The following is a 144,179-nucleotide window of genomic DNA, read 5'->3' on the forward strand; positions in this document are numbered from 1 at the left end:
CCAAGGAAAAGCCTGGAACAGATCCCTCCTTCACACACCTCAGAAGGAATCAATTCTGCTCACACCTTCATTTCAGACTTTAGCCTCCAGAACAGTGAGATGACAAATTTCTGTTGTTGAAGCTACACAGTTTGTAGTATTTTATTGTGGCAGCTCTAACAAACTAATACACTGGTCCTTATCGGATATCACCTTAGGATGGTGCTTCTGACGACATTTTTCTTTTTCTTTTTTCTTTTTCTTTTTTTCTTTTTTGCCTCTAAGCATGGAAAACAAATGCATGACGTCCTCCCACTCCATGAGATACAGCAGCAAAGCAGCATTCCTTACACTCCCACTTTTCAGGAGGGTAAACTGAATGGCCACACCTTGGTCTTCTAAAGCATTTTGCTTTATGTCTACATACTAGTAATAGTCTCTTTCAAAACACATAATGCACTATTATATACATTAGCAACTGTTTGTTAAAGATATCATTCGCCCATCAGCCATATTATCTACATGTAATCCCATGTGAGAAACATAGTGTTTCACAATTGGGCAGGCAGTATCTATAAAAATTAAAAATGTAATGAGTCTATAGGCAAGGAATTCCACATGACCCTTAAAGGAAATACAAGTTTGGAGCATTTGAAAATCAGGGAAAAAAGCCAGTCATAGTCTTTAGATGTGTTACAATGTGGATCTTTCTGAAACAGTCTGTTCTTCCCCTTTGTAAGTAATTTAGAGTAGAATGGAGTAGAGGGGAAAATACCCTTAAACATCAAATATTTTTTTCCTGTCTTGCTAATTTTGGCCATTCTAACTGGTGTAAGGTGGTATCTCAATGTGGTTTTATTTTCAATCTCCCTGATGGCTAGTGATGATGAACATTTTTTCATGTGTCTATTAGCCATTTGTATGTCTTCTTTGGAGAAGTGTCTGTTCATGTCTTCTGCCCATTTTTTGACATGATTATCTGTTTTGTGTGTGTTGAGTTTGAGAAGTTCTTTATAGATCCTGGATATCAACCTTTTGTCTGTACTGTCATTTGCAAATATCTTCTCCCATTCCGTGGGTTGCCTCTTTGTTTTGTTGACTGTTTCCTTTGCTGTGCAGAAGCTTTTGATCTTGATGAAGTCCCAAAAGTTCATTTTCACTTTTGTTTCCTTTGCCTTTGGAGGCATATCTTGAAAGAAGTTGCTGTGGCTGATATCGAAGAGGTTACTGCCTATGCTCTCCTCTAGGATTCTGATGGATTCCTGTCTCACGTTGAGGTCTTTTATCCATTTCGAGTTTATCTTTGTGTACGGTGCAAGAGAATGGTCGAGTTTCATTCTTCTACATATAGCTGTCCAGTTTTCCCAGCACCATTTATTGAAGAGACTGTCTTTTTTCCACTATATATTTTGTCCTGCTTTATCGAAGGTTATTTGACCATAGAGTTGAGGGTCCATATCTGGGCTCTCTGCTCTGTTCCACTGGTCTATGTGTGTGTTTTTATGCCAGTACCATGCTGTCTTGGTGATCACAGCTTTGTAGTAAAGCTTGACATCAGGTAACGTGATGCCCCCAGTTTTGTTTTTCTTTTTCAGCATTTCCTTAGCAATTCAGGGTCTCTTCTGATTCCATACAAATTTTTGGATTATTTGCTCCAGCTCTTTGAAAAATACTGGTGGAATTTTGATCGGAATGGCATTAAAAGTATAGATTGCTCTAGGCAGTATAGACATTTTAACAATGTTTATTCTTCTGATCCAAGAGCATGGAATGGTCTTCCATCTTTTTGTGTCTTCTTCAATTTCTTTCATGAGCGTTCTGTAGTTCCTCGAGTACAGATCCTTTACCTCTTTGGTTAGGTTTATTCCCAGGTATCTTATGGTTCTTGGTGCTATAGTGAATATAGAGGATGTGGAGAAAGGGGAACCCTCTTACACTGTTGGTGGGAATGCAAGTTGGTGGAGCCACTTTGGAGAACAGTGTGGAGATTCCTTAAGAAATTAAAAATAGAGCTTCCTTATGACCCTGCAATTGCACTACTGGGTATTTACCCCAAAGATACAGATGGAGTGAAAAGAAGGGCCATCTGTACCCCAATGTTTATAGCAGCAATGGCCACCATCGCCAAACTGTGGAAAGAACCAAGATGCCCTTCAACGGACGAATGGATAAGGAAAATGTGGTCCATATACACTATGGAGTATTATGCCTCCATCAGAAAGGATGAATACCCAACTTTTGTATCAGTATGGATGGGACTGGAAGAGATTATGCTGAGTGAAATAAGTCAAGCAGAGAGAGTCAATTATCATATGGTTTCACTTATTTGTGGAGCATAAGAAATAACACAGAGGACATGGGGAGATGGAGAGGAGAAGGGAGTTGAGGGAAATTGGAAGGGGAGTTGAGCTATGAGAGACTATGGACTCTGAAAAACAATCTGAGGGTTTTGAAGGGGCGGGGGCTGGGAGGTTGGGGGAACCTGGTGGTGGGTATTACGGAGAGAACATATTGCATGGAGTGTGTGGTACATAAACCATGAATTCTGTGAGTGTGGTGCATAAACAATGAATTCTGTTACACTGAAAAGAAATTAAAAAAATCAAATATTTTCTGTTTGGCCCCTTTGGCTCCTTGGAATTTAGAACATTTAGGATGAAACTTTTATTTCAACATAGACCTCACCCACACCATGTAGCTGTGACCCTTCACTTTGTGGATCCTCAAATAGGAAAGGAAAGATGTTGCTGATAGGAATCAAATGTATAGGGCCCAGACACTGATCATATGTGTGTTTTAAAGTGATTTTATAGTGTAGCTAAGACAGCACTCAGCCCATACATATGACAGTATGATAGGCTTCTTATGAATTATTAGTGTGAAAACTCAGAAGCCTTATTAAACACCCAGAAGAAACAAGTCGTGTGCACTTGCTTCTGTAATCCTTACGTAAGTGAAGGAAGAGTTGTGATTTAGACTGTTTTGTGGTTTCTTTGGCCTCTGTCTGCCCCAGAGAAAACAAACACACACACAGCTGTTACAGCACTTGCTTTCTGCTCCAGAAAAGGGCAAGTATGGAATAGAAATCTTGAGTGCCTGCAGACATTGCCTAATAACTAAAAAGTGACAAACACAGCAGGTCTCTCCTGCTTCCCAGTAAGGAGGCAGTAATTCATTATAAAAGCATCTCTACACCTGCAGTGATGGCTTTTTCATGTTCGTTTGTGCAGCAGAAGCTGTCTTTGCATAACTGAGTGAGTCTGAAGCTGAGGAAGTAACATCACTACTGTGGGCCTGGAAATAGAAAGCACAACAGTAACTACAAATCAAAAAACAGTAATAAATATGCACAAAATAAAGAGTAAGGAATCCAAGCATAGCACTAAAGAAAACCAGCAAACCATGAAAGAGAAAGAAATGAAAGGATCAGAGAAACACTGATTAAAAAAAAAACAAACAAACACCCACACAAAGCAAGTAACAAAATGGCAATAATACATATCTATCAATAATTTTTTTGAATGTAAATGAATGAAATACTCCAATCAGAATACATAGAGTGACAGTGGATTAAAAAACAAGACCCATCTATTTGATGCCTACAAGAGACTCCTACTAAAGACCTAAAGACACCTGCACGTTGAAAGTGAGGGGATGAGAAACATCTATCATGCAAATGGATGTCGAAAGAAAGCAGGAGTAGCAATACTTAACATTGAACAAAACAGACTTTGAAACAAAGGCCATAAAAAAAGACAAAGAATTACATTACATAATAATAAAGGGGACAATCCAACAAGAAGGTGTAATAATTGTAAATATATATGCACCCAGCATTGGAGCACCCAAATACATAAAACAGTTACTAACAAATATAAAGGAATTAATCAATACTACTACTAATAATAATACAATAATAGTAGAAGACATTAACACCCGACTTACATCAACACACAGATCATTCACACAGAAAATCAACAAGGAAACAGTGGCTTTGAATCATATGCTGGACTGTATGGATTTAACAGATATATTCAGAACATTCCATCCCAAAACAGTAGAATACACATTCTTTTCAGGTGTGCATGGAACATTCTCCAGAATAGATCACATAGTAGGACACAAAACAAGCCTTAACAGATTCAGAAAGATCAAAGTCGTACCATGCATCCTTTCTGACCACAACACTATGAAATTAGAAGTCATCCACAAGAAAAAAATCTGGAAAGACCACAAACATATGGAGTTTAAATAACATGATACTAAACAATGAATGGATGAACCAGGAAATCAGAGAAGAAATAAAAAAGTACATGGGAACAAATGAAAATGAGAACACAATGGTTCAAAACCTTTGAGACACAGCAAAAGTGGTTCTAAGAGTTCTAAGAAGGAAGTTTATAGCAGTACAGGCTTAACTCAGAAAGCAAGAAAAATCTCAAATAACCTAACCTTACACATATGAAAGCTAGAAAAAGAACAACAAACAAAACCCCAAACCAGCAGAAGGAAGGAAATAATAAAGATTAGAGCAGAAATAAATGATATAGAGACTAAATAAGCACAATACAACAGATTAGTGAAACCAGGAGATGGTTCTTGAGATCACAAAATTGGTAAAACTCTAGCCAGACTCATAAAAAGACAGAGAGAGAGAGAACTCAAATAGACAAAATCACCAATGAAAGAGGAGAAATAAGAACCAACAACAGAGAAATACAAAGTATTGTTAGATAATATTATGAAAAATTATATACCAACAATTGGACAACCTAGAAGAAATGGATATAAATTCCTAGGAACATATAATCTACCAAAACTGAAGCAGGGAGAAATGGAAAACTTGAACGGATCAGATACCAGCAATGAAATAGAATCAGTAATAAAAAAAAACTCCCAAAAACCAAAAAAATCCAAGACCAGATGGTTTCACAGGTGAATTCTACCAAACATGTAAAAAAGAGTTAATACCTATTCTACTCAAACTGTTCCAAAACTAGAAGAAGGAAAACTTCCACATTTATTTTATGAGTCAAGTATCACCCTGACACCAAAACCAGATAAAGACACCAGAGAGAGAGAGAGAACTACAGGTTAATATTGCTGATGAACATAGATGTGAAAATCCTCAATAAATACTAGCAAACAGAATCCTTTCCCAAGGTCAGAAATAAGACAAGGATGTCCACTTTTGTTAAACATAGTACTGGAAGTGCTACCACAGCAATCAGACAATAAAAAGAAATAAAAGGCTTCCAAATTGGTAAGGAAGAAGCAAAACTTTCACTATTTGCAGAAGACATGATATTATATACAGAAAACCCTAAGGACACCACCAAAAAACTCTTAGAATTGATAAGTGAATTCAGTAAAGTCACAAGATACAAAATCAATATGCACAAATCTGTTGCATTTCTATACACTAATAATGAAGCTGCAGAAAGAAATTAAGAAAACAATCCCATTTGCAATTGCACCAAAATAATAAGATACCTAGGAATAAACCTAGCCAAAGAAGTGAAAAACTTGTACTCTGATGAAGGAAACTGAAGATGGCGCAAAGAAATGGGAAGACATTCCATAGTTCTGCATTAGAAGAGCAAATATTATTAAAATGTCTATAGTACCCAAAGCAATCTAGACATTTAATGCAATCCTTATTGATATACTAAGAACATTTTTCACAGAACTAGAACAAAAAATCCTAAAATCTATATGGAACCACAAAAGACCTCAAGTAAGCAAAGCAATTTTGAAGAAGAAAAGTAAAGCTGGAGGTACAACAATTCCAGATTTCAAATTATATTACAAAGCTATAGTGATCAAAACAGTATGGCACTGGTACAGTAGACACATAGACCAATGGAAAAGAATAGAAAACCCAGAAAGAAATCCACAGTTTTGTGGCCAGTTAATCTTCAAAAAAGGAGGAAAGAATATGCAATGGGAAAAAGACAGTCCTTCAACAAATGGTGTTGGGAAAACTGGACAGCTACATGCAAAAGAAAGATACTGGACTACTTTCTCAAAGAATACACAAAAATAAATTCAAAATGGATTAAAGTCCTAAATGTAAGACCTGAAACCGTAAAAATCCTAAATGAGAACAGACAGTAATTTCTGACATTGGCCATAGCAACTTTTTCTAGAAAGGTCTCCTGAGGCAAGAGAAATAAAAGCAAAAATAAACTATGGGGACTACATCAAAATAAAAAGCTTCTTCACAGCAAAGGAAACAGTCAACAAAACTAAAAGGCAACCTACAGAATGGGAGAAGATATTTGCAAATGACATATCCAATAAAGGACTAGTATCCAAAATACATAAAGAACTTATTCAACTCAACACCCCCCAAATTTCTAATTTAACAATGGGCAGAAGACATAAACATTTCTCCAAAGAAGTTACCCAAATGGCGAGGAAACACATGAAGATGCTCAGTATCATTCATCATCAAGAAAATGTAAATCAAGGGGCGCCTGGGTGGCTCAGTGGGGTAAAGCCTCTGCCTTCGGCTTGGGTCATGAACCCGGGGTCCTGGGATCAAGCCCCACATCGGGCTCCCTGTTCAGCGGGGAGCCTGCTTCCTCCTCTCTCTCTCTGCCTGCCTCTCTGCCTACTTGTGATCTCTGTCAAATAAATAAATAAAAATCTTTAAAAAAAAAAGAAAATTTAAATCAAAACTACAATGAGATATCACCTCACACATGTCAGAATGGATTCAAGAAACAAATGTTGGCAAGCATATGAAGAAAAAGGAACCCACTTGCACTGTTGGTGGGAATGTGAAGTTGTGGAGCCACTATGGAAAACAATATGGATATTCTTCAAAAAGTTAAAAATAGATCTACTCTACAGTCCAGTGATTGCACTACTGGGTCTTTACTCAAAAGGTTCAAAAACCCTAATTTGAAGGAAGACATGCATCCCTATGTTTACAGCAGCATTATTTACAATAGCCAAAGTATGAGAGCCATCCAAGTGTCCATTGATAGATAAATGGATAAAGAAGATGGGGGGGGGGGTGTGCGTGTGTGTGTGTGTGTGTTTGCAAGGACATGGATGGAGCCAAGGTATTATGCTAAGATGCTAAGTGAAGTAAGTCAGTCAGAGCAAGACAAATACCATATGAATGCACTTATATGTGGAATTTAAGAAACAAAACAAATGGGCAAAGGGGAAAAAAAGATGAGCAGACCAAGAAACAGACTCTTAACTACAGAGAACAAACTGATGACTGCCAGAGGGGAAGTGGGTGGGGGGATGAATAAAACAGGTGCTAGGGATCACACTGTGCACTTGTGATGAGCACAGAGTGATATATGGAATTATTGAATCACTATATTGTACACCTGAAACTAATATTACACTGTATGTTAACTGTACTGGAATTAAAATTTTAAAATAACAACAAAAACTCCTACATTATGAACATCATCCCAAACCAGTATACACCAATGACTTCACTATTTTGATAGCTGCATAGTAGTTAATTAAACTTATAATGTATTTAGTCATTATCTGATTACTTGGTTCTTTCCACATTTTTGCATTATAAAAAATGCTATTATGGATATTCTTGTGTATAGATTGTTGTTCTCCTGCTAATTATGTTTTCAGGATTTATTTCTAAAAGCTGAATTATTATGTCAAAGCATACAATTTTTAAAATACAATTTGCCAGAATACCCTTTAGAAAATTGGACTTTTCCTGTACCTTTGTTTTGGCTTAACTCTAAAGCAATTTTGGCAAATTGGGAGAAAAAAGTAATTTCTGTTGGGAGCACATAAAATTTACTGATTAATTTAGGACTAATTGACATTTTTACCACACTGAGGCGGTTTAATCTGAGGATGTGTTATGGTTCTCTTCAAAGCAAGTCTCCTTTGATGTCCTTCAAAAGTATAGTTTACCTTTTGTAAGCCCTATACATTTCTTTTTCCTTTTATCCTTAGATATTTGGCACTTTATTACCATTATGATTAGGGTGTTTTATTTAACATCATATATTATATCTGACTATATTTGTCTGTTTTAATATTCATTTATTTATTTTAGAAAGAGAGGGAGTGAAAGAGCATGAGCGGGGGTGGGGGCAGAGGGAGAGAAAAATCTCAAGCAGACTCCCTACTGAGTACGAATCCATACCCGGGGGTGGGCGGGGGTAGATCTCACCACCCTTAAGATCGTGACCTAAGCTGAAATCAAGAGTTGGATAGTTAATGGACTGCACCATGCAGGTGCGTCCCTGACTATATTTGGAATGTAGGAAAACTATGGAACTTTTAATATTTAATTTCTAACTGGCTACATTATTGAACTCATTGATTTCTAAGGGTTTTCTTTTCTGTTGATTTTCTCTGGTTATTGAAGTGGACAATCATATCATTTTATAACATTTGATAAATTTGCTTCCTTTTTCCAATATTGTTAAACCAGTCCCTAGTTTTCTTATTTACTTGTGTTAGCTGGCATTTCCTGGACAGTCTTACACAATCTTTGTGATCATAGACTCTTCTCATTATTCCTAACTTTGATGGGAATTTCTGTAGAGTTACATCATGAGGCATGATATTGTTCAATTATTTTAAGCTATGCATCTTACCATGTTAAACAGTTACTCTCTAATCCTATTTTTAAAGTTTTATTGAGAATAGATACTGAACTGTATTAAATATCTCTTCAGTATCTCTTCTGATGATTTTCTTTTGAATTAGAATTATAATACATATCCTAATATCAAACCACTCCATTCTTAGAACAAATCCTGCTTAGTCATTATAGCTTAGTCTTTTAAGAAATATTTTAGGTTGTTTAGTTAATATTTTATTTAGGAAATTGATGAGTCCTTTGGTTTTTGTGCTCTCTTGGTAAAATTTTCGTATCAGAGTTTTGTTAGCTCTCAATATAAAAAAGAAATTAGAAACATTCCCTCTTTTTCTATGTTCTAGAATAACTTAAATGACCCAGAATTATTTGTTCCCTGCATGTTTGGATGCATGCACCCATAAAATTACTTGACTCCAGTGTCTTTTGAAGGGACAATTTCTTAGTGAATTTCTTTATTATCCATGAATTTTGACCTAGTAAATATTTCTGCCTTTTCTAGGGTTGATATATTTTATTTTTATTTTGCTAAAACATTGCTTATTTACTTTCTAGTTATTTACATAGAATTATAGGATAAATTCTCATTTTTTTACATTCTTCTTATCAATTATTATAAGTTCTTTCTATTCTCTTTTTTCTTAAATAAATTATATTATGATAATACATACATCTTGCCCATATGATGTGTTTTTAATAATAATACACCTGTTGTTATTACTACTTTATTAATTAGTGTATTTTTTTTACTTTTCCTTATTTTTTGGCAAAAAATAAAACATGAAATTGAAGTTATCTGTTTCTTGTTCCATGATACTTCTTCTCCTTCCTTTCGTAAAGGCAACCATTATCATGAACTTGATGTGACTCTGTCAACTCTACAATTTTAAATCTTACAAATCTACAAACTCATGAACATTGTATAGTATTATTTTATGTTTTTAAAGCACTTATGGAAATAGTTATGATACTACCATACTGATGTATACTTCTGCATCTTCTATACTCAATTTTCAAAGGCTATGTTACTGGACCTGTAGATAGATCGACATATTTATACATCTTGATATGGAGAGATTAGTTGTTTATAGGTGCTGTTTGGTATTTTGTCATGTGACTAAACCAGATTTTATGTAATCCCTTCCTTTATTAATATTTCCATACTCTTATTTTTTAGTCTTCAGTTATAATTTACTCTTTATTAAACTGAGATATAATTGACACAAAAGTACTGTATTAGTTTTAGAAATACAACATAATGATTTGATATAGGTATATTTTGTGAAATGATTAAACTAAGTTTCATTAGCATCTATCATCACTCTTAGTTATAATTTTTTAAAAATTTACTCTTTCAGCAACTTTCAGATGTGAAATATAACATCGTTTTAACTATAGTCACCATGCTATATTACATCCTCAGGACTCATTTATCTTGTTGGTATAATTTGCTTTAAGTGTATCTCTTCTTGGTGTATTCCTGGAATTTTCCTCTAAATATTGTCTGACCAATTCTGACATTTAATAATTAATTTAAATCTGTTTGTAGAACTTGAATACTATATACTTGATTTTGTGTTTTATATTTACTGTGCTTCTCTATATTTTCTTGTGGTTTTTTTTTTTTTGCTTTTTATTGATTTTGTTGAATTTTCTTAATCCTTTTTTTCCTTTTGTGGTTTCAGAATTATGCATCAATTTATATTCTTTTAATGTTTAACCTCAGATTTGTAACATATAAACTCAATTTACCTTAATTTAGCAGTTTAAAATTAATCATTATCAGTATCTTCCTACCAACAGTGCAAAAGCCTTAGAATGATTAACTCCACACTCTGATTTTCCAGATAATTTTTGTCTAGATTTTTGGCTTAGCTTGATTTTTAATTACAACAATTTAGTGATTATTTTTGTATTTACTCATAATAACATCACAAATATTAAAAAACGAGCAAGCCAACTTTACAGAAGCCATTGGGTGCATAAGTGGGAATTTTTTTAAAAGAGTCTATTTATTTATTTGCTAGAGATCAAAAGTAGGCAGAAAGGCAGGCAGAGAGAAAGAGAAGGGGAAGCAGACTCCCTGCTGAGCAGAGAGCCTGATGTAGGGCTCAATCCCAGGACCCTAGGATCACGACTTGAGCTGAAGGCAGAGGCTTTAACCCACTCAGCTACCCAGGTGCCCCGAAAATTTTTTTTTACCATAAAGAAAGATAGTAAAGCCATCTAAGGGAGATTAATAAATATGTTCAGAGTATTTAAAAAAATAAAAGAGGTGATAGCAATCATTAGGCAAGAACAGGAGACAGTAAGAAAGAACTAGTTAACATAGGTAGTCATTGTAATAAAGTAACTCAGTAGATAGGTTGAACAACAGACTAGATCCTGCTGAAGAAAGAACTCATAAAGCAGAAAACAGATCTGAGGAAATTAAATCACTCAAAACACAATACAGAGAGATACAATATAGGATAGAGAAGTCAGGAACATGAAGGATGTCATCATCAATTCCAATATATGTCTGAAAAAAAATTCCAGGCAGAGCAGAAGGCACATAGAAAATGGGAGAAAGATAATGGTAGAGATAATAACTAAATTTTTTTTCCAAAACTGAAAAAACACATGAAAAGGAACATATCAAATCCTCAATAGGTCATAAAAAAGCCCACATTTATTCAAACTAGTGAAATTAAGAAAATTTACAGCAAGGAGAAGATCAAGTCTCTAGAGGAAAACTTGGTGCAAATTATTTTTTTATTTTTTTATTTTTATTAACATATAATGTATCATTAGCCCCCACAGGTGCATTGAACATTTTTCCATTTCTTTGTCTTCTTCAATTTCTTTCATGAGTACTTTGTAGTTTTCTGAGTACAGATTCTTTGCCTCTTTGGTTAGGTTTATTCCTAGGTATCTTATGGTTTTGGGTGCAATTGTAGTTGGGATTTACTCCTTAGTTTCTCTTTCTTCTGTCTTGTTTTTGGTGTATAGAAATGCAGCTGATTTCTGTGCACTGATTTTATATCCTGACACTTTACTGAATTCCTGTACAAGTTCTAGCAGATTTGGAGTGGAGTCTTTTGGGTTTTCCACATATAGTATCATATCATCTGCAAAGAGTGATAGTTTGACTTCTTCTTTGCTGGTTTGGATGCCTTTCATTTCTTTTTGTTGTCTGATTGCTGAGGCTAGGACTTATAGTACTATGCTGAATAGCAGTGGTGATGGTGGACATCCCTGCCACGTTCCTGACCTTAGTGGAAAAGCTCTCAGTTTTTCCCCATTGAGAATGATATTCACTGTGGGTCTTTTCATAGATGGCTTTGATGATATTGAGGTATGTACCCCCTATCCCTACACTTTGAAGAGTTTTGACCAAGAAAGGATGCTGTACTTTGTCAAATGCTTTTTCAGAATCTATTGAGAGTATCATATGGTTCTTGTTCTTTCTTTTATTAATTTATTATATCTCATTGATTGATTTGCAGATGTTGAACCAACCTTGCAGACCTGGAGTAAATCCCACTTGGTCATGGTGAATAATCCTTTTAATGTACTGTTGGATCCTATTGGCTAGTATTTTGGTGAGAATTTTTACATCTGTGTTCATCAAGGATATTGGTCTGTAATTCTCTTTTTTGATGGGGTCTTTGTCTGGTTTGGGGATCAAGGTAATGCTGGCCTCATAAAATGAGTTTGGAAGTTTCCCTTCCATTTCTATTTCTTGGAACAGTTTCAGGAGAATTGAAATAAATTCTTCTTTAAATGTTTGTTAAAATTCCCATGGGAAGCCATCTGGCCCTGGGCTCTTGTTTTTTGGGAGATTTTTGATGACTGTTTCAATCTCCTTACTGGTCATGGGTCTGTTCAGGTTTTCTAGTTCTTCCTGGTTCAGTTTTAGTAGTTTATACATCTCTAGGAATGCATCCATTTTGACTCCAGATTGTCAAATTTTCTGGAGTATAGTTGCTCATAATATGTTCTTATAATTGTTTGTACTTCTTTGGTGTTGGTTGGGATTTCACCTCTTTCATTCATGATTTTAGTTATTTGGGTGAATTCTCTTTTCTTTTTGATACTTCTGGCCAGGGGTTTATCAATCTTATTAATTCTTTCCAAGAACTAGCTCCTAGCTTCATTGATTTGTTCTATTGTTTTTTTAGTTTCTACTTCATTGATTTCTGCTCTGATCTTTATTATTTCTCTTATCCTGCTGGGTTTAGGCTTTCTTTGCTGTTCTTTCTCCAGGTCCTTTAAGTGTAGGGTTAGGTTGTGTATTTGAGACCTTTCTTGTTTCTTGAGAAAGGCTTGTATCACTAGATATCTTCCTCTCAGGACTGCCTTTGCTGTGTCCCATAGATTTTGAACAGTTGTGTTTTCATTATCATTTGTTTCCATGAATTTTTTCAATTCTTCTTTAATTTCCTGGTTGACTCATTCATTCTTTAGTAGGATGCTCTTTAACCTCCATGTATTTGGGTTCTTTCCAACTTTTCTCTTGAGATTGAGTTCTAGCTTCAGAGCATTGTGGTCTGCAAATATGCAGGGAATGATCCCAATCTTTCGATACTGGTTGAGACCTGATTTGTGACCCAGGATGTGATCTATTCTGGAGAATGTTCCGTGTGCACTAGAGAAGAATGTGTATTCTGTTGCTTTGGAATGAAATGTTCTGAATATATCTGTGATGTCCATCTGGTCCAGTGTGTCATTTAAGGCCTTTATTTCCTTGTTGATCTTTTGCTTGGATGATCTGTCCATTTCAGTGAGGGGAGTGTTAAAGTCCCCTACTATTATTGTATTATTGTCGATGTGTTTCTTTGATTTTGTTATTAATTGGTTTATATAGTTGGCTGCTCCCATGTTAGGGACATAGATATTTAAAATTGTTAGATCTTCTTGTTGGACACACCCTTTAGGTATGGTATAGTGTCTTTCCTCATCTCTTGTTATAGTCTTTGGCTTAAAATCTAACTTGTCTGTATAAGGATTGCCACCCCAGCTTTCTTTTGATGTCCATTAGCATGGTAAATGGATTTCCACCCCCTCACTTTAAATCTGGAGGTGTCTTTGGGTCTATAATGAGTGTCTTGTAGACAGCATATTGATGGGTTTTGTTTTTTTATCCATTCTGATACCCTGTGTCTTTTGATTGGGGCATTTAGCCCACTTACATTCAGGGTAGCTATTGAAAGATAAGAATCTAGTGCCATTGTATTGCTTGTAAGGTGACTGTTACTGTATATTATCTCTGTTCCTTTTTGATCTACTACTTTTAGCCTCTCTCTTTGCTTAGCGGACCCCTTTCAATATTTCCTGTAGGGCTCATTTGGTGTTTACAAATTCTTTTAGTTTTTGTTTGCCCTGGAAGCTTTTAATCTCTCCTTCTATTTTCAGTGACAGCCGAGCTGGATATAGTATTCTTGGCTGCATCTTTTTCTCATTTAGTGCTCTGAATATATCATGCCAGCTCTTTCTGGCCTGCCAGGTCTCTGTGGATAAGTCTGCTGCCAATCTAATATTTTTACCATTGTATGTTACAGACTTCTTGTCCCGGGCTGCTTTCAGGATTTTCTCTTTGTCTGTGAGACTTGTAGTTTTACTATTAGATGATGGGATGTGGACCTATTCTTATTGATTTTGAGGGGGGTTCTATACACCTCCTGGATTTTGATACTTGTTCCCTTTGCCATATTAGGGAAATTCTCTACAATAATTTGCTCCAATATACCTTCTGCCCCCCTCTCTCTTTCTTCTTCTTATGGAATCCCAATTATTCTAATGTTTTGTCTTATGATATCACTTATCTCTCGAATTCTCCCCTCATGGTTCAGTAGTTGTTTTTCTCTCTTTTGCTCAGCTTCTTTATTCTCAGTCATTTTGTCTTCTATATCACTAATTCTCTCTTCTGCCTCATTTATCCTAGTAGTAAGAGCCTCCATCTTTGATTGTACCACATTAATAGCTTTTTTTCATTTCAGATTGGTTAGATTTTAGTTCTTTTATTTCTCCAGAAAGAGCTTTTATTTCTCCAGATCGGTTTCTCTAATATCTTGCATGCCTTTTTTGAGCCCAGCTAGCACCTTGAGAATCGTCATTCTGAACTCTAGATCTGACATATTACCAATGTCTGTATTGATTAGGTCCCTAGCCTTCGGTACTGCCTCTTGCTTTTTTTTTTTTTTTTAATTTATTTATTTGACAGACAGATCACAGAGAGAGAGGAAGCAGGCTCCCTGCTGTGCAGAGAGCCCTATAGGGGGCTGGATCCCAGGACCCTGGAAGGCTTTAACCCACTGAGCCACCCAGGCGCCCCTCATGTTCTTTTTTTTTTTTTTTTTTCGTGGTGAGGTTTTCCCTCTTGTCATTTTATCCAGATAAGAATATATGAACAAGAGAATATAATACTATAAGGGTGGAAAAGACTCCAGAAAAATGTACACTAACCAAATCAGAAGAGACCCCAAATTGTGGGGAGAAGAAAAGAAGAAAAGGAGGGGTAAAAAGAAGTTTAAAGAAAAAAAATTTTTTTAGTTTTATATATATATATATATATATATATATATATATATATATATATATATATATGACTGGTGAATAGAACAGAGCCACCCACTTGATTTTGAGTGTATTTTGGTCTCTTAGAAGAAACTACCTCCCAAAATTTTAAAGAAAGAAAAACTTTTATATATATGTATATTTATACATACATATATATATGTATATATATATATGGATAAACATGTTGAAGGGATGGAATATGAGTGTAAAGATGAAAAATATTTTAGAAATCTAAAAAAGGAATTGATAAGTTGGTTCAAAAAGAAAGAAAAAGAAAGTGGAGAGAATTTGGTCAGGCTTGGGACTTGAACAAAGCACTGTGCAACTTTTTTTAAAGAAAGGTATTGTTAAGATAAAGTAGTTAAAAATGTTAAAAGAGGAAAGAGAAAAGTTAAAAATTAGAATAGGAAAAAAATTAAAATTAAAAAAATTAATTAACTTTGCAAGACTAAAGAATCATGGGGAGAAAGCCATGAATTCCATGCTTTGCTTTCTCCTCCTCTGGAATCCACTCTTCTGCTTAATCAGTGAGCTTGGTCTTAGCTGGATGTTCTTGCTGATCTTCTGCAGGAGGGGCCTGTTGCCCTGATTCTCAAATGTCTTTGCCGGAGGCAGAACCACACCGCCCTTGCCAGGGGCCAGGCTAAGCAATCTGTTCGGGTTCACTCTCTGGAACTTTTGTTCCCTGAGCACTTTCCATAGAGCTCTGGAGGACAGGAATGAAGATGGCCGGTCTACGGCTGGAGGAGTTAAGAGCCTGGTGCCCCGCTCCTCAGTGCACCCTTGGAGAAAAGCCATCATTCCCTAACGTCCCCCTGGTCTCCAGCTGCACTTGGGCTCACCCAGCCTGTGACCAAGGATTTCTATCTCTGGTGCACGGCCCCATTTGGAGTCTCCAAACCCAGCAGATTCCTACTGGTCTGCTCTTCCAGTAGATGAAGGTGGATCTCCCCAGATCTGCCATTTGTGGGGTCCCTGCTCAAAGAGCAGTGGCCTGACTGTACCGCGGGTCACAGTTTAAGGTAGCCCCGAGCTGATAGCTCATTCCTTGGCTCCATCTCTGCAGCCAGCCTCCCTGCTCTGATACCTGGTAGCTCTGGGACACTCAGACACCCCCAGTCCTTCTGTGACCCCACAGGACCTGAGACCAGACTGTCCCCGTGAGGGCTCCACCACCACTAGCCTCTGGAGCGACATGCCTCAGTGGAGCAGACTTCTAAAAGTTCAAATTTTGTGCTCCGTTCCTCCACCGCTTGCCAGGAGTTTGCCCCTCCCACCACGGTCTATCTTCCCATCACTTCAGATTCACTTCTCCACACGTCCTACCTTTCAGAAAGCAGTCAATTTTCTGTTTCTAGAACTGCTGCTGTTCTCTTCAATCTCCTGTTGGGTTTGTAGGTGTTCCCAATGGTTTGATAACTATCTGGCTCAACTCCTGCGACCTGATGTCATCTCAGTCTGCCAGTCTTCTGCCATCTTGGCTCCTCCTCCTCTGTGCGAATTATTTTTCATGGGATTTCTTCAGGATTTCCTTTCTGGCTCAGGCATTCCTTTTCCTTGGTTTGGGGTTTGCCTGCTCAGCCTGCCATGTTCATCTGAAGTCAATATGACTTTCCTTTGTAATTCTAGTTTTTTTTTTTTTTTTAAAGATTTTATTTATTTATTTGTCAGAGAGAGAGAGGGAGAGAGAGCGAGCACAGGCAGACAGAATGGCAGGCAGAGGCAGAGGGAGAAGCAGGCTCCCCAACGAGCAAGGAGCCCGATGTGGGACTCGATCCCAGGACGCTGGGATCATGACCCGAGCCGAAGGCAGCTGCTTAACCAACTGAGCCACCCAGGCGTCCCTGTAATTCTAGTTTTAATTATGCTTATTAAGTGGTCAGAATCAGTTTCTCAGGCCTTCTCCCATAGAGTGCCTCCCCATGATATCCCCCTACCTCAAGAGCTTTTCCCTCTATTTCCTATTTAGAAATCCAGAAAGAGATAACCTCACAGAATTTTATCCTATATTAAGAAAAAACAGGGGCACCTGGGTGGCTCAGTCGTTTGGGTGTCTGACTCTTGATTTAGGTTCAGGTCATGATCTCAGGGTCATGGGATCAAGCTCCATGATAGACTCCACACTCAGTGGGGAGTCTGCTTGAGATTCTCTCTCCCTCTCCCCCTCCCCCCTTCCTCTCTCTCTCTTTCAAATAAATAAATAAATATTTTAAAAAAAAATGGAAAGGCTTGATTTGCTTAGGAGGCCTGAGTTAGCCCTCTGAAGACTCCCTCCTCTCCTTTAATGTATAGAAGAGATCCAGAAATTCACAAGCCCCATGGTGTGGGAGGTAGGAGGTAAAGAAAGTAATTGAGTTGAGCCATTGGACTTTTATGGTATGGCACAGGATGAGGAGACTTATGAAAATGATCCTGGCACTGGGGAGCTGGACCCAGGGGGCTGAAACGGAGAGGGGTATACTGGATAGAGTCCAAGTGGGCCTTAGGGAACCAACGTGAATATTGATTTAACCACCTAAGAGAAAGAAAGTATATGTTCATTAATAATACCTGCAAAAGGGAGGCCAGAAATTGGTCCCATACAGAAGACCTAGTAATCAAAACAGGACTTATCTATGGATTGTGGATCTTAGAATCTCTCTCCCCAGTATCTTTGAGGCTTGAAACCCCTCCCTGATGTGCTTAGATGCTCCTAGAAGAAAGCCAGGGGGATGGAAAGCAAGTGGAAAGAGGAGCACCAGAATCCCCAAAGAGACTGAATTATCTTGGAGAGACTATTTGGCTCTAGAACTCCGAGATGCCATTAAATACTGAATTTGAGTTTTTCTTGGTCCTGCTGGATGAAGGGCTTGGGACTAGATCAATTTTAGAAATTAAAGAAGTTACTTTTTTTATTTGAAAAATATAATGTTCAATCATTGACTCTGCCAAATCATTGTCTGAATTTCAGAGTGTTTATCTCCCCTCTTAGACAGTGAGCATACCATGAGCAAACCTGGTTTTTTTGTTTGTTTGCTTGGTTTTTTTTTTGTTTGTTTGTTTTGTTTTAAAGATTTTATTTATTTGACAAAGAGAGAGATCACAAGTAGAGAGAGAGAGAGTAGGAAGCAGGCTCCCTGCCTAGCAGAGAGCCTGATGTGGGACTCGATCCGAGGACCCTGAGATCATGACCTGAGCTGAAGGCAGAGGCTTAACCCACTGAGCCACCCAGGCAGCCCCACTTGATTGCTTGTTTTAATCCCTAGGGTCAGTAGGCAATCAACACATGTTGAGTTGAGTAAGTAAATGAATGACTATCCAATGCAGAAAGGTCTGAGAGATTTAAAAAGGGACATATTTTGCTGGTTAAGACCGAGACAGACAGGCGTGAAAAATAAAATGAAGACAGACGTCTTGTTGAGAAGTGAAGTTTTGAGGTGAATAGTTAGAATCTGCAAATATAGAAAATCAAGTTTTTTAAGGTCACTGTGTTGAATTCGATTGAACCTTTAATCTCAAATATCATTAAAAGCAATGTGAGCAAAAAAGAATGCTGGAATCTTCACTTAGTGTGCTGCCTGACTCACTATTTATACTTTTATTTGATCTTCAATAAAGCTCTCTTTGTTCTCATACATGAGTAATGGGTTCAAGGTTTTTATTAGTTGTCTTGCTACAGCAGGGCGCAGTAGCTGAAATTCTTCTTCAACCTGTGGAAGTATAGATTCATTTTTCAATGAGACTCTTATCTTCAGAAAGAGCACACTTCACCAACACAGTCCAAGGTCATGATAACAAGTCTTTCCTCTGGTCTAAGAATAAGAGTCTGACTCCTAGCAACTGAGGAACATGCTTTTGATAATACTTATGTCAATGTGATATGGCAAAGGAATCTTTATTACAAACAAAAAAAATTGGAACCTTTCAAACAAGAGCTGGGTAAAAAAAAATAATCTAAGTACAAGTATACTTTGATTTATAGGATATTTAACCCTACGTTTTATAATTCTTTTCCATTTTTCCACCAAGAAAAATAGTAAGTCTGAATGCTACTGTACAACGTTTCTCTTTACTCCATTCCCAGGGGAAGAAAGCAAAGAGAGGCTCCAAAATACTCAATGGTAACCCAGTTTGGGGATAGGGACCCTTTGGTGAGATAAACAAAGGGACTGATGTCCTCTTCTTCCTCCTGATATTTCTAGTTTTTTAATTGCTGCTACAGTATACTCAAGAGGGTCAAGTGAGAGTAAAGTAGGGCCAAGGAGGTAAGCAGGGACTCCTGAGGCTGAGTTTGTATTAAACTTACATTTAGGGCACCTGGGTGGCTCAGTGGGTTAAGCCTTTGCCTTTGGCTCAGGTCATGATGTCAGGGTCCTGGGATCGAGCCCTGCATCGGGCTCTCTGCTCGGCAGGGAGCCTGCTTCTCCCTCTCTCTCTGCCTGCCTCTCTGTCTACTTGTGATCTCTCTCTGTCAAATTTAAAAAAAAAAATCTTAAAAAAAACCCTTACATTTACAGGTTCAGATTATTGCATTGGCATTTCTGTAAATCACTGACGCACACCAGCATGACACACCATCTGTCAGGGTCATTGGCAGCACGCGCCTAATTGTGGTCAGAGAACCAGGTTCTAATCCTGGCTGAGTGCCCTCTCCTACCCTGGGAAAATTACTTAACCTTGGTTTCCTTATTGGCAAAAGGGGATAGTAAAACCTACTTTCTGGGATTATTGGGAAGATTAAATGAAGTAATGGATATATAAAATGGAACACGGTATTTGGCATATAGTAAATACTCATCAAATGATAGCAATTATTGCTATTACTGCAGTTCCAAAGTTAGGAGATTGAGGTTAATGTTAATGGCTGCATAGCTAGGAGGAAATTTCATGGCCTGTATATTTTAGACATCTGTTTTCAGTGCTATATACTTAGTGTATCACTTAATTGAACACACAAAAGTATATTTAAGATCCTGCTACATACCAGAAGGCAATTTGTAAGGATATTTGATACTTGTTAAACCAACTAATATTCTGTTTTAAGGTGTTTTTGTTTTTTTTTCTTACATGCCTCTACTCATCCTTACAGAAATTCTCTGTGGAAGACAAACAGTAGATAAATGGCAAGAACTAGGCCTCCAGTTTCTTGCTTGAATTATAGTTCCTGTAAAAAATATAATGTGGGATGTCTTCATCTTGAGACGTGGAATATGAAGGGAACTGGCTTTTTTTAACATAAGAGAAACAAACAAAATGTGTTCTTTATGTCTGATATTTTCCTATCAACACCATCTCTGTGAGCCTCGGTCATATTATTTCACGTAGCAACAGGTAATACTCAGTTATATCGACATCATGCTATATATTCATAATATTGAACATTTGGATTATTTGCAGTTTAAGTCTGTTACAAATAGTATTGTTTATTTGAAAGTCTGTTGTTTAATTTGTGAACTTTCCAGTTTTGCTTCTGTTGTTGATTGCTAATTTCATCTTGTTGTGGTCGGGAAAATATGGATGATACCTGTCGTTTCGATCTGCTGAGACCTGATTTGTGGCTAACATGTGGTCTACCCTGGGAACTGCGCTTGTGCACTAGAGAGGGGTGTGAGTGCTCCTGTCGTCAAGTAGAGTGCTCGGTGAGGCCTGTTCCATCTAGTTGCTCTATGGTGTTATTCAACACCTCTGTTTCCTTATCTTCTATCTACTTCTATCTGCTCTTGAGAGTCAAGCGTTGACGTCTCCTGCTGTTGTAAAGCTGTTTACTTCTCCCCATAATTCTATCAGTTGTTGCTTCCTGTATTTTGCTGGTCTGTCATTAGGTATATAAATGCTTCTAATTGTTATATATTCTTGCTGTGTTGAAACTTTTATTAATATACAGTGCTCTTAGTCATCTCTTTTAACCTATGTTGATATAAAGCCTATTTTGTCTAATATCCCTATAGCCACTTTTGCTCTTTTTTGGTTACTATTTGATGAAATATCTTCTTCCATCCTTTCACTTTCAGTCTCTGATTTGGATTTAAAGTAAGTCTCTTGCAGACAGCATATGGTTCGATCACACATCATTTCCTTTCCACCAGTCTCTGTCTTTTGATTGGAGAGTTTAATCTGTTTACTGATAAGGAGGGACTTACTTCCGTCATTTTGCTGTTTCTTTCTATAGGCCCTACAGCTTTTTCGTCCCTCATTTCTCGCATTACTATCTGCTTTTGTGTTTAAATTTTTTATAGTCAAACATTTAAATTTACTTCTCATTTCCTTTTGTATATATTCTGTAGCTATTTTCTGTGTGGTGACCATGGGGATCACATTTGATCCTAAAGTTCAAACACTGTAATTTAAATTTATATCAGTTTAACCTCAGTGAAATACAAACTCTGCTCCTTTACAGCTCTGTCACTACCTCTCCTGGTGGTGGGTGTCACAAAATTACATCATTTACATTGTGTGCCCAAAAAGCTAAACTAATAATTCTTTTGAATGCATTAGTCTTATAAATCATATATAAAGCAGCATGTAGAGTTACAAGCCAAAGTTACAGTGACACTAGCTTTTAGATAATAACCTTAAAAAATACACTAGTCTTTTAAGTAATGTGGAAGAGGAAAAGTGAAATTACAAACCACCGTTAAAATAATACTAACTTTTATAACTGCCTTTGTATTTAACTTTATGAAGATACTTGTTTCTGCAAATGGCTTCAATTTATTGTCTAGTTTCCTTTCATTTCACCTGGTAGGATTCCTATGAGTATTTCTTATAAGGCAGTTCTAGTTGAAATGAACTCCATCAGATTTTACTTATTTGGAAATGTCTTAATTTCTCCCTCACTTTTGAAGGATAGTTTTGTTCGATACAGGATCCGTGGTTGACGATGTTTTCTCCCCCATGTTGAGCACTTTGAATATATTGAACCATTGTCTTCTCACCTCCAAAATTTCTGACGAAAAAAATCTGCTCATACTTGTATTTTGGATCCCTTGTATGTGGTTAGCTGCTTCTCTTGTGCTGCTTCAAGATTATTGTTTTATCTTTGGCTTTTGAAAGTTTGATTATGATGTGTCCCAGTGTGAGTCTCTTTGAGTTCGTCTTATCTGGAGAATGTTGAGCTTCTTAGATATTTATATTTATGTCTTTCCTCAAATTTGGGAAGTCTTCAACCATCATTTCTTCAGATATTCTCTCTGTCCCTTTCTCTTTCTCTTCTCCTGGAACTCTCACAACGTGTAAATGGCCTACTTGATAGTGGCCTACAGGTCACTTAGGCTATGTTCACTTTTCTTCAATTTTTTTTCCTTCTGTTCTTCACATTTGATAATTTCCACCATTCTACCTTCAAATTTGTGGATTTTCTCCTCTGCCTGCTCAAATATGCCTTTGAATTCTTCTAGTGAATTTATCATTTTAGTTACTCTACTTTTCAGCTCCAGAATTTCTTTTGACTCCTTTTTATGTTTTTTTTCTCTTTGTTGATAATGTCATTCTGTTCACACCTCATTTTTTTTACTTTCTCTACATCTTCCTGTAGTTATTTGAACATATTTATGACAATGGTGGTTTTAATACCTTTTCTAGTAAGTCTTCTGTCAAATCTTTTCCAGGAACGCTTTTTATTTATTTTTTTTATAAATATTTATTTATTTAATAATTTTTTTAATAAGCCTTACTTTTCTGTTTCTTCGTATGCCTAGTGATTTTTTTGTTGAAAGCCAAATGTTTGGAGTGCCTGGATGGCTCAGTTAAGCATCTGCCTTTGGCTTAGGTCATGATTCCAGAGTACTGGGATCAAGCCCCACATTGGGCTCCCTGCTTGGCCGAAAGCCTGCTTCTCCATCTCCCACTCCCCCTGCTTCTGTTCCCTCCCTCACTGTGTCTATCTCTGTCAAATAAATAAATAAAATCTTAAAAAAAAAGAAAGAAAAGAAAGAAAGTGAAACATTTGAATCTAATAATGTGATAAGATTTTTCTCCTTTCCCAAGGTTTCAATTATTGTTTTTGTTTATTGCTTTTTATTGTTGCAGACCGTCTGTGTTCCAAGGATCCGCCTTAGGGGCAAACTTAAGATCTTCTCAGGTCTTTCCAGAGCCTGCACATTTTCTTGGGTGTGAACAGTCACTTTCTAATTTTCCCACATATACAGTTGCTTGTGAATGTCCTAATCTTTATTTATTTTACTGTTGTTGAGAGAGAGAGAGAGAGAGCAAGTGAGCACGAGTCAGGGGTGGGGAGAGGTAAGGAGGGAGGGTGAAGGGAGAGGGAGAGAGAAAATCTTAAGCAGGCTCCACACCCAGCATTGAGTTTGGTTTGTCTCAAAAAGCATTCTTCTCTGGAACATAATCATTTAAGTCCCAGTTGTCTTACAAGCCCTCTGATATTTGGGGTGAGGAGGATCTAAATATTTCAGATTTTTCGGGCTGCTCTCGGTGGGAACATCGTTGGTCTGCTGCAAGCTACTGCATCATAGCCCAAAGTGGAAACTATCACTTTGTGAACTATCATTGAATATTCACTATTTGCCAGGCATTTTGATGGATCCTTACCTATGTTATCTTACATTTTTTCAGCAGTTCTTTGAAATGCTGAAGCTCAGAAGGACTAAGTAACTCACTTGAAATTTTTAAGACATAGAACCAAGGAATCTACCTCCCTGAGCCTCTAAAGCTCTACTCTTCTCTCATGCTAGGCTCAAAGTGGGACATAATAGCCTGTCTGGTAAGGTTAAAGATTAATGGTCATTTGGTCCAAAATAACACAAAACCAGATATTTGAGATCCTGTATAATAATTTTTAATGGGTAAACTGAAACACCTGATAAATTAGAGAGATCAATAAATTGTACTCTTCAAATTTTGAAGGAAATAATTCAGACTTCGAGCTTAAAGGAGCAGCAGATACTCAAAGGAAAAATTCTAGAAAGCGGAAAGGATTAAAAGGCAAGTGGCAAAAGGAAGTTTAAAAACAAATCATAAAAAAAAAATCACGTTGAGAAAGATGGTTCCAGTATTTTAATTAGCAATAATCGCGCCTCGGATAAACCTCATTGGCTATGATACTGCCATTGCACGAAGCTGGCTCCAGTGTTTTAAATGTGAAGCTGGACACCAAGTTCATGAAAAGCAAGGGTGTGTATTGTATGAAAAGGTGAATGGTGACTTAAAGTGTTGAAGTTAATAGGTCATGAGCCACAAAGTGTTGAAATAATACGTTATTTCAGGTTTTAAAAATTTTTTAAATGCGTAAATCCCTTTCTATCAATTCTTCCCTCTTCTTCTGTAATGATAAGGAAGCAAGAAAAGAACTAGTCTTATTTGCAGTCATGCCTTTTATACTAAGTTCCTCATATACATGTTATCTCACAGCAACCTTTTGAGGTGAGCAAGAAAAATATGGCCCTGAAATTTCTTACCGCTTTTGCCGTGGAGCAGAACTTAAGATGAGCCAAATCCGGGTGGGTTTAAGATGGTAAAAAAATAGAAAACAAGGAGAATAATATATATGTATACCTAGCAAGTGTGACCGGCCCATAGGAGACGCAGCCAGGCTCTTTGTTCACCTGAAGCTGGTCTTAGAGGGAAAGGGGAGAACTGGGAGAAGAGAAGGGCGAGCCCCGTTTGGAAGGAGAGGTTTGCGCAAGGACTCTGGAGAAGAAAGCAGGTGGACACTGGGCTGCACTTGGGTCCAGATTTATGAGAGCAGCAAGCCAAAGAAGGTGATCCGAAGTGGCACACCCACTGGGTAGGCTATAAATAAGCACTAAAGTCAGCCGAAGGACCTTATGGGTTTCAACTCAGCCAGACTTATCCAGGCCCAAAGCATTTTGTAGCTCTCCTTTAAGAGCCCACCCACTTTTGCTTGGCTTAGAAATAGTGCTCCAGGGCCCCAAAGTCGGGGACCCTGCAGAGGCAGAAAGCCAGCCTGGGACCTCAGCTCAGATGTCTTGTGAAGGGCCAAGAATCTAGTGAGCGGGCAGGTCCTCTAATTCTGAGTGTGATACGAGAAGCCACCCGCGTTAGCTGTTCTGGGGCAGGAGGAGGAGTCAGCAGTGGTTTCCCTGGCAGCTCTGTGCGCTGCTGCTTGCCTGGAACCATTCCCAGTTTCAAGCATCTTCATCACATGCATTTGCCTACCCTTGAAGGACTTTTCTAAAATGGAAAGACAGCAAGAATTTAGCTTCCGGTTTCTTTGTGGTGCCCAGAGGAACCTAGCTGGGCCATCTGATCCTAAGGGAAAGAGCAGAGGAAGGAAATCAACATTTGTTGAGTAAGGACTATGGTAGGACACCTTTCTTTTGTCTTCTTAATCCTCCCAACAGCCATTTGCCCATTTGCGGTAGGTCTGAGTTTTCCTGGTTGAGAAAGCCTCGGGTTCCTCAGGAGAAAGAAGTTGTAGTACCTGCACATTCATGTTTCCTCTGAGGGCATTTCGCAAGGCATCTTGACTACTTGTTGTGTTTTATATATTGGAACATACCATAGTATCATAGCTGTGCACGTCGCCTGTTCGTTTGCTCTGGTCTTACTTAAACTTCAGGACCATCAACCATCACTTATAGACTATATAGTGACAGATTAGATGCCAGCTATGGAACGTAGGCAGACCTTAATGATAACCTGGATAAGCTGGAGTTGGGGTCAGAGAGGGAGGAATTTGGGGTAACTCCTAAGTTTCCTGCTGGGGAAAGAAGAGGGGCATGGAGAGATTAGGTGAGTTTGGTGTTAGACATGTTGAATTTAAGGTTTCTTGAATGAATGAATGTCAGCAAGAACAGAGCTATCTTTTTTTCTTTCCGGACTTACTATATGCTAAGCCCTGTGTTAAAGGGCTTGCATACATTCTCATTTAATTCTCACAAATATATGTCTGGAGGGGCCATGATTAGCCCTATGGGAAAGAGGAGTAAACTGAGGTTTACAGAGGTAACTAAATTGCTCACTTTGCCCAACATGACAGTAAGTAACAAAGCTTAAACTTTGGACGCTAGACTCATTGACAAACAAGTGGTAGTTAACCCGTGAAAATCTATGAGATTTTACAGTAGCAACCTGTTCAACGGAGAGGATGGGGAAGATGAAAGGCAGAACCCGGGAGAGTAGCAACATGTAAGAAGTGAGCTGCAGAAAAGGAATATTCTCTGAAGACCAGGAGGTCTTCAGAGCAACAGAGGACACCAGAAGAAGAAATTTCAAAAAGAGAATGTTCAGTACTGTTGATAACAGCTGAGACATTTAGGAAAATAAGGTCTAAGAGTACTCTTTGAATTTGGCATTGTGCAGATTACAGATGTCTTTAGCTAAAGCTGGCTCGGTGGTGTGTGCAACGTTAGTGTCAGTGGTTTAAGGAGCAGATAGCCCCTGTGAAACTGCACTGAGTCCCAACTGAGTATGTTGGACTTCTGGCTTATAATAGGATGGGCACGTTACCAGTGTACTACTTGGAAATGTGTTTTAGTCCTACTGTATTTCCTTCTTGCAAAATTTCGATATCACTCAATAGGGCTACTGGATGGAGGTGGGAGTCAGTGGAGAGCACTCACCCATGCATGGCAGGAATGGTCCTACAGTGCCACTTAGGATTACAAGAGCCAGAAGTGAAAGGGCAAAGGAGAGTTTCTTTCAAGGCTGGCATAGAGTTTCCTTCTCAGAAACACTACAAGCCAGCGAGCCTGTGGAATTATCTTGCACTTCTCTCTTTTCCCTTGTTTCATCATTAATGAATATATATTGGATTGTGAACCATGAACAGGAATGCATTTCTACCCCCAAAGCATATTATTTGCATGAGGGTGGTATTGTCTTGCTTATGTGTCATGGAACCTGTGACCTGTCACATGTGATTATCATGTCAGCTTATTAACATGTCAGGGAGGGCAACTCCTGGTTTCCACCTCAGAGGGGAAGCTTCTTAGGGTGGGGGCACATTCTGCTAGCCAGATGAGGCACAGTTCTGCCAGCTTCCCATGCCAAGGAAACCCTGGACAGTAATCAATACCAAACCTAACTATGAATGGGACCACCCAAGGGCACATGGCTGTAAACCAAACCTCCTTCCTCCTTCCTACCTTGTTCTGATCACTTGGCAAGTTTCCTTGCTGGTCCCAGCTTTGCTCCCACTTACTTGTGGAAGAATCCAGAAACAGGAGTTATTTTTTAAAAGGGTGGGGCCGAAAGAAGGGTTGGAAAGGCACCCTCAGATGCTGGAAGGGTCATGAGGAAGAGGGTTCAGGTTACTGACATCACCCAGAGCTTCAGAGTTTTAATAAATACTGATTGATGGATGGAAATAAAAGTGAAAGCCAAGGAAAGATCTACACATGTTCAGAGATTTTGAGTTAGAAATGCTCTCCTCCCGACTCTTCCCAAAAGGAAATCACATGGGGAAAGCAAAGTAGTGATTAAGGAACTAAACAGGCCACAGTGTTCTCTGGGGCCTTCTAAGTTCCCAGGCCAGACCTGCTGCCTGCTTGCTGGGACGGGCATATGCTCCCAGCCGCAGCTTCCCTTCTCCTGACATCTTTCTGCCAGATGGTAGTTCTTGAATTCTAGAGGTGCTTGGCCCTCCTGGTTCCTGCAACCTGAGCCGAAAGAACTTTGATCCACCAATTTCCCCCTCCCTCCACCCCTCTAGCTAGCAAGGCCTGGCGCCTGGACAGCAAGGAGAGGCCAGGCAGCCACCTTGGGCATTCTGAGAAGGCCTCTCCTGCCCACCTTTGTGTGCCCAAAGTAGAGCACCGGCGCTGGTTCTGAGGGTCCCTGAGAGCCTTTTCCGCCTGGCCAGCTTGGCACAAACCCATGCTTTTCACCATTTATTGGGTGACCAGAGCTCTCCAGTCGGTCTTGAATCTCCCTGTAGGGTTATCCGCATAGCTTTCAATTACAATCCAGCAAATCCAGAATCTCAGCAATTACAAATGTTGTGTAAACATAATCAGGGTGTGGATCCAACCCACTAGTAATTGTTAATAGAAAAAAAAAGGAAAAGGAAAAAAAAAAAACCTAAAAAGGTCTAAAAAAGCAACACCAAAAAAGCAATTCTGCCCGGCCTCTGCCTTGGGGATTTATTTGCTTTCCTGGGGACCCTCCCAGAGCTTTCCTCCAGCCCACCCTGCTGTCCGGACTCCCCGCAGTGATTTTGGCTGAGGCTGAGGGACTCTGGGACTTGGTCGCTGCGGCGGAGGCATGTGGGGTGCCTGCCTGCCGCAGTGCCGAAGAGCCCCTGGAGCCTTCCGAGCCTTCCTTCCGCTCTCCCGCGCCTCCGCAGGGTTCCAGGAAAAAAACGCTCCCGTCAGTGAAAGGGGGTCCTGCCGCTTGCCTCCAGACCCTGTCCCAACACTGGCTTCTCCCTTTCCCTGGACACCTTGTTAGTCTGACCCTGAATTCGTTTTCGGGCTTGGAAGACATTCTGCCCACCCCTCCCTCCCCAAGGTCCGCAAAGGCCACCCCAATTGCTGGAGGAGGACCCCCAGGCTGGGCCTTGAGAGCCTTGGTGGGAGAGCTGCGGGGCCATGGCTGAGCTCGCCCGCAGTCAGAGGTATTTGAATTCTCAGCGCCAGCAGCTGAGGATTTTGGGGAAGTGTGCATAGAAAAATTCATATAACTTACACACAGATACATACTCGGTCGACAAATGTTAAGCAAATGTGTCTGATGTTTTTGTTGAAACAGCGTCGTAGTTAGTATTGGTAGGACTGGTTGACATTATTACACGAATGACAAGTGGATAATGTTAAGGGAGTGCCTGATCCCTCCCGAGAACACGGCGAGTGTGAGTGCAGACCTCCGACTGTGCTTCCGAGGAGGGCCCAGCTCTGATCTCTCCTCCCTGTCGCTGCCTCCCGGCCACTAACCAGACTGCCTGACGGCCCTGCAGGGACCAGGCCGCTGTCTCCCAAAGGCGGGCTTCCCGGACTGACGGAGACCCTGGGTCTCCAGCGGAAGCGCGGCGCGTCCTGGGGGTGTCCGAAGCCCCTGGTCTCTTCCCCAGACCTTTGTCACAAAGGGCAGTTCGGTCAGTGTCGGGACAAAAAGAAACGTTAAATTCGACCGCCAGCGAGGGCAGAGGAGCAGGGAGAGGCTGGGGCGGGGTGCGGGTCTGAGCGGCGTCCGCGAGCGGCAGGAGGCTGACCCGGCTGCGGACACCGGCGGTGCCTCGCTCGGCCTGCAGCGAAGGGAGGGCCCCTCGGCCCTTTCAGCCCAGCCCGTCCGGCGGGACCCCTGGGGAAGACCTCTCTGTGCGATTAAGTCGCGTCCCTTCGAGCCCGCGGGTGGCACTGCCACGTGTGCCGCTCGGCGGAGGCTCGCGGGCGCGGCGGCGCGGGAGATCCCCGCGGAAGGCGTCCGCCTCGGTGCGGGCCCACCCGGGCGCGCGTCCGCCGCCCAGCCCCATCCCGCTGGCCCTGCCGCTCGGCTCGCAGCGGCCCGGACGCGGACAGACGTTTACTGCCTCGAGCCCCGACCGCTGCGGAGACGGAGCGGCGGGCGCGGCGCACCGCGCGGCGCTGGCGGGGCTTTGGGCTCCCGGTCGGGGGTGCGAGCGAGCGGGGGCGGGGGGGGGGGGAGGGCGAGGGGATGGAAATAGGAGGGGGGAGTGGGTGGACTAATGATGAAAAAGTCTCCTCCATCCCGGCTCCTTAATTAAATGCATGGAACGAACCGAGGCGAGCACATCTGGTTTCAATCTGCGGCCCTTTGATGGCATCAAATGTTCTTTTCCCAGATCGGGGCTGGGAGTTCTGGGCTAACTATGGCCGTTTGGAGCCCAGAAACCATTTACACACACTCGGACCCTTCTTTCTCTCCAGTCGAGCCTCTCGGCTATAGGAGGGAAAGGAAGGGGGTTGGAAAAAAAGTCTAGTAATCAAGCCAGCGGGGAAGTATGTGTGTGTGTGTTTGAAGAACATAAAACGCCACAAATAAGCACTTAATATTTTACTTACTCGTCATATAGTAACTCATTTCTAATGAGACTATTAAAGCTGTTACCAAATTCCAACAGGTCAGGAAAAAATCCCTCAGCGCCTCTCTGTTCCTCGTCAAGTTAGGGCTCGGCAGACGGGCGGCGGGGCACTACCCCTACACTTGGGAGTTCCTCTCTCCCTCCTGTCCTTCCTCCTACGGCCCCTCCCCCGCCCGCCCAGGCACCCGGGTAGGACCCTGTGCTCAGGACCCTCGCCCGGCCACTCGCTCCAGGAATGCCCCTGACTCCTGCGCATCTGGGCAGCGCGACCCTCCCGGCGCAGCGTTGTCGCCTGGGGAAGCGACCTTGGCCGCTCGGAAGAGGCTACGAAATTGGCCAGGGCGGGCGGAGGAGGGAGCAATTACGCCGCACTCCTAGAGTTCTTTCCTCCAGCTAAATAAATATGTAAATTTCCTCCTGCCCTGGCCCCGGGATTCCGAGCGGCGCGAGAGACTCGAATCGATTCGGCACCTTCCAGATCTCCTCTAACCTGCCTTTGGTTCGCGGAAGAAGCGTGGGAGAGCCTCCCGTTATTATCGCTGCTGTTATTTTATTACATTATTTAATAGGCTGTCTCCACGGAGCCAAACGCAGCCTTAATTTGCTTGCTCTCTCCTTCGTTCTCTCTCAGACACTCCCCCACCCCCCAAAACTGTTAGAACTACAGGAAACGCTAAAGAAAAAAAGGGCAGAGAGAGAAGAAAATTTGATTGAGATAGTTGTGGATTTTTTCCAACAAGTTTCCCCGCAGCTGTTATCAAAACATGCAAATGAGTTTTTCCAACAGGATCTTAAACAAATCTGGAGGAGTTAATGCCCAAGCAAAATAATCAGCCCGTTTGAAGTGACTGTGGGTTTCAGTTTGTCTTTTCTCCCCGTGATACTATTGCAGGGGAATGATAATTAGACCTTTACTTTAAAAATCCAAAGGGGCTCTCTCGCTTTCTCTTCCCTCCCTTTTCGCTCCCTCCTCCCTCTCTAGCTCCCTCCCTCTCTCTTTCTCTCTGGCTCAGATGTTGGCAAAGGGGGTTTTCTTAATCAGACTGTTTTTTGGTCCGAAGGAAAGGAGGAAGAAGGAGATTGTGATGGAGAAAGGGGGTCTGTAAAACGTCAGGCACCGCACAAAGGCTTTGCCACGTAATTACAGGCTCCTATTAAGTCGAGATCTGCCCTCCCAGGGGTCTCCAATTTTCTTGTATTCCCTACAAAGCCTCCTCTGCATGCCAGTTTGTGCCTTTTGAAGTGCCAGAGAGCTTCTTGATCCAACTGAGAAGGAAAAAGGAGCTCAGCGAGAAGAGGGGGAGAGCGAGCGAGAAGGGAAAGGGGGGAAACCCACCACCACCCTCCTTCGGACTCTTGAAGCCCTTTTTTTTTTCTTCTTACGAAAAGTAAAGTGAGAATCCTGCTCTCCAATACATCTGCAAGACATCACCCTCTCCTCCTGAAACTTTAGTCACTCCTGAGAATCCACAGGAGTGCAGAGAGGGGGAACACGTTTTCTTGAAGATGTTTTAAAGCTGGAACAAGCCTTCTTCTGTTGGTGCTTGAACTCTTGCCTGGGAATAACTTTTTTAACCTTGAAAAAAAAACCACTTTGATTCTTCTCTCCCACCCCTTCTTCTCTCTTCTTCTGTTTGCCTAACTCCCCCGCCCTGCTGGCCTCCCCTTTCCTTTCTCCCCCTTATTATTATTTTTAGTGTGTGCGTGTGGACGCTTTTGGAGAGCTGGAAGGAATTTTTTTTTTCCTCCTGACTTGAACATAGGGTGACTTTTTAATTTTATTTTTTGGTGTGGATTATCTCCTTGGACCGCGCCGGACTTGGCCTCAGGAAAGCAACCGAGGCTGTCGAAGGCTGTTGGTGCAGAACGCTCGCTCTGCAGAAGGGGGTCCCCCGCCCTCTTTCCATTTTTTTTTTTTTTTTTTTGTCCTTAGCCTCCTTCTCTCTCTCTCTCTCTCTCTCTCTCTCTCTCTCCCGCTCTCGCTCTCTCTCCACTCCCCCCTCTCTCTTCCCCACTCGGCTCCTCTCCCCCCTCGCGCCCACAGCGTTTGGTGTTGATTCGAGCGGGAAGAGGGGGGTGGGTGGGATCGGAGGGGGAGACCATGACCTCCAGCTACGGGCACGTTCTGGAGCGGCAACCGGCGCTGGGCGGCCGCTTGGACAGCCCCGGCAACCTCGACACCCTGCAGGCGAAAAAGAACTTCTCCGTCAGTCACCTGCTAGACCTGGAGGAAGCCGGGGACATGGTGGCGGCGCAGGCGGACGAGAGCGTGGGCGAGGCCGGCCGAAGCCTACTGGAGTCGCCGGGACTCACCAGCGGCAGCGACACCCCACAGCAGGACAGTGAGTGAGGGACGCATGCCCGCGGGAGTGTGTGTCCGGGACCGGGGACCGGGTCCCGGCTGGGCGCCTGGAACCCTCCCGGACCAGGGAGAGAAAGTCGGGGGCGAGGAGAGGTGGTGTCAGTGGCCAGAGGAAGGGCCAGGCACAGACAGGGAGGAAAGGATGGTGAAAAGGGGGATCTGCCGAGGGTGCAGCCGGGGCGGGCGCTACGGGGAGGCCCCGAGGCCCTGAGGTCGGGCTTAGGGACTCTGTCAGCTGAGGACGCTCGCCGAAGCCGACTGGGCTGCCCCTCAGCCCCGGGCGAGCACCGCGGCCAGGTCCTCCTGCATGCGGGGCAGCCGGGCTGGCAGGAAAGAGGGGTGGAAAGTCGGGGAGCCTGCTCTGTTTGTGAAGGCGGCGGATCAAAGATGCCGAGTTGGGTCGGGAGGGCTTCTCCCAGGTCGCGAGTGTGGGTTTGGGGGCAGGCGGGGCGGAGAGGCGGAGGGCACCGCGCACAGCGCCGAGACCCGCGCGGCTCCTGCGGCACAGCGCGCTCGGGGCCGCGATGGCCGGGGCGTGCGGGAGCGGCCGCGCGGGAGCGCCCAGCCCCAGCCCCGGATCCGCTCTCCGTCCTCTGCTGTCGCCGCGCTCCACCTGCACATGGGTTTGAGACCCCCGGCAGAATCAAAGGCCCGTGCCCCGGGGAAACTCGGGCAAAGCAAAGGGGGCGTCCTTTGGGGTGAAACCCGGGCTCTTGCCCCGCTCGGTCCCGCACAGGAGAGATGCGCAGGGAAAGCGCGGGCTCCAGTGCCCAGCCTGGTGTCACATTCCACGAGCTCTCCCTATTGGCCCTAAGTCCTCCCAGAAAAGTCCACGCAGTCTCCCTTTCCCATCCTTCCGGACTGATACCGTGTCCCCGCGGAAATCTCGACTGGCGTTGTTAACCGTGCCTTAAACGGTGGCGGCAAGTGCATCCGTACATTCTGGAGTCTGTGACAGACCTGTCACCTGAATCAGCCCAGGTGTCATGGGGCTTGACATTTCCTCCTCGAGATTGCGGGAGTCTGCACTTGGCTGGAAGTTTTTTAAATGAGGCAAATTCTTTTCCATTTCATTATTTGTAGACTGTTATTTTGTCTTCAAATTTGGAACCTGTGAAAACAGGAGATCCCCTAGGCATGCCTTCATTTAAAAAAAAATTTTTTTTTTGCCAATATCAGACTCTCAGGAAATAGTAGGGGAAGGAAACAGGACCCAGAAATAGCTGGAAGCAAGGCCCTAGCAAAGCTGTGGGAGCCCAGCAGCAAGCCTCAATGAAATGAGAGGCAAGGAGATCCCCCTCTCTCCCCAGGCCGCCTGCCCCTTGCCCACTTTCCCAGGTCCAGGCCTACAATCCCTTCAGGTTTTGTTTTGTTTCATTTTGTTTTTAAAGCCAAAATCGAACTGCAGTCAATCCCCCGTAGGTATTCCCAGAGGCAGAGGGCGATGGGGAATTTGGACAGGGTAATCTGGCCTGGCCCGGCCTGTCACTAGAGAAAGGCGGCTGCTCCGAGGAATGTAGACCTGGTGTTCCCAAGTCCCGCATAATGGCTGAGCACAGACGCAGAAGCTTCCTTGTTGGAGATTTTGGTGCAGAGAGGGGGTTGGGGAGAGGAGGGTGGTTCGTGCAGCACGCGCAGTCCACAGCATGAGTTAATTGTTTGCCTAGACACTTTGAACTCCGGGAAAATGCACCGCGAAATAATGTGATTGTTTTTAAACGCTTTTACTAGGGAAAATTTAAATGTGCAAAGCAGGGGGAGAATAGTGTTCCGAATCTCCAAGTGCCTATCGCCCAGCTTCACTGATTTCTGCCGGTCTGGTTTCGCCATGGTTATTTATTAATCACGACACTTAACACTGTTGGGAGAACTGGAGGCCGGACCTACAACAGAAAACAGGGTCTTTAAGAAAGGACTGCGTAAAAGACCAGGGTGGGGCGGAAGGGACCAGCCATTGTTGCTTTACTCCTAAAAGAAGCGGGGGTACGAAAAGCAGGCTCACGGGGGCCACAGCGAGCCCGGCGGCGGGCGCCGGCCCTGATGCGCGCGGGATGCGACCGTTCCTGCCCTTTGGCTCCGAGGAGATGCCACGGAGAAGGGAGCTCGGGTTCACGGTGGCCTTCTAGTGCGGACGGAAGGAGACTGGGCTTGGAGGCCGGCTGGGGGGCACCCTGGAAGCTGAGGCGGAGGTGGCGGGCGGTGGCGGGGAGGCAGCCCACGGTTGACTCCGGTGAGACCCAGGCCTGGCGTGGCTAAGGTCGCGCCATGCACGTGGCGTCCGCCGGTATGCACGAGGACACGAAAAGGGCAGCGGGCGAAGTTGGGGACCATGTTCCAAGGGAAGGGGATGAAACCTCCAGGTACCTGCCTGATGCAGTCTTAAGCCCTCGCATCTCTGAGTTTCAAGGAGTAAGGAGGCCTAGTGGGGAGTGGGCCGGCAAAGGAAATTGAGGTTAGGATACCAGCCAGGAAAAGGATAGTTAAGGAAGGATGGTCGACAGACAGTTCAGAAGGAGGTAGCAGAAATGCAGACCCAGGTGGTGGGGACAAAGTGACTGACCGACACTTGGGAAACCCGATAGGCCTTGCTTTCTTGCGATGGCAGGGGGCCTCTTCTAACAAAGGGTTGTTGCTTTAAAGAAGCCATGTTTCCTCAACATCCTCACTCATCTCTGAGATGAGGATAGGAAGGTCTGGTGAGTGGGGCACATGGTGTCCAGGAGGAGCCTTGTCCTTAGCCCTTGGGCCCCCCATCAGGTGTCGCCTAGGGGTCTGTCGTGAGCTACTTGAGTGAGGACGGGTGGGCCCTGCTAGGCTTCCAATCTGCAGTGGACAGTGAGGCTCAGACTGTGAGTCAGAGAGGAGAGGAGTTTTCAGTCTTCGGGACTAACGTGGGGCTCTGAACCGGAAGGGGACAGAGAGCCACACCGAGAGTCAGGTGCCCCTTGCGGCCTGCTGGGGTCTACCCCAGAGGGGAAACCATAATCTCCTTTGGAAAACATGGGAAACACATAAAAGACATGGTTTACTCTTCCAACTCTATGGAAACGTTCTTCTTAAATTTTCTTTTCAGCCGAAATTAATGAAACATATTCCATCTACACTCACGCTGCAAAGTTTCCAGTTACCACCTGGCATGATCTTAGCATGATCCAGATGAGAGCTTCTGTCTGCTCTCCCTCACTGCTTACCACAATTCTCTTTCCCCCTGGGTTCATGCTCATTCCACTTTCCTCTCTGTAGAACGATCCCTTTTTCCTTTTACTGATTTTCCCAGCCCAGTAAATGTCTCAAACTTCTGGGTTCAGATGCCTTAAGTGTTTAAAAGAAATGGTTCTTTAACTGTTAGGAATCCTGTGGCTAATGGGGGAGTATGGGGTGTGAATGGGGGTAGAACAGGGGAAGCCTGGGAGAGGAAAGAGGAAGAGGTCATAAAAATAGGCAGACCTACTCCTAAGAGGACGGTGCATCTGCTGTCATTTCTTAATCTGAACTTCTGCAAACTCTTAAAAAAAAAAAAAAAAAAAAAAAGCTCCTGCTTTCCACGTTCCCAACCTCTAAATTAGTGAAACCAGATTGTCCTAATAAGACCTTTTGTTGGAAACACATGTAGTCATAAAAAGGTAGACGGAAAGTCAATTAGACACGCGTGCACACACGCACACACTCCCAAACCAGTGCTAAGTGAGCACCGGGGCACAGCTGGGCCCCGGGCCTCTGGCGGGATGCGAATGCAGAACGGCGGCGCGGGAAATCGATTTGTCACAAAGGGAGAGGTGTAAACGCGGCGCGAAGGAATCCACGGCCCACAGTCCTCCCACCACACTCCCGGGGCCCAGCTCCACCAGCTCTCCCCCACCCCGCCCCCCAGAGGTAAACCCAGGGAGCGGGAACATCTCTAGGGGGCTCTCTAGTCGGAATACACAACAGATTATCAGTTTCCCTGGAGTTTCAGCATTTCTAACACCCAGGGCGCCGGTAATTTCTGCGGCACCACCCGGGGCCTCGGAATCGGTGCTGGCACTCTGAATTTGGGCCTCAGTTATTTTGATTCAAAGGGGAGCCCACGAACTATATCATTTTAAGGGTAGCCTGGAAGTTTTTTCTCTTTACAGGAGGCAATGAAATCCAGGATGGAGGTAGGTCACTGAGTCCCCACGGTCGCATATCAAGTTCAGAGAAGAAGAGGTAAATCTTGTTTATATCACAGGCAGGAGCAGGGCACTAGATGGCCTCCTCTTAATATTTTGGAAAAAATGGACCGTCTGGCGACTCCCACCCACATTGGGTAGAAGGGCTGCCTGGAGTGGGATCTGGGCCTGTATAGTCAGAGGCCCCAGGCAGCCAGTACTCTCTAGGGCTCCAGATCACCCAACTCTAGAACAGTGAGCCCCTGCCTCCCCCGTTCATTTCTCCCACGGAGCCCTTTCCAAGACTCCGGAGCGCCTCTGCCGCTCCTCAGGTGTCACGAAGCCCTGCATTTTGGCAAAGCGGCTTTAACGGTCCCCCACATGCTTAGGTCTGAACATAGGGGCGTCAGGCGGGCAGGCGTGGATCACAGGGAGCCACGCAGAGCCTTCCTCCTCCCAGGGGCATCATTTTAGATTTTACCGCAGGAGTGAATAAATCATCTTCAACCCAACAAGATGTCATGCACACCCCTCCCCTGCGGAAAAAATCACAGCAACTTCAGAACCAAAGGTACCTTCCTATCCGACTGACTCTGATCCCCTTGATCCGAGTTTTAAAAGGCGCTCCCCCCACCAGAGATCCTTTCCCACTTTTAAACAGTATCTGTAGATTTTCAGCTAAAGGTCCATTTGATTTTTATTTTTAAAAGATGTGTCTCTTTTACAATCCTGCTCCTGTAATACCCTACTTACCTGCTCCCTCCTTCAGCAGGGCCCACCGCCCCCAAAGCAGGCCACTAGCTCCAGGAGAACTCAGCTCCTTCACAGGAGGGGAGCCCAGGGGACTTGGGGACTGGGGTGTTGCAAATGTGTGTGTGCCCACGTGTGCACGGCCATCCCTGTGTGTCTCCTGGTCCTGGTGGTGCCAGCTTTCAATGGTTCTGAGAAAATCTATTTATTTTTTATTCTTTGAGAGATGGAGTTAGAAGAAGCCATAGGAACTACTTTTTTTTTTTTTTTTTAAATCAGGGAGCATTCTTTATTGAGAAGGAGATGAGGCTTGCTTTTTCCTGCTTCTTCTTCTTCTTCTTCTTCTTCTTCTTCTTCTTCTTCTTCTTCGCAGGGGGTGGAAGAGTTTCTTGGTGAAGAACTCTACCCCGAAGAAAAAGTAAAACTTGGGTGTTCAGCATCCTCTATTCAAACCAATTCGTAAGGTCATTCAAGAGGATTCTTGCAGTATTCCTCTGAGCAAGAGATTAGACATTTACAGGAAATACTCGGGTAAGGGGCTAACTTCCTGTGTCCACTGGGTGTGCAAACATTTACAGGACTACCTGTGAGTCCACGCCATTGTAATCTGAATAGTCTCGGCTTCCAATTCTGTTTTAATTTGATGCAGGGCCCAGTACTACCAGCCCCAGGCTTGGTGTCCTTTAACTCCCTTTTCAAGGATACAAAGAGGATGTCTATGTCAACAGCATTAATATTTATCCACAAGAATTTGGATTCTTGTACATTCAAATCGCTTGATGAGCAGACTAACAATACTCAATAAAAATTTAACTAAAATAGAAAAATAATTTCGACAAACTGCCACAATCTCCTTTTCTCTGAATGCCCTTTCTTATTAAATCAAAAAATATGGAGATACATTGCCCAGACATCTGAGGAGAGACAATCAGTGTTGTTTGGGGGTTAGCGGGTTTGTTTTCCACCTGTAGAAGTTTTTGAGTAATATGTCTCTACCGTGGTCCGAATATGAGAAGATTCTTGGCGTGGTCATTTGTCTAACTTAGTGAGGCAGACTTACAGAAGTAGTTGTACAGAAAACTGTGAACTATTGATTTTAGGTTTCCACTTAAAATCACTACATTGCACTTGTCCTGGAACCACTTTTCTTGAAAAAATATTGGGAAGCCGAGTATAGGGGTGATAGTCACTTCAGGGCAAGGTGGGGGAACAAAGGCACAAACAGTGGTTGGTGGAGGAAATTTTGTAAAAGAAAATAAAACTTGTCAGAACAAATCCGTCGCACACAAGAGTGACTTCTCAGGAGAGTCCATGGACAATCAGAATCTCACGGATTCTGCTGCTCCTGTAAAGCTCCCAGATACAGGAACGAAGTCAGGACCAGGATTCGTCCTCGCGTAAGGGATGGCCCAGCCCTTCTGCCGCGCCGCGGAACGAGAGCGCTCGAATCCCCGAGAACGGATTTTCCCGAGGCTGATTTCTGCCGCTGTCGATTTCCCCAGACTCGGCTTCAAATGAGGAATGGATTTGAAAAATGCGTACTAATGTGGATCCCCAAGATTCGAGTTATTAGAAAGAACAAGGGCCGGCCCGCTGGTTCCTATCTTGTGTGCGTGGAGCTGTCTGCGCGCGGCTGGAAGTGGCCCTCGCGGGCGCGCGAGGACCGACTGTGCCGAAACGTCCGGCCAGGCTGACCGAGCTCGGCCCGACGGAAGGCTCTGGCGGATCCTCGCCGTTGCCTGGTGGAGGCGGGGGGAGGACGGAGAGTTAATCCCGAACTCCAGTGAGGAGCAGACTTTGGACTGGACGGCAGCGCGGACGCCGGTGCCCCGCATCCCGCATCCCGCATCCCGCATCCCGCATCCCGCATCCCGCATCCCGGCTGGGACACAGGTGCCGGCTCCCTCCCCGCTGCGGCCCGCGTCTCCCCGCGTCTTCCCGCGTCCGAGGCGCGCGTGGAGCGCAGCGCCCGCAGGGTGAGCGCGGCGAGCCGGGCCCCACGCGCCCCCGCTCTGCCTCCTCCTGCCGAGAGGGGGCGCCCCCTCCCCCGGGCCGGGCAGCCCCGACCGAGCCCGCAGAGAGCCCGGGGCCGGGCGCCCTGCAGGGCCCCTACGCGAGCAGCCAACCACGGGGCGCGCGGGAGCCGCGAGGACCCTGCGGGGCGGCGTACGCGCATGCGCCGCGCGCGTCTCGGCAGGAGCCCGGCGACAGCTGGTCGGCCCCGGCCCGCGGTGCTCCGACTGCGGGTGAGCCCGACAGCGAGGGGCGATGCCAGGGCTCCCCGGTGGGACTGGCGACGCCGGGTCCGCGGGTGCCAGCGACGGCGCCTGGGAAGGGCAGGGTCCGTCTCCGCGCAGGTGGGCGAGCCTCGTGGCAGGGGACCCGGCGCTTGAAGAAGGGGGAGCGGACTGCAGAGCCGGGGCCGGCGGGTGAGGGGCCCTGCGGGGACACCGCCTCTTCCCGGGGTGGGGGGGGGGGCGACACTGGCGGGCCCTGCGGTTGGAGGAACCCTCTTTCCCTCAAAGGAAGGGCAGTACTTACCCCAGGTCTTGTGTGTGTGTCCCCAGATCGAACTCCTGGCTTCCACCCATCCTCCCTTTTGGGGCAAGAGTTTCAGGTGACTCACAGGACATAGGAGGAAAATTCTTAACCCCCTTCCGTAAATCTTGGGATTTTCTACCTCTCTCCTACCACACCCTGAATCTGGAGGTCACCAAGTCAAGGCAACCGTGGGAGCAACCAAGGGGCAGAAGGAGCACTGTCTTCTTAGCAGAGATGGTGGGTCATGCGGACCTTCCCGATAATCTGAGCTGGGGTGTTCACGAGCAACAGAAGGGCCAGGCCAGGGCTGCAAGGGAAATTGCATTCCCACAGACGTTCGTCTGAGAGGAGGAACATTCACCCCATTCACTTAATTTCTCATCATCAGTCATGTCATTATATTTTAGAGGACCTCACAGTGCTGGAAGGTGGTGTAGTTACAAATAAGCATAAAAACAGATGGGCGCTCTCCCAGTACTCTAAATGTATATGGGGAGGCCAGAGCTTCTCAAAGAAGATTCAGATATACAACTTAAGGGCCAAGGAGCCCAACTCAATCAAAATTTGAGTCAGGATGTGCTAAGTTGAATCAGCTTGACTATGGGGCAATGTGAAAGTCCTAGCCAGCACTTCGGATGTATCTAGACAACCCCGCTTGCCCAAGTTTCCATTGTATTTATGCACACAGATTCATGCTAGTGTGCAACAGACTTGGAAGATATGGTCCAGGCCTGGTGGGTGGTGGGGGAATTGGGGTCCAGCTTCCTGCCTTTGTCTACCATCCTTGTCTTCTTTGCGCTCCCTGTGGCCCGACTGGTTGTCCCAGAGGTGTGTGCTGCCATGAAAACTGGTGCCTAGAGACCATGGAAGCCTCCTAAATGGTGTTTTCTAAAATCCTCAGAAAAGGAGAGAGCTGTTGAGCTCAATGAAACCAAGTATTTTCAAGTATTTTTCCTCTCTGATAATTCATTTATTATAGCCCACTTAGAGACTTCTTGGAAGCAGAGGTTTAGGGAGCTGGTTACTACTTCTTTTAAGTTGAAGGTTCCGATGGAAATAGGTATTGAGTCTAACCCTGTACACCTGAGTACGACATGTAGCCATTCATCCAGAGAGGGAGGTGGCACTCAGGGATTATGTCCACTGTGGCTCTCTCCATTTTGCGCCAGACCTACTTCCCTGAGCCCCGGTCTGGACCGCAGCGGTCCTCTACCCCTGGGGCAGCTGCTAAATTGCTGCCTCGGCTCAGTGCATGCGTCAGCGGGAGAATCACCCCCGTGCCTAGGGGATCCGCTTTCGAATCCAGCCTAAGCACTGGGCCCCTCTGCTCCCCTTCTGACTTTATACCATTTGCCTGGGAGCTCTCCTGCAGGCTCACCTTTTCAACAATACTCACCTGCGTCCTGAAGACCCCCAAGTTACTGCCGCCGCCCCCCTTGGGACTGCAGGTCCATGTGCCGCCACCAAGTCAGCATTTCCATGTGAACTTGGCAGAAGTGCTTCAGACTCCAAAACAAAGCGTGGCACCAACGAGCTCCCTTTGCCCAATCCGATCCTCTTACAGCTTTTCCTGTTTTTCTCAGAAATTTCAGACCCATCCTGACTCCTTCCTTTCCGCCTCTGTCCAGTCCATGTCCAAATCTCAACAAGTTTACCTTCTAAACTCACCTGAACGCATCTCCTCTTAAAAATCTATGATATCTTGCTTGCACGACTCCACCAGCCTCCTCACTAACGGGGTTTCCCTGAGTCCTTGCTTGTCCTCCCATCTGTAGGTGGCGTACAGGGTGAATATAATAGATCCTCAAGGAAAATTTGCTGAAGGAAAAAAGGGCATGCGAGTACATTCTTTTACAAACACATTTTTAAAAAATCATGGCCCTCTCCTTTAGCACTCACAATTGCTTTTTATCTTGTTAAATTTTTAAATCTAAATTTAATTATCATATACTATATTATTAGTTTCAGAGGTGGAATTTAATGAATTATCAGTTGCATACAACACCCCAGTGCTCATTTCATCAAGTGCCCTCCTTAATGCCCTTCAGCCAGTTACCCCCTCCTCCTCCCCACTCACCTTCTCTCGGGCAACCCTCAGTTGTTCCCTATAGTTAAAAGTCTCTCATGATTTACCTCCTCTCTGTTTTCATTTCATTTTATTATACATCAGGACCAAATTTGTCCTGTTTGGGTTTTTTTTTTTTTCATTACCTTTCATAGTCTATATTTCCATTCATGTCCCAGCAACCTGCCCATTCACACAGAGACCAGAACTGTTCCTTTAGTTTTCCCTAGTATGCAGGTTAGGCTAGAACATTTGCCCATGTCCTCTAGTCCCCTTTCTGCTGCTCTGACTTCTCCTAGGAGATGTCCTTGCTCTGTACCTCTTCTTTGCAAACCCACCCATGCCACCTTTCAAGGTTCTGCTCCTTGTGACACGTTTCTTGATTGCTTCATTTTAGACCAAGCAAACACCTTCCCTCGATGCTTTACTGTAGAAATAATCAGTGCTTTTTACAAGTATTGCTTAATTATTTTCTAAGTATGATATGGTTGTTAATATACCTTGAGGATTTTCTTAAGATGAGAGATTTTGAGGGGACTGTAGGGGAGAGGCATAGTCCCACTATATATAGGAAAGCTGCAGTAAGCAAATTAAGTAGGTCTCCTTCTTCTTCTTTTTTAAATAGTGTGGTTCTGCTGTTTTTGCAATTTCTAGCTGTGAGTAGTTTTTTTTTTTAATATAAGCATAATGCAATACATGCTCATTTTAGAAAATGTATTATTTTACATTAAAAAAGTTTAAATTGGAAAGTAAAATCACCCATATTTCACCACCCCGAAATAGATGCAGTTTGTAGTTTGGTGTTAAAATATTTCCTTTTTATTTTTCATACAGTTTTTATATTAACGTTCTCCATTACTGATTTTTCTTAAATAAACAGAGGAATTTTCAAAGATTGAGTTTCACCACAAATTAAGAAAATACACAAACATGTAACCCACTTGCTCTCATCAGAAAATTACACACACACACACACACACACACACACACACACACACACACACAAACAACAAACAACAGCTCCGCAAGGATTGTGGGAGCTGTGACGTCACACCCATTTCCCAGAGTTCCGGCTTCCGGTGGGCCCGCTCCCAGCAGTAAAGACCTTCAGAGTAAACAGCTTCTTTTTCTTTTCTGCTTGTTCTAGCTGGGAACCTTCCCTAGACATGAGCACATGTCTCCTTTTGAAATTGGAAAAGCCTGCATAATACTTAAAGGACATTCCAGGACCACAGTTGGAGAGCTACTGCTCAAAAAATTAGTTTTTACATGGTTTAGTAAGGAACTGCTCCATAAAACCATCGAGGAGAAAGATGTCTTAAGGGAGTGTACCTTTTCTGTTTTCGTAGATCTCTGGATCTTGACTTTTCATTTTATAAGTTTTTTTTCTTTTTTAATGTCATAAAACTTATACAATGCTTTTGTAAAAAAGGAGGAGGAAAATGACATTTATTTATAACTCGTAGAATGATGATCAGGTAGACTAGTGACACTAAACAGTAGAGTATTTTGGTAGTAGAAGCACTTCTAAAAATAAAAAAATACAATGCATTTATTCGTATATGAAAGTCTACATCGCCACAACCCTTATTTAAAGTGATAATTGCAGAGAAAATATAAATTGTTATTATGAAGTGTATTCAAAAATCATTCCCAGGCAAGTTGATGTTAAAATATTTGCCTGATGAATGCAAATATTTTCTTTAGGGAAAGTATTATTTAGTGATATAAAATTGTGTAGAACAAAATCTTTAAATTATGAATTAGATATATCTTAGAAATTAATCTTTCTCTCATGGGGAAGGGTGAGCAGAGAGAGAATCATGATTTTCAAGAATTAAAAAACCACACTTGTCCAATAAGTTTCTGCAGTTCCCTGCACTGCCTATTTCTGAGGGAAGAAAGAACATGAACCACCCAGAGAGCTCTTTGCCAGTAACCAGATGTGCTCTTCAGCAGCTCTGCTCAAGTTTGAGGAAAGACCACAGGATGAATCCTCAACACATTTAAGAAATAAAACGTAATTTAGTTCATTAATCATGAAACTGAAATCTGCAGTTTTGCTACACATATTTCAAAGGCTGAATCCCTCCTGACAAGAGAAACGGAACATAATATCACTGCACACTTGACTGTTAAGAGTCTGTTCTTAGTTTCCCTCAGGGAAGAAGAGATTTTTCTGGGTGTGATCATTTTTACTCAGAACATGTGGAGCACTATTTAAATTTATGCCTTTCTTATTCCCTTCCACCCCAACATTCTCCTTCCTCAGGGTGGTAAGAATATCTTTTTTCTGCTCTGTTTTGGATTTTTTTGGTTTGGAGAATCAGAGCTACCTTGAATAGCCAGGAAATTCCAGCTGTATCTGGGTAGGCCTTAAAGTCAATCATTTTAACTGACTTACTATATGTACTCAGACTGCTGGAGGATTTAATTCTTTTCCCTGATTACTTATATAAATTAAGGCCCTACTTTGTCTTAAAGAATTAATAACATTAATAATATAAGTAATGAAGTGACATAAAATAAGAAACTGCTTCACAAACTCCAAGAATATTTACCAACACTATTGTGTTTTATAAAACCAGTTCGAAGAAACAGGTGGGGGGAGTGCAATTATTTTCATTTTACAGAGAAGAAAACTGGCTTGGAGAGTTTTAGGGACCTACTGTTAAGTGACTCAAGTATTTCCTTCCTGATCCTGTTTTATTTTTTCGTTTTATCCCATTATCGTTGCTGTCAACCAAATTCTTGTGGATGCGTTATAGTCTAGTGAAGCAATGCTGAATTAGGAGTAGGGAGACCAGCACACCACTTCACAACATACTACCATGCTGCACAATCTCTTTTATTTCCTTTGGCTCCTAGTCTTTGTTATAAAGTGGGCAGGGAACTGTTAACCCTGTCTTCCTCGAGGGAACACAGCAGCCAAAAGGGTACTGGTTTGCAAAAATACTTGAGGAATAAAGGGCCGATTTATTATTACACCATAGGAATCCAATGGAGATTTTTCTAAACTATGTTATCAAGCAAAAATTGAAAGGTAAGAATGTGTTTCAATAAATATATCCCCAGCCGTCAAAAAGCAAGAATCTTTCATTTAGATTTAAGGCATCAGGGATTTTGAAGCATTTTACTTTGTATTTAAAGAATTCCGTGGTAACTTATGATTCTACAATTTACTTACTGGTTGACTTTAGATAACTGTCTGGGTCTTGATTTCCTTACCTAAAAACCTGGCACGTTAATAGCTATTACACGGGTTTGTTGCTTGGAATAATGAGGTAATGTGGACAAGGAGTGGAGCACCCTACTCTGTCCCGCTGAAGGCGTGCGAGGACATGTCTGCTCTTGTCCTGCTCCCACCTCCAGAGCATCTCTGACCAATGTCACTTACTCCAGGCTCGGATGTATATTCAGTGTGATTTCCCGGTCAATGTTGGAGGCCATGTTAATGTCATTAAAACTAGGAATATTCCCCTACTCCAAAAGCCATGCTTTTAAGCCTGTCACTTACCAAGTGACTAAGTAGACAGATGTTTTTGATCTACAGCCAGGAACTGATGCCTTATGATTTCTAGTGACGCTCATCTAAGTCACACCATGAGTGCCTGGCAGAGCTGGGAGTCTGGCTCAGAGGATCCCTCCCGTGGTCCCCTCCTTCAGGCCACCCTTCTCCTCGTTAGCGTGAACCGGTCATCTGAATCTTCTTGAACTCTGAGATGGCACCAGTCTTTCATGCTTCCACTGGCTTCACCCATCACTGCGGACTGTGCAGGACTGAAGAAGACAAATGCTTTCCTCCAAACTTGACCCTGAATTTAATGGAGAGTATAGGACACAGGCTTCAGACCTCGGGGGTCAAGACTTCTTACCCCAGCCCTCCCGCAGCCGCTGTGTCTCCCAGAGACCAGCCGTGCCAAGTTTTCTCTGTGGTGTCGTGTCTGACAGCACCTTTCACCGCTCCCCTCAGACTTCTGTTGGGTCTAGTTAATTTTTTAGACATGAATAATACTCGCCATGTTCACCGTGATTGTGCATACAGTTGCTATTCTTGTGCCAACCTGGCTTTCTTTTTAAAAATTTTTTTTTTAAGATTTTATTTATTTGTCAGAGAGACAGAGAGAGCACAGGCAGGCAGAGTGGCAGGCAGAGTCAGAGGGAGACGCAGGCTCCCCGCGGAGCAAGGAGCCCGATGTGGGACTGGATCCCAGGACGCTGGGATCATGACCCGAGCCAAAGGCAGCTGCTTAACCGACTGAGCCACCCAGGCGTCCCCCAACCTGGCTTTCTTAACCAGCAGAGGAAGATAAACATTCTGTTCCCCAGTCGGATACGTGGCCTGCTCTCCCGTGTGTTGCTTTGAAATCTCGTCAACCTAGAAGACATACAGACCGCATTTCTGTATCATAAAGCATCCGAGACTCTCTGTTTTGCTGCCAGGCAATTGACAATTGAATCTCCTTGGCATCCTTTGGTAACAGGTGCGCATCAGCTGTGGTACCTGTGGAGAAAAAGGGTCACCGTGGGTGAGGCGACTGGATGAGCCCGTCACGTGGCTCTGCGTGGGGCCGGAGAGGCAGTTGCCGTGAGCTTTCTGCAAAGAGAGGCAGAGCTCTGAGCTCACTCGGTGGTGAGCTGGAGACGAGGAACCGACCTGTCGCAGCACCAGTTCTGACACACGGAGGAGGACGCGTGTGTTAGCTAAAACGCTGGCTCTGCTTTACGGGGTTACCGTCTCTGACTGGGGTGTGGGGAGCTGGATCGCCATTCTCCTTCAGAGAGCAGGCACCTGTCCCCGTGCAGGAAAACCTTCCTTTGGTCCTTGTTGACTTCGTTTCCTCCTCCTCTGTGTCTCCTGTGCGGCTCATGTCGAACGATCTAGAGGCAACAGACAAAGAAAAGTAACGGGTCATGGGATTTTCTCTACCGAGCTTATGGTCGAATCCTGTAGATCTTCAAGTGTGATGCCTGGTTTGTCTTCATCAGAATGAACTGAAATGTCTTGAAATGCAGATTCTGGGACCCCATCCATACCCAGCAAATCAGAATCTCCCCAAAACGTGCATTTTTACCCCAGATGATTTTCATATGCCGTCAAGTCTGTAGATGTAGACATAGACCACGTTCTTTCATAGCGATTGGCATAGAATGATGTATTTTTGCCTGCTGTCCACCGGCCTGTGTGGCCCGCTGTCATTCAACTCTCCCCTTACAAGCATTGGTTTTCTCTCTTCAGCAGGTGTATAAAGTTTTGAAGAGAAGGGCAGACTGAAGGCGGCTTTATACTTCAGAGCATGGCGGTGCTTTCCTATTGTAAATGACTTAATAAGCAGATGCTGACTGCGCAATGCATGGCGCGTTCACTCTCTGCCCGCACTGTTTTAAGTGCTTCACCTGAGGGGGGAAAAAAGGAAAAGACATTTAAGGCGATTACTGAAAGTTGTAAAAATCCTAACTCTGACTAATTTTAGGTGACTGTTATCTTAGCTCTTATTCTGGAAGAGAAAACGTGTACCAAAGAGAGGGCAATCTATCACACAGATACTATTGTTTGCAATTTAACTTCAGTTTTAAGTATGTTTTCAGATGAAAAGTATGCCACGTTTAGAATACGGTTCAGTATTTTGTGTATCTCTCTCTCTTCTGTTTTTTAACAAAGTCTTTCCTTCCTGTCTGATGGTTGATAAAGCACAGTTTTTCTATTTGTGCAATTTTGCTTACCTTTTTTTAAAAAAAGATTTTATTTATTTATTTGACAGAGAGAGACACAGTGAGAGAGGGAACACAAGCAGGGGGAGTGGGAGAGGGACAACAGGCTTCCTGCCCCAAGCAATAAGCCTGATGCGGGGCTCGATCCCAGGACTCTGGGATCATGGCCTGAGCCAAAGGCAGATGCTTAACGACTGCTTACTTATTTTATACACAGTTGGAAAAGCCCAGTTGTTTGTTTTTTGTTGGGTATTTTTGCCAGCACTTGGAATTTTATCAAAAACCATTCAATGAGTAGGATGGATCTCAGCATTTTCTAAACAAAACTCTGAAGCATGAGTTTATAAGTTCGGCATAATTTCATTAACTCATAACACAGAGGGAAAAGGTGGCTGGATGTCACGTGGTGACTGAAGGACTGAACGGGCTATTCATCGTCATGTGGGGACACCCCCAAGGACTTGCAGAAACTCTTGGGTGGATAAGGTCCTGAATTACCAAGTAGAAGCCAAGTCCAGACTCCACCTTGGGTCCCATTAGTTATAGACCAGTGGCTCCCAAACATTAGCACACATCAGAATCACCTGGGGGGGGGGGGGCTGTAAAAACACGGATTCCTGGACTCCACTCCAAGAATTTTGATTCAGTAGCTTTTGGGTGGGCCACTAAGTTTTCATTTACTATCTTTTTCAGATACTGGCTATGAGGTTTTATTTGAAATTTCAGCATAACTTTTCCACCTTTGCCATGTTTAAAGACAAATTTATCCCATTAGTGGGGTACTAGGTTGGCATATACTCAAGTTACATCTGAAATATCTTCTTTTAAGGTATGCTCCAAGGTTTTTGTTCTAAATGGATTTTCTATTAAATATTAAGCTTTTTTTCCTAATGAAGTACATGCAGTTCATAGATTGTTGTCCAAAGGGTGGGTGCAGGGGGAGGGGGAAGGATAGAAATAGCCTCTTAAATGACAGACCATTTAACTCATTAAACATAAAAGAAGGATCAGCAGACTTTAGGAAGCTCAGAGGAAGAGAACAAGAATGGAGGACCCTGGCAGAGATGAGAAGGGCCAAAAAGCAAGGGGAAGGTCTTCTCGGGAGCTGTGTCTGCAGCAGAGACCACTGCTGAGTAACAGGCTCGGAGCCCATCTGGGATCCTTTGGTGACATGAACTTCGCTCTCGTGGTTTATGACATCACTGGAGCCCCCTTAGTGGAATTACAACTTCATAATTCACAGTTAGCTGTTGTTTATTTTATATTTAATCATTTGTGGAGCGCACTGGCAGCATACCCAGGGGAACTGTGTGGTTATGCTCCTGAAAATCTTGTTGTTGCATAATTAAGTACGTCAGAAGTAATTCACCAAGTGTCATAACATCCCATATTTCAGACTCACAGATGCTGGCCTTGCTCGTGATTGTCCTGAAAGTTATCCCATCTGATTCACCTTCTTGATGAGTTTTCCTTTTGGAGGAATAGTTACCAAAGACAGCTGGGCTTCTGGGCTTAAATGCAGTTTTCTGAGTAGTAAGCACAATGCTTCCATAGAAACACAAACCCAAATGTGATATTGACTTTGATAATGTAACTGTAAAATGCGGTTTTATTTCTATTATCCCATAAGGATATAAGATGAATCAATCAAATAACAAAGACAGTTTCCGGGTTAGCCTAGGGAATAGAGATTAGTCCCAGTATTTCTTTGTGTTTGGCCCTTGGCTGCTCAGAAATGACCCCACTTATCTAGTGCCTTTGGGACTTTCAGAGGGAGAAGGGAGAAAGGGAAGGAAATTAAAATTTCCTCCATCTTTCCTAAAGGAGAGAAATGAAGATTTATTGACACCCAACATGACCAGGTCATGTGTTGGGTGATTTATAGTACTTATGTTAAATTCTCACAGTAATGTTGAGTGGTAGGTATTGTCACCCTCAAATTCACAGATAGGGCTTTGAGACTCCGAGGAGCTTAACAACTTGCCTGAAGCCTCAAAGTCGGTCTTGTTGAAACCAGCACTTGTCTCGATGCCTCTGGAACTCCGTATTCCATAATTCTCTCATTTACCTTCCAGTGGATAGAAGGCTGGAAGGAGAAGTTGAGCTGAATGGCTTTTCTGCAGCATTTATTCAGTGAGACACAGAACTCCAGGAAATGTAGTCCTGGACTGTGTATTGGGATTGCAAATGAAAAAATGCAAATACCCCATCCAGAAATGATACCTTTGCAAAGAAAATGCCTCGATGGCACTGGATAGTTCAGTGAGCAGCAAAATGGAGGGTAATTACAGGGCTCAGTGAACTTGAATGAAAAAGTGAGTTGGAAGATAATGTTAGAGAAGCTAGGTGAGCCAGAGAGCTTTTCTGAAGGTGAAGAATTGATTTTGATCATGGTTCTGACCTTGAACATGCCACAAGGCCCTCTAAGCTATAGTCTTATGAGACAGGAAGAACAGCAATGTATTTTTGACAAGTCTGTTGAAGATTAAATCAGGTATATGTGGACCTTCCTTACTTTATTTACCTCAAAGTACAAAGCTTCTCAATTGCATCAGTTCTAATACCAATGAGAATATTGGGGGAAAAGAAGACCCAAAATTTATGCTTAAATTCCCTCTCTCTATGGGAGTGAGTTGTGTTTGTTTGTTTTTTAAGTTAAGAATAAGATTTTATTCGCAAGATTTGGATAGTCTGATTTGGTTGTTTGGCGCTGGAAATTCATTTTCCAAATGCAATGTTACAAGGGGTAATTAGGTTCCCTGGAAGCCTCTGAAAGGCTGGTACATGTATGAGACAGATGGACTATAGTGACCATGGAGGCAGCCAGAGTGTTGCTTCTGGAAGGAATTGGCTTAGTGGCTCAACAGTAAGGAGGAAGAGGGTGTCTGGGCCTCTTTTTGGTGTAGGACCAGTGCTGGGCAAAATTGAGAACAAGATGAATTTAGTCTCTGCGCGGTCTTCTGCAACACCCACCCCTGGCCACTGCAGTCCAGGTGCCTGTCATCCTACTCATCCCTCTTCTCTAGAGTTCCCAGGGAGGAGGACAAACACAGAGAGCGATAGCTGAGTAGGAAATAAGGCACTGAGTTGTCATCATGTGGGCAAACAGGCAATGAGCCCTGGGCCCTCCAAGGCCCCATCTTCTGGGATTTGCTGATGAAACAAAGTTGGAGGCCTAGGTTTAAGTCTAGTAATGATTGCAGAACAAACTCCCACTCTACTCTTTCTTTCTCTCGCTCACTTTCTCGTACTCTCAGCAAATTTGTGTTGAGTACTTGCTGTGCGCCCATCACTGTTCTAGGTGCTGGGGATTTGGCAGTGAAGAGAACGACCTGCTCTATCGAGAATGTTCGCAGATTGGAAGAGAAATGAGATGTAGTTTGGAGGTTCTTGCAATGGGCCAGTGAGGGATTATGGTGATTCAAAAACACCACTTGCTTCTGCTCACAACCTTATTTTCTCTTGAGAAAGAAAGGCAATAACAAGTAAACAAACAACTAGGTAAATAATGCAATTATAAATAATGATAAGTCCTATAAAGGAAATGAACCAGGCTTATTTGAGCAGGGATAGGGAGGAAAGGAAAGTGCTAAGTATGTGGAGATCAGAGTAGAGACCACCGGAGCATTTTACCTCCCAGGTAAAATCAGGCAGGGAAGTGAACACGTATGGAGGCCAGTAGGCATGAACAAACCTGGGAAGTCTGAGGAACCGATGAAGGACAGTGTGGCTGGAGGACAGCAAGTGACGGGAGCTGGCAGGTGACGTCAGAGAGCCACGCAGGGGTCAGGGGATCACAGAGGGAGAGCTGGGCTTACAGCCCAAGAATGATGGCAGTGGGCAGCCGTGGGAGTGACTGAAAGTGGGGGTTCTTGTGATCTGACTTACACAGTGAAGAGAACGACCTGCTCTATCGAGAATGTTCGCAGATTGGAGGAGAAAGGGGATGTAGTTCGGAGGTTCTTGCAATGGGCCAGTGAGGGATTATGGTGATTCGAAGGCCGAGGGGCGGTGGTGGGCACCATCTGGGCTGCTAGAGGGCCCAGGAGGCCAGTGAGTCGCCTCGCTTTGTCCATGCAACAGGCCTTGCCCGGGGGACTCACCCAGGGCACTCACTTTTCTAAGTCTCTTCCTTTCTGCATTTCTGTACCCAGGTTTTCTCTCGGACTCGCCGGCCTTCCCCTGGCGGGCTCCCTGGAAGCAGCCGGCAGAGGGGAGGGAGTGGCTGGGTGCAGCGGGGTGTGAAATGGGAGCGATTTTTTCCCGAGTTTGTTATTTGAAAAGTTAGAGCCTGTAATTCAGGTACGGCCTGTAATTTTCCCCGAAAGGAAGGGTTCTGTTCAAGTTCTGCAGAAGCGGCCTCTTTGTAATTTAGCAAAACGTCGCAAGGCAGCGCCGCTAACAGCTACAATCCAGGGACGTGGAGGCTCGTGCAGCCGAAATGCCTCCAGAAGGGGTTCGAGTTCCCTGGGTTGGAGCTGCTCCCCTTCAGCGCGTCCGCGTCTACGCCGCCGCCAGTCAGAGATGCCTCCGGTGTCTTCTCCCCGCGGCTGCCAGGCGACCCCTCCTCCAGGCTGCGGTCGGAGCGCGCTGCCCCCCGCCCGCCACTGCGCTGACAGACGGTCCCTGTGTCCCCTGTGCCGCGCTCCGGAGGACGCTGGGGGAGCCTCGGGCCTGGGCTCTTGCCGGAAGGGCCCGTCGTCCGGTTGGTGAGGGGAGTCCGGCGCTCGCTCACACACGGCTCACCTCACGTCGTTTTAACTCGCCGCGTGCGAGGGTCCCCAAGCCCGAACGCTCCTCCTCTTTTCCCTCTGACCCGACCGTGCCTCAGGCCCTGGGGCAGGGCCGGCAGAACCGGCTTCCGGTCTCGACCGCAGCGCCGCCCCTTCCGGCCTCTCGCCGCTCGCGCCAATCGCGGGCGGACACCTGCGTCACGAGGGTCGGTGCCGTCTCTCTCCTCGCGCCTTCCGCGGGGAGCGTGGAGCCCGGCGGGGAGCGCTCTGACCCGGAGGAGGAGCTGCACCTGCAAGAACCCGCCCGTCGGAAAACCGTCGGGAGGAAGGTTGAGCAGATCCGCCGGGCTGTTCAAAGGAGACTTCGAACCCCAGAGAGTCGGAGCGTTTTCCAGCTCGTCGCAGCCGGAGAGCTGAGCGGTGCCTCTGGCTCACCTTCTGGAGCGCTCTGTGGGCGGCGCTTCTCGTGCGATGTCACGTCGTTCGGCGAATGACAAGTTACAGTCGGCGGAGACGTGTAGTTGTGCGGTGGGTGACGCCGACGCTCCGTCTGTGAACGGAGAAACTGGTCTGCACCGACAGCGAACCTCGGGCAAGACGACAGGCGCCGACTCCACACCGGAGCTCCGAGGCAGTCGGTTTCTTAACTTCTTCACACAAGGGAGCCGAATCCGTGTTTTCCCGAGACTGAAATACTGGCTTTACCAAAGGGTTTATTGGGGGGTTTATTAGGCTTATCTCTTCCGGCTTCCACTGATGTCTTCATAATGTGCCAAAAAAGAAGAAGAAAAAAAAAAAAGGCACAGGAAACGGACTCACGCAGTCCAGCGTCCGCCGGCTGCGGCTGAAAGCACCGGCCTTTGCACCCCCTGATACCGGGAGACGCGCAGGGCAGTCGAGGCGGGGAAGGCCGGTCCGAGTCGCTGCGGCGTGCGACGTGTCAAAGGGCGACTCGGGTCTGGACAAGCGGCCGAGCAGGGAACAACTCGGCAGCCCTCCAAAGCCCGACTCCCCGCCAGCGGCTTCCCGCGGCGACCTGCAGGACGTTTGGAGGGAATCGGATTGGGGGATTATAGTACTTTCAGTCAGACTCGGAAGCTTAAAAGATACTTGTTTCGGAAGATGAAGAATAAAGAATTTGGAACCGGAAAAATCTAGATTTCGGGTCTGCCTTTATTTCCGCCTATGTGCAGTGGCCTCCGGGGCGTGCTGATACGACGGAGGATAATGTCTGCTTCTTTGTGGTTGTTGTGGGGGAGAAGGGGTGCGTGGTCCAGGCCTGACCGGTACCGCTGTGGAGCCACAGTGAGGGATGCGTTGCCAGGGTTTCAGAGGCGGGAGTTTTCACACCTGGCGGAGCACCTGGGGAGACGTGCCACGGGAGAGGAGCCACTCGAACAGGACTTCAGTGTCCTGGAATTGCTAATACGGGGCAGAGCACTGCGAGTTAGCAACAGTGTGAGCACGAGGCACGCATACCGGGAACGCATGCGGGCCTGCTCGGTCCCGCAAGAGCCGCTCCAGGCAGCAGGGCGAGGCCTCTGCGTTTCCTTGCCAGTAGCTGACATTGCTTCACTCCGTCATCCTTAAAAATACCGACTCTCCGCCCCCAGACTGTCAATCTGTCCCCTTTCACCAGCATTAAACACATTTAAAAATGATTTGAAACAACATTACATTAAAAAAAAAAAAACTGGTAGATTTTTAGTCAAGGGTACAAAAAACAAGTTGCTGTTTGTGTCCCAGAGATTTTTTTAAACACATCATCTGCCCAGTGGAGGAGAATGGCAGCTTGGAAAACAGGCTGGCTTGGGGGACCAGATGCCTAAGAGGGGGGAGGTGGGCAGCTCAGCATTGGACATCCCAGCTTTTCTTCAAAAGGACTGATGGTGGCCTTGGAGAGGAGGGAAGCAGAAGGGGAAGGAAGAGAAGTGGAGAAAAGAGTTTCTCATTCACATAATCCCATGGTTTTCAGCAAGGTCAAAAGTCTGAGAGTTCTGTGGTGCGGTGGGGAGTGGGACTAAGGAAAATGTGATTGCCAAGGTCAGCAGTTTCTGACATTCAAATTCTGGCCTTAGGGGGTAGGTGTTTGATGAGAGCAGGAGGAAGAGGTGGCATGAATAGATGGCATCTGGCATCGGTGGGGGACAGGCGGCAGCTGCAGCTTGCTCACTCAGTTCCATGGGAGGCATTTCCAGAACAAACAGAGTCACCTCTTAATTGCCTGCATATGGATCTACCACTTGGTGGATTCTTTTCAAAATCTGCCGTTGGTGTTTCTGAGGCACACACTCTAGACGTCCTTCATTCTCAGAGAGACTACACTCTGAGACTCCAAGGTCATCTGCAAACTCAACCTAGGTGAGACTTGTTGGAAGTGTATACCTCCTAGGTACATGAGAGCAAGGAGACCATGTAATTTTCCAAGCATAAGTAAGGGCTATTACACCACCTTCTGTTTTGGGGAATGGAACTAGCGCTCATCACATGCCTTGTAAACGGTTATGCCTTGCTTCTTCTTTTTTTTTTTTTTTTTTTTAGTAGGTAGAGAGACAGGCAGAGAGAGAGGAGGAAGCAGGCTCCCCGCTGAGCAGAGAGCCCAATGCGGGGTTCGATCCCAGGACCCTGGGATCATGACCTGAGCCGAAGGCAGAGGCTTTAACCCACTAAGCCACCCAGGCGCCCCATGCCTTGCTTCTTTCCATTAGTTAGAATAATCAAGAAATTGGTTGGCCATCTCCACCCCAAACCCAACTCATTTAAGTTCTCCTGCTAGCAGCAGCCTGTTTTAAGAGTAGCACAAAATAAAACAGAACGCACGATTTCTATGATATTAAGGGCTTTGTTAAAAAAAAGGTCACCTTGACCATTTGGGGATTGTGTTTCTGTTTTTGTTTTTACTCGGAATATCGAGTGGAAAAGACAGTATCAGCACTAAACAGGCAGCTTTCAAACCCTCAGTGCCGAAGCTGGTCCTTAAATAATGAGAAACTTCTGGCATCGAGCATTTCCAGTCCAGTGAGGTCATAGTTGGTGAAAACCCCACTGGACACAGGGACTCTGGGTCTACACACTTCCCTCTGTAGAGTCTTACAGGAAATTTCTTGGGATGCTCAGCAGTACCCCATGACTTTGGTGAATTCTTTCTGGCCTTTCTGGTCTGAGTTTTGCTCTGAGGGAGTGGTGGGACCCCCTGGAGCCAAGAACATGGGTTCTGTGGAGCCCCTCATTTCCCTCACCTGCTTGTTCTGTGCTGTTTCTCTGGAGCCTCAGCTTTCTTTTCTCTGAAACAAGGATCCACTCTGGGATTATGAGCATAATGTGTTGACTGTGGCTAGTCCTGTGCCTGGCATGTGGCAAATTCCAAAAGGAAGTTGTTTTAGAGTAAGTGTTGCGTTCTTACTTTACAAGAGCAGACACTGTGGAGTCCTTTATCACTCAGCCATAAAACCATGTGCATATTTCCTTGAAATATTCGTAAACATCTGGAAACAATTTAGTCTGAGGACACTTTAGGTAACTAAAGGGACTCGTTCTTAAAATGAATATATAGTCTCCGGAGACTCTGGGATCAAAGAGCGAGTGACCAAATACGTTGACTCGACCCAGAAAGTTTCATGGTGAGAGAAAGGGGGAAAGAGAAGAGGTCAGAGAGAAATAGATTTTGCTTAAAGCTAAGCATCAAGAACATTTTGGTTGAGAAGCAACTTGGTGTTTACTGTATCATCTCGAAGTCAAAGCACCTGGGCTGTACCTCTGTGCATTTGCTGAGTGACTTTGAAGTCGGTGGTCGCGCCTCTCTACACCTTTGTCCTGTTAGGATTACTTTACCTATGGAAAAGAGATCTTAGAAGGTAAAACCTAGAGCCCCCTACTAACTTTGAACCCAGAAAGCATTATCAAATAACGTGAGAAAGGACTAACACTCAAGGTACAATATGGGTCAGGAGTATGTAACGTTACATAGCATTAAAAGATATCTCTGGAAATGGCTTATACTTGTGGCAAAATTAAGGTGTCTGGTTTGTTTTCTGTTTTTCTTAAAAATTGCTTTTATTTAACCAATTTGTTTGAAAAAGCAATTCGATTTTTAAATTTGGTCTTAACAAGAACACAAAGTCAGGAATGCTACAAGGGTTCCAACTTTTAGCCCAGATTTATGCTCAGGGTTATCTCGTCTTTAAAAATATATTTACCCAGTTAAGTTTTCTTTTAAAAAACCTGGGTACCCTTACTTATTTAGCCAAGTAAGGATATTAAATAAACGTCCTACTATTTTCTGTATTTATATTCTTTTAGGAAAGAAGGGGCATTATAGCACCAACATAACAAAATGATTATAATCTCAAAATAAAACAAATGGGTGCATTTAACTTAAGAAGAAACTCACTATGGCATTCTTACTACCCCCCCATTTTATTCTGGGGTCTTAAAAACTTCGTTCTTTCTTCTGAGAACTGTGGACGGGGATCTCTGCTTTCTGCCTCCTATACTTCACTGTGTAATTGCCGATTTCACTAATGAAACTCACTTGATGATTTTGTGGTGACCCAAGTTCAAGTAAAATTTATATTATTCCCCAGCTATACATCTTTTGGTTCCCAGTTCCATGACAACCAAATTATCATCAATGTACATTAACAACCAACTGCCAAGTTAAAACCAGATAAAAGACAATCCGAGCTGAAAGTAGACATTTGAGACATGAATTATTGATTTGCAGTTGTACTGAAGTTGTACTGCAAATATTGAATCCGTCAGGGTATGTTGTTTCCTAATCCACTGATACCCAGTCTCATAGTCCGCAATTTCTTAGGGGCAGTAAAGGAAAACTTTACCAATTTTCAGTGTTTCACGGCACCTAATACCAAAATATGTTTGTACTCTCTACAAACAACAACAACAAAACTTTAAGATTTTTCGATTGCATCAATTTGAGTTTAGAATGGCTCTGTGGATCCCCGTAGTCCTTAGAACATAGTAGGGACTCCTCAAAGAGCTAGAGGAATGCAGGACTGAATGATGATATTCTCCGCCATCATGGGCTAAAGTGTACTTTGGACAGACAATTTTAAATTTACTTGATGCAAATGACAAAATATGGTTTACTTGGTAGAAAAAGTTGTAAAACATGGAATCTATGGGAAGAAGGCAGTCCATGATGCTGAAAAGATTGAGAGCATTTATATTTTTTGGTGAAGATATGAGTGGAAATAAAACTGTACTTTGAGGGAGGTTTTTGCACTTAATCTTTATGTTTATGACCAGAAGTCTATGCCGAGAGGGACGTGGGGGTTTCTGTTGTCGTTGCTGTTTTGTTTTGTTTTGTTTAACTTTCAGTATTTAGTTCCAGGAGCAGATAATACTAATACTAATACTAATACTAATACTAATACTAATACTAATACTATTACTCAGCAGCTTAAAAAAACCATTTTCATTTCTTAAGTATTTATCTTGCTTGCTTTAGGACGCCAGGTGGCAATATGGGGTGAAGTGTGGGGAGCTTGGGGCACCGAGATTGGATATTGTCCTGTGAAAGGGGAAGCAAGCGTGTGGTTGGAGATCTGGACAGCAGATTGATCAGCAAGTGTTTGAGAGACAGACAGATAAATAGATCAAAAAAGGGAGAACTTTTTAAAGATTTGGTTAATCTTTTAATTTTTTTTAACCTTTTGGCTGAAAAAGACAAGGTTGACATTCATCATCTGTAGGAAACACTTGTGTCATGAGGTTCTAGAAAATATTCCGCTTTGAAAATTCAGGAGCTACCAGAAAGTCTCTAGCTCCTGCTAGCCTTATTTTTTTTTTTAAGTGTTTAATGATATATAAGATGCTCCCTCCTCTCTACCCTTCCATTCGTTCAATTGCAGAGCATCTACAATGTTCCATGCACAGCACTAGAAGTATTGGAAATATAAGGTCTGGTCCCTGACCCCTATGAGCTCATAGTTTACAAGAAGCAGATGTGTGAATCCTAAATCATCAGTATGTTTTGGGTTCTAAAGTGGAGTCAGGATTAGGGCAGGATAAAGAAGGGTTGCAAAGAATGGAGTTGTCATCCAGTGGCCAAGGAAGAACTTCGTGGAAGATAGGAACTTTGAGCTGGATGGTGAAAGATGAACACCTGTCCATCGTTTAGAATAGATCAGGGGAGGGAGATTATTATAATGTCTTAGGCCACCATGAACAGTTCAAGTGTCTGTGGTGTGTATGAGAAAAGTTGGTTGGGTCTTAGCATTTATTCATAATCATACTCAAGGGGCGCCTGAGTGGCTCAGTTGGTTAAGTGTTTGCCTTTAGCTCAGGTCATGATCCCAGGACCCTGGGATCGAGACCCACCTCTGGCTCCCTGCTTAGCCAGAGCCTGCTTCTCCCTCTCCCTTGGCCCCTCCCCTTGCTCATGCTCTCTCTCTCTCTCTAGCATGCTATTTATCCTTCTCTCTCTCTCTCAAATAAATAAAATCTTTTAAAAAAATAATCATACTCAAAAGTACAAACGGTAGTTACTATCAGGAGACTAATTTTTGAATTTGAAAATGGGAGAGAACACATGTTTGGCAAAACTTGACTTCCCCATAACCCCTCATATATGAGAATTTGTGTGATAAGCGCAATTATAATATAGACTGAGCTCTAGATATGCAGATGTTTTTTGGGTCAGGATCGATACACATGTGCTACCTAGATTAGGTGCCAGAGAGTTCTTAGAAGTATGATTCCAGGAAGAATACAGATAAAATAAAACTTAGAAAACAGATGGAAATTTCAAAAAATCTCAGAGCCTAGAGAGAGAATAGGAAGTTGACTTGACGCGGGTAGTGCTGTCGGCATCAGAACAAAGGAATGCACGACCTGGTCAGAGGCAGCCACTGGAAAAGCCATGACTGCAGTGAGCTTTTTCCAGGCAGACAAAATGAGGCTAGTGAAGATAATGTGATAAAAAGATGTTTGCTTGACAACATTTGGGGGTGGGTAACAAGTCTGGGTTGTGGGTGCCTGTGGAGAAGGTAGGGTGAGCTTTCAGGTGAGAGATGAGTTTTAGTCAGCACTCTTTCTTCAGAGCCGATCCTCACCTGGAAAGTTGTGTTCGAAGTGTTTGTTGAATGAATAGTGAAATAAAGCAGGTGCGTCGGGTGCCAGCCAGCAAGCAAAGATGGGGTCAAAATGTTTATCAGCCAAACTTGGAGTGAAATAAAAAGCGTTTTTAGGTGACTGCTGACGGGTTTGATCAGGTCGGACACATAGATAGTGGGAAACCGCTTGTTTTTATTGAGTGGGTCCCTCGGATGGAGTCTGACTTCACCGAGAAGAAATTCCCTCCCTCCCTTCCTTCCTTCCTTCTCTCCTTCCTTCCTTCCTCTCATCTTGCCTCTCTCCTTTTTTTCCCTTTTTCGTGTTTTTGTCTTTATTTCAGGTACACTGCATTCTATTTTCCTTAGCCTCCTTCCTTCCTCCTCTCACCCTTTCTTTTTCCCTCTCCTTTCTTCGAGTCCTCCCTCACTCCTCCTTTTCTTCTTTCCCCTTCCTCCTTTTCCCTCCCCCTTCCCTCTCCCTCTTGTCTCTCCCCGTTCTTGTGTGAATGACAAGTATAGTATTGAAAATAAACAAAGTAAAGGAGCATAGTCCCAAGGGTTTAATGTAAAGTGGGAAAACCTTAACCCTTGTGCCCTGGGTGGTTCACAGAGTTCCAGCAGCAGGTTTCAGGGGCCTGTGGGACATTCTGTTGAGGGGGGAGCCACAGTGCCTTATTATAACACTACAACCTACCTTATTGCAACATTTCTTCAAGAAATATCTAATGTGTATGTGGTACTATGTTAAACACTCTGAGGGGTATTAAGTTCTCTGTTCTTCAGGTAACTTAAGACATGGTTTATAGGTCTAGAGTCTGGACTCTAGATTAGATATATAAACAAATATATACAAAATCAAGTGGAAAGGAACACTATGAGAGGAACAGATTATAGGAACCTGTAGTTATTTTCATCTTGGCAATTCAGAATTGGAGTGGGATCTATTCAGGAAACACGTCTCCAGGAAATACATTTCTATGCATTTCCAGGAAGGAATATGTGTTTATATTAACAATTGTCCATGGTCAGGAAGTCCTTCCAATGACTGACACTAATCCTATGGGTTAAGAACTAATTTCTTATTTTCCCATAGTTTTAACACTTTAGATTAAATTATTATTTTGAAGGGTTTAACTCAAGAGAAGAGTCTTAACGTTTCAATAAGTGAAGGTTAGTAAATGCATTGGAACGTCCTTCCTTGGTTCACTGCTGAACTGTATAGTAGAATGTGGCTAACTCTTTCGAATGAAATTAAAGGATAACCTTGCATTATTGTGGATTATAACCTTGTATTATAATAAGCATTATAACCTTACATTGTTATTAAGCTGTCATACTATATGTATTTGATGAAAAACTAAAAGTTTTTATTTCAGACTATTAGTTTTCTCTTATTATTTAATAGTCAGATTTGTCCTAGTTGAAGAATCATTTTTTCAAGATAAGAAATGATAGGCCATAACAAGTAGTGAAGATGGAAATGGATCCAACAGAGAATCTTTGGAAATAAGTGAAAGAAACCCCTAATTCCCACTCCCTCCCTTCTTCTCTCTCTCTCTCTCTCTCTCTCTCACACACACACACACACACACACACACACACACACACACCCTACTTTCTTACGTTTTTCTGCATCTGGGGCTTTTGAAATTTTTATGTCATCAAGAAAGCTTACCTTCTGCAGAAAGCCCTTGACCCTGAGGTACTTGGGAAATTTTAGGAGGTGGCCTAATCCTCTATATATTCCAGACAAATTTTGACAGCCGTATTGCTTTTCATCATTAAGTGATCCTGGAACTTTTCCTAAATAGTCAGGCACATTAACACCGGCATCTTGATTCGGTTCCAACCCAGCCTTCAGTTTATTCCATTCTGGCTAGTCACAGCATTCTTCCCTGTTCCTCCTGTGACCTGAGCCATTCCAGGAGACCGATGTGTGTGTGGTTAATACATGTAGAGTTCTCAGGAGACAGAAGCTACAGAAAAGCCAAATACCGTGGTTTCGTTATTATTACTAATCACAGGGCCCTGCCTCAGAGGAATGAAGGTGAGAAGAGATGAATTAGCATTGATAAATGACTTGCAAAATAGAATATGCTGTAGAAAGGCTCTAAATATTACTTTAAAGAGTGGAGACAGCATGCAAATGTGATTAAGGAGGTGGGGTCAGAGGGCAAGCGCTGGAATAGGGGTGCACTTAGGGTCAGTGTGACCGAATTCTGGAATGATGTAATTTCCTGTACATACCAGTCTCAGAGGCAGGCTTTCAGGAAACAGGATATTTGATATGGCAGTTCTGCCTTACTTCGGAAGGGCCCAGGGAAGAATAACAGTTGACTTTCTTGCTGGGCTACAATCCCCTACGCCCCCATCCCCCACACCCACTAAACTCAACAATTAACATCGTAAATAATTTGAAAATTTGTATTGCTGGGTAAAATGGGCTCAGCCAGACTCTTAAAGGGAAAACTTTTAGGAATAAGAAGTTTGATAAGATGGAGAGTATGGTGGAGAAAGGCTAATAGGGTTGACAGGTCCATTTGTTACTTGTAATTTCTTGGAAACTGAATTAAAAAGTTGAGAAACTCAGATCTTGAATTGGACTAAATTTCAAGATTGGACAGTGGATCAAGGAAAATATATTTTCCTAGAAATCTGATCTTACTGAAGGTGAGGTACAATGGCCAAGCAATGCTTCTACATCGTATGAAACTCAGGGGGCACTTTTGCTTGCAAAGTCAAATGGCTGGGAGCAATAATTCCATCTTATTTACAAATATGTGATTCCTAGTTTTCATGTTTCCTGCTTGTGAGACGTGGGAATAGTATCATTTACCACACGGAGATTCCATGAGGCAAATACAGTTTGTTTGTTTGTTTGTTTTAAGAATTTATTGATTTATTTGTCAGAGAGAGAGAGTGAGCAGGAGAGAGAGCACAAGCAGGGGTGAGGCAGGCAGAGGGAGAAGCAGACTCGCTTAACTGACTGAGCCACGCAGCCGCCCCCCAAATGCAGTGTTAGTTTTCTAAAGCACTCTGCGGTTTTCTGGGAGGAAGGGCACTACCACAAAGGAGTTTATTCCATTAATGGGAATTTATGGGTCCAACATCCAAATTTCAGTACCACGAAGTTTCCATTTCTTGCTTGGGTTTGTTATACTTCAGGTCCGTGCATGACACGCAGGAGAAAGGCTGGATCCGTTTTTATAAAATGAATTTAGGGAAATACAGTGACTTAAGAGAATCTTTGAATTCAAAACTGAAAGCTAGTTTATAAGTTGTTGAATCAAATCTACTCTGGGATCCAGAGTTCCTTCTCTGGCATTCTGGGCGGACAGAATCCAGGCTGCTCGAAGATTTCACAGAGAGAGAACCGCATCTCAGGAACAGCTGTTTGCTTCGCAGGGTGCAAATTAGTTTCAAGTTTATATGAAAATCTTGTGTGTGTATATGCTTGTGCGTGCATATAACACATATGTCCTGTAAGAGGCATATTTTTTATGTAACTGCATTTTCTCTCTCAAAAGCTGGTCACATGGGCTAAGAAGTGTGAGCGCACTGATGGGGAAAATAAGGGAATTGGAACCGCACTTAAAATCTGGGAAACGTGCCCAAAGTGTTTACCAGTGTTTTAAGAAAGCATATTTATACTTCTAAAAACAAGCACATCTTTTTATTGATTCAGGATCTTCTACTATTCCACAATGAAAGCAGATTATACATAAAACTCAACTGATTTTCTTTTTTCCTTCTCCTGTAGTAACCAAAGGCCCCGGCCGGGGCTCTAATGAACAGCAGCTGTGCTCTGAGGGTTTCTATAGATAAAAATTAAAGTAGGGGAACATCCGAGGGTTTCGTCGTTGTTGTTGGAGTAACAACGGGTGTAGGAGTTCGAAGGTAGCTAAAGGCATCAGCTCTTCTAATTTGTCCTTCAGGCTCTTCATGCAATAGACTAGGAAACTAGCAGAGCCTGAGAGTCCGCTGAGCTGGGGGGAGGCTGAGCCCTGTGCGGCCGCGGCCAGGGCTGGCCCCGCGGGGCCCTGCAGGGAAGGGTCTCGCTCACCCCCACGGATGTCTCTGGAGACCTGGATCTTACAAGACGGCTGCCAGGGGAATGGCTACGTTCATTAACTGTGCCTGATGGATTGGCAGAGCTGAGAAGGGGCCCGTGAGGGTTTCCTTCCAAACCTTGTCTTTGCAGATGGAGGAAACCGGGGCAATCCGCATGGGGTCAGCTCGCTCGTTGCCGAACTGGGGCCAGGAGGTGAGGTTTGCTCCTGCTCAGCGCCCGCTGCTTCCACGGTGGCTTCCCAAGGCTGCATCATGGTTGTCAGCCCTCGGGGTGACATGCTGGGTCAGTGTCGCACACCTGTGCATCCAGTCACTTGGCCCTGTCCTCTCCCCCTTCTTTCAGCAACACTTTTCTGGAATGTATTTGATGCTAGTGTCGTCTGTCTGTCCAGACACGGTTGGGGGATGGAATGAGTGTCTGTGGCTGGAAAGGTCACTCTTTCCTGCTGGGAATGTGGACACGTGTGAGAGTCTCAGACACAGCTGGGTAGAGGAGAGCGTTTTCTTCTTCTGGGTCAGGACCAGAAGCTGCCAGTTGTGCCTGAGCTCTTTTCACTTGGACGTATCAGCTCGCAACCAGTGATAGCTTCTGTTAGTGCACATCACCTCAAACTCATTTCCCCGGTCAACCAGAAATCCATAAAACAAACAAACAAACAGAACTAGAAACCCATCGGAGGTGTGAACCTGCATCTTCCCATCCCCCTGACTATCCTGACCCCATCTTCTCTTTTCACTCCGTTTTCTGGATACACCCTTTTCCGCTCTGTCCTCTGGGACTGTCGCTGAAACCTCAGTTGAACCCAGCACAGGCTTAGACCGACAGGATGATTTTTCTGGGGCCTTCTAGATGTGCAGTGTGGGGGAAATAAAACCTAAACATGCTGTCCTCTAGACTTCGGCCTGAAAGGTTTGGCCCTTCAGTGTGCCCCACCGGCAGAGGTGCGCACGTCCAAAACCCGGTGTGAAAGACAGAGATCAACACCTCACACCTGGACCGGTCACTCATTCATGCTATAAGGTAGGCAGGAGCAGAGGAGAGAGTGACACATGAGAAGTCCCAGGGCCATACGGCAGTCAGACAAGCCTGCTTTGCTGCTCTGTGGCTATTTGGGAACTCAGTGGGCGTTAGTCCCACAGTGCAGGCGCCGTGGTAAAGGCACCATTATCCATGACCAGCAGTGACACATCCTTACGAGAGAAAAAGAGGCGACCTTGAATCTCAGTATCATATTTTAAGCTTTTGGTTGCCTGTCCCCAGTGTGCTGTTCTCAGAGAGTAGTGAAACGAGGTATTCCTCATGAAGAGATAACAGGAGCGGCAGCTGGCAATCCAGAAGGGATGTGGTTAAGGTTTGTCGAGCCATTTGAAATTCTTTGTAAGTAGAAATACTTCCTCCAATGACTCTTAGGAATCCAATTTTCCAGTTTAAAAAGGGCAAAGAACACATTTTGCCATTTTTGCTAGAGATTACTATCTTTATTTACATGCAAATTACTTTAAAAGCTAGGAAAACCTATAAAAATTTAAATGTCCCACACCTGGGGGCTTAAACTAAGAGTCTTTGTCAAATAAAATGGATTCTCCAAGATCTGCTTTGAGCTACTTTCTTTGCATCTAAGCACAGCCTCTCCCAGAGGAAGGAAACAGTAAAGTTCTCACAGAGAGAAAAGGTTTACCACTCAGTAAAAATGCCTGCACTTCCCCCTTATGAAAGCTTTAATTTAGCTCAGCCCACTCCTCCACGAGTTAACTTAGAGCACCAATAAAAGGAGATTATTTTTGGACTGAGAATCTGCCTGGCACATTCTTTGAACCTAGTAGAGCTAAATAAATCCATCCAAACCCCTGTGATTTTTAAAGATGGGCCTGTGATCGGTTTTGTGCACGCAGCAGACCACATGTGGGAGAATATGGTCTAATCTGGACACATCAGGAGCTTCGTATATGAATATAGCCACTTCTTACACACACATTAACTGGAAAAGATACGGAACGTGAACATGCTGGTGTGCGTGTGAGTGCTCACGTGCGCGTATACAAACACACACACACACACACACACACACAGGGGCAAACCACTGAATCTCTTAGACCCTCAGTTACTTTATTGTAAAATGGGAACAGTTGTCTCCCATGAAGGGTTATCATATTGGGTATAAACAAGTTTATACAATTATATGTATAATATTTAGTTTTGAAGTATAATATTTAATTTTGATTTTTCCCTTGCCTGTAACTTTTCTATTTTTGTATTTATTTTTTCCTATTTGTCTCTCATAGTAAATGTAAGGCAAGCTCATCACAGATAATGAGAGTAGGCTATAGAAAAGACAGTAAGGGGAAAATATCCATTATTGCATCGCTCGGAGGTGAACACTCTTAACATTTTGATTTATTTCCTTCCGGTTTTTGGGTTTTTTTTCCTGAATATTATTTTATATAGTTAAGAATATAACATATGTGTAACGTATATTCATGTATATGGACACATGTATACATACATGCATATCACAGGTGTTCTTTCATATCATTAAAAGTCTTTATAAACAAACTTTTATCTCTAGATAAATCTCTAGAACATGGCTGACATCATTTATTGGACACTCTGTACCAAACTATATAAGTAGTTTACATATGTTATGTTATTTCATTCTCATGAAACGCTGAGGTTTGCTTATGGAGACGCGCGTAGCCCATGAGACAAGAGAATAAGTCAGCCTCTGCTAGAGACCCCGGGACCATCTAAGCTCATTTAAGTGGCAGCAAGGTAACTCGTGACACTGTGGCAGTGACTTGGTAAAGCCCTCGTACTTTGGGAAGTTAAAGCCAAAGGAGGACGTCTACAAGTGTTTTTAAGAAAGATCTCTTGCCACTTAGGGGGTCCTGGGTGGCTCAGTCCGTTAAGCAGCTGACTCTTGATTTCGGCTCAAGACTTGATCTCGGGGCGCTGGGGCTGAGTCCCCGTCGGGCTCCACGCTCGGCACAGAGTCTGAGAGTCTCTCTCTCCTTCTCCCTCTGCCCCTGACCCCACTCCCACTCTCTCTCTCTGTGAACAAATAAAATCCCAAAAAGGGAGAGAGAGAAAGATCTCTTGCTACTTATATAAGCACTTGAGAATTTTTTTTTTTTTTTTTTTTTTTAATTTTAAAGCCTGGAGAACAAAGCATCTTTTTGTTTTTCTGTTCCCAGGGGTGCAGTCCTTTAAAGATGGGCCGCCCTCGGGGGAACGCGGGAAGCCTTCCTGCCGGACTACATAGGCCCCATTCGGTGCTCGGGGGCGTGTCTCAGCGCCACAGTGGAGGCCTTTGCTTATTAAAATCCACTATTTTTCTGACCATTGAGCCTCTAAATGAAGCAGCTGAGAGGAGCAACACCATAGTGTTGCTTGAGCTTTCAAAACCCAATCTCGGAATCTCCACGTTCAGCAGCAGCGCGTTCAGGGCAGAGCTGGGGCCGAGTCGCTGCCGACTTGCCCCGGCCAAGGCTCCTTCAGCGCTGGCCCCGCAGCTACCACAGCTTTCTGGGGAGCTTGCGGGGCGCGCGCCTCCTGCTGGCCCAGGCGCAGGAGAGAAGGTGCTAGAAGGGCGAGAGTTAGCCTGCACAGGGGACGAGACGGGTGAGGGACGGTGGGGCGAGGGTCCCCGGGGAAGGGGCTGCTCCTGGCCCTCAACTTTCTAATCCTCCCTCCGAGAGGCCCGCGGGCCCCCAAGCCTGCTGCTCCCCTGAGCGCGGCGCGGACGGTCTGGAATCTTCTGTCAGAGTCGTTGACGGCGAGGTCTGCACTTCTGCAGCTCATGATAAATAGGGCTTTTAAGGTTGTAATTTCTTGTTTCACCAACGCCAGTTGCAAGTACTTTGTGCCGAGGACTGACTCCTCTCGGCCAAGCAAAACAGTGCGAGTCTGTGGCGCGTTTTGCCGCGCGCCGTTAGGCTCGGGCCGCCCGACAGAGCGCGGTGTGTGCGGGCCGCGCTCGGGCGTCCGGCGGCCAGTTTCTGCACAGAAAGGACTTTTCTTGTGGAAAAAGCTTTTCCGTCTCCCCGGCAAACATTAATAAGGTTTTGTATATTTTTTTCACTTTTAATTCCTATTCTTGCGCAAAACTCTTTCAGAGGGGTGCGTGTTTGGTTCCTTGAAATGAGAAGGATTCTTTGAGTTTTCCCGCGTGGCCCCTTCTGTCTCTGCCCCACTCTGGAGCTCTGCCCCGCGCACATCGCGTGGCTCGCGGGGAGTCGTCCTGGCAGGAGGAGGAGATCAGGGCGTCTGTCTACACCGACAGACCGAGCGAAACCTATATACGAAGGGGTTGGAGAGTGGCAAAGAGGGAAATAAGGGTTCCTGTGGGCTCAAAAGGACGCAGCCTTGCTTAGACTCGCATCGGGATTATCTGCCTTTAAAAATGAAGCAAAGTGACCCAAAAACACAATGAGAAATACCGGTTTGCCTCCAGGTACCAGTGGATGCATATGTGATTACGTTTTAAATGTACCAGCGGAGTTAGCAAACTTAAAATATCCTAAGGCCAATTTTTGTCCTGATACTGTGTTTTTGGAAATACTCCTTTTTTATGAATCAGGTGGCTTCAAGGGAGGCTTCTAGGACCCCGGGATGTGCAGCAGGTCTCAGGTGGAAGGTCGGAGGTGCTTCCGGCCGGGACAGAGCCTTTGGGGGTTGTGTCCGCAAGTTTCTAACCTGGGGGTGCATGGACTCTCGGCTGGATATTTGGGCGACTTGGAAAGCCCTTCAGAGCGCTCCCAGGCACTAAAAAGTCATCCTTCGTCATGTCTTGAATTTGTACTTTGCATCGTTAGTAATTAGATACGTAGATGCTCCGTAGGTTGAAAGGAAGATGAGCAGGAGAGTTGAAAAGAGCCCCAGGCCGGAGAGAGTGGGAGGTGACGAGCGGAGGCGACACGCTGGCAGCCTGAGAGTCACATCTTTCGTGCTGACCTTCCGAATCTGTGAGGCACGGACGTTCGTCTCGTGCCCAGCCAAAACCAAGCTCCACACGGTTCCCAGGATGCTGCCTGAAAAGCAAAAAGATTCTCGTCACCACTCCCTGCTGAAAAACCCGTCTCGGCTTCCCTCGCACCAGGAAATGAAGCCCAGAGGTCCCCGGTGAGAGGCCCGCGGGCACGTGGCTCCGCTTTCCCCACAGCTTCGTCTTTCTTGCCTCCTCAGAGGCCCCACATGCTCAGCTGTGGCGACCCAGGAGGGCCGAGATCGGAGCACTTGCCGGCCCTGCATGCTCCAGGCGTCTGCTTCTGCGAAGCTCCGAAATGAGGACAATGACGTGCTCCCACACGGCGCTGTGGTGGGGAATGAATGAGGTGAAAATCCACTATTAGGGAGGAGTAATACTGCCCATGTCGCTCTGCCCCGTCGTTCCAGACTCTTCCCACCACTCCCGCCCCGCCCCCCACCCCCTGATCAAAATGCGTATTTTTCCTTCAAAACTCCGTGCAATTGCTTCCTCTTTTTCTGTGACTCTTTTCTCATGTAGGAGGATACAGTGGGCTCCCTCTTCCCTCCTTTGAGCCACAGCCTGACAGTCTGTGCTGCCGTTATTTCACTTAGTTTGTTAAAAAAAAACTTACTTGTCGATATATCTGTTTTTCTTACTAACCTGTGAGGTCCTTGGGGGGTGGAGGCCGCTGACCTCTCGTCCCCACCAGCCAGCAGGCAGCAGTAAAGATGTGCTACCTTGAACAGAAAGCAAACAGCAGTAGGAAATCGAAATCGATTCATCATTGCAACTTCACCTCAGTTCCAGGGTTTAAAAGCTCAAATAAGCCTTGGGCATGGACTCATTTTAATCTGTGGCCATCTGATCGTTCCGTCTCTACTCAGACCAAACGCTCTGCTTGCTTCGCTCAAGAATTACACATTTGTCAGACCCCCCTGCCCCCCATGGAGTTGGCATGCGTGTGAGGTGTGTGTGAGGGAAAAGCAGACCCACATTTCTGCTAACCCATGTAATGCTCATCACAAACGGACTAAAGAGAGCATTTCCCAACTTAATTCCCTAATTTCTTAACCATGTCCTTAGATTGAGGTGCTTGCCCAGGTTTACATCAGAAGATTCCAAATTCTGAATTGTTTTCTCGTGTTTCCAGCGTTCTATCACAGGAACACCCTCGGAAGGGTGAACACTCCAATTTTAAATTTTATTTCGATAGCACTTAAGGCAAAGACAGTATGATATGGTTCTTCCATAAATGGCAAACGTAGAATGTTTCAGACAACTCGGGGATTCCAGAAGGCTGAGGTTGTGGCAGCTCGGTGATGTATGACGCCGCGCGTAACGGATGGGCACTAGAGCTCTGCAGTCCTCTTGTTCCCACTGGCCTTGTGCATAATCGGATTTGTGCTCCCAGGATTCGGGGAGGGTCTGTAACTAGAGGATGGGGGAAGAGTAGAGACAGCTTGCAGGCTGTAACTGCAATTCTCAATTTGTTGCCAAATCAAATGCTTAGAAGTCTTTCTCTGAACGAAACACCGCTTATAAAAGCCATGTGATTGCAACCCAACCATAGCGAGAAGTTGGTGTCTTTACCCATTTTAATTTCCGGGTTAAAACTGTACCCAACACATTCTCTTAAATTCCTACCCACTTCTTAGAAGTTCTTCCACCTTTTTAATAGTTTAGGAAGCAGATTTCTTAACCTCTGCATCCTTTCAGGACCTCTGTTTGTATGAGAGGCAAGCGGAGCCAAGCGTTTCCGAGTTGGGCTCTGTGGCCGGACTGGCGGGAGTCAGGGAGCCCAGCTCTGTGCCGTTGGTCAGGCTGCCCAGCGTGTCTCTCTGCCTCAGCCTCTTCATCTGCAGCATGGGGCTAATAATTACATGGCCTCCCTGGGATGCAATATGGAATATTCCACATAATGCACTTAACCTGGCAAACAGCGAGTACTCTGTGATTGTTAATCAAGGAATGTTTATTAAGCACCTACTTGGGAAGCCATATTTATCCAACATTAGATCCTAGAACGTATGTAAAGGGTTACAAAGTGTTGTCGCTGCCTTCAAAGTTTACAATGATATGCCTTACTTATATGCCTAGTATTTTTAGAAAAGTCATCTTATTTGAACCTCACTTACAATCCTTTCTGACATTTTGGACTTTGATTTTCTTTCACGGTTAAGTAAAACAAAACAAAACAAAAAACCCTGGAGCTTAGGAAGGATGAGGGAGTTTGCTGAGAGATGATGTGTGACAGAGACAGGACTGGCTCTTGGAGCTCTGCCTTCTTACTGCCATTTCCAGTACACACCAGGGTCTCCGTTTAGTAGCTCCTGAGACAAACACATAGAAAACAAAGACAAGAAGACAGTGCATAACAATGTGCTAATTGTATAAATCAAGCACTTTGTGCAATTAGGGTTAAGAAAAGAGACTAATTTGGTCTGGAGAAGCTGAGAAAAGTAAGATAAAATTTTTAAAAAATTTTAAAGATTTAATTATTTATTTGAAAGAGAGAGGGTGAGAGAGAGAGAGAGAGTGTGAGGGACAGAGGGAGAGAGAGCCTCAAGCAGATGCCATGCTGAATGTGAAGCCCAACATGGGGCTCGTTCCCACAACCCTGAGATCACGACCTGAGCCAAAACCAAGAGTCAGACACCCAAGTGCCTGTGCCACCAAGGCACCCAAAATTAAAATTTTAATTAGAGGTTAAAGATAATGTGCACACCTACTGATCATTCTTTATTCTGAATGTTACTAGAAGTTGGTTTCCCCTATATATGAAATTAAAGGTTACTTTGCTTAGTTTTGCTAGCCACTATTAAATTATTAATGTTTTTTGTTACAACTATATTGTGCTCTTTTCTTATACCAAAAAGAGATTTGAAATATAGGTGACATAGCGTCTGTGAGGTGTTTTATGATCTTTGGAAGAAAGGCTCCGTAGAAATGCAAACTTTCAGCTCGAAAGTTATGAACACAATTACATTGTCTTTCTCTAATGGAATTCTATTCTCCAGCGACACTGAAAATAGAGCGGGGAGCATAGATTTCCAGTTATTTTCCTGAGGCTCAGCAATCTCTAGGCTGTGGTTAACTTTTGGCTTGAGGCCACCGGAACACACTCCAAATATCCGTCGTCTCCAAAGGTTATGTAGGGCGCACGAGATGTAATTGGTTCATTGGTCATCCGTCACGGTGGTCATTGCACAGCACCATACGTATGCAAACATGCCTTCTTGGCCGTACTGTGTTCTGCAAGGAACCCTGAGAGGCAGGATAGACTTCAGAAAGCCAGTGACATACACATTCCTGTCTTTTGTTTTAAGCTCCCACAAGGGATGATCTTGGCAAAACTCACCTTTGTGACAGCCTTTGTTGAAACAAATAAAATTAAACAGATTTGCATCAACAGATCTTCATCCTGTGTCCAGTAGACTATATACCAAACTTTTCTTAACCCTAAATGTTGGACTTTCTCACTTGGTCTGGATAATATATTGTTTTTCTGGATGTTCTGCTCTTGAAAGAGGTATCAACTTGGATCTAACAAACAGGCCTAGATTCTGTTGTTCCTGGATCCTTTGTAACATTATTTTCCAGCCCTGTCATGAAACTGCTTTCTAGAGGGACCAATAAAACTTACCTAGTAGCTTGGTCTGGACTTTGAAACAGATACTGCAAATGGTTCTAAAGGCTCACAGGTTACTTGGGTCCAAGTGAGCTGCTGTCACTTTGTAACCTCTCAGAGTTTAATAGAAGAGTGTCCTTAGGAATTTACCTTTAATGCCTTCTCACTCTTTTTTTGGGGGGGGGCCCACATTTCCTCCTCCATGTCTGCATTTGCAGCAATGTGTGACTCCTTTGATAAAGCACTTGTACTGGCGCACCGTGGCAGTGGACTTCACTTGAGCAGTACACAGTCTGCCTTGTTTTATTTAAAAAAATTTTTTTAGTGTATTTCATGGCTTTTTAGAAAAACTTTTATTTTATTTGTGTGTGTGTGGTTCCAAAATTCATTGTTTATGCACCACACCCAGTGGTCCATGCAATCCGTGCCCTCCTTGATACCCACCGCCAGGCTCATCCTTCCCCTCCCCCCCGCTCCAAAACCCTCAGGTTCCTCAGAGTCCACAGTCTCTCATGGTTCATCTCCCCCTCTGATTTCCCCCAACTCACTTCTCTTCCCCATCTCCCAATGTCCTCCGTGTTATTCCTTATGCTCCACAAATAAGTGAAACCATATGATAATTGACTCTCTCTGCTTGACTTATTTCACTCAGCATAATCTCTTCCAGTCCCGTCCATGTTGCTACAAAAGTTGGGTATTCATCCTTTCTGATGGAGGCATCATACTCCATAGTGTATATGGACCACATCTTCCTTATCCATTCGTCCGTTGAAGGGCATCTTGGCTCTTTCCACAGTCTGGCGACTGTGGCCATTGCTGCTATGAACATTGGGGTACAGGTGGCCCTTCTGTTCACTCCATCTGTATCTTTGGGGTAAATACTCAGTAGTGCAATTTCAGGGTCATAGGGAAGCTCTATTTTCAACTTTCTGAGGAATCTCTGCACTGTTTTCCAAAGTGGCTGCACCAACTTGCATTTATTTAAATCTTAAACATCTGAAATATCTATTTAAGATACTGTGGAGTTTTGGGGTTTTTTTGCTTGCAGCTGAGTCCAGCTGGCACTGACCTCCCATGAGCCATTGTCTGGGAGCTTCTAACCTAGAAACTGATATGTCAGAGTGAGTTACCAGACGTCGCTGGTGTGAGACTAGGCAATGACGATAGGTCTCTGCAGTTTCAGTGGGCTCTCCGGAAAGCCCAAACTGCTCAGACCTTTCACGATGCCACAGGTTTGTCCTTTTCCCTGTGGGCCGTTGGATCTGCTTCTCGTTCTCATGTTCATAGCACTGTTATAGTTCAACCCAGGATTTTCTGAGCTGAGTCACACGTCCACGATACGGACACCCACATATACCACGTACACACACACATGCACACTGACATTTTATGAGAAATATGTCCTCCATCTTTCAGTGTAAAATTATTTTAAAATTCCAGAACTTTGCAAAAGTGTTTTTCATCTTTGCTGCCTTCTCGATTGCTTGCATAACTGTCAAATCTGATCATTTTCTTTAAAAACTACTTAAAAGAAAATAAGCATCCATACAGTGTTGAAATTACTCTGATATCCACAAAAATCCCCAGTAATGTTATTTAAAACATCAAGAACATTACACATTTGACTATAGAAGTCTGTAGCCATAGGATTATATAAACTGTAGTTAATCTGTGTTAAACTAATAGATTATAAAAATGGAGATAAGTAATAAATAAGTATATTGTTATTTACTCTGCAAGTGTACAGGTATATCCATTGGTCAAGTATTTGAAGAAGAATTTGTAAATTAAAATCCAGAAGAGATATTTGAAACAGTCTAATTCAGTGCCCCATTTGACAGCAATAGAAATGGAAACGCATTTGGCAAAGTTATCTTTTTTAAAAAGATTTATTTATTTATTTGAGAGAGAGAGAGAGCGAGCATGAGTGGGAGGGGCAGAGGGAGATGGGGGAGAATCTCAAGCAGACTCGGTACTGAGCGCAGAGCCTGCCTCACTGCTTGATCTCAAGATCCTGAGATCGTGACCTGAGCTGAGACCAAGAGTCGCCTCCTTCACCAAATGCGCCACCCAGGAGCCCCCCGCAAAGCTACCTTCTTGAGATGGCAGGACTTGGGGGGGAATCATGTGACTTTTTAGGGACAGACAGGATGAAACCCACATTGTTTGACTTCTAATCCACTGGAGTGCCTCCCCCACTCCCGTTATATAAAGTTGTCTTAATGATAAAATTCATGAAAAAAATTTTAAGACTATTGAATTGTAGAAAATGTGAGAAATGGTATAAAATCACTATTATACAAATCTGCTGTGGGGCTCTGACAAATTAAAGAAAGTCTTTGATATTAGAAGAATGGGCTCCTTCCAGTCAGGTTAACATGTAGTGTTACCTGATCCCCACGCACCCACAGTGGCCAGCAAAGCCAGAGCCCGTTGGTCTTGGGAAGAGCTGGGACCGGTCCTAAAACTAAAATGTCAAGGAAGGAAAATCAGAATCATAATAAATCAGCCCCAGACTAACAGATCTGTAATAAAGGAAGACGTTTCCCGCTGCTGTCAAAGGAGGTATGATCACTGTCCCTAGAAAACCTTAGTATAGGAGTAACCAAATGAACAAATTGAAGGAGCCCCAGCAAGGGTCTGCAGACGTGTCTGGAGAGCAAAAAAGAAGCAGATTTCCTCGTAAGTAACTCCCGCTTGGGCTAGATAAAAAATCGTAAATATAGGGGCGTCTGGGTGGCTCAGTGGGTTGAAGCCTCTGCCTTCAGCTCAGGTCATGATCCCAGGGTCCTGGGATCGAGCCCCGCATCGGGCTCTCTGCTCAGCAGGGAGCCTGCTTCCTCCTCTCTCTCTGCCTGTCTCTCTGCCTACTTGTGATCTCTATCTGTCAAATGAATAAATAAAAAAATCTTTAAAAAAATCGTAAATACGTAGTTTAGGATGTCCCCACTTTTGCCTAAATCCACTATCACATATATACTTTCCTTTAACCAATTTATGGCAAACATTTTGTTTGTAAAATCTGATTTTCCAAAATCTCTTCCCCTACCAGCCCTCCTAATTAGGGTATGTCTTCTAGGGTCCCCTGAATTCATAGAATCTTCCAGTTTATCCCTAAGGTACTTTATTTTAAAGGTATTTAAAATAAATACCTTTATTTATTTAAGAGTAAGATCATCAGGTCATTAAACTCTGTGCTATTTGAATTGCAGACACAGAGGAGTAGAGAAGAGGATGAAAGCTGCCAACAAAATTTCCATCAGTGGTTGGGAAATGGCTCTGCCATGGAACGACAGACCAGGCTGCCCCCTTCTGTCCTTCCTCTTGCTTCAACACACTGTTCTCAAAGTCCTTTAATGAAAGTAATTTACAAATTAGAAAAAAATCTAAAACTAGGAGAAATCTGAAATCAATCAATCAATCAATCACTCACTCAAGGAGTGGAGGGCAGGACGCCTGCATTGACCCAGAAGGCACATTGGGAACAGATGCCACGGAAGAGAATCATTTAGGTGGATTGTTCTTACCCTTGGTTATCCTGCTTTTCTGGGTATCTCTTCCTTCCTTCCTTCTTCCTTCCTCACTCCCTCCCTTCTTTTTCTTCCTTTCTTTCTTCCTTCCTCCCTTCCTCCATCTTTTCCTTCCTTCCTTCCTTCCTTCCTTCCTTCCTTCCTTCCTTCCTTCCTTCCTTTCTCTCTTTCTTTCTTCTTTCTTTTAGTAGACTCCAAACCTAGTGTGGAGCCCATTGTGGGGCTTGAACTCACAACCCTGAGATCAGACCTGAGCTGAGATCAAGAGTCAGAGGCTCAACCGACTGAACCACCCAGGCGCCTCTGGTTATCTTTTCTTTTAATCAATAAGATTTGTTATTAGGTCTTTCCTCTATCCTGACTTCTGCCTGTTATGAATTGAGGTATGACTTCTTCCTGCCAACACTCAGATGATGGGGAGCTGGAAATGGTGACCATGACATGAGTCACAGTGACACATAGATTACTCATGGGTTTCCACTCCAGGCGGACAGAATCACCTAATGACAAGGAGTTCTTTAGGGCTGTTCAACAACAGGGACATGATTCAGTAGAATAAGATTATTCCACATGGATTTTTGAGTGTTTTGCCTGAAACCTCTTTTTTCCCCTCATGTGACCTTAGTGCATCAGCTTCCTTCCTAGCTAAAAGAGTCACACATCCTTGGAGGGGAAATCACTATATAATTAAGGTTTAGGTGTGCCTGGCAGGCAGTCATGTCGCTGTAGGCTGGAGAATGAAGTCGCCGGCTTTTGCCCAAGCTCCTTTGCCAGTGAAAAGGAACAGAAAACACAGTGACTAGAAAAGGACTAATTACAAGAAATACAACCTGAAGCTAAACATGATTTTTGGCACATAGAAATGAGTGTGCCAGGACGTGTCTAAAATGGTCAGGAGTTCCGTATGTGTCATCATTATCAAAGCCAAACACTTGTTGGGTGCTGCTACGAAGTACGGGGCGCCGTTCTCTAGGCTTTGCTCGCCCACCTTCAAGGCTCGCCTTCTAATTTGGGGAGATGATTACTGACGCAAAGTCTTGCACAGAGAAAGTACATGAAAAGCCTGAGTAACACATGCTCCTGGAATTTACGCGTCTTATAAACAATGCAGTAAACCTTCATCAGGAAAATTTGTGTGCCAAGGCTTTCCAGAAACTCACCCCAGAAGGGGCTGTCAGATTTGGTGGCTGCATGTGAGTTGATCAGGGTGTGTCAAATAGGCATTTTCTTTGTTCTTTCTTAGATTTTATTTATTTATTTGAGAGAGAGAGAGAGCATGAGCAGGGGAGGGGAGAGGGAGAGGGAGAAGCCAACTCCCAACAAGCAGGGAGCCCAAGATCATGATTGGAGCTGAAGGCAGATGCTTAACCGACTGAGCCCCCCACATGGCCCCCAGATAGGCATCTCACCCGGCGCCACTGACCTATCCATTCTGTCATTCCAAAGAAGGGCCTCGGTGTGCCAGGATGCTGGGATATACAGTTAATAAGTCAGAGAAGGTTCATCACGGAGCTCGTCTTCTAGTGTGACGGTCAGCAGCTGTAATCACATTTGGTCAGAAGTGTTGTTAGGAGGCAGGTGGTTCAGATGCTGGACAGAGGACCATGAGGGGAAGGCTGCTTCTGGCTGGTGATCAGAGAAGGTCCCTGGGATTGCTGACAGGTGACTGACGCTTGGAGGAGGACAAGGAACCATCAAGATAAAGACTCAATGGCTACAGGTAAGGCCTAGGATGTGTTGTCAGGTGGAATCAAGGCCAAAGAAGAACAGAAAGGAAAGACAAAGAAAAGGTCACCACGGTCCGCAGCACAACTAGAGTGGGGTGAATGGAGGGACACGTCACAGCATGGCTGAGAGAGGGATGCTGGACTTCAGCGAGACAGAGGAAGCCTTGGCAGACCGTCTTCTGACCTACCTCCCGTGCCGCTGTCTCTGCCCTCCTCCCTGGCCCATTACTGGCTCTGACGGCCGCCACCCCTACTGGGGTATCTTTTTGTTACTGTCACTTCACTTTCCAAGTACTTGTGACTTCTTTCCCCACACCAGTTATAAAGTTCTTGAAGGCGGACTACACGTACGATCATTCTCTGTATCTTGTCGAGCGCCTCTCTGCCCAGCATGCTTCACGCTCTCAATAAATATGTGTTCAAATGCATGAACCAGGTGTAAAAGTTCAGGATTGATGTGACCATCGTTAGTGACCTCACTTTGGGGATTCGCCTAAGCTGGTTGATACAGACACTGTCAGCTCACCCATGGTCAGGGGGTCAAGGCTGGTAGGAGAAAGAAGAGAAATGGTCATTCTCATTTCTGTCTGCTCATTTCAAGTCTCTTAGAAACCTTCCGGTTTCCTCTTTCTCTCTACTGTGCTTATAGGTGAACTTAGTTCTTTTGAAATAGAGTCATGCTGCTTCCAGCTTGGAGACTGATCTCTGTAGGGGGCTCTCGGTGTGGAGGAACAGGCCGGTCACCTGGGCTTTTCCCAAGCATGGGTAACAATAGCCCTCATCCACTCTGTCACCTAGCCAAAGGTGTTCTCAAACAAAGACAAAATGAAACAAAGCAAAACCAAAAACACAACAATAACCACAAAAGGACAAGATTCAGCCACTGCCTTAAATAAGCTATGATTGAAAGTTTTCTGTTGGACTAGTTAAGGAAAATACAAAACAATCCTACAAACCTGCAGTGCTGGATCTGGAGGAGATCTTAGTCACCGGGTCCAAACTTGTGATTTTGCCATAAGGACGCTGAGGCCCAACGTCACAGATTTGACCAGTAATCCTGCTGGATTAGAATCTGAGCCTCCTGATTGCCTCCGCAAAGCCGTTTGTACAATTGTTCCACGTGAGAATTTAAAACAAAATAGAAGAAGTGTGTATGCCTGATTGTGACAATTTTAAAAACATGTGTTGTTTCTATCTTGTATTTTACAACCCGTTTTACAGACAAGATTGAAATGCAGAAATGTTACGGCACGGCCTCTTCCTCCACAAAATACTGAGCTTAAATCGCTGTTTACATTTGGCTCTTCTTACTCCTAAAAGAGAATTTTAGAGGTGTCTGGGTGGCCCAGTCGGTTAAGCGTCCGACTCTCAGCTTTGGCTCAGGCCTTGATCTCCGGGTCCCGGAACAGAGCACAGCGTCAGGCTTCACGCTCAGCGGGGAGTCTGCTGGAGATTCTCTTCCTCTCCCTCGGCCCCCACTCGGGGGCACGCTGTCTCTCGCTGAAATAAATACATGAACCGGAAAGAAGAGAGAGACAGAATTTAATTTCCTTCCACTCAAACATCATTGGAAAACAGCAAGCCTCTTCTGTTGACCGTGCTAGCATAGTCCGGGCTCCATAGCAGTCCGACGTCGAAGACAGAAAAACTGCTATGAGGGGCTGCAGTTCTCTGTGGGTCCCTCTTTGACTCTGTCTGGTGTCAGCACAAAATCACCCTGGTTCCTTCTCTTGTTGCAGTGAGAAGTGAATTCCCTGTCCCCTGTGGCTTTCTGTGCTGTAGGCTGCTTGTCCTACAGTTAAAACTTGAGATGAAAGAAAAAGGAAAGAAAGAAGAGAAAAACAACTTGAGATGAAAAAGTTAAGGAAGTGAAGTCATGTCTCTCTTCTCGGGTTTTTAAATGCCCCACGATAGCCTCTCAATTGTCTTTTCTCCAGTGAAGAGTCTTGGTCCGTCACTGCGGTTCTTCCAGGGCCCGAGCTTCGTCATTAACTGCGCGTGTGTCTCCGCTGCTCTCTGCTTTCAACTGTGCTTTTTTTAAATCTGTTTTTACCCCAGATTTTTCTTTAGAACATTAAAATTTATTACCCCTCTCCCCCCAAAAAATGAATCATTAAAAAATACGACTCAGAGTGGTTACCTCCCATGAAGACACCAATTTCTGCGGCTAATGTCAAGATTGATGTTGTGTCTCTTTCAAAGCGACGACAGTCTTACTACAAAGGAGAACGGCCATCAGCAGAAGACAGGGCCTTATGGTTCATCTAGAGCTCGGTGATCCTGCTCGAATACCAGGGCTTTCGTGGGGACCACACACCTGGAATATGGCAAGTTTAGAAAGCTCTTAAAATCTCAGTCAGAACTCACTCTTTTCCCAGAACTTTGCCTTTCTTGGTTTTCTTCTTATCCCGTTGGCATTTACCAAAGGGCTCAGATATTTAGGGGAAAAAAAATCACTGAATAAATATTGAGTAATATGACCCAAGATTTGTGTTTTTAGACATGTGGCAACCAAATTAGTCGACCCAAGGCACACAGGCTGGGAAATCACTGAATTTTCATAGCCTGGCTTTAGCCCTTGGCCTTCTTCCTGTTTCCTGTCTTTTTTTTTTTTCTTTCTAATTCATTTCTAATGAGATTACTTGTTAAAAGTGCCCGTAGCTTACCTGTCTTTGAGTGTAGAATCTGCCTGCTTTCTGAACGTTTCCCCAAAATCTGAATTGAGAAAGGAAAATTGTCTTGTTAGAAAGCCAGGAGTTGACTAGCAGAAAGAATGTCCCAAATGGGGCTTTTCAGACAAACGTCTGTGCATGACTTCTGTGGTGCAATTTTGGATCAACCACCACATCTCAGATCTTGACTCTTAAAGCTTTTGTTCGTTTGTCAAGCTCCATAGATCTCACTCCGTGGTCCAGTAGCCAAATTCAGACCAACGAAGCCGCGTCACATATGTGGGTGGTTTTCTCACTTTCTCTGCAGTTTTTCTGTGATAGAAATCTTCCCGATTAAATACCAACAAACAGTGAACAGAAGGAAAAAAAGAAACAACAGCAGTGGCTTCGAGCAGTCAGTCTGTCTCTGAGGAGAAACCGTGACAGCGGCGGTTGCCGTGAAGCCTGCCCTTGCCCTGTGCCTCCCGTGTGCCAGACCGTGTGCCCGCCGCGTGCGCATCGCACTGTCCAATGACCCGAGAAAGCAGGTCGTCTTACCTCCCTTTTACTGTTTTGTAAACTGAGGCTCAGAGAAGGAAGGTGGCTTATCTAAGGCCACGCAGTCAGTAAGTAGCTGGGCCTGTGGGAGAGCACAGGTCTTCTCGGTTCCCAAGCCGGTTCACCTTGCATTCTCCCCCTCGCCGTGCCCCCTTCCCAATGGCTGTTCAGTTGGCACAGATGGAAAGACTCTCATTTTCCGGTTTTTTGTTTGTTTTGTTTTGTTTTTTGACATGTAGAAATGACTTGAAAGTAGGTGAATAACTAATTCATCCGTAAAGAAATTGGGAGTAGGTTACATATCTGAAGCCAGGATTTTATTTTATTTTTCATACAAGAGAACGTGTTTGTTGGGTAATTGAAGTCCTGTAATAATTCCGGTACATGAGTGTTTTACATCTGATCCTCCGTCCGTGTTTACTGAGCACTGGATGCAAACATACATGTCGTACTCCGAGGTTACAGTCAAGCAGACTCAGAGTCACATGGCAGGTCCCAGCATGGGGGAAATGATGCATCGAGTCCCAGGAGAGAGCCAGGGTTCCGGCACGGGGCTGCTTGGGGAGGCTTTACGTCGGCTCTCCTCGGGGTTCCGGTCAGGAATCCTTTCAGAAAAACATCCTAAGAGAGTTAAAGTAGATGAGGTGATCCGGAGTCGCGGCTCTCTGGGAAAGGCTCTGGCCTGGAGAGGTGCGAGCGAACCCGTGAGACAGAGTCAATAGCAGCACAGGTCGCGCGAGGACACCTCGGGCCCTGCAGGCTTCTGTCTTCCGAAGGAGCGTCCGCCGTGCTGAGCGCTGAACTCTGAGCTGTCTCCACGTGAAACCGCGGTAGCTTTACACAGAGCGACTGGCTCAGCTTTGGGGGCAAAACTATTACAAATAATATTGTACACTTTTAAGAGCATTTTATTCTCCAAAGGATGTATGTCCCCAAAATTACATCTGAGGTGTTTTCATGCTATCTTCTAAGGCTTAGGACTGACACTTGACTAAAAATAAATAGTGTTATTTGCCAAGTTGATCGTAAAGAAAGAAATTTGCACAAGGACCATGACGCGAAGTTCAAGGTCCGGCAGCTTCAGTGTGACCAGCGCTGCCCCACAGCCGGCCTCCGCGTCGGCAGAGACCCAGTCGGTCCTGAGAGCTGCCGGGACTCCGTGGTGGAGGAGCTCAGCTGTGCTGTTGACAAGGCGTGGGTGCACCGTTAAACTTGGCTTTGGTCTTCGTGATGCGCTAGGCTTGGTCTACACTGCAACAGTCATCCCAGTGAAATGACCCCTGTGCCATTTATCGGGCACATACTAAAAGGACACAGTCCTAATTGCAATCGGAGCTTAGTGTAACCAAAGAAACTCAAGGGAACGCCGCAGCTATATCTCGCTGCTTTTCATAGGCCTTGCAAGAAAAGCGAAGCAGTTTTTAGTGGCTTTTGCAATTACACTTCCCTTCAATTTTCCAAAGGTTGCAGGGCCCGAACCACACAAATCCCATTAAAGTAAGTAGATGTTGTGCAATGTAAGTTCCTTTGAAAACATTCTTCAATGCCCATAAAATGATCAGCGGGCTGCTCTGTAGATCCGCTCGCCTGCCATGTTTTCGACCAAAAGAAAGAAGGCAGGCTTTGATGTGGTGGTTGGTCTCTGCTACTGAAGCTGGCGTTTTATCTTCTTGCATCAGATTTCTTTCCAAATTGATGTGACTCAGGCATACGAAACACATTTTTCTTCAGATTTTATTCCTAAAATATGTTTTTGCTGTACCTTTAAATTACATTTGGCTGGCCTATTTGGAATTTCCAAGGCTTCTCCCACCAGATGCAGAGCAGAAGAGGGTCGGGGTCTTTGGGAGGTAAGGGAAGCCGCCTGGCGAGTGCGAGGCCTTCGGGAGCTGGGGTCGCCCGTGCCACCGGGTCCCCTGTCAGAGGACCGCCCTCCTCACGTCAGCTTCCCCACCCAGCCTTCAGGGCAGCTTTGGCAGCCAGATGTGGGGTCCCCTGTGATTCCAGCCCTGGGGACGCACAGAGCTGTTGCTCCCTTTAACTTGTACTTGAACGCACGGGGCCTCCCACTGAGGACTCGGGAGCGACGGTCCCATGTGTTCTCATCCGCATCCATCACAAGGGTTGTTCCCTTTAACATCTCATTCTCACCAGTGTTTCTCCTTGTTTGAACCCTTCCTTTGTCTTGGAGCCTCTTTTCTACTACAGAATAAAAATAAAGACTAATTTCTTAATTTACAAAGGAATCAGAACCACACAGCTCCTCCCATCTCTACTAACCTGTCTGAAGAAGAGATGGTGAAGGTTCTTTCCTCCACGGGTAAAGTTATCCAGAAACAAAAGATACTGTTAACCTAGTTATTTGCTAGGGATTGTTAAAAAGAATAATTGGGAATTCAGAAATTATTCAGCCTTCAAAACTTCAGGTGAATCACCAGAGTTCTAAGTTTCTGGGACTGCATTTATGCCACAACACTACCATGACTGTTTCAAGATTTTATTGTCTCATCATTTATCAAGAGACCCTCAGTCATTTCCACAGGAATATAGGAGCGCACAGAGGTGACATAACATTGACTCTGATAGAACTGAACCATCATTTTTTTAAGTATTTGATTACACACTAAAATATATGTAGGGATTAAGAGAATGGAGAGATCAGTATGGATGGAAATTATCGCAGTCTTAGAGGAGGTCACATTGGGATGCATCATACAAAACAGAGGTTTTGAACTGTGTCGTGTCCTGAAATGAATGAGTGAAGGGCTAATAAGGATGCAGAGAGGAGACGGAAAATGGGGTTTGCGACTTCGTAAAAACCTGCTCATGTTTAACTGATGAAGCGGAGAGGAGTGGAGGCCACGGGAAAAGAAACTTTGAGAACATCTGGATCAAAGTCGCTCTTCCAGATGAGACAGTTGACGGTTCTGTGACTCGTCTGGTAGGAATGACACGCGCGATACACAGGGACCCTCTATCTCAGACCCTCTTTGTAGAATTCATGTGGAAAAGCCTGCATTTCCTATAACATTTTCCCAGGGTCATGGTTTCCTCTGTGCCTCTGACGCCTCATGCGCGTGACCACGGTCGCTTGCCCTTGAGGCCGCAGCGGCCTTAGCAGGGCAGGCTTCCAGCTCCGGCTCAGGCACACCGGCGTCGTGATTGCGGGAATTCTCACTTCCTTCTTCGAGCCTTCATTTCCCTCCTCTATAAAATAAGAGGGTGGAAGCAGACAACTTCTTTGGCTTCCTGTGGTGCCAGTGTTCTATGACTCATGATTCCACGTGAAAGTACACCTGCTCACAGGGCCATTGTGCTTTTTTTTTTATTAGAAATCGCGGCCGTAACTGGCAATTTACTCAGTCATCCACAACACACGTAAAAATACATAATCGTTCATAAAAACCACAAACACCTCGCATCAGAAATGCTGCGACTGATAAAGTCGCACCCGCGCCCTCGCTGCGTCCCGCCCACTCCAGAACCCCAAAGCCTGAGACGCCCCCGACCGCCAGTTCCACACCGGTGTCCTTGGGCAGCGTGTGTTAAAATCGACCTGCACCGTGACTGGTTTTACAGGAAAGACGACCCCCTCCAACAACACACACACGACCTTCTCCCCCCTCCCTCAGCCGGCGTCCAGAATCTGCGAAAAAGGGCTTCTCACAGGCGCCGCGAATGAGGCCTTTGTAAAGCTCTGCGACGTGCACCTCTCTTCTCGGGCCGCCCAGGGGGCTGGGTTGGGTCCCGTCTTCTGTGTTCTGGAGGAAAACAGCTTGTGGCTGGTGAGCAAAGACAGCCGAGCCCATGGGCTGCCGCTCGAGCTGCCCCTGTTGCCGACTCATCGTCTCGTTCCCTTACGCCGGCGCTAGGGAGGACGTTTGCCAGATCCAGGCTCCTCGGACCCCTGTTCTTTGTGTCTTTTCTCACCTTCAGCATGATCCGGACTGGTGTTTTCATTTGTTAAAAACAACAAGAACATTCACTGGGAAACTTTTGCTGGCCTCGTTTCAGGTCATCATAGCTATTTATTCTGTGTCATAAACTATAATTCTCCATTTCCCTTCCTCCCACGTCAGGGGAGCTGGTGGTTTCTGGTGGACAGTCGGTGGAATTTGAGCGAACGGTGGAAGGTTTCAAAGAACTACCAAGAGATTATGTAGCAGGTTGTAGGGCTAAGAACAAAACATAAAATATTCTTGCTCTTGATTACGGTTTGGCAGCACTAAAAGAAAAGGCTCATAAAACAGCATAAAGAATTTAGAATTTGTGGCTCTATCAGAGAAAGAGTTCTCTTTGAGGGAAACAAACAAATCGTAGGATTGGCTTAATAAGGGGTTTCCGTCATGTGAAGAAACGTAATCGTCCAGGGTCTGTCTGATCGGTCTCAGTCCTGGGCAGGATGGAATCTGCAGGTTTTTCCCGAGCCCTGTTTGAGAGGAGCATGAAAGGCACGTTGTGCTGCTGTCAAAAAGGCCCGGATGACCTAGAGAGACTGAAGTACAAGACAGATAAGGCCGTAGACAGAAAGACTCTGGGGAAAGAGAATGGAAACCACAGGAAAGCTTCCAAATACTTAAATACGAAGGAGAACACAGAGGTAAGGCCCCTGCTGAGCGCTGTCCGACCCAGGCTTTGGTTCTAGTGTGGCTGTGACTGTGGCTGGTTCTGCTGCTAGGTGAACAGTGGTACAATCAGGCTGTGGGCTGGAACGTTCCAGGCCTCGATTGGTCCCCGAAATCGCGCTAGTTCAACTGGCTCCCGTGTCAGGAGGCTGCGGAAATGACATTCTTACCGAAAGTGTCACAGCAGCTTCTTTGGCGCAAGGCTCCTGGTGGAGATACCACAAAGGGAACAAAGTCAGGGAGGTGGTCGACTGTGAACACGACCCTAAAACAGAAGGAGTAAGTGTCAGTCCTTCTTAGCCGGGGGAATGGAATTGGGATTATCCGGGTTTTTCAGCAGAAACCCAAAAAGACAAGGACATTTCATGTTCAACAAGCACCTGCTCTCTCCGGGTGCTTGAGACATCCCGAGGAAACATGCGGTCTCCGCTCCGCCCTCGGGAGAAGGGGTCTCTGAGCAAAACCACTTGGAGGCCTCAGTTGTCAGGCACTGAGGGATCTGGGCTGGGGGCTCCTGGATACAAGCTACACTTCGAATCCACACCCAAATGTAGATCGTGCCCTCAGTTTGTGACAAGAATAATATTACAGCTCAGGCAGGTGTCACTTCTCTTGAGGATCCGGATTCATGCTGGTTGCTTCTACTTATTTATTTTGTAAGTAGGCTCTGGCCCGGCCGGCAGCCCAGTGCAGGGCTTGAACTCATGTTCCTGAGATCAAGACCAGAGCTGAGATCAGGAGTTGAGGCTTCAGCGACTGAGCCGGCGCTTTCTTGAGTGTGTTGTGTGTCTCTGGCCAAAGGATCAGGAGACGTCAAATGGTGGGAAAAGGCCCAGGAGCTCCTCTCTGAAGCGTGTGGAGCCGGGGCCAAGCTCTTCTCTCCGTCTGTCCCCAGCCAGGCTGGGAGTCGGCGGGGAGGGCCGCGGAAGTGTAAGTCCAGCTCCTCCAGCAGAGCACGTGTCTTGGGGCCCCGCACCCCTGCGCTGGACATCTCTGGGCGCGGCGTGGCCTCGGCAGGTGGCCTGGCCTCCCGGGTGGCTCGCTGGTGTTGGCTCAGCTTCCCGCATCCATCGTTCCTGTCGGTGCCAGCTCGGGCGGGGGTGCTCAGCCGGCCACCCTGTCACCCCATGCGCGGGCTGGGTGAGCCGCTTGCCAAGGTGTGTTTGGGGGAACCGACAGGAAAACAGGTGAAAACTTGGGGTCACGATTCCCCAAAGGTCCTGGGTGAGACTGTTTCAGAGATCTTGCGGTCTGGTCCCCCTGCGGGGTTCTCATCCGGCGAGCCCCAGGCCTGAGCTGGCTCGGGGCGGTGTGGGGGCGCCTCCCTGATCTGGGCGGAGGCTTTGGCGCTGCCCTTAGAAGAGGATGGAGCCTCCAGCACATGAGTTAGGAATGACTCGGTGTCCCCTGGAGAACGCGTGGGGAAACGGGAATCCTGCTCACCAGTTTGACTCACTCTGCATTCGTGGTTTTTTGTTTGTTTGTTTAAAGATTTTATTTATTTATTTGACAGAGAGAGGCAGAGATCACAAGTAGGCAGAGAGGCAGGCGTCGGGGGGACGGGGAAGCGGGCTCCCCGCTGAGCAGAGAGCCCGATGCGGGGCTCGATCCCAGGACCCTGAGATCATGACCTGAGCCGAAGGCAGAGGCTCAACCCACTGAGTTCCTTCCTTCCTTCCTTCCTTCCTTCCTTCCTTCCTTCCTTCCTTCCTTCCTTTCTCTCTTTCTTTCTTCTTTCTTTTAGTAGACTCCAAACCTAGTGTGGAGCCCATTGTGGGGCTTGAACTCACAACCCTGAGATCAGACCTGAGCTGAGATCAAGAGTCAGAGGCTCAACCGACTGAACCACCCAGGCGCCTCTGGTTATCTTTTCTTTTAATCAATAAGATTTGTTATTAGGTCTTTCCTCTATCCTGACTTCTGCCTGTTATGAATTGAGGTATGACTTCTTCCTGCCAACACTCAGATGATGGGGAGCTGGAAATGGTGACCATGACATGAGTCACAGTGACACATAGATTACTCATGGGTTTCCACTCCAGGCGGACAGAATCACCTAATGACAAGGAGTTCTTTAGGGCTGTTCAACAACAGGGACATGATTCAGTAGAATAAGATTATTCCACATGGATTTTTGAGTGTTTTGCCTGAAACCTCTTTTTTCCCCTCATGTGACCTTAGTGCATCAGCTTCCTTCCTAGCTAAAAGAGTCACACATCCTTGGAGGGGAAATCACTATATAATTAAGGTTTAGGTGTGCCTGGCAGGCAGTCATGTCGCTGTAGGCTGGAGAATGAAGTCGCCGGCTTTTGCCCAAGCTCCTTTGCCAGTGAAAAGGAACAGAAAACACAGTGACTAGAAAAGGACTAATTACAAGAAATACAACCTGAAGCTAAACATGATTTTTGGCACATAGAAATGAGTGTGCCAGGACGTGTCTAAAATGGTCAGGAGTTCCGTATGTGTCATCATTATCAAAGCCAAACACTTGTTGGGTGCTGCTACGAAGTACGGGGCGCCGTTCTCTAGGCTTTGCTCGCCCACCTTCAAGGCTCGCCTTCTAATTTGGGGAGATGATTACTGACGCAAAGTCTTGCACAGAGAAAGTACATGAAAAGCCTGAGTAACACATGCTCCTGGAATTTACGCGTCTTATAAACAATGCAGTAAACCTTCATCAGGAAAATTTGTGTGCCAAGGCTTTCCAGAAACTCACCCCAGAAGGGGCTGTCAGATTTGGTGGCTGCATGTGAGTTGATCAGGGTGTGTCAAATAGGCATTTTCTTTGTTCTTTCTTAGATTTTATTTATTTATTTGAGAGAGAGAGAGAGCATGAGCAGGGGAGGGGAGAGGGAGAGGGAGAAGCCAACTCCCAACAAGCAGGGAGCCCAAGATCATGATTGGAGCTGAAGGCAGATGCTTAACCGACTGAGCCCCCCACATGGCCCCCAGATAGGCATCTCACCCGGCGCCACTGACCTATCCATTCTGTCATTCCAAAGAAGGGCCTCGGTGTGCCAGGATGCTGGGATATACAGTTAATAAGTCAGAGAAGGTTCATCACGGAGCTCGTCTTCTAGTGTGACGGTCAGCAGCTGTAATCACATTTGGTCAGAAGTGTTGTTAGGAGGCAGGTGGTTCAGATGCTGGACAGAGGACCATGAGGGGAAGGCTGCTTCTGGCTGGTGATCAGAGAAGGTCCCTGGGATTGCTGACAGGTGACTGACGCTTGGAGGAGGACAAGGAACCATCAAGATAAAGACTCAATGGCTACAGGTAAGGCCTAGGATGTGTTGTCAGGTGGAATCAAGGCCAAAGAAGAACAGAAAGGAAAGACAAAGAAAAGGTCACCACGGTCCGCAGCACAACTAGAGTGGGGTGAATGGAGGGACACGTCACAGCATGGCTGAGAGAGGGATGCTGGACTTCAGCGAGACAGAGGAAGCCTTGGCAGACCGTCTTCTGACCTACCTCCCGTGCCGCTGTCTCTGCCCTCCTCCCTGGCCCATTACTGGCTCTGACGGCCGCCACCCCTACTGGGGTATCTTTTTGTTACTGTCACTTCACTTTCCAAGTACTTGTGACTTCTTTCCCCACACCAGTTATAAAGTTCTTGAAGGCGGACTACACGTACGATCATTCTCTGTATCTTGTCGAGCGCCTCTCTGCCCAGCATGCTTCACGCTCTCAATAAATATGTGTTCAAATGCATGAACCAGGTGTAAAAGTTCAGGATTGATGTGACCATCGTTAGTGACCTCACTTTGGGGATTCGCCTAAGCTGGTTGATACAGACACTGTCAGCTCACCCATGGTCAGGGGGTCAAGGCTGGTAGGAGAAAGAAGAGAAATGGTCATTCTCATTTCTGTCTGCTCATTTCAAGTCTCTTAGAAACCTTCCGGTTTCCTCTTTCTCTCTACTGTGCTTATAGGTGAACTTAGTTCTTTTGAAATAGAGTCATGCTGCTTCCAGCTTGGAGACTGATCTCTGTAGGGGGCTCTCGGTGTGGAGGAACAGGCCGGTCACCTGGGCTTTTCCCAAGCATGGGTAACAATAGCCCTCATCCACTCTGTCACCTAGCCAAAGGTGTTCTCAAACAAAGACAAAATGAAACAAAGCAAAACCAAAAACACAACAATAACCACAAAAGGACAAGATTCAGCCACTGCCTTAAATAAGCTATGATTGAAAGTTTTCTGTTGGACTAGTTAAGGAAAATACAAAACAATCCTACAAACCTGCAGTGCTGGATCTGGAGGAGATCTTAGTCACCGGGTCCAAACTTGTGATTTTGCCATAAGGACGCTGAGGCCCAACGTCACAGATTTGACCAGTAATCCTGCTGGATTAGAATCTGAGCCTCCTGATTGCCTCCGCAAAGCCGTTTGTACAATTGTTCCACGTGAGAATTTAAAACAAAATAGAAGAAGTGTGTATGCCTGATTGTGACAATTTTAAAAACATGTGTTGTTTCTATCTTGTATTTTACAACCCGTTTTACAGACAAGATTGAAATGCAGAAATGTTACGGCACGGCCTCTTCCTCCACAAAATACTGAGCTTAAATCGCTGTTTACATTTGGCTCTTCTTACTCCTAAAAGAGAATTTTAGAGGTGTCTGGGTGGCCCAGTCGGTTAAGCGTCCGACTCTCAGCTTTGGCTCAGGCCTTGATCTCCGGGTCCCGGAACAGAGCACAGCGTCAGGCTTCACGCTCAGCGGGGAGTCTGCTGGAGATTCTCTTCCTCTCCCTCGGCCCCCACTCGGGGGCACGCTGTCTCTCGCTGAAATAAATACATGAACCGGAAAGAAGAGAGAGACAGAATTTAATTTCCTTCCACTCAAACATCATTGGAAAACAGCAAGCCTCTTCTGTTGACCGTGCTAGCATAGTCCGGGCTCCATAGCAGTCCGACGTCGAAGACAGAAAAACTGCTATGAGGGGCTGCAGTTCTCTGTGGGTCCCTCTTTGACTCTGTCTGGTGTCAGCACAAAATCACCCTGGTTCCTTCTCTTGTTGCAGTGAGAAGTGAATTCCCTGTCCCCTGTGGCTTTCTGTGCTGTAGGCTGCTTGTCCTACAGTTAAAACTTGAGATGAAAGAAAAAGGAAAGAAAGAAGAGAAAAACAACTTGAGATGAAAAAGTTAAGGAAGTGAAGTCATGTCTCTCTTCTCGGGTTTTTAAATGCCCCACGATAGCCTCTCAATTGTCTTTTCTCCAGTGAAGAGTCTTGGTCCGTCACTGCGGTTCTTCCAGGGCCCGAGCTTCGTCATTAACTGCGCGTGTGTCTCCGCTGCTCTCTGCTTTCAACTGTGCTTTTTTTAAATCTGTTTTTACCCCAGATTTTTCTTTAGAACATTAAAATTTATTACCCCTCTCCCCCCAAAAAATGAATCATTAAAAAATACGACTCAGAGTGGTTACCTCCCATGAAGACACCAATTTCTGCGGCTAATGTCAAGATTGATGTTGTGTCTCTTTCAAAGCGACGACAGTCTTACTACAAAGGAGAACGGCCATCAGCAGAAGACAGGGCCTTATGGTTCATCTAGAGCTCGGTGATCCTGCTCGAATACCAGGGCTTTCGTGGGGACCACACACCTGGAATATGGCAAGTTTAGAAAGCTCTTAAAATCTCAGTCAGAACTCACTCTTTTCCCAGAACTTTGCCTTTCTTGGTTTTCTTCTTATCCCGTTGGCATTTACCAAAGGGCTCAGATATTTAGGGGAAAAAAAATCACTGAATAAATATTGAGTAATATGACCCAAGATTTGTGTTTTTAGACATGTGGCAACCAAATTAGTCGACCCAAGGCACACAGGCTGGGAAATCACTGAATTTTCATAGCCTGGCTTTAGCCCTTGGCCTTCTTCCTGTTTCCTGTCTTTTTTTTTTTTCTTTCTAATTCATTTCTAATGAGATTACTTGTTAAAAGTGCCCGTAGCTTACCTGTCTTTGAGTGTAGAATCTGCCTGCTTTCTGAACGTTTCCCCAAAATCTGAATTGAGAAAGGAAAATTGTCTTGTTAGAAAGCCAGGAGTTGACTAGCAGAAAGAATGTCCCAAATGGGGCTTTTCAGACAAACGTCTGTGCATGACTTCTGTGGTGCAATTTTGGATCAACCACCACATCTCAGATCTTGACTCTTAAAGCTTTTGTTCGTTTGTCAAGCTCCATAGATCTCACTCCGTGGTCCAGTAGCCAAATTCAGACCAACGAAGCCGCGTCACATATGTGGGTGGTTTTCTCACTTTCTCTGCAGTTTTTCTGTGATAGAAATCTTCCCGATTAAATACCAACAAACAGTGAACAGAAGGAAAAAAAGAAACAACAGCAGTGGCTTCGAGCAGTCAGTCTGTCTCTGAGGAGAAACCGTGACAGCGGCGGTTGCCGTGAAGCCTGCCCTTGCCCTGTGCCTCCCGTGTGCCAGACCGTGTGCCCGCCGCGTGCGCATCGCACTGTCCAATGACCCGAGAAAGCAGGTCGTCTTACCTCCCTTTTACTGTTTTGTAAACTGAGGCTCAGAGAAGGAAGGTGGCTTATCTAAGGCCACGCAGTCAGTAAGTAGCTGGGCCTGTGGGAGAGCACAGGTCTTCTCGGTTCCCAAGCCGGTTCACCTTGCATTCTCCCCCTCGCCGTGCCCCCTTCCCAATGGCTGTTCAGTTGGCACAGATGGAAAGACTCTCATTTTCCGGTTTTTTGTTTGTTTTGTTTTGTTTTTTGACATGTAGAAATGACTTGAAAGTAGGTGAATAACTAATTCATCCGTAAAGAAATTGGGAGTAGGTTACATATCTGAAGCCAGGATTTTATTTTATTTTTCATACAAGAGAACGTGTTTGTTGGGTAATTGAAGTCCTGTAATAATTCCGGTACATGAGTGTTTTACATCTGATCCTCCGTCCGTGTTTACTGAGCACTGGATGCAAACATACATGTCGTACTCCGAGGTTACAGTCAAGCAGACTCAGAGTCACATGGCAGGTCCCAGCATGGGGGAAATGATGCATCGAGTCCCAGGAGAGAGCCAGGGTTCCGGCACGGGGCTGCTTGGGGAGGCTTTACGTCGGCTCTCCTCGGGGTTCCGGTCAGGAATCCTTTCAGAAAAACATCCTAAGAGAGTTAAAGTAGATGAGGTGATCCGGAGTCGCGGCTCTCTGGGAAAGGCTCTGGCCTGGAGAGGTGCGAGCGAACCCGTGAGACAGAGTCAATAGCAGCACAGGTCGCGCGAGGACACCTCGGGCCCTGCAGGCTTCTGTCTTCCGAAGGAGCGTCCGCCGTGCTGAGCGCTGAACTCTGAGCTGTCTCCACGTGAAACCGCGGTAGCTTTACACAGAGCGACTGGCTCAGCTTTGGGGGCAAAACTATTACAAATAATATTGTACACTTTTAAGAGCATTTTATTCTCCAAAGGATGTATGTCCCCAAAATTACATCTGAGGTGTTTTCATGCTATCTTCTAAGGCTTAGGACTGACACTTGACTAAAAATAAATAGTGTTATTTGCCAAGTTGATCGTAAAGAAAGAAATTTGCACAAGGACCATGACGCGAAGTTCAAGGTCCGGCAGCTTCAGTGTGACCAGCGCTGCCCCACAGCCGGCCTCCGCGTCGGCAGAGACCCAGTCGGTCCTGAGAGCTGCCGGGACTCCGTGGTGGAGGAGCTCAGCTGTGCTGTTGACAAGGCGTGGGTGCACCGTTAAACTTGGCTTTGGTCTTCGTGATGCGCTAGGCTTGGTCTACACTGCAACAGTCATCCCAGTGAAATGACCCCTGTGCCATTTATCGGGCACATACTAAAAGGACACAGTCCTAATTGCAATCGGAGCTTAGTGTAACCAAAGAAACTCAAGGGAACGCCGCAGCTATATCTCGCTGCTTTTCATAGGCCTTGCAAGAAAAGCGAAGCAGTTTTTAGTGGCTTTTGCAATTACACTTCCCTTCAATTTTCCAAAGGTTGCAGGGCCCGAACCACACAAATCCCATTAAAGTAAGTAGATGTTGTGCAATGTAAGTTCCTTTGAAAACATTCTTCAATGCCCATAAAATGATCAGCGGGCTGCTCTGTAGATCCGCTCGCCTGCCATGTTTTCGACCAAAAGAAAGAAGGCAGGCTTTGATGTGGTGGTTGGTCTCTGCTACTGAAGCTGGCGTTTTATCTTCTTGCATCAGATTTCTTTCCAAATTGATGTGACTCAGGCATACGAAACACATTTTTCTTCAGATTTTATTCCTAAAATATGTTTTTGCTGTACCTTTAAATTACATTTGGCTGGCCTATTTGGAATTTCCAAGGCTTCTCCCACCAGATGCAGAGCAGAAGAGGGTCGGGGTCTTTGGGAGGTAAGGGAAGCCGCCTGGCGAGTGCGAGGCCTTCGGGAGCTGGGGTCGCCCGTGCCACCGGGTCCCCTGTCAGAGGACCGCCCTCCTCACGTCAGCTTCCCCACCCAGCCTTCAGGGCAGCTTTGGCAGCCAGATGTGGGGTCCCCTGTGATTCCAGCCCTGGGGACGCACAGAGCTGTTGCTCCCTTTAACTTGTACTTGAACGCACGGGGCCTCCCACTGAGGACTCGGGAGCGACGGTCCCATGTGTTCTCATCCGCATCCATCACAAGGGTTGTTCCCTTTAACATCTCATTCTCACCAGTGTTTCTCCTTGTTTGAACCCTTCCTTTGTCTTGGAGCCTCTTTTCTACTACAGAATAAAAATAAAGACTAATTTCTTAATTTACAAAGGAATCAGAACCACACAGCTCCTCCCATCTCTACTAACCTGTCTGAAGAAGAGATGGTGAAGGTTCTTTCCTCCACGGGTAAAGTTATCCAGAAACAAAAGATACTGTTAACCTAGTTATTTGCTAGGGATTGTTAAAAAGAATAATTGGGAATTCAGAAATTATTCAGCCTTCAAAACTTCAGGTGAATCACCAGAGTTCTAAGTTTCTGGGACTGCATTTATGCCACAACACTACCATGACTGTTTCAAGATTTTATTGTCTCATCATTTATCAAGAGACCCTCAGTCATTTCCACAGGAATATAGGAGCGCACAGAGGTGACATAACATTGACTCTGATAGAACTGAACCATCATTTTTTTAAGTATTTGATTACACACTAAAATATATGTAGGGATTAAGAGAATGGAGAGATCAGTATGGATGGAAATTATCGCAGTCTTAGAGGAGGTCACATTGGGATGCATCATACAAAACAGAGGTTTTGAACTGTGTCGTGTCCTGAAATGAATGAGTGAAGGGCTAATAAGGATGCAGAGAGGAGACGGAAAATGGGGTTTGCGACTTCGTAAAAACCTGCTCATGTTTAACTGATGAAGCGGAGAGGAGTGGAGGCCACGGGAAAAGAAACTTTGAGAACATCTGGATCAAAGTCGCTCTTCCAGATGAGACAGTTGACGGTTCTGTGACTCGTCTGGTAGGAATGACACGCGCGATACACAGGGACCCTCTATCTCAGACCCTCTTTGTAGAATTCATGTGGAAAAGCCTGCATTTCCTATAACATTTTCCCAGGGTCATGGTTTCCTCTGTGCCTCTGACGCCTCATGCGCGTGACCACGGTCGCTTGCCCTTGAGGCCGCAGCGGCCTTAGCAGGGCAGGCTTCCAGCTCCGGCTCAGGCACACCGGCGTCGTGATTGCGGGAATTCTCACTTCCTTCTTCGAGCCTTCATTTCCCTCCTCTATAAAATAAGAGGGTGGAAGCAGACAACTTCTTTGGCTTCCTGTGGTGCCAGTGTTCTATGACTCATGATTCCACGTGAAAGTACACCTGCTCACAGGGCCATTGTGCTTTTTTTTTTATTAGAAATCGCGGCCGTAACTGGCAATTTACTCAGTCATCCACAACACACGTAAAAATACATAATCGTTCATAAAAACCACAAACACCTCGCATCAGAAATGCTGCGACTGATAAAGTCGCACCCGCGCCCTCGCTGCGTCCCGCCCACTCCAGAACCCCAAAGCCTGAGACGCCCCCGACCGCCAGTTCCACACCGGTGTCCTTGGGCAGCGTGTGTTAAAATCGACCTGCACCGTGACTGGTTTTACAGGAAAGACGACCCCCTCCAACAACACACACACGACCTTCTCCCCCCTCCCTCAGCCGGCGTCCAGAATCTGCGAAAAAGGGCTTCTCACAGGCGCCGCGAATGAGGCCTTTGTAAAGCTCTGCGACGTGCACCTCTCTTCTCGGGCCGCCCAGGGGGCTGGGTTGGGTCCCGTCTTCTGTGTTCTGGAGGAAAACAGCTTGTGGCTGGTGAGCAAAGACAGCCGAGCCCATGGGCTGCCGCTCGAGCTGCCCCTGTTGCCGACTCATCGTCTCGTTCCCTTACGCCGGCGCTAGGGAGGACGTTTGCCAGATCCAGGCTCCTCGGACCCCTGTTCTTTGTGTCTTTTCTCACCTTCAGCATGATCCGGACTGGTGTTTTCATTTGTTAAAAACAACAAGAACATTCACTGGGAAACTTTTGCTGGCCTCGTTTCAGGTCATCATAGCTATTTATTCTGTGTCATAAACTATAATTCTCCATTTCCCTTCCTCCCACGTCAGGGGAGCTGGTGGTTTCTGGTGGACAGTCGGTGGAATTTGAGCGAACGGTGGAAGGTTTCAAAGAACTACCAAGAGATTATGTAGCAGGTTGTAGGGCTAAGAACAAAACATAAAATATTCTTGCTCTTGATTACGGTTTGGCAGCACTAAAAGAAAAGGCTCATAAAACAGCATAAAGAATTTAGAATTTGTGGCTCTATCAGAGAAAGAGTTCTCTTTGAGGGAAACAAACAAATCGTAGGATTGGCTTAATAAGGGGTTTCCGTCATGTGAAGAAACGTAATCGTCCAGGGTCTGTCTGATCGGTCTCAGTCCTGGGCAGGATGGAATCTGCAGGTTTTTCCCGAGCCCTGTTTGAGAGGAGCATGAAAGGCACGTTGTGCTGCTGTCAAAAAGGCCCGGATGACCTAGAGAGACTGAAGTACAAGACAGATAAGGCCGTAGACAGAAAGACTCTGGGGAAAGAGAATGGAAACCACAGGAAAGCTTCCAAATACTTAAATACGAAGGAGAACACAGAGGTAAGGCCCCTGCTGAGCGCTGTCCGACCCAGGCTTTGGTTCTAGTGTGGCTGTGACTGTGGCTGGTTCTGCTGCTAGGTGAACAGTGGTACAATCAGGCTGTGGGCTGGAACGTTCCAGGCCTCGATTGGTCCCCGAAATCGCGCTAGTTCAACTGGCTCCCGTGTCAGGAGGCTGCGGAAATGACATTCTTACCGAAAGTGTCACAGCAGCTTCTTTGGCGCAAGGCTCCTGGTGGAGATACCACAAAGGGAACAAAGTCAGGGAGGTGGTCGACTGTGAACACGACCCTAAAACAGAAGGAGTAAGTGTCAGTCCTTCTTAGCCGGGGGAATGGAATTGGGATTATCCGGGTTTTTCAGCAGAAACCCAAAAAGACAAGGACATTTCATGTTCAACAAGCACCTGCTCTCTCCGGGTGCTTGAGACATCCCGAGGAAACATGCGGTCTCCGCTCCGCCCTCGGGAGAAGGGGTCTCTGAGCAAAACCACTTGGAGGCCTCAGTTGTCAGGCACTGAGGGATCTGGGCTGGGGGCTCCTGGATACAAGCTACACTTCGAATCCACACCCAAATGTAGATCGTGCCCTCAGTTTGTGACAAGAATAATATTACAGCTCAGGCAGGTGTCACTTCTCTTGAGGATCCGGATTCATGCTGGTTGCTTCTACTTATTTATTTTGTAAGTAGGCTCTGGCCCGGCCGGCAGCCCAGTGCAGGGCTTGAACTCATGTTCCTGAGATCAAGACCAGAGCTGAGATCAGGAGTTGAGGCTTCAGCGACTGAGCCGGCGCTTTCTTGAGTGTGTTGTGTGTCTCTGGCCAAAGGATCAGGAGACGTCAAATGGTGGGAAAAGGCCCAGGAGCTCCTCTCTGAAGCGTGTGGAGCCGGGGCCAAGCTCTTCTCTCCGTCTGTCCCCAGCCAGGCTGGGAGTCGGCGGGGAGGGCCGCGGAAGTGTAAGTCCAGCTCCTCCAGCAGAGCACGTGTCTTGGGGCCCCGCACCCCTGCGCTGGACATCTCTGGGCGCGGCGTGGCCTCGGCAGGTGGCCTGGCCTCCCGGGTGGCTCGCTGGTGTTGGCTCAGCTTCCCGCATCCATCGTTCCTGTCGGTGCCAGCTCGGGCGGGGGTGCTCAGCCGGCCACCCTGTCACCCCATGCGCGGGCTGGGTGAGCCGCTTGCCAAGGTGTGTTTGGGGGAACCGACAGGAAAACAGGTGAAAACTTGGGGTCACGATTCCCCAAAGGTCCTGGGTGAGACTGTTTCAGAGATCTTGCGGTCTGGTCCCCCTGCGGGGTTCTCATCCGGCGAGCCCCAGGCCTGAGCTGGCTCGGGGCGGTGTGGGGGCGCCTCCCTGATCTGGGCGGAGGCTTTGGCGCTGCCCTTAGAAGAGGATGGAGCCTCCAGCACATGAGTTAGGAATGACTCGGTGTCCCCTGGAGAACGCGTGGGGAAACGGGAATCCTGCTCACCAGTTTGACTCACTCTGCATTCGTGGTTTTTTGTTTGTTTGTTTAAAGATTTTATTTATTTATTTGACAGAGAGAGGCAGAGATCACAAGTAGGCAGAGAGGCAGGCGTCGGGGGGACGGGGAAGCGGGCTCCCCGCTGAGCAGAGAGCCCGATGCGGGGCTCGATCCCAGGACCCTGAGATCATGACCTGAGCCGAAGGCAGAGGCTCAACCCACTGAGCCACCCAGGCGTCCCTCTGCGCTCGGGTCTATGTGGGTACGTTGACGAGCAGGAACCAGAGAGTTGCTGATTTCCTTGGTAGGAAACTGTACTGAAGACCACAAGACAACGTAAGACAACTAAGGCCCCCGGCAAGGTTCTCTCCTCCGGCATCTCCGCAGAAGCCCGGAGAACGGGGCAGCAGGGAGGTGTCCCTGGCCGTCTCGGGCAGAGCCGGCGTCCAGGAGCGCGCGGTCTCCCTGTCGGTTGGGGCTGGTCCCGGTCCCGGTCCCGGGTTTGCAGGCGGCCCAGACGTCAGGACCGCCGGGCTCGCCGGCGCCTGAACCCAAGGGCCCCGGTGCCCGCCGCTGCGCACGGAGGGAGGGACGCCGGGCGCTGACAGTGCAGGAAGGAAGGGAGCGCAGGGCACGGTGTCGCCCTGCGGACGCTCCGGAGGGCGTGGCCGGGGACCCCGCCGGGACCGTAGCCGCTCAGCCTCGGTTTCTCCCGCCGCAGATGACCAGCTGAACTCCGAGGAGAAGAAGAAGAGGAAGCAGCGGAGGAACCGGACGACGTTCAACAGCAGCCAGCTGCAGGCGCTGGAGCGCGTGTTCGAGCGCACGCACTACCCCGACGCCTTCGTGCGCGAGGACCTGGCGCGCCGCGTGAACCTCACGGAGGCCCGAGTGCAGGTACGCGCTGCCGGCGGCGCTTCCACGCGGGGCTGCGGCGGCCGTTCCGGAGGGCCCCCGGGGGCACGGTCAGACCCTGTTTCTGGGGGCAGCGTAGCGTTTTTATTTATTTTTAAGGTTTTAGTCATTGACTTGTGAGAGGGCGGGCACCAGCGGGGCGCGGCGGGCGGGGGAGAAGGAGGCTGGGGGTCGCGGGGTCCGGCGGGGGGGCGGGGCCAGCCCCACGTGGGACTCGACCCAGGGCCCCGGGGGTCGTGGCCCGAGTGGAAGGCGGACGCTTTGCCGATGGAGCACCGGGCACCCCGCGCGGGATTTTTACAAATCGGCTGCAAGCCCTTAGGTGGGCGGACCATGCCCCGCTTCGGGCTCGCCCCGCGGCCGCCGGCCCTGCAGATCCGGTGACCCGCGTTGTTTTCCGAGCGTTTGACGCCCCCCCCCCACAGCTTCCGATTTGAGCGCGAGGCGCCGCAGAGATGATGGAGTCTCTGCTCCCCGCGTCTCAGCTCCTGGGGCTGCTTTCGGGAGTGTCCAGGCCGGCAGGACACTCGGCTGCAGACGCGGGGGGCGTGCGCCCTGCTGGGAGCGGACACGAGCGCATCAGGAGCTGCCCGGGGAGCCTGTTTAGGGGTGACTCCGTGTCTCTGTGAAGGGGGAAGGCAGGGCGCGCGGGACAGCGCAGGGAGCAGCACGTCCTACGACGTTCACGCGGTGACAGCTCGGCTGCACGGAGATAGCGCGGCCGGATTAGTGACGACGATAATCGCCTCGTCACCAGCACTTCTGGAACCCTCTGTGCCAAGTGCGGTTCTAAGGCCTTTACGTGAACTGGTCTGTTTACTCGTCAGGCCGGTTCAGGGACGTGGCGGGCGCCCCTCACCTTGCAGATGTGGAAACTGAGGCACAGAGAGTTTCCAGCGTCTCCCCCGGTGTCGCACAGCCGGAGCGGCTCAGCTGGGACCTGAAAGCAGACACAGTTCAGGCTTTCACGCCCCAGAGGAGATGTGGAGTGAGGCGCGTGTCCGGCCGAGCGCTCCTTCTCTGGCTGTGTCGCTGTCGCGGCCGCAGGTGACGACCTCGGTGTCCTCCGGAGCTGGCCGGCTGACAAGGGCAGGCGCGGATCCGGCCCATCTGTCCTGTCCGCTCAAGGAAATGGTCGTTGGCGTTTGTGCTCGTCTGGGCTTGAGGGATTTCTTCCTGCGTGTGACAGATCTCTCCACCGACAGGACTGGGGCAAGATGGAGCAGCATCCATTGAGGGATGCTTGAGTCGATGCAGAGGGCCCTGGAGGGCCCTTCAGCCGGAGGAGAACGTTGGCCAGAGCCACGCTGTAGGGAAGTGGTGGCCTCACCTTGAAGGGCCTCCCTGGGAGGAGACAGGAGGTCAGCGACAGGGAAGATTGTCTAGACCCCTGCCCGCGTGGGGGCGAGGCCCTCAGCACTGCCTGGCGGGCCCTCCCTGCTGCGCTGAGAGGGACCCACAGGATCTGCAGGGACGAGACTCAGTTGGGTCGTCTCCGTTCTGCCATCCCAAGCACAGCCCGGGGTTTGCCTTCCCACGTCCTTCCCACGTCCTCTTCCCCTCGCTGCCAACCACTGCGCTCCAAACGCGCTCTGCGTTTCCACCTTCAATCCCTTCCTCTCCCTTCACACCCCCCCCATCTTCTGTGCCCTGGGCCTTGCCTGCCGCAGTGTAGTGAGTCATTTTAGACCCGCAGCTCTTTGAAGCGCCACTTTGACTGGCACAGAAGGGCACCCGGACGGGCCGTGCTCGGAGTCTTCCTTTCTTCAATGTGGAAGAGCCGTTCGTGAGCCGGTCTTGCCCCCCTACAGTGACAAACAAATGCTTTCTTAGACGCTGGAGCTATTTTCTCTCCCTCCGTTCTCACCCCACTCTGTTCTGATCCCTCTGGGGGCTGTGGACATTTCGGATGTGAGTGGACATAACTCTTCCTCCCCCACGTTATTCCTCCTCCGGGAAGTCCCCTTTCCCCAGTCCGCACCAGTCCCTTGGCCTTCTTTATGGCATTCGTCACAACATGACACTGTTACGTTGAGTCCTTTGTGGGCCAACTTCCCCACGAGTCTGTGAATCCTCTTGGATGGAAGCCGTATCTTACCACTTTTGCAAAAATTCATTTTTTTCCCTCTTTCTTTTTCCTTTTCTTTTTCTCCCCCTCGAACATCTATCAAGCACCTATTATACTCTTGGAAATGTTTCACTTTGTTGGGGATGAGTAAGACACTGGCCCTCTCCTCCAGGGTGTTGTCGGTGGGAGACAGAGAAGGTAGATGCGCACGCCACACTGTCCTGACGTAGGAGATGATTCCTGCGCTCAAGGAGTACACGAGAATTCGTGATAGACCAGAGGAAGGGATGATCAAATCTGCCCCGGGAAAAGGGGTAAAAATACACTTAAACGAAGCACCCATTCTGCGCAACCCTCGTGACAGCCCCGTGAGTATTAGTGTCTCTGTGCGGTGCGGAGGCCCAGGATCAGAGGCGCTGATGACGGCATTTTAAAGCAGCGGGGCCGGTGTTTTGATCCAACCCCATTAGACTTTAAAGTTCTTTCCACTACGATTCTTCACAAGAAGGTGATATTAAAGTCAAATCTTGAAAAGCAAGTCGTTGGATGCCTGGACGGAGAGGGGGACTGTCACAGGCAGAGGGAGCCTTTGGTTGAGTGTACAGAGGAGGGAACAACTGAACACATCCGGTAGTCCCGAGCCCAGGGCGGGAGCTGGAATGACGGAGGGTCCATGCGAGAGGCCCGTGTGAGGCAGGATGTGGCTGGGTTGGTGGACCAAGAGCTCATTCCTGAGCAGACTCTGTTCTATGGTAAGAAGTTTCGGTTCTATTCGGTGAGCAGTGGAGAGCCGTGGATGATAGAAAGCAGATTCCATTTACATTTAAAACGATTAAGGTAATAGTAGTGCCAAGGACCCATGAGCAGCAAAAGAGCTGGGTGCGTGCGGAGCCAGAAGGCGAGCGCCAGAGTCACCTTCTCTGACCTCTGCCCGGCCCTTCCACCCGCACGACCCACGGGGCACTAGCCGTGTGGTGTTTTACACTAACAGTGCTCCCAGGAGCCATGAGGCTGTCCCACTCCACACCACGGGATGGCTTTTTCCCAGGCCTCGACCTGCATTTCCTGCTAATTGTACCTAAAAGATTTGTTTTGCAGTTTGTCAAACGTACGGGCCTGTCTTCTTTTACTTGACTGGGAGCTGCTTATGAGCAGAAGATAAGCCTCATCTCCCCACTCCCGGCAATTAGCAGAGACTCTGGAACACGGCAGGGACCCCAAAAGCGCTCTCGAATGAGTGCATGACTGCATACGATTCCGTGGCTCTCTGGACGACTGGAGTGGTCATGAGCCAGATGTCCTCGAGCCCAGGAACGCAGCCGCTTCCGACCCCAGCGAACGCCAACAGATTACTTACTCTCGTCGAACCTGTTTCCTCGACTCTGAAACAGAAAAAATAAAACCCAGTATATGGAATGAGCACGACCAGTAGAAGCAATGAATGCAGTGTGCTTCCGGAAGTTTCTAGCCCTGGCCGCTCTCGATAAATGAGAGGTGTGCCGCGAGCGGGGGCGGGTCCTCTCGCTGTAACTTCCTGCCCCTGCGCTGGTGCTCTTCGCAGGGCCCCAGTAAACCGCTTGCTTCGTAGATTCTTGCTGCAGACACCAGTGGATCTGCACACGGAGAACTTTCTTTAAATGTCCAGTAACCATTTCAAAAACTGGTGATATTTTCACACTTTGGAGAATTTTGAAAAAAACTTCTAAAAAAGCCAGTCTCCATGGTCTAATGAGGTTTTTCTCTTTTCCTTGATTACAAAGCAACAAGGGCTATAGACCACATTTTGCTGCCTTGTGGGTTGGTCTTGGATCTCCTCTTCGGGGGGCGGGTGGTGATGGAGGCCCCGCAGGGGCCTGTCGTGATCGTCTCTGATACTAGGGCAGTGAGCTCACGCGGCCCGCCAGGGAAGGACTGTGGCATCTTTGTATCGCTCTGGGAAGAAGGCTGTACCGGACCCGTCTCTTCCCTGGGGAGGGGTTATAGGGTAACCTTGGCCAGGACGTTGGCGTGATTCGTGTAACCTCTTCTTCTTTGTTTCCCTCTCCCCGCTGTGCCCTGCTCTCCTCCCGACACTCTTCCAGGTGTGGTTTCAGAACCGAAGAGCCAAATTCCGCAGGAACGAGAGAGCCATGCTGGCCAACAAAAACGCTTCCCTCCTCAAATCCTACTCAGGGGACGTGACTGCTGTGGAGCAGCCCATCGTACCTCGTCCTGCTCCACGACCCACCGATTATCTCTCCTGGGGGACGGCCTCTCCGTACAGGTGAATGGCGGGCCCGCCCTCCCTTGCTCCACTTGCACACGTTTCTCAGCGGCCGGTCCCGCTCAGAGCTGCTGGTGCGGCGGCTGACATTTCTTACTGGGTTAACCTCTTCAGAGACATTCAACTTGTTGACACCCCCAGATTTTCACGGGAGATTACTAGTTGCCCCAGGAGCAGGGTTTGGGGCAGAAGAGAGAGGGACGGGCCATCAGCCATCTCCTCTCGGACTCAGGAACTCTTGCAAAGGTTTCAAAGATGGGGAAGAATCTAAAAGAAAAGATCATTAAGCTTTGCCCAGAGTCCCTCGTGTGACCATTCAGGAACAAAACTTGACTCCACTTCCAAATTTAAGATAGATGTGTTTCATTACGCTGAAGGAGAAATTTAACTCGTAAGGCTCCAAGTGTAGGCTCAAAGGTGAACGTTATGGTAAAACTGATTTTGAATTAAAAGACAAGAAGGAAGGAAATGAAAAGGAAGGGAGGAAGGAACGAGAGAGAGGGAAGGAAGGGACATCCACAACCATTCCTACCACGCTCATGGCCACAGTCCCTTGTTAGCAGGTGGGAATGGCTCATGATCCAAAATACCTTCCTGTTCTATTGCGAATTCTCACTTCTCTGGAGTGCTTTGGGGGCCAGTTTGTCCGTGTGGGGTTTTTAAAAGTTAAAAAACAATGTGTGATTCATACTAAACTTTTATATTAAAAAGGTGAAAATTTTTCAAGAAGCAAGTAACAGGGTACTATTTCAATTTCTTGGAAAGACTTTTAACCTCCATTTATTATGCTGTTCACATAACACAGATTAATTTAGCCCAAGGGAAGTTGAACCTAAGCATCGTTACTGTTCTTAAGTGCCTTTCTTTGAACCTAACCCTGAGTACTCTTAGACACAGGGTCAAGGCTGCGTGTTCTCTCTGGCCAGCTGCAGTGGAGAAGTATTCACAAATTCATTTATTATGTTTTTATTTGCCTTTTTATTGTGAAGGTTAATCAACGCTTTAAAGAGAGGTCTTAAACTAATTATAGGAGATTATCCCCCAGCTAAAGTTCAGCTCCTAACGTGAAAAGCCACACTCGTGAAATGTAAATACTTTTCAAAATTGATGGTTTTAATCAAAGCATAAGGCCTCACCTCAATGTTCTTTCTGTTCCAAATCAATTCCTTGAAAGAAATGCCACAATTGTATTCGGATTTTTTTTTTAATCCCCCATTGTGCAATTAGCCTGAATTATGTTGGTTTTAGCACTTAGAGACCCCATACCTGGGAAACTGGAAATTTCTCAGCTCTCAGATATAGTAAGCCTTGCTAATTTCAAAAGATTAGTCCTATCTCTATGTCCGATTTAAAATGTAGACTCTTTTCCCATTGGAAAACTTACTAAAAACACATTTGAAGACCATTGTGAAATCCCATATCTTTTAATATTTTAAATAGGTAGAAGACTGCTTTGTTTCTCTGATAAATATTGTTAGCTCACAGACTCATTCAATGGCTTGGGGAATGGATGTGGTTCAACACTTAATGCTTCAAGGTCTCTGGTTTGAATTTGGTCCTGACCAGGAAGTCTTGCTCCTTTTCCTACCTGGGTCCTGTTAGGAGCGTTTCACACCAGCTCTAAGCTATCCAGTTGGCTTCGTGTAGTCCTTGGCAGCCTGAGAGAGAGCCTGAGGGCACGACACTGCGTGGGTGAGGCTGAGATCCTCCCTGAATTAGTACTGGACCAGACTGCCTGCCCCTAAGTGGAGGGTCAAGCCCCAGTGCCTGCATCATACACGCTTGGTATATGGGCATCATGCTGAAATTATTAACATGCAATTTGTGTGTGCCTTTTTTGGAAATGTTCTATTTTATTTTAAAAGATTTATGTAGAAATACTAGATACATTTTTAAAGAAACATTCATAATGCCACCATCTTGATATAATTAGTTTATTTTTGCAATTAGAGTTCAGTATTTTATATAGTGTAGCCTTAGTGTACATATCTTGTCTGCTGTTTTCATTTAAAAATCTTATAAGCTAGTGCTTTTGACTCATTTCATGGTATACTTTTATATAGTTTTTTCTCTTAGATACAGAGTTTGTAAAAAAATAATTAAAAATCGCATAGAATCTGATTGTTCATATTCTGTATGAAGAATTAATCTCCAGATAGAAGTAGAAGAATGATGGTTTAAAACACTAATTTAATCAATATCAATGTTTTTGACCCATTGTTGACTGAAGTGTTTATATTTTGGTTAATTTCTAAAAGTGGCAAGGCTATTCTGTTACTCGGAGATTTTTCTGCTCTGTTTAGGACCAAAATACATTATGGTTTCACAATTTGAAGCTTGGTAGGAAATGTGTCTTGTTTAGGAAACATAAAAGAGAAACAAGTGTTGAAAAGCAAAGGAAATGAGAGACCTTTTGTGTTATAAAAAAAATTAACTGGCTATTTCTGTTGGTACATTTATGTCAAGTTAGTTATCTCACATGTGACATTCATTAAAAGGCATTTCTTTTGGTTAATCCTTGGAACGCTCCTGTGTGCTAGCTCTGTCCTTGCTCTGGTTCCAAAGAAGAAACTGAACACTTGCCCAAGTGTAAGCCTTCAGCCAGCAGAGTAAGACCCAGGGCTCGTGGTGCCCGTGTCTGTCCAGCACACTAGGCCACATCAGCACGTTCTCATTCAGATTCAGGCTTCCATTACACTGAGTGTAGTAAAAAGAGTAAGACTGGGAAACTGTAAACATGCTCTCTGATTCAGTGTCTGTCTCAGATCAGGGTTGCACGCGTGCAACTGAGAGCCGCCTTCTGGGGTGTGTGAGCAACCCCTTGGAAGGACTGATGTGGCTCAGTCATGCGACCAGGCAGAGTGAGCCGTTTTGCCAGAAAGGATAGCTCGCTGGCTTCCACCGCTCTCCCCTGAAAGAGGAGGGGCGGGAACCAAGACTCAAAGTAATCGTTTGCATGTGGTCAGAATCATGGGGTGGGAGAGAGCCAACACATTTTTTTCTGGGTGTCTTTTATATCCAGCATGGTGGCTGTATAATTTATCATCCAAGCTGGGACACTTCGGAAAGTGAAAGGGGAGTGCTATTAATAATGACACCAGAACAACAGGCGTCACCGGGGACATATGGTTCCCCCTATTTATAGCACGACATGGCCCCGTCCGTCCCCTCGAGCATGTTACGGGTGATGACGTCAGGCAGGCAACTGAACCAGCAGGAGGAGCAAAGCGTTCTCCGACACAGACGCTGCTGTCCCGGCAGGTGCCTGCTTCATCTACCCATCGCCCGTGGGGGGAAGCTGGGTTTTGGCGCATGCGCCCACTGCTTAGATCAGAACTGTTTTCCGTGGGCAAAGGAGGGCGCACACGGCACCGGAGGTATTAAGTCCAACAAATCTCGTGGTGACTTCACCTCCTGGGGAGCAGCGACCAACCAAATCCTAGACTTTGACCTGTTATTCTAGATGAGGTAGTCGAGAAGCTTCTCCCCAGAAACATCCTTTCCTGCGGGAGCTGGAGAATGGCCTGGGTCATCAGTGCCAGTTCCAGAGGGAGGACTGGGCTTCCAAGAAAACTAGTGACAGGCGAGAGAGCGGCCAGCTGTCCCTGTCCACGGCTCCCCTCCCCGTCCTTCTCCTCCTCCCCCATTTGCTCGTGGTCACGGTGCTGCCTGACATCCACTGAACGCATTTGGCTCATTTCTCCCTTTCACGCTTTCAAAAATAGATCCTCGTCCCTCCCAAGATGTTGTTTACACGAGGGGCTTCATAACGGATTCTAACGGAAGACACTGAAAAGGTAACTTGTCAGAGGGGGACGAGGGTGGCTGCTGGGGGTAGGGTTCAAGTGGGAACGAAGTGTGTTCGAGAAAGCGGGTCTTGGCAGTTTTTAGCAACGCCACCAGTGAAGTCCTCAAGTGGGGATACGATGGGGAAGCAGAGACGCAGGCGTATGTGTCCTTGAACTTAAGGGGAGTCGCACAGACAAGAGCAGGCTCCTCCGAGATTACGGAGCACGTGAGTCGCCTGGGATCCGGTTGCAGTGCCGCTGCGCTCTGTAGGTCCGGCTCAGGACTGGGCTGCGTCTCTAACCTGCTTCCCCGTGGTGCTGAGGCTACGACCCTAGGAGTAGGGGACTACAGGATACGGGGCAGGGGTCGGAAGAACCGTGTTCTTGTCCTGGCTCCAGCCGCTCCCCAGGCTGTCGGGTCGTCAGGCTCTCATGCAGCCTTGCGTCTAAGGCCGAGCGAGCGGCCTTTCCCTTCTCCACACCTCCCAGGGCGTCCGAGTCCCGGTAGCGGACGTGCGTGTGAAAGAAGACACACAAAAGTCCTCGAGACGAGAGAGAGAGATGCAGCCCCGTGTGTAAAACGTCCCTAGGAGGGGAAGTTAGACGCGGCAGGAGGATCGTGAGCAAACAGCGCAAGCCGAAGGCTAAGGCAGAAAATCAGCTTCTGAATTTCAGAAATGCTTATTTAAATCACAAAGGATCACCTCCAGAAGGATTTATGGGGTCTCTCTTTAAAAGTAAACGCCCACAGGAGAGCGGGTATGGCGTTGGCTTAGGTAGAGCGGGTACACCTGGTTCTCGCACTGCAAAAGCCACAGCCAGAGCCTCGCCTCCGGCCACCAGCATCGCCGCGCCGCAGCGGCCTCGCGCTCCACCGCCTTTGGAAAAACCCCAAGCTGGTGAAACTTCAGGGTCTCAGGATGACACCCAGACTTCTCGGGCTGACAGAGTTGTCTTTGGGGGGAAATTTTCAACAGCTTGTCATCATCTGTCCGAGAGGGCCAAAGAGAAAACGAAGTTGCGTTGAAAACGGAGGCAGGCGCTATTTTCCCCCAAGCACTCCTCTTGTGTTTGGTGATTTGTGGGGCGTTTCGAAAAGCAGAGAGGCAGGTGCCCGTAAGTCTCCTGGTTTAGAATCATACCGTATGGAGAATTTTCCACGCTTCCTTGGTGTTTGGAGCGATCTGAACACGCTCCTTCTCCCGACAACCTTTCGGGGTAGGTTGAAATGATCAAAAATGATTTGTCCCCAGTGCAAATGGAACCGAACCCCGGCGTGGTTAGCATTCTGCCGTCTGTGGCTGATCTCCATCTGTTAAGAATCTCCAAACAAGGAGATGGAAAGATTTCAAGCTTGCTTAAATGTGTCAGCTCCGTACACGTCCCGGCGCAGAGCTGCTGAATCAACAGATGGGCCCCAAGCATTTCTGTTTCGTCTCCGCTTCCGCAATGCACTTCACTTGGCAAAGCAGTTTCTTGGTCACAGGCACAAAGAACCGACATTCTTCAAAACTCGAGAGAAAAGATGCTTTCACCAAATCCTATAAACCCAGTCCCTGTGCTCAGCTCATGTCCATGTCCTGTTAGAGGGGCAGGTGGCTCTTAGAAGGCAGGACCATGGGCCCGACCTGTCGGTGCTGCTAAGCTCCTGACGTTATCACGTGCGTCATCGATACGGATCACTTAGTCTCTGTCTCACTTTCTGATCCCAGCAAGTGTCCTCTTGTGTAGGAATGAGTGCTCGTTTCACATTTTGAACGGTCCTATAAAATTGGTCGAAAATAGCTAATTAACCCTCTTTGCTTTTGTCTTGGGAGAAAACACTTCAAGATCCTCTCTCTCTGCCTAACACAGACCTTTATAAGTTTTGGTGGCGTGAGAAACAGGTGGTCACAACAGTCTTTCACGCTGGCAGCCAGCCAAGGCTCTCTCGAGTCTGTTGTCACTTTGGGAAGTGGGTCCTCTCCAACTTACTTTTCATGCTTTCTTTAAAGCATGACTAAGCGGCTCTAGAGTACCCACTCATTAATTCTGTCTTCTCTGGCCTGTCACACGTCTTGCTTGTCACTGGTGTGTCAACGGACTGCCCGCTCCATGCCTCCATGGCTCTTTCAGTGCAAGTTGAGGAACTAGAACCATGTCGAACTACCAGACGGAGCACAGACTTGTAATTCTTTAGTGCGGGCGCTATTCCAAACCCGGTTAATCGTCTATGAAGTAAGACGGGCTCTGTTCTTGTGTCCTACTTCTTAGAGCTGTGCAATGTGCTAGACTAAGTTGGATCCATTTTTGAAAATTTATAACTTTCCTAAACATTTATCAAGGGCAAATATTATCATTTGTTATGCTCCTAGGAAACTGCAAAACTCATTCATTGAGAGCAGCTGCTGTTTTAATCTTCATGCCCCACTAACATGAGGGCTACCTACAAAGTATTGCACAGTGTCATGAATGCAGTGATACCCTTACAACAGCACCACAGTACAGTTGGACAAGGGTACTTTCTCAACTCTAGAAACTCAGGCTTCCATTTAGTGGAAAGTGTTCCAGTGAAAATCCAATTTCCTATGCAATATGTAACTAATTTGCATTGATTTGGTTTTGAGATGGAAAATGGATTATTTTATGGACACATTAGAGAGGGAATCTCAGTATTTCCAAGAGATGTGTTACCATATGAATGAAGTCTTCAGACTAGTATATCAGATGAAATTAGTCAACTACAAAGCAGCTCTATAAAAATTATCTGTAAAATAGATAATATTGAAGTCACAGCTACAGTAGACGTTTCTAGGAAACGGTGATGATGTCTTCAGTAAACAAAAACAATCCCCAAAGGTTCCAGTCCCCTTTGTCTACTATGGAAAACAGACTAGATCTTTGACCATCAAAAAAGGAGAAAATCAGGGCGCCTGGGTGGCTCAGTGGGTTAAACCTCTGCCTTCGGCTCAGGTCATGGTCTCAGGGTCCTGGGATCGAGCCCCCCATCAGGCTCTCTGCTCAGCGGGGAGCCTGCTTCCCCCTCTTTCTCTGCCTGCCTCTCTGCCTACTTGTGATCTCTCTCTGTGTCAAATAAATAAATAAAAATCTTTAAAAAAAAAAAAAAGGAGAAAATCTCTATTAAATAGGACTTTGCTTGCCTAGAGCCTCAAAGGAAAATAGAACCCCAAGAGAATTAGGTCAAGTACTTGAAAGAGTGATACTCCATGACCACCCACAATTTACCGAATTTTTTCTTTATGCTCTCTCATGAAATTTTAGCCTTTTGTTTCCAGGAGGCGTTCAATTTTATTCTGTTTAACCAATAATATAGATAACGTACCATTTCAGCTCCTCTCTTATGCATTTTAAATGGTACTATGGACCATCTTCAGGATTTAATTCTCTCACAAAAACCTGGTTAAGAAAGGCGGACTGGGTTCATTTCATGATCTGTAACTTAGGATCATTTCCCAAACCCTGTGGTCTCTTTTCCTAACAACTGTCATCTTTGATTTCCTTGAAACCTTGGGTTTCAGTATATACTAGCAATTTTTTGAATGTAGGATTTACGGGTTTGCATACATTTCTGGTAGTGCCTTGAAAGGAAGCAAGTAATTCATATAGAAATTAAATGAGAGTACTATACGGGTTTCAAAAATAAATGAAAATTTTTGGTGTATTACTAAAAAAAAATAAAAAACAAAGAAACAAAAAAACTTGTCCTATTTTAACAGGGTTTCTGATCATTTACCTCACTCCTAATTGAAACCTATCTTAACTGGGGACTCTTTCTGCTCTGTTGGTAGACAGTGGGAAAGCGATAGTCTGTTGTTAGATCTGTACTAATCTATACTAATATTTGTTCATTTTTAAAAGATATTTTTGATGGATCAAGAGTATGTAGTCATCGGCCCTGGCTTTTGTCCCATCCCTTTGATTTTGCTCAGCCTACCAAGAGAGCAAATGTAATAGGAAGGACTACTTCCTAATGATAAAAGAATATTGGTAAATTTTTTTTAAAGATTTTATTTTTTTGAGAGAAAGTGTGAGTGAGAGAGAGTGAGAGCTCAAGTGGGGGAAGGGGCAGAGGGAGAGGGAGAAGCAGACCCCATGCTGAGCAGGGAACCTGACATGGGGCTCCATCTGAGGACCCCGGGATCATGACCTGAGCCAGGACTCTGAAATCATGACCTAAGTCGAAGGCAGAGGCTTTAACCCACTGAGCCCCGCAGGTACCCCTGGTAAAACATTTTTGAAAAATCATTACTCACAGCAGGAGACCGACCGAGATCATTGACATTGAGCAAGAATTCATTTAATCATAGTAGATATCTCTCAGTTATCTCTTCATTAAATACTTTCTTGAGTGTCGATATGTGCCAGATACGATGTTAGCTCTACCTGAGGATATAGTGGTAAACGGGGTCAGAGGTGGTGTCTGATCTATGAGCTTACAGGTGAGGCACTGAAGTAAGTGCTGAAAGCGAAATTACAAGGTGCTCCAGGAGAACCTAAGTTTGCATAGACGGTTGAGAGCTTCTTCCCGGATACGGGTAAGAGTGAAGCAGGTAAAAATGAAGTGGAAGAACGTAGGATTCTTTTGGAACACTTCGGAGTCTTCCTTTTTCTGCCTTAAGAGACACACACACACACACACACACCCCAGTGCTATAAGAATTTTAAATTAAGGATGTGTGTTTCTGGAGAGACCCAGTGATCTGGGACTAATTATACTTCATTAACTGAATGTTCCTGGGTTAATTGCTAGTAAGTGAGCTGAAACGGGCTATTGTGAGTCTTGACCGTGAGTCCCACTGTACGGTCCCCCAGCGGGGCGGCGGCACAGGCTGTCTGCCTGGAGAGCAGCTTTACTTGTCTCTTTCTGGTCTCTTCTGTCGCTTGATCCCCAGGACCACAAACTCCCACGCGGCTGGTCGCGTGTCCTGGAGGGCAGTCAGCAGTGGAGCTCCCGGTGTCCCATTTATAGTCTATCTCATTCCAGGCCTCCATCGAAAGGGATTTTGCTCATCTTAGAAACAACTAGAAACACTTTCATTTAACTAGAACGAGTTCCCTTTTAACCGTTTAGTAGACAGTAAAGAATAATTTGCTTCCAAGTCTGAGAGACCCTTACTTTTTCCTTTAAAAGAAATTCATGGATTCCATTCACGGAAAACCAGCAAGTGCCCATTTCTGTCCAGCTGCTTTTCTAGGTCTTAATTACCATCTCTGACAATGAAAAACAACTTCAGGTTTTTCTCAGGAATAAGGACAAAGAGAAACAGTTATCTCAGAGGCCAGGAATCCTGAACCTGGACAGAGCCTTGCTGGTTCACGTAGGGGATTTAAACAGTCCCCAAATAACTAACCTAAAAGGCATCCAGAGCTACTCGAGTGCTCTTGAGAAGAAGCTACAAAGTCAAGGCCGGCGGACAGGAAGCTGCGGCAGCACTCGGTGCTCGGGGCCGCGGTGTCAGGGACGGGGGCTCTGCTGCTTCTCGAGCAGCTCCCGGCGCGGTCCCCGCCGTCGGCCCGCAGTGTGGTGGGCGTGGAGTCGGCTACTTAGAGTGACGAGGGCACGGCGCCCCCCCTTCCAGACGCCGCGTGTCTCGCTCCCAGCTCCGCGGGCTGTGACAGATGCAGAGAGGCCACCGGCCGGGAAACGTCCCGCTTTGCCGCAGAAGCGCTTTCTCCTCTCGGCCCAGAAGTCAGTTATGCCTCACTGTGCCCCACACAGCAGGTCCCTCTCCCCGCCCTGTCCCGCTCTCCCCTGCACTTCCCCTGCCCTTCGGACGCTGCCAGCCTTTCCCGAGTGCCCTAGACCCATGCAGATCCGGGGCTGAAAGGGACCTCAGAGGTCACCCGTGCAGCCCGCCTGGCCCCCGCCTGGCCCGTGCTGAGACTCGTGTCCTCCCGGGGCACCGACCTGTGGCTTCATGAAACTAATGCCTGTTATTCTCCCTGCTCTCTCCTTTGTCCCTACAGCGCCATGGCTACTTATTCTGCCACATGTGCCAACACTAGCCCCGCACAGGGCATCCACATGGCCAACAGCATTGCCAACCTGAGACTGAAGGCCAAGGAGTATAGTTTACAGAGGAACCAGGTGCCAACGGTCAACTGAGGAGAAAAAAACCATTAAACAGGCCTACGAAGAAATCAAACACCATAAGACACCTTTCCTGCTCTGTCATTTCTTCATCTGTTGGGGAAAAAAAATAAATAAAACAAACAAACAAACAAACAAAAAAACCTGAACTCAAACATTGGGACCATGGCAGAGAAAAGCCGGAGAGGAGCAAAATGAAAATTAGTTCACAATGTTTCTCCTCCCTCCGGGATACCACCACCACCACGTGCTTCCGCGTGTGTTGATTTTGTTTTTCCTTCTCCTCGTGTGCTTTGCTTTAATATACTCCAAGCTTCTTGAGTTAGGTTCAGCCCACCCACCCCCATGGCCGTATGGGTTTCAAAACAAAACAAAAAAACTACAGCAGCCAAAGAAACCACATATACACTCAGAGTCATTGTCTAGCATCTCCTCGGTGACCTGTTTGAACCTCAGTGCCTTGCCCCTACCCTTCTTCCCAGTTCTCTGTATAAAAGCTCTAGGAGCTTCTGAGAAGCCAAAGTCTCTCTGAAAAATCTGTGCCAGACACGATTTCCTGTCTTGTGGTCTCCATGTCTGCCGGTCATGGTAAGGTCTTTCCATCAGCTACTGTTCAGAAAGCAATTATGTACAACATCTGGTCACTGGCTTGTGTCTGGCTAATTCTGAGCTCTAAGCTGTAGATCGAAGCTCTCCTTATCAGCTAGAGTTTAAGCTCTAAGCTGTAGATGATATCGCCATCACCACCACCCCCACCCCCATCCAGGCAATCAGCCATCGTAAGTCAAAGGTATTTGTTGTTTTTGAATGATTTGTTGTCATGGGCTTGACATTCGAGAGAGGGAGAGAGATTTCTTTAGGAAAACAAAGACTGAGTTGTGAAAGGCATGGCCTACATCTCTTTAGTGCCTCAAGGATAGTCAGATGCACACTTATATATATACTGTATATATTTATATATTTTATGTATATATATCTAAAATATTCTTGCAAGCTTGAGTTTGCAGTTTCTCGAACACTACCAAAAGCAAATCTCACACTATCACCACTGTCCTTAATCTCTACAGTAATGAGATGTTTTGGGGGATCTCGTTTCCTTTCTTTCTTGACACAAAATTCTCATCAAGGCCACAGAGCACTTCACAGGGCATCTGTTTCAGAACAGGTCTCATTTTCACATTTGAGCTTTGAATAAATTAGAGCCTATTCGAGGCTATAAAAATGTCCTTGAGTTTGGAGACAGCTCTGGTGGAACAGGAGTATATCCTGATACGTCACGGGGATTACATTTAGAGGAGGGAAAGCCATGTTGCCATCTGCCCCTTCTCCACTCAACAGGAATCTGAAAGACACATGTTTGAATGGAATCCTTAATGTCTTGTCTAAATTCAAAAAATTTAAAAGGCGACTGTGGGCTATTCTTTTACTAATATTTTGAAATAAAGTTTAGTGCCTAGGGCTGCGAGCCAGGACTGACCTGTCTTTGTTTCTTTCTTTTTGTCTCCAGCTGTGCTTTTGTAACTTGTCGGGTGGACAAGACCAAACCACACCACCATGCTGTGCCTCAGTTTACCTTTTTGTAAAATGGGTTTAACAATACTTACCTACCTCACAGGGGTGTTGTGAGGCTCTATTCATTTGCTCCTTCATTCTTTGCTGTGTTCTCTGCTTGTGCAGCACTTGGTAGCCGTGGGAGGAAAGGGACTACAAAAGTATACAATGTTAATGGAAGGATAAGGTACCTGGAAGCCTTGTTTTCTAGCAAGGAAATGCTACCTTGCTGTAAATATACCCTTCCTATAGCCTTGTATGTGGAAATGAGAAATAGGTTTATATTTACAGATCTCTCAAAAATCACATCACTTGACCAAAGAATAATTTAAGATACACAGAACAGACATATTTTTGACATATTTTTATCCTGACCAGGTTGGTTCTAATACCTTTAGTTATCAGTAATTAAAAAGCTCTAGATTGGTTTTGGCCAAATATGCCAACTCTGAGTGACAGGCATGGACTGCTGAGTTTAAGATGCACTTTCAGCACACACTTGTTCCCCCCTTGGCCTAGCAAGTTGAACCAATGGTGGAACTTTTTCAGCCAAACAGCCACCAATCGGAAAATGTATTTTAAAAATGTTGAATCTATACTTCTTTCAGTAACAAGAAGAAAGCCCATCTTGTGCATTTTGCTTCCATCCACTGATTCCCTCTTCTTTTAGCGTATTATTAAAATATTTCTTACTGATGTTTCACGTGGGCTGGCTGAACACCACATATTACTTGCTTCCTAAGGATTCCCTATACTAATTCTTTGGTCCCACTAGCTGCTGCGGATTATCAAGATTCAAAGGAACAGTGTAGACTAACAGACGAAAACGTTCTTTGTGAAATGAGTGCAATCCAAGAAATTGGTGAACATTTGGAGTTTGGACTTTGGGCTACAGTGCAGGGAGCAACTCATACAAGACAAGGTGTTGCTAGGCAAGGGGAATTTTTGAAGAGGGAGGAAAGGAATAGAAGGTCATGTGAAACAAAGTCATTTGAAGCTTTCGTCCTGACATCCGTTTTCAGTAGTGAACAGAAAAGCCTGAACCCAAAACCCAAACGCTATGCGAAACTGGGCAGTTTTGCCACCAATGCCTGGGAAGCGATGACTGGGAAATCAGAGTAGCCAGCGCTGGTCAGCCATAGGAATTTTCATTGCTAGTGACTCAACACCACAAACATTTATTATCTAAGCACCTGATCAAGAAGTATACACATGAGACAAGCACTCAGTATTGTTCATTTATTATTGATTTTTTTTTTTAAGTAGAAGTTTGATATATGATTTAGAGGAGTAGCCTTTTGGCTTCCAAGCCAGGTCTCAAAAGAGGGCCTCAGGCCAACAAAGTTCCAAGGCGTCCTCCCTGCTCCTCACCATCATTACACCCAGGTGCAGATGAAAACATGCGAACTGTCTGTGTCCCCAGTCCCTTCCCAAACAAGATGCTGATCTGTAGGACACTTGGCAGGTTAAGTCAAACCAGAAGAGGTGATTGAATAAAAAAGGGAATGACGCTTAGGGTATAAAGATCTCATAATAAATGTAATATGTAAATTATATCTTGCTTTATGATGTAAAATATACATTGCGCTAGAGTAGAAATGATTCCTTTTCAATAAAAAGAAGAAGGATACTACTATGCGGTCTTTTGTTATATACATTTGAGTCTGCTGATTCTTTTCTCTTTGGACTTCAAAAATAAGTCTGCTAGGACCTAAGGGTACTTGCCGGGAAGAGCGAAGGTAAGAGGGATTTGTGAACAGAACTTTCATCGGAGTGTGGTAGCATTTCTTAAAAATGCAAATAGTCTATTCCTCAAAAGCAAAGACAATGGTGGGAGGGAGAGGGGATATTTATTGGCATAATGCGTAAAGGGACACTTTTATGAGAATTTAGTTAATTTTCACCCATTTCTTTAGAATCCATAATACCAGCTCTATATGACAAAACAGACAAAATAGCACACACATTTATTTTAGAATAAAGAAGTAAGAGAGTAAAATTTAAGCACCTACTGTGTTTAGCACTGGGTGTGTGGTATGGGGGTGGGGATAGAAAACCAAACTGGGAGGCATATGTTCTGTTTTCATATAGATTAAGATCCGATTTAAAAGGGAAGTCCGTGATGAACCAACGTATGCGACAGTCAAGACAGCAAGTGAAGGTGTCAAACGAATAGAGCAGACGAGAGTCCAGAAGGAAGAAAGAAACACTGAGCTGAAGTGAGAGAGGGTTTCATGGAAGAACTGGGGTTCGTTTAATCATCTAAGACTGGGAGGACTGGAGGTGTTGCCTTCAAGTCAGAGAACAGAAAACGGATGAACGTGGGGACACAGGAAGGAGGAATTTGTGTTTGGGGACCATGACAATATGGGCCCAGATGGAATGGAGGGCTTGTTTTGAATCTACGTGGAGGAAAACACTGGAGGTTGAAACTGAGCCTTCATATTGCAGAGTATGGTGTGTCGGGACAGAGGAGTTTGGAATTTTGCTCAGGCCATAGAAATCCACTAAAAGTTATTAAGTAGGAAAAAAAAGTCATGCAAAAAATACTACTACAGCAGGATTGCTGTGGTAAAAGAAGAAGAGAAGGAACTAGAAGCAGAACAGTTAGAAGGGGGACAAAAAGCAAAGGTTGAATAGGGAACATCTTGCAAGGAAAGAATCAACAAGACTTTATGGCAGGAAAAAGAGAATAGAGTCTAAGATAATAATAAATTAAAAAGCGGGAACTAGGAGAAGGGATTACAGACAAAACTGACAAAAACCAACAGAAACGGGAGACCCTGTGAGAGAAGGCAGTAATTGCAGTTTTAAGTACGTTAACTGAATTTGAAAACAACAAAATGTAAGTTAAGATATGAAAGCTTGGCTTGAAACCAAGGTCAAGGATGGAGATAGAACTTTGGGATTCATCATTAAGGAGGTGATACCTTGAGGTATGAGAATGAACGAGTTTTTTGAGAGGAGAGAGCGTCCTTGTGCTTCCACTGGAAGCGCAGTGGACCCTTGAACAACACACTTTTGAACTGCCCAGGTTCACACCAATGTAGATTTTTTACAGCACAGTACTGTAGGTATATTTTCTCTTCCTTATGATTTTCTTTCTTTAAAAGACTTCATTTATTTGAGAAAGAGACAGAGAGCACAGGGAGGGGGGATAAGGGATAGAGGGAGAAGGAGACACAGACTCCCCACTAGCAGGGAGCCCAATGCAGGGTTCAGTCCCAGGACCCTGAGATCGTGACCTGAGCCAAAGCCGACCCTTAACCAACCGAGCCACCCAGGTGGCCCTTTATGATTTTCGTAATAACATTTTCTTCTGTCTAGCTTACTTTATTATAAAGATACGGCATCTAATACATGCACAGAATTTGTGTGAGAAGACTTTTTGTGCCCTTGGTAAGGCTTCTGGTCAAGAGCAGGTGTTAGTAGCTAAGTTTTAGGGGAGTGGAAAGTTTCACAAGGATTTTTGACTGCACTGGGGATGGCACCCCGACCCCATGTGGTTCAGAGGGTCATCTGTAGTTTCAGCCCAGGGAGGAAGGTCCGACTCTGCAGAACACGTAGCGAGGAGACAGCTGCTGAAGGCCGTTGGAAGGAGCTGTTTGAGAAGCAGGAGGAAGACCAGCTTGTTGGCTTCCCCAGAGTTAAGGAAAGAGGAGTCTCTGAAGAGAAGAGAGTGTTGAGTATGGTCAGATGCTGGGGAGCAGACCAGCTTCACTGGGGGTGGAGGAAAGGCCACTGGATGCATGACTTTCTTGAGTATGTTTACTGCGGTGCTGAGGGAAGAAGACACATTTTGACCAGTCATGGTAAGAATGAGTTCCTTAAAAAATGAAAGTGGAAGGCGTGGCTCATAGACTACTTGCTCGAGACCCTTTGGCATCGAAAGTCTATGAATAAGGATTCTTTGAGCTGCAGATGGTAACTGGTTCAAATCACAAGGGCTGTATTTAAAACCCACGGGGGTGCCCACTGGACCCAAAGTACGACTACTGGAGCCGAGCCGCTCCTTGGGTCCCAGAGGCTGGAATGAGGCCGCACCCCTAGACAAGCCAAGGTCTGTATGCCCTACCCCGGAGCCCACCGGCGCTCTTTTGATGGTGTCTGGCCTCTGGGCAACGAGTCTGCAGCGCCAGCCGGATGTGCGGACCTGGAACCTGCCGTCCTCACCGTAGACCACGCTTCGGGCACTTCTTATTGAGGCTCCCTGTCCCGGTAATCTGGAGCCCACTTTCAGGGCCCCATGGGCCTCTCTTACTGTGACTGCTGTTTGCGGGGGGTCACGGTGTGTAGCCGGAGCTCGGTGAACACAATGCCGTTGCCACCCATGTAGGTGGAGGTCTACTTTGGGTGCAGGATGGGCTGACGTGGAAAGGGAAGTGAGCGGGACACAGGTTGGGGTTCTAGGATCTGACCATCCCCGCAGTGCCATATTCTGGGAAGGAATTCCAAATAGTTCGAGAATTCTACATGTCAGCCTGAGTTTCCAGGTCAATATGGAAGTATGTTCATTAAGAGAAGAGTGTCGGATATAATTTGTTGAATAGTTTGCCAGCTTGATTGATAACAGAAATGTCTGGATATAAACGTGGATTTTCATTTGTACTCTTGCCTGGACGGCGCCCAGTGGAGGAGCACCACACACCTCTTTTAAGATCTGGCCTGGTTAGCTTTTGGTTCACTTTCTGGATATCCCATTAAACAGAAACCAATACCAGAAATCTTGTTGAGACGTAATTCTTGAATGTAGATCCATCTCGGCCTCACTATTTTTTTTTTTTTTCCTCTCTGAACAGGACTTAGAGCTCTGCTTATTCCTAAGGCCTCAGTTTACTTCTCCCATGGGACAGGCTGAGAAGAGTTTTGAAAAAAGTTAACTTGCCTCCTCTACTCAGCATCATCTCAGTATAAAGGGCTTTACGACCGATGGGGTCCTGACACTTTGCATCGGGCTTGTGGGGGGATGGGACAGCAGAGAGGTTTGGGAAGGGGCCGAGAACGACGACTTCCAGTCATTTCTCGAGCTCCTTTTAAGCCCCTGTAATTCCCACTGTGTCTCAAACCTTCTGACTCTGCTAGAAAAGAGGGAAGTCTTACATTTTGCAGAGTTTGCTACTGTCTGACCCTTGGGAGGCTTGAAGGCCTGGCACTGGGTAAAGATCCGCCCTGGTCTACCGAGTACCTCAGGTCTCCCGGTTCTCGATTTCAGGGCCTGTAACAAACAATGCTCCGCTTCTGCCCAGCAGTTCTATATGGTCGGGTCCACTTCAGTTGCGAGTGGCAGAAACCCAGCTCAAATTAGGCAGTGATGGTTTAATCAGGGGATTTGCTACGTGGATGGGGGTAAGTCAAAGAATGAAAGGAGGAGCTCTAGGAACTAGGGTAGCTCTGAAAACCCCAGGCAACAGAACTGAGAACCGACATCCGCAAAACTCTGTCTGCCTCTCAGCTCTGCGTGCGAGTTTTCTGCAGCTACCGCGGGACGCAGCCCCCATCCATTTCACTTGGGAAGGAAGATCAGAGAAACAAGCCCCTGTTACGAAAATCCTGGGGGAGGACTCTATGATCCTGATTTGTTTCGGGGGCACCCATGACCCAGACATCGTGTCCTGTGGGTCGAGAGGTATTGAGCACCCAGAGCAGGGCGCCTGCTGGTTTCAGGTGCTGCTTGGGTACCAACACGATTGCTCTCGTCCCCACCTCTAGCTCCGGGCACTGCGGCAGCGCTCAGTCGCCAGGCCGTTTCAACTCTGGAGGCTGTGTTTTAAAAATGGTAAAGCAGCAGTCAGCCTTGGACCCTGAAAAGTGACTGCAGGAAGCAAAGGTACAACCCTTGCTGGCCAGGAAGCATCTTGGAGCGTTAGATGACAGCACAATGAAGTTCTGCTGCGTTGAACCATTACACAACAGGGCCTATTTCTAAGTGCAACCTAGCCCTGCCTAACTGGTTCACCTCCTTCCTCTTTCTCCTCTCTTTCCCTAATTGTTCCCTCCCTCCTCCCTCCCTACCCTCTTTCCTTCCTTCCCTCCCTTCCTTTCCTTCCTTTTTTCTATACTGCCTGCATTTCAAGATGTTTCTTATATCTCATAGCCTTGCAGCTCTCCCTGACCACATATTCTAATTCTCCCACACTGGACGTTATATGGTTATCCATATAATGGATCTTGTGCCTTTTGGATTACTCCTAATAAAGTGATTAAATGTAATAGTAAATTAATACACTAAAAAACATTTTCAGTAAATTAATGCCTAACACTGTGGGCTTCCTGGAAAATAACTTCCAAAATGTTATTCTAGTTCTAAAACAGCAGCATTCCTGAAAGGAAGATAGCCAGGTCTTCTACAAATTGAAGGCATCTGAAAACTATTTCTTAGAGTCATATATTTATTTGCTTAGTGTCACTCAGTTAAGAATAGGTAAATTAAGGCCAGCAAAACTGGACAGCTAGAGAAACTCACACATGAGCATGCGAAGACAGGAACAAAAATGTTCATTGCAGAATGGTTTGTAAAAACAAAATTTTGGAAATAAACGAAATGTCCATCAATGGGAGAATAAATAAGCTGTGATATATTCATATAATGGAAAACTATTCAGAAATAAAAAATGAATGAGTGAACCATGGCTACACATGTCCACTTGCATAGCTCTCAGAAACATAGCTTTGAGGGGAAAAAGTAAGTTACAGAAGACTGTGTGACACTATTTTATGAAGTTTAAAAATGCACTCTAAAATATATATTGTTTGTGAACATGAATGTATGTGGTAAAAATATAAAAAGATGCATAGGAATGAAAAGCAATTTCAGAATAATAATTTCAGAAAAAGCAACTTCTGAGTAAGGAGATAAGGGACTGAATTGGAAAGGGCCCCCTGGGTGCTCCGAACATATCTGAAATATCTTATTTCTTTAAAAAAATATGAGAAACAAAGAGGACAAGTATTAAAGTTTGATGAAAGCTGTGTGGTAAGTACAGCATGTTCATGATATTGATCTCTCTACTTTTCTGTGAATATTATATTTCAAAACGTGTTAAATGTGGAAAGAAAAGAACATGTATGTATATCTTACCGCCTCCGCAGGCGGAGATGGGAGATTGAGATGGGTGTGTTTGTATAATCCCAGATTTTGTTGTAGCCAAGTAGAGAGGAAAGTGGTCATAGTACATTTTCTTAGAAGACTAAAAAAAAAAAAAAAAATCCCGCATATAACTTAACTCACCTAATCGAGCTTCGAGGTATAGAAGGGTTGATGTCTCTGAAAGATTTCTACCAAAAATATCTCCCTCGGTTTACTACTGGACCTAAATTTGTACCTTCAGAGAATGGGTTTCCAGGAGTCTCCCATGATCTGGGCTGTATGAGGTGACCCATGCTCTGAAGTTATCATTAGCCATTTTTTATCATTCCTGCATGATCTTGAAAGACTAGGACATAGTTTTTGTTTGTTTGTTTTTTGGGTTTTGTTTTAAAGATTTTATTTATTTATTTGACAGAGAGAGAGAGATCACAAGTAGGCAGAGAGGCAGGCAGAGAGAGAGAGAGAGAGGAGGAAGCAGGCTCACCGCAGAGCAGAGAGCCCGATGCGGGGCTCGATCCCAGGACCCTAAGATCATGACCTGAGCCGAAGGCAGAGCCTTAACCCACTGAGCCACCCAGGCGCCCCTAGGACAGACATAGTTTTAAGACACGGAATGGGGAAAAAGAGGGAAGAGAAGTGTGTGTGTGTGTGTGTGTGTGTGTGTGGTCTGAGAGTCCCGCTGCAGAACAGCACACAGACAAGATCTCTGCAGAGGAGAACTAAAGGGGGTACCATGATGCAGTGACGCAAGCACGGGCCTTGTTTCCGGTCCCTGCTTAGTTACTAATCTGCCATGTAATCTCGGGAAGTTGCTCCTGTCCTATATGTATTTTTCTTCTTTGTAAAGTGATGACCTGCCTCACAGATTGGGGGAAGGATTAAAGAAAACACATACACAAAGCACTGATAGCCTACTTGAATCACGTTGTGGATTTCCTTGTCTTTCTGTACGATCAAGGGACAACACAGGTCCAGGGAAGAGAGCCCTGGGATGTCATCAGGTGGCCCAGGCTCTCTGTGTGGCACCAAAGCAGAAGAAATTCAAGGATGAGGAAAGTGTGGCAGTGAGAAACGGAGGAGGGAAAATGCAGAAAGGAAAAGAAGGAACACGTAGTTTAGAATGTGTGTGACTGCCCTGCTCTTCCCAAAAGTATACACAAGATGGTTTTCCCTTTGCCTAGATACTCTTACAGTTGAGGTATCTTGGGGCGCCTGGGTGGCTCAGTCAGTTAAACGGTTGCTTGGGCTCAGGTCGTGATGTCAGTGTCCTGGGATTGAGCCCTGCATTGGGCTCTCTGCTCAGCGGGGAGCCTGCTACTCCCCATCCTTCTGCCTGCCGTTCCCCCTGCTTGTGTAGGAGCTCGCTCTCTCTGTCAAATAAATAAAGAAAGAAAATCCTTTAAAAAAAATTGAGGGGTCTTTACAGGCAATAATGTAGCAACTTCTTTCTAGATATGTCTCCTGAGACAAGAGAAACAAAAGCAAAAATACACTATTGGGACTTCATCAAAATAAAAACTTCTACACAACAGAGGGAACAATCAATAAAGCTGAAAGACAACCTACAGAATGGGAGAAAATGTTTGCAAATGACGTGTCTGATAAAGGGCTAATATCCAAAATATTTTTTAAAAAGTACACAACTCAACACCCAAGAAACAATAATCCAATTAAAAAAATGGGCAGAAGACATGAATAGATATTTCTCCAAAGACATACAGATGACCAAAAGACACATGAAAACACGCTCAACATCACTGATGAGCCCACACCTGTCGGAACGGCTAAAATCAACAACACAAGAAAACAGACTTTGGCAGGGATGTGGAGAAAGGGCAACCCTCTCACGCTGTTGACGGGAATGCAAACTAGTGCAGCCACTGGGGAAAAAAGTGTGGAGGTTCCACGGAAAGTCAAAAATAGAGCTACCCTACGACCCCGCATTTGTACTGCTGGGTATTTAGTCAAATACAAAAGTACTAATTCAAAGGGATACATGTAGCCTGATGGTTAGAGCAACATTATCTGCAAGAGCCAAATTACGGAAACAGCCCAAGTGTCCGTCAATTGATGAATGGATGAAGATGTGGTATTTATATATATATGTACACGCACACGCATATATATGTATACATATGTAATTTAATACTGTTGTGTGTGTGTGTATAATGGAATGTTACCCAGCCATAAAAAAGAATGAAATCTTGACATTTGCAATGACATGAAGAGAGCTAGAGAGTATCATGTTAAGCAAAATAAATCCATCAGAGAAAGACAAATACTATATGATTTCACTAATATTGGAATTTAAGAAACGAAGCAAATGCACAAAGGACAAAAAAAAAAAGGAGAGAGAGAGGCAAACCAAGAGACAGACTCTTAATCATAAAGGACGAACCGAGGGTCAGCAGAAGGAAGGCGAGTGGGGGTTGTGTTGGGTGGTCAGCAGGGACTGAGCGAGCACTTACTGTGATGAGCACAGGGCGACACACGGAAGTGGTGAGTCACGATGTACACCTGAAATGAATATTGCATTGTGTGTTAACTGAAATTTAAATAAAAACTTTTTAAAAATTGACTTTTTTTTTGGTGTGTGGTTTTTTGTTTTTGTTCTTTGGAGTTTTTTGTGTGTTTGTTTTGTGTTTGCCTTGAATACAAAAATGGCACTCAAAAGTTCAGAAGCCCTTTCTCCCATCCCAGAGGAAATCCTACAGAACAATGACTGAGGAGTTCTGATGAATTCCTCGTTCCTCTTTGGTTACACAAAGAGCTCAGACACAAAGCAGCAGGGCACAGAGCTCATTTTTGAGGGAAGACTGTGTTTTACTTCAGTTCCTTCTCCTTACTGTCTCCTGACTGTGTGATGTTCCTTCTTCTCAGGGAGGAGGTGTTTGATGACAGTCTGCTAGAGACTTCCCTCAGCCTGGATGGCACTCCCTATTTCTCCTGATTCCCAACCTCTCCCTTCCTGACTCCAAGCAAGTTTCAAAGAGTCTGTTTAGCATTTGCTGTTTTTGAGTCAGCAGGGGAAAAGGCATCACCACGGAGGCCTAGAAATGATTGTGGAATGTCCCTCTCCAAGACTCAAAAGACTGAAGACTGGGCTATTTCCCATATGACCTGCTGTCTCTGTCACTGGGAACCTACCTCAGGCCCTGCCCTCTCAGGAGACAATGTGCCTCTTTCCCATCTCACCCCAACATCAAATAAATGGCTAGTGGTCAGATGGGATTGCATTTCCTACAACTAAACGCTGTTGACAGGAGATGCAAAAAACACAAGGATAATTTGAAGAGAATATAAATCAGATGAGTATTAGACCAAAGAAACTTGGCTTTTCCATATTAATAAGAGATAACATAGATGTTAAGGCAAAGAGCACCATTAGGGATAAGAATGATGAAAAGAACAATTCAACATGAAGCCATCACAATTTTAGATAATACTTAGCAACATGTAATGATGTAGCCTTAAAATTTATAGTATATAAAATGACAGAACTATAAAAAGAAAGGTAAAAATCTGCAATCACAATTGGAAATTTTAACATACTTCTCTTGGTAAATGATAAAGAAGATTAAAAACTAGAAAGCTTATAGAAGAGTTGAATAAGACTGCTACCAATCTTGATCTTTATGAATATTGATAATATAATTTTTAAATAACACAGAACTCATTATATAGACTACCTTTTATCAGAAATTGATTACATTGATTAAATAATATCATTAACCAAAGAAATATGATGGGGAAGTATCATGGACCATGTATGAAAGTCATAGACATCAGAGGTATTCCAGAAGTATAGGTCCAGAAAAGCCAGGAGACACTTTAGGTAAAACCACTGACTGATTCTTACTGATTCTACTGAAATTTTCTCTGCTAAGAGACAGTTGGTTCTAGGAGCCCAAAACAGGAAATGTTCTCTTATCCTGTCTCCAGATGCAGCCTCACCAATCTCAGTGATGTTTACTATTGTAAGTGATTTCTACATTTTGTTCTAAGTTTGAGTCAGATAGCTACATGAGGATAATTTTTAAATGTCGTTTTTACATGACTCTGATGTATTTTCACTGCCTGAGTGGCACGGTCCCAAAATTAGCAAGGTGCCAGCTTCTGGTAGCGAGCTGGGTACACCAGGGGGACATGCCAGCTCTCAAGTTTCTTTGAGTTTCCAAGCCTTTTATGGCAAAATGCAACTCAGAAAAGAAAAAGAAACCAACATATTTTGCTGACTGGGTAGTTCTATCACATGGACTTCAGGACAAAGCCATCAGTGTTGATGAATTTCCCTAATTATGCTTTAGACCCTGACACACCATTTTGAGAGTGGCCTCACATCGTGCTGGCCAGTTTGAACTCTAAAAATTGTCCAATTGCTAAAGCAAACATGCTCCAGGTTTTCCAAGGAAAATAATCTATTTTCCGATTTCCTGTGCTCCATCAGGGTGCAAAACATAAAATAAGCCAAAATTCCTCCACAGTGGGCTTGCAGTCTTAAGAAGACCATTATTTTCTACACAGAAAGTCAAATATTTTTTCCAGAACCAATTTTCTTGCTGACCACATTGAGTATTGAGAAATCAGGGAGAGCCTTCTTGGGAAAGACTGAACCAAAGGAGGAATTTGGCTTTAGAAAACAGGAAGTGGGTTTCTATTGCTGTGCATGGCCAAGAGAGAATATGACTTCTAGACCACATTGTCAAAGGTGTGTGAATTGTCTCTAAAGACAGTCAGTACTCCTGAGTCTGACCTAAACCAAGGCAAGTCTTACCCATTACTCCTCCTTTAAGGACAAAGCTCTAGGATAATCTTGACGGACTTTACTGCATCTTCTCTCTTTTTAAGGAAAAGGAGATCAAGTTGGGAAAGATCAGCTCAACACTTCTAAGAAGTCTTTAGTACAAACATATTTCATCCATTAGGGTAATGTTTTCCTCAGGCTTGTCCAGGAATAAATCCCAACCTTCTCCCCTTCAGATCCCAAAGACACAGCTGATTTGTTTTCAGTTGGGGCAATGAAATGTTGAAATGGGAAACACATGTCCATTTGGTCTGGAGAGGACAGGCTAGGAAGCGTCTTGTTTATGAGGCCCCCACTCAGCAATAATCTGACGGCCCCAAAAAGACCGAACAAGCGACCAGCAATTAACTCCTAAATAATAGCTCTTCCTGGGAAGACAGTGGATTTTAAGTCCCTGTAGAACCCTCATTATCTAATATGAGGCTTAACGGGTTCCTTATTTAAAAACAGGAAGTGCTTTTAGAAACCTTGCTTAATTGTTGCCCTTCTCTTTCTTGGAACACAAATAATTGGACTAAGAGCTCCACCCGGACGCTTGTGACCCTGGATCCCTGCCCGTCGCAGGTAGTGCGCCACTAAAATTTCCACCGAAAGTTCTCCCAGTGTGTCGTTTACCTTTAGAGTCTTTTCTAAAGACTATCCCAAATGCATCCCAAAGAAATGCATCCCAAAGAAAATCGGCTGAGAAGTCGGGAAAATGGAAAGAAAAGTATTCTGAGAGAATTAGACTTAGTAAGCCACGCAGAGAAGTTGCTGAGTCAAAGAAATCTCAGGAAATGGGGACCTGTCGGGGGAGGCAGTGTAAGGGCAGCATCCTCTGTACCAGGATGAGAGCGCCCAGGAGGGATCAGCGTCTGATCAGCCTTGTTTATGTCCCCTGCACGGGACGAGTGTGTTTGTGGCCCTGTGTGCTGCTGACAGAGACTCGCTCCTGGAAACAGTGCAAATACAGAAAGTTTAATCAGATGGAATATTTTATGCAAATTTTACAAATAGTGTTTCCAGAAACAACAAGCTGGGAGGTGAAATAGGTCCTTCGTTGATAATTCTGACATATGATTCTGTGTACTGCTGCTGTCCTTGTTAGAAGAGCTAAACGTCACGTTACTTAAATAATTCCCAATAGTGTTTTCCGGTGGTTCCTACTGTTTGACTATTTGCTATAGACTATGGTTCTTTCTGGTACCACCAAACTTAGTATCTCTTATTTATTAACAATAAATATTGATAAATTAATAATCAATAATGAATACATCTATTAAACGAACACTTTTTAGAGATCCACGATGAGTAAAGAGTGTAAAGAATGTTGGAAGGATTTTAAGAATAACTTACGACTATCAGAATTCCCAGGAATTCCGATTTCTTGTTCCCAAATCCCTAAGATTAGTATCTGTTGGGAAGGTAGACCACTGGCTGTGGATAAATTTAGGAAGAAATCACATCTAGAATGGAATCCTGGGGCTCTGGTGTTCAACGCTCTAGCAAAGAATGGTGAAAATGTTATGAATTTGGGAACTGGAAAGTCGGATGTAAACCTTCCTGCAGAAACTTACCCTGCAGGCAGTCGCAGGGTGGCCACTTGGCAATAGAGATAAACTAACACTTTACTGGAAGGTCGATAAGATCATATAAGATTAGGAATTCCAACTTTGCGCTTTTAAAAGAACTATAGATAAATACAGGGTGTAAATTTGGGCCGTTGTCCCTAGAGACCATTGCTAAAATTTTGCATGCATAAAGCTGGGAAGGGCAACAATGGGTGGAAAGCTGACTGGAAATTGGCAGAAGCAGCTTTGTGTCCAGCTCCAAGTTCTCTGGCCCTCGTAAGGCGTCTTCTCCCTCTGCAAAATAGGGTCAGGAAAGGCTGTGGTGAGCCACTGCTGACGGACTGTGAGATCCTGGTGATTCCTGGAGACGGCCTCCAACCAGGCTCCAGGTTCAGCAGACTTTCCTTCTCACCACTGGAAAATCTTGTACCAGATGCGTAGGAAAGCACAAAAAAGGGATTAGCCAAAACAGAAAATCAAAGGTCAGATTTGGCCTGAGGATGCTACCCAAATAGTGGGGCCTTAGGACGACGTAACCATCCAGCGTTTCCACTGCTTCCAAACTTCTGTCACGTGAACACCATTTTATGCTTTCTACAACATCTGCATACCATCCCTACTCTTATTTACTTAATATTTTTCTTTAATTCGATCCAATTTTTAACTGAGCCTTGTCCCAAACAATAATAAACATGAAGTTATTGATTGATGTGCAAATTGTATTTAGCTAAAGCATACTTGCGTAACTATTACATGCATCATAACACGCGGGTACATAACCACCACACCACACAAGTGTCCATCTGCGCACCGTCTAAAATCAGCTTGTCTGGGGCGCCTGGGTGGCTCAGTGGTTAAGCCTCTGCCTTCGGCTCAGGTCATGATCTCAGGGTCCTGGGATCGAGCCCCACATCGGGCTCTCTGCTTCGCGGGGAGCCTGCTTCCTCCTCTCCCTCTGCCTGCCTCTCTGCCTATTCGTGATCTCTGTCAAATAAATAAAAATAAAATCTTTAAAAATAAAATAAGATAAAATCAGCTTGTCTACCACTGAGCCATACTTTGGGAAAGAGTCATAAAGACTACTTCGCCGAGTTTACGAACGAAACCTGGAGGAAAGCACTTATCTTCAGCAAGTGAAGGGAACCCCTCTGGGCAGACACACAGGCCATGCTCAGAAGGGCCCACGCTTGGCTTAATGCTCTGCTCTCACCTTCTTGGAATTCTTAATTTTTAAACAAGAAGCCTCACATTTTTGTTTTGCACCAGGTACTGCAAATCATAGACCCGGCTCCAAAGGGACAGAGGAATATGAAAAGGTTGGCGTCAGAGCATGGCTCAGTTGTGACCCTGAAATTCACTTTTCATCAACAATTTTTTGCAATGAATCACTAAATAGTTACTAGAAAAACCACCCTTAAACTACGCAAGACATCCATGGATGACAAAAACGAAATGCTACAAATGGGGGGTTTTGGAAGGGAGGGGTGGGGGATGGGTGAGGTTGGTAGTGGGGACTAAGGAGGGCACATATTGGCGTGGAGTGCGGGTGTTGTGCCTAAAAAACGAATCATGGAACACTACATCTGAAATGAATGATGTACTGCATGGTGGCTAACATAACATAATAAAAAAAAGAAAAAAATTTTAAAAGATGCTAGATATTTATTATCTTGCATTAGAGCTTATAGTCAGGTAGGGGGGTCAAGATGAAATTCAGTAAAAATTTGATAATCTATGATTAAGAGCTAAACTCTATGTTGTGGATAATTAAAATGGTACTTTGGAAAAGAAAGCCATCTCTGAGGAGGTCATCACGGAGAAGATGTGAAAGGGAAAGGTCTGAGCCATTCGACACCACACAAATCTATTTTTAGAAATGTCTGTGTCAGGGCGCCTGGGCTCAGTGGGTTAAAGCCTCTGCCTTCGGCTCAGGTCACGATCCCAGGATCCTGGGATCGAGCCCAGCATTGGGCTGTCTGCTCAGCGGGGAGCCTGCTTCCTCCTCTCTCTCTGCTGCCTGTCTCTCTGCCGACTTGTGATCTGTCAAATACATAAATAAAATCTTTAAAAAAAAAAAAAAAAGAAAAAGAAATGTCTGTGTCGACCCTCTCATATAAAACCCTTCACAGTCTAGACTCAGCCTTTCTTCCCGGTTTCTTCTCTGACCAGTTTCCCCAAATACAGACTTGTCTCTAAAATGTATAAAGCCCAGGTCAAGGGCATCCGTGGAGGCTCACACCGCGTGCATTTAGGTGTTCCAAGTTATCAGGCAAGGTAACGGTCTGTGCAACAATGCACGACCCTGGTATCCGACCTTCATAGCGATCTGCCGGCTGGCTTCCAAATTACACTTCCTGGACCCTTGGGAGTCCCACTCTGAAGTGGGGTGGGTGGGGAGAGCTGGCTCCCAGCCCCAGCGGCAGCCCGCGCCCCTTGTCTTACTGCATCCGGCCCCCCGCAGTGCGAGTGACCGCAGCCCTGCGGCGCCGACTCCGTGCGCTCCACGCTTGTCCACGCGCTGCCCGGCCGCTGCCCTCCCGCCTCATCTCCACGTGGGGTGCTCGCCGCGATGGCATGCTTTGCCTTTGGAAAGGTAGATTTGGGGGAGAGGACCTTGCAAGCTCTCCACTAGGTTGGGGGGCCGTTTGGACAGGGGATTTTGCATCCTAAGAAAGCAGACTGTGGCCTGCGAAAGACAAAGAAAGGTAGGGTGGCGGGGAGGGGGTGAGCGTGGGCTCCGGGTGAGCGTGTCCTCTCGCCCACGCGCTCCTTGGTTCATGGGAGGTGGACAGCTGGAGGCGGACCGCAGCCTGGTCCTCGGATGCGCAGGACCTCGAGAAGGTACAGCCAATGTACCTCATGTTCTACGCCCCCTCCTGAGGGGTCATTTTCCCTGAAAAGCATTTTTTTAAGTATCTCTTTTGTCTTTACGGACGTCACTCTGCCTTTCTTTTTCACCTGGAGCACCTATGTCTGCTCTGCTGAGGTATAAGACCTTGTTCAAAGGTCTCATCTTTGAAGCGCTGCAAACTTTCAGGCAGAGGTAGTCCATTTCCGCTTTGCTTCCCCTTGGCATTCTGTTTATGTCTCTGGGACAGATTTCATTACCTCGCATTATAATTACTGTCCTCCTCTGTTGGACTGCAAGTGCTTTGTATATGTTTGGTCCCTTGTACAAAAACAGTGACGGGTGACACATAGATTTCCCTCTAAGAAAAGTATTTACTGAGGGAATGAATGAATGAGACGCTCCTGTGGGCTCAAGTGTGCCATGTTACCCAAGAGCTTATTTATCTTGGGGCATGACCAGTCTCTACGAGTCTGTGTGAGTCTACGCACCAGCCTGCTGAGAACTGGAAACGCTCAGTCATCCAATGTTCGGTGCCACGTGGATGAGTCCTCAGATGATTGACTGAATTTTTCAGTTTTCATCAGAATGATTGGCCTGGGGTGTGCCCGGCCTTGTGCTGCCCGTCCTCGTACCCCCGCCGCACTGTGTCCTCCAAGTTACTCTTGCAGACTCGAGGGCCCAGCCGGCTGGTAATGGGATGCAGCCTTCCTCATCACACGCTGCCCTTGCGAAAGCTGACAAGGTCAGTGCCAAAGGTGACTCCGGTCCATCAGTCCTCACTGTCATTAACAAGTAGCATTTATTAGGCACCCACATGTGCAAAACGCATTTTCAAATGAAAGACATCATGACAAACATTAGCTGATGAGATTTTTTTTTTTTAAGCCGTGGAATCAACTTTCCTGCCGCCTACCAAGCTATTTTATGAGAATTCTGCCAAAAGGGAGTTGAAAGCATATACTACATTTTGGTTATTGACGTTTCCCGCACTTCACGGAAGTCCTCTGTTTCCCCAATTGCCTGCCTCTGGTTATGCCTTTTCCTTGCCTTTTATCCCAAACTCCATTCACTGAGCGTGCTTGTTTGTTAGTCTCTGCTGCCTGGCAGGGCTCGCTGGGATCGAGTGGAAACATGGCACATGGGGAACCAGCAGCCCCAGCTCCCGCTTGCCTGTGTCACTGGTGATTGGAAGAAAATCACTGACCTTCAATGCCTGTTACAGAGCTGCTGGGAGAATGAACGAGTCCTGCCTGAGGAAAAACACTTTGAAAACTCTTCAGGAATACAGAAGCAGTAGGGCTGTGTTGTTATCTGCCTTAGGTACACCTTTCCATGTGACTTGGGGTGTTGGTTCTCTTCTGAAACAATCCGCGATGGTGTCTGAGCCATTGTGCTCTAGGGTGTCCAAACGCAACAACAGAATAATGTGGTCAGTAAGAGCTGAATGGTGATTGTGAGGGTAGAAAACAGGATACCCGTAATCTCTGGACACAGACTGAGGGCTGCTGGGGGGTTGGGGGGAGGGACGGGGTGTCTGGGTGATGGACACTGGGGAGGGTATGTGCTATGGTGAGTGCTGTGAATTGTGTGAGCCTGATGATTCACAGACCTGCACCCCGAAACCAATAATACTTTGTATGTTAATAAAAAAAAATCAATAGTGTATTAAAAAAAAAAAGAAAGAAAACAGGATCATCTTTTAAGCACAGATGGGAAGTTAGAGACTCAACCTTTTCCATAGGTTTCTGAGGAGATTCCAGGACTTCTGATGCAGATTCCAAAGCTCAGTGCCATGCGCTCCTTCCAGATTCCAGCTGCCTGCTCTGTCCTCCTCCAGCCATAGCTTTCCCTTAGGGGTTTTTTAAACATGAGACCTAATTTTTCATGTGCTTTTATGTGGCTTTCATGATGGAAAAGCTGCAGAGCATCAAAGAATCAGCTTAAGCCGGTGCACCTGAGTGGGGCTATCCATGCGCTGGCCGTGGGGTCGCTCCGATGGAGCAGGCCAAGCGCCGCTCTCCCGTGTGGTGCTGCGATGACAGGGGCTGGCCAGCAAACACAGGATGGCTCTTCTTTGAAGTAGTGGCATGGGTACATGTGCCCTACTGATTTTTTCTGAACACACAAATTTGGCCAGCTGGCTTCCTCACCTTCCGGAGAAATCTGACAACACAGACTTTTTTTTTTAAAAGACTGTATTTATTTGATAGAGAGAGAGATCACAAGTAGGCAGAGAGGCAGGCAGAGAGAGGGGGGAAGCAGGCTCCCTGCCGAGCAGAGAGCCCGATGTGGGGCTCCATCCCAGGACCCTGGGATCATAACCTGAGCTGAAGGCAGAGGCTCAACCCACTGAGCCACCCAGGCGCCCCCCCCTTTTTTTTTAAAAAACAGACTTTATAAAGCCCTACATCAGGGGAAAGATATAAGCCCTTAGAAGAGAACGGACAGTTAAGATGCAGAAAAGATACTTCTTAGTTGAGAACTGGTCAGAGGAAGGCCAAGGCGCTGAAGGACGCAGCTATTTTAATTGCACAACAATACCACACGGTGGCTCCAGAAATAACTGCACAAGAGGGCAGAGTGTCTAAAACCAGTTTCCATCCCACAGTACCTTTCTCCGAGGCATTGGGAGAATTTCACAAAAACAAGTGCTGTTCAAAATAGAAACTGTGCTGAAGATTTGAAACAGCTTCTTAAATATTGCAAAGAAATATTTTAAACTGTTATATTTTATCGGACCTTCTCCTATGGTCCCCAGGTGGATGGGGGCCTCGCTGCCCCCAGTGTGTCTGGTAATTGCCTACTTTACCTGTCTTGCTGGCCCAGTGGGCGGTATATCCTCTGAAGGACAGGCTAATGGGCTAGAAAGATCTGTGAGCCAGCTGCCTTTGCCCGGGTTTAGCGGGAAATCATGTACATATTAGACTCAGTTTCCCAACCAGAAAAGTGGGGATCAAAATAAGTACTTCAGAGCGCCATTGCCAGGAAGTTAAGGTCAAGGGCAAACAGTGCCTACTGTAAGCAGGTACTTAATCCACAGTTGTTGACTGAAGAGAAGATACGTCTGCAGAACACCTGCATGCACTTTTCAGTTTGAGATCTGTGACTTCAGGGTGTTTTCAAAAATGCAATTTAAAGAGAGCTAGTAAGATAAAATTCCTTCTTTTTATATCCTTTTTGTCCTGTCTTTTGCTCTTCTCTCTCAACACTTTTTTTTTTTAAGATTATTTATTTATTTATTTATTTGACAGACAGAGATCACAAGTAGGCAGAGAGGCAGACAGAGAGAGAGGAGGAAGCAGGCTCCCCTCTGAGCAGAGAGCTGGATGCGGGGCTCGATCCCAGGACTCTGGGATCATGACCCCAGCCAAAGGCAGAGGCTTAACCCACTGAGCCGCCCAGGGGCCCCACTCTCAACACCTCTTCAGGAAGAATCTCCTTATACTGGGCCTACATAACTCTTCTAACCTGTGTTTTTGCTCTTTCATCTTACTACACATGCAAATATGCTCATTGATTCATGACTTTAAAAACGTTCTCTTGACCTGCAACCCCACCAAACCGATCTTTCACCTTTCTCCATTTTACTATCAAAATTCTCAAATTAACTTTCTTCTTCCATCTCTTTACTGTGAAGACACACTACAAACTTCAAAACCACTTTATTACTCACTATACCACAGAAACTATACTCCTGAATATCTCCAATGACTCTGTAATCACTAGCTTTCATGGACTTTCAAAATCTTATTATTATATTATTTTTTAACCTTGGTAGGAATAAAGATTTTATGTTCTAGATCCAGAGTCACAGCTTATTTGTTTTAAGATATCAAATGAATCCACTAAGATATCAAATTTGGGTCTTTAGACCCAAATTTCTAATACATATATATTTTTCCAACTTGTGAAAATACAGTGAAATAGGGGTATATGAACATTCTTTGAAAATGGTAAAGTATTGTACTCATATTAAGAATTATTCATGAGAAAATTATTCACAATAATTAGTAATCATTCACAAGAAAAAGATTTGGAAAGAACAAAAATACATGGAGGTTAAATAATATGGTACAAGACAATTAATGAATCAACCAAGAAATCAAAGATGAAATCAAAGCATACAAGAAGACAAATGAAAATGAAGACACAATGGTCCAAAATCTTTGGGATGAAGCAAAATCTGATCTAGGAGGGAGTTTAGAGCAATAAATGCCTACCTCAGGAAACAAGAAAAATCTCAAAAAAAAAAAAACACCCAAAAAACAAACCTTATAACTAAAAGAGCCAGACACAGAGTGTACTCAAATGAACAAAATCATAAATGAAAGAGAATAACTCACACTACAGAAATATAAAGGATTATAAGAGAATATTATGAAAAAGTATATGGCAACAAATTAGACAACCTACAAGAAATGGATAAATTCCTAGAAATATATAAACTTCAAAACTGAGTCAGGAAGAAATAGAAAATTTGAACACACCAATTACCAGCAATGAAAATGAATCAAAATATCAAAAAAGTCCCAACAAACAAAAGTCCAGGACCAGACAGCTTCACAGGTGAATTCTATCAAACATTTAAAGAAGTTAATACCTATTCTACTCAAACTATTTCAAAAAAATAGAAGAGGAGGGAAAGCTTCCAAACTCATTCTGTGAAGCCAGCATTGCCCTAAACAATACTGGATAAAGTTTACTGATAATGATCAATAAAAAGAGAACTATAGGCCAATATCTCTGATGAACAGAGATGCAAAAATCCTCAACAAAATATTAGCAAACCAAATCTATCAATACATTAAAAAATCATTCACTATGATCAAGTGGGATTCATTCCAGTGGATACAACGGTGGTTAAATATTTGCAAATCAATCAGCATGATACATGACATCAGTAAGAAAAACAATAGGAACCATATGACCATCTCAGTAGATGCAGAAAAAGCATTTGGCAAAGTGCAACATCCATTCATGATAAAAGCCCTCGACAAAGTAGGTTTAAAGGGAACATACCTCAACATAATAAAGGTCATTTATGAAAAACCCACAGCGAACATCATACCCCACAGGGAAAAACTGAGAGCTTTTCCCCTAAGGCCAAGAACAAGACCAAGATGTACATTCTGAACACTTTTATTCATCCTAGTTCTGAAAATCCTAGCCATGGCTATCAGACAACAAAAAGTAATAAAATGCATCCAGATTGGTCAGGAAAAAGTAAAACTTTCACTATTTGCAAATGATATTATATATAGAAAACTCTCAAGACTCCGCCAAAAGACTACTAGGACTGATAAATTATTCATTAGGGTTGAAGGATACAAAATCAAAACACAAAAATCCATTGCATTTCTATACAATGATAATGAAGCAGCAGAAAGACAAATGAAGAAAACAATCCCACTTCCAATTCCACCCAAAATAATAAAATACCTAAGAGTAAACTTAACCAAGGAGATGAAAGACCTGTACTCTGAAAAATACAAAACACTAATGAAAGAAACTAAAGATAACACAGATAAATGGAAAGATATACCACACTCATGGATTGGAAGAATCAATATTGTTAAAATGTTCATACTACCCAAAGAATTTACAGATTTAATGCAATCCCTATCAAATCACCAGCAACTTTCTCCACAGAACTAGAACAAAAATGTTAACCTGTGACAGAACCACAAAAGACCCTCAGAAGCCAAAGCTATCTTGAAAGAAGAACAAAGCCAGAGGGGCACAGTCAGCTGAACATCTGACTCTTGATTTTGGTTCAGGTCATGATCTCAGTAGCCCACCTCAGACTTCATGCTTCTCTCTATCTGTCTCCTTCTCCCTGTACCCCTCCCCTTGGTTCATGCATGCTTTCTCTCTAAAATAAATAAATGTGGGGTGCCTGAGTGGCTCAGTGGGTTAAGGCCTCTGCCTTCTGCTCGGGTCATGATCCCAGGGTCCTGGGATCGAGCCCCACATCGGGCTCTCTGCTCAGTGTGGAGCCTGCTTCCTCCTCTCTCTCTCTCTGCCTGCCTCTCCACCTACTTGAGATCTGTCAAATAAATAAATAAAAATCTTAAAAAAAAAATGCATCTTTAAAAAAGAAAGAAAGAAAAGAACAAAGCTGGAGGAATCACACTCCTAGATATCAGGATATACTTCAAAGCTATAATAATCAAAACAGTATGGCACTGGCACAAGATAGATGTATAGATCAATAGACCAGAATAGAGAGCCCAGAAATAAACCTATAATTACACGGTCAATTAATCTTTAGCAAAGGGGGCAAGAATATGCAATGAGAGAAAGACAGCCTCTTTAACAAACGGTGTTGTGAAAACTGGACAGCTACATACAAAAGAATGAAACTGGACCATTTTCTTACACTATACACTAAAGTAAACTCAAAATGAATTAAAGGTCTAAATGTGAGACCTGAAACCATAAAAACCTAGAATAAAGCACAGGCAGTAATTTCTCTGACATCAGCCATAGCAACATTTTTCTAGATATGTCTCCTGAGGCAAGGGAAATAAAAGGAAAAATAAACTTTTAGGACTACATCAAAATAAAAAATAAGGAAACAATCAACAAAACCAAAGGCAACCTACTGAATGGAAGTATCCATCAATAGATGAATGGATAAAAATATGATGTATGTACACACACACACAAACACAGGAATATTACTCATAAAAAAGAATAAAATCTTACCATTGCAACAACATGGATAGATGGGGGATGTTATAATGCGAAGTGAAATAAGTCCATCACTGAACACAAATATTGTACAATATCACTCAAAGGTGGAATTTAAGAAGCAAAACCAATGAACAGAGAAAAAAAGAGTCAAACCAAAAAACAGACTCTTAACTATAGAGAACAAACTGATGGTTACCAGAGGGGAAGTGGGTGGGGGATGGGTGAAATAGGTGAAGGGGATTAAGCTCCCTTATCATGATGAGCCCTGGGTGCTGAATGGAAGTGTTGAATCACTATATTGTATACCTGAAACTAATGGAACACTGTTAACTATACTGGAATTTAATAATAAAATAAATAAATTTTTAATAATTTTATAATAATTTTAATATAATATAATAAATATTTAATATAATATAATATAATTTATAATATAATATAATATAATAATAATTTAATATAATATAATAATTTTAATATAATATAATAAATTTTAATAATTTAATAATTTTAATAATAAAATAAATAAAAATTTAAAAAAGAATTATTGTTCCTATTACTATTATCAGGAACACAAGATTAATTAGAAAGAGATCCTGCTCTAGGACACACTATCATCTACTGGTGAAGAAAGATCTTGTGAGATGGTTTAGAAGCAGGCAAGTGGGTGCCCAAAGAGCCAGTCTAAAAGTGTTTTGGAAACCTAGGATGTAGCATAAGTGTGACTTTTTATGGGACATTGGCGTGTTTAAGAAAAAGAAAGCATTTTCTGATTTACTAAATAGAAAATTAATTGAAGAGAAACTTTCGTAGCTTATTATAATTTAACCCAAGAGACTTGACCCCAAGGTAAGGCCCTCTGAAAGAGAGTTTTTACCCTCGTCTGCTTTTATTTTGCAGCTGTCACGGCTGTTTGTCACCCAGCTAGAATGGAATCCCTAAGGTTAGAGATTAGCTGGCCACTGAGAAGAGAGGAGTATCTTGCGGTCTGGAAAGTTGCTTAATGCTGAGGCTTGGGTGACCCACCTGTCCTCCACACAGCTCTGATGGCTATGAGTACGCATGCACAGGGCTGGATCGCAGCCTGGGAAATGAGTACCTAGGCTGGGCATGCTCAGAGAAAGGGATACTGGTACTTCTTCATACCTAGTACGGGTACACAGAAATCAGTGCCTGTCTGCGAGACTGGGAAGGTGGGTTGTAGCTTGTGGAAATATTTTGGAATTTAAGAGAGAAAACAGTATTTGGTTACAATAAAAAACATAGTTACATATTAAAAAATATGTCATTTATGTATTTATAGACTATGTTTATATATTAGCAATACACATTAGCAACGCGTGCTAATTAAAGTGGACGGCTGAAGCATCGATACTTAACCACTTCTAATCTTAGTTTTTGTTATCATTGGATTTTGAAAATAATCTGTTCAAAATAGTTTATTATTCTCAGTAGTCATCTCCTTTGCCCTTGAGTCAAATTATTCAGATTTTTATTGTGTCTTCTCACAGTGGCCAATTTTATTTGGAGGAGCAGCTCTACTTTCTACAGAAAGATGAAGGAGATATGATCAAAAGGGCACTGGATAGAGCAGGATGTCCAAGTTTCCATCCTGATGCTTGCCATGTCAGAGCTATTTTTGAACTGGATTAAATGTCCTGCCCCCTGGACTTTAGCATTCTCATTATCGAATGAGAACTGCTCAACCTCTAGGTTCCTGCCAGCTCTGTGATGCTCTGAGAAGAGTTTACTTTCCCTCTCACTCTTGTTCTTCTACTCCCATTGCTTTGATTCTTTCAGATAAGAATTTCGCCAATCTTATTCATTAACTTGTTCTTTTCTTCTGTACATTTACAAAGCTCAGCTTTTTGAGGAGTAAAATTCATACAGGATGTCCCCCTCTGCCCATGTTACTGAAGTGAGTAGTCATGCAAACCTGCAGTCTGGGGCAGAATTCTGGGCTGAAGATATAAATATGGGAGTCATTGGCCTACAGATTATATTTGAAGTCATGCGGCTGGGTGAGATCACCAAAAAAATCACCAAAAAATAAATGAGCGTAGTTAAAGAAAAAGAGACAAAGGACTGAACTCTGCAGCTCTGCAACACTGAGTAAGGGAGACCAGGAGAAACCAACAAAAAGAGGTTGAAAGGAGCAATACAGGAGAAAATACAGGAAAGTTAATGTTTTGAAAGATGGATAAAGAAAATATATCAAGGAGAAGTGATCAACAGTGTCGAATATTGTTGATGGTGTAAGGAAGATGAAGCCTGAGAATTGACCACTGAACTTAGCCATGGGGAAGCCATTAGTGACCTTGTTTTTAATAGGGAGGAGATAATTAAAATGAGTTTCAGACCGAAGAGAAATCGGAAGCACCAAGTATAGACAAGACTGTGCTGCAGGGGAAGCAAAGAATGGTGCTGGTGTTGAAAGATGGAGCAGTATCTTTCTTTTTGGTCTTCAGATGGAAGAAACAATGAGGTATTTGTATGCTGATTGGAAATGTCCTGTACAGAGGGAGAAATTGATGTTGTGGGAGAGGGGAGAACTTCTTAATGTCCTTAGGCAGGTGAGAGGGGATGGAATCTCTTCTGTGCACGTAGATAGCTTGGCTTATGTGGGAGCAAGGAGAGAGTTTATGTTTAGTAACAGGAGGAAGGAAGAGTATGTGCCTGCATATGCTGATAGGTAATCTGATGGGATGATGGGAGTCAAAAACTTCTATTTGTTTCAGTTTTCTCAGTGAAGCAGGACACAAGGTCATCAGCTGCGAATGGGTATTAGGAAGGGGGTGTTGGACATCTGAGGAGAGAAGAGAAGGTGTGTTAGATAGTCATCTACAATAGTAATGCAGTAAATGGACTAGCCCATAATTTGGCTTATGGGCTGTGGCTTTGACACAGTGAGAAGGCAAGGTTATTAAGAATGTGTATAATGGGGAGATTCTAATGATTAGCTATAAATTTATGCTATGTAAGGGAAGGGAAGAGACATCGAAGGAATGACATCCAGTGAGAAAAGGGTAGGGTTATTCCTTGTAGCAAGGTTGAAAGATGACTGAGGCTGGACTGACAGTGAGAGTGGGTGGAAAAATAGGATAAGAATAAAAAAAATATGGAGATGTTGCACTTATTTGTAGTGACAAAGTCAGAGAATGACCATGGGAGGATGTGGCTGAGGTCAGGGAGGACAATGTCATTGTAGAAGAGAAGTCAAGGACCTGGGAGGTCACTTCCATTTACCAGATGTGTGAACTTAGAGGAGGGGAGGATTGGAATAACATGCATAATAGGCCCTCAATAAGTTGACCTTAGTCTTTCTGAGCCTTTATTTTATCATCTATAAAATGAAGATATTGACCTCTTCCTGTCTCAATTTTGAAGATCGAATGGAACAATGTATTAGAAAGCATCTTGTAAATAATGCATCAGTGCACAAACATAAAGATTTTATTGCATTTGTTTTTGTTCATGGTGTGGGATAGGAATCTGGTGAAGAGCTGAAGATTTTAGATTTTAAAGGTTTAACAATATAGGATCCTAAACGAGAAAGTGGCATAATCAAACACCATCAGTGAGATTACCGAATTTACACTGGGTGGAGATAAATTTGTAATTATTTAATAATTATCTCTCTCCTCTTGGTTTTCCAGTACAACATACACACTGTCCCCAAACATACAGATTGGATCATCTTAGTTCCCTCATGCTAGTATTCCCATTGTTCATGTGATAATATCTACATTCCTGGTCTGTTATCCAGGAACCACCAAGAGCTGATGTCATTTTGCCTTTCTACCTCCCTATCTTGCTCCTATCCCCTTCTGTGATTTCAGAATATCACATGTCCTTCCACTCGTCTGTGCCTTTGTCCATGCTCTTTTCTCTATAACCTATAGTGTTATTCCTCACATTGGATTCTATTGATAACATTATTTGATTCCATATGCTACCTACTCAGTAAGGCTTTTTGTAAAAGTTCATCTTTCTGTAGTGCTTTTATTATGCCTTTGTCCTTGAATATATTTTTGCTTGTAATTATTAATTAAACAATTAGTAATTATTTATATATAAATATATACAATTATAATTTCATTTATTATAATTAATTATAATATATAATCACTGCTATATATAAATAATATATAGTTAATTATAAATATATAAACACTTAATAACTGTTTAATTATATACATGATTAACATACATACATGTGTGTTCCATTGGACTGTAAGCTCCTTTAGGGCAGGAATCAGCTCTTACTTATCTTAGTAGAAATGAACAATGGATTCCATCTTCATATGCATCCATTATTTGTGCTCCATATAGATCTGTTGACTGAATAAATGGATAGAAGAATGATTGAAAGCTATTTATGTACAAAGCACCATGCTGAATGCTGTGTTAAGTATTTTTTTTAAAACCCAGTAAGTATATGCTCAATAAAACTTGATTTGTTTCCATGTCCCTACTTCAAAGCGCTTCCCTCCTGGATTGGAAACTGCTGGCAGAGTGAGAGCAAATGAAGTTTGACATGTCAGCTAAGTTAAAGAAGGCAGCCGTAGAGTAATGGAAAGAGAACTAAACTGGGATCAGAAGCTCTGATTTCCAGGACTAGCTCATATGCTAGCTTTATGACTCTTGCCACCTTGAAACATCTCTGAACATCAATGTCCTCCTCTGTAAAATGAGGTATTTGGATTATGTGATCTCCAAAGTCCTTTCCAATGTTAACACTTCATGATTCTAAAATGCTATGAAATCATCAGCATTGCTGTCAAACCCAAAATCAGATTTTGCCAACGAGAACCACTTGCAAATTTCTGGGTGGCTAATAACCTCGACTGGACAAAGTAACTGTTCACAAGAGAGAAAAACAAATTATAATCCTTTTTTCCATTGTCTCAGGCAAGATGATTGGTTCTGCAAATTATGCACTGTTGTGAGCTCAAAGTCCCAACAAGCACTATGCCTCAGCTCTGGCTTAGGGGGCGTAAATAAGAGTATATCTTCGATCTCGATGGAAAATGTGTGTCCCAGCTCCGCTTCAGAAGGCATGAATAAAGGCACATCTTCTTCAGTCTAGATGGAAAATATGACATGCTTCAGGTTAGCCTCCAACCAATGTGCAGAGAATCACTTCTGGAACCATGAAAACTGGAAAAAAAAAAAACAAAAAAAACCCTGCACAACTTCAACCAAATTGGAATTGATATTTGTTGCAGAGCCTGGAGAGTTGCCTCTTGGCAGAAGGAGATTTTTCCCAGTTGGTTTCAAAAGTCTGATGATCTAAAACAGCAGCTGGACTTGTAACTCTTAAGAGGCTGCACCGGCCCCTGACATTTCAGAGTGACCGTGACGGCGCTGCCGGTGGGGCCTCACCACATCTCAGAAGGTAGCCTTGTTCTTTTTAAAGATCACATATTGTCTTGTTCGCACACGCCTGCGATTGGAGGATCGGGATAAGCAGGGGAGACATACAGAGAAAACAAGAGTCAGGTTTTATTTGCTTAGGGCAAAAACTAAACATCTCCTAATCCCTCTCTTTAGTCCAATGACTTTGTGGTTTTTTCCGTTGCCACAAAAAAGGCAGCATGGCGTAATGGGAGACTGCAGGTTTTGGAGGCCGGTGGCCCTGGGCTTAACTAGTAGCTCCTGAAATTTATTCATAGGTGATCTTACAGAAATTGCTTAATCTCTCTCCCTCTCTCTATTCATCAGCAAAATAGGAGCACTTATTTCTATCACACAGAGTTGTGAAGGTAAACACCTGTGGGTAAGATGCAGTAATACTTTACATGTACCAGATTCCCAATTTGATTATAAAAGTTCTGCGATGTGGAAATGGTAGTGAGGATTACTATTTTAAAGTTTATTTAATTTTTTAGTAATCTCTGCACCCAACAAGGGCTGGACTCCGAGATCGAGTCACGTGCTCTACCAACTGAGCCAGCCGGGCGCCCTCGATATTTTAAACAACTTACAGGTGTTGTTTTAAAGTGGGGGATAGAATTTTTAGTCTTTTTTTTTTTTAAGATTTTATTTATTTATTTGACAGACAGAGATCACAAGTAGGCAGAGAGGCAGGCAGAGAGAGAGGAGAGGAAGCAGGCTCCCTGCTGAGCAGAGAGATGGATGCAGAGGTTGATCCCAGAACTCTGAGATCATGACCTGAGCCAAAGGCAGAGGCTTTAACCCACTGAGCCACCCAGGTGCCCCAAATTTTTAGTCTTATATACAGAAAAGCTAAGCAGTATTGTTGCCGACTGACTGTCAAGTGTAGGTAAGAGATTAGTTTCCATTGCCTCTTAGAAAGGCAAGTGAGCAGGGCTGGCTGCATGGTGAGTTTCCCGCGCAGTTGCAAAGGCCCTTGTACTTAGAAAAGCCCCATGCTTGGTTTAATGCTCTGCTGTCGACACCTTGAAGTTCTTAGTAATTTTTAGACAAGTTTTCATTTTGCACTGGTTCCTGCAAATGACATGGTCAGTCCTGAGATTTAGAAAGGAAATTCAGTGCTGTATACATGCGTGCTCAAATTTATGGAAAAGAGTGTGCACATGTGGAGGCATTACTCTATCTTATAATAGTAACAAGTATTAGCACTTGTGCTTTGGTTTCAAAGGATGAAATTAATTCTGAGTTGGTTGTGAAGATTCTAGAGGGAATAGATCCACATTTGCATACGTTATCATAGCCATGACTGGAAGGTGAATCAAAGGGTCGCAAGAGAATTCGTATACAAATCC

At 45.0% G+C, this 144,179-nt stretch overlaps 1 protein-coding gene across 1 annotated transcript; it reads left to right on the forward strand.

Annotated features, from left to right (window-relative positions):
• The first annotated feature begins 32,047 nt into the window (after positions 1–32,047).
• LOC111150889 (paired related homeobox 1) lies at positions 32,048–116,093 on the forward strand. Its single transcript, XM_022508570.1, has 4 exons — positions 32,048–32,428; positions 98,488–98,663; positions 102,831–103,012; positions 112,768–116,093. Exons 1-4 carry the CDS (start codon positions 32,188–32,190, stop codon positions 112,904–112,906), a joined length of 738 nt encoding a protein of 245 aa, XP_022364278.1. The 5' UTR covers positions 32,048–32,187; the 3' UTR covers positions 112,907–116,093.
• The last annotated feature ends 28,086 nt before the right edge of the window (positions 116,094–144,179 follow it).

This window comes from Enhydra lutris, unplaced genomic scaffold (assembly GCF_002288905.1).
Source record: "Enhydra lutris kenyoni isolate GAN:26980312 unplaced genomic scaffold, ASM228890v2 scaffoldscaffold24, whole genome shotgun sequence".
Classification (NCBI taxonomy): domain Eukaryota; kingdom Metazoa; phylum Chordata; class Mammalia; order Carnivora; family Mustelidae; genus Enhydra; species Enhydra lutris.

Bases quoted from the DNA above. Each gene is read 5' to 3' on its own strand.
- LOC111150889 (XM_022508570.1), top strand. From the start codon at position 32,188: ATGACCTCCAGCTACGGGCACGTTCTGGAGCGGCAACCGGCGCTGGGC. The intron at 32,429-98,487 runs GTGAGTGAGGGA...CTCCCGCCGCAG, and splicing joins CGACACCCCACAGCAGGACA to ATGACCAGCTGAACTCCGAG. The intron at 98,664-102,830 runs GTACGCGCTGCC...ACACTCTTCCAG, and splicing joins TCACGGAGGCCCGAGTGCAG to GTGTGGTTTCAGAACCGAAG.